Below are 144,179 nucleotides of genomic sequence, written 5' to 3'. Positions count from 1 at the left end.
AAGTGCCTTGCCCATTGCCACAGCAAGTGAGTGGTAGAGATGGGACTAGAACCCAGGTCCCCTGACTTGGTCTGCTGCTCTCTCCACTAGACCATGTGACCATTTCACGTGTTAAATTTGCATCTGAAATCTGAACTTTGATCAAGCTTGTATTTATTTTTACACAATTTAGTTTACGTTGAAATCACTTAAGAGGAAGAGGAAGGAAAGGAAAAAATATGTAAGGTATTCATTTGTTTTGATAGCTACTCGTACCTCCTTTAAAGAGCATGAACTTAGCATTTACATAACACTTTTCATACCAACTCGTCTTTAAATCCCCTGTGAGGTAATTTGACACATGATAAAGCAGAGGCAGAAAGATTAAGGTCCAAATGTTTTGAAAGTGAGCCCTCAAAAACTCAAACTGAACTCCACGGCTACTTTGGGTGCTCAGAATTTAGGAAAATTACAATGTATAGACCAGATTTTCCAAAGAACTCAGGACCAGGTTCTGGAGCCAGATTTTTCAAAAGCGCTCAACTCCCATTCCAAAATCAGATTCTCAAAAAAGCACGTGGGCACCAAGTGTCATCACCATGGGAGCTTCCAGATGCTGAGAGTATCTGGCGTCAATTGAGAGAGCAATGAGTACTTGAAAATCTGCCCCTGGAAATGGAGGTATCCAAACTCAGAGGCTACTTTTGCAGACAGTCATGGAAGTTCTTTGCAGCACTCTAGGTGCATGTCTTCATACTCAGAGCCTGAAGAAATAGGAAACAAAGCTAGGTGGGACAGACTGGATGACAGGGAAGGATGACCTGTGCTGCTGCTCCTGCTTAAAGGGGCCATGGGACAGACTCACTGCAGCTTGTAAAGCTCAGTAAGTAAACTCTGACTCCTTAACCCTCCTCATGTTTTGAACCTTGACTCCTCTATAGGGGAAGTTGCTCCTCCTCTAGTGAACGGCCCTCCCTGCTTCCAGTATATCTCCTTCTACCACCTTAACGTTGTTGCTTTTTCTTTTGGTTGGAAACTTCCTCTCTTTATAATGCTTTATAGCCAATTTCCTTCTGGAAAGGGAGACCTTAACACTATCAGTCTAAAGAAACACATTTGCTGTTGTGGGATCTAATTGATAAGCAACACTAGAAGCCATTTGCAGTGTATAACAACTTGTTTTGGTTCTAGATAACTTACAAAGGATGCTGCATATTCATTAGCACCATCTACTAGAACCTTATTTGTTGATTGGGCAGGATTTACTCTCCATTCTCTCTGTCCCTATTTTGACCTTTTAGGCCTCACCACTCCCCCTTTAATTCCTCTAAACCGCCCTAATCCCCATATTGTCTTTTTAATCTATAAACTTTCTAGGGTATGAGAGGCGCTGCTACATCTATTTAGTGAACCCCCTCAGAATGATCATGAAGTATCCCTCTTGGCCTCCAAGTCCCTCTTTCTAGTGCTTTCTATAATAAAGGCAGAGTAGCAGGTGGTTGCCTGCCACGTGTCCCTAACCAGTTGTTCTGGGCACCAGTTCCAGCATCTTCTGAGCCTCTACCTATGAAGGCAGAGCCATGCCCCGCCTTGCTGTGACTTTACACTTGCAAGCTGCAGATAGCATGACGGCTGCTTTTGCACAACTGCTGTGTTCTGGCAAGCTCATTTCCGAGTATCTATCCACCACTTCCCACTAATTGCAGGTGGTATTAGCTCCATAGTGGTCCAGAGCAACATGCTCTAATAGGGCAAGATCATATCTTGCTGCTCTTTTCTTGTGCCTCCACACCATTAAACTCTTCCTTCTACTTTGGCAATGGGGTTGGGGAGGAGCTGGCCCCTGAGGGCTTCAGCTACCAGCCTACCTGTGACAGGCTCTGGTAAGCAGTATGAGCCAATCCAGAGCCACCTGTGGATAGTTAGGTGGCTAAGTAGTTGGGCAGCAGTTAATTAGGTAAGGAGTTCAGAAAGTCTATCCTGGAAGAAGAGGAGGCTTCTGAGCAGATAGACACAGACAACTAATTAATGTAAAGAAGCTGGCTGGGAAGCTACTCCCAATAGTGTCTCAGAGAGAGAAGGAACAGGCCCAGGGAGATTGTGCTTCTAGGCAAGGTACCGGAGCTGCCCCGGAGAATGAACTGGTTGTGGGACTTCCTGAGGAGTTACTAAAGACTGACTCAGCAAAGAGTGATATGCTGTCAGGAGGCAACTGGTGTCTGGCAGAGTGCTCTACAGAAACCCTAGCTCCAGGCAGGGAATTGAGCCGGAGAGTGCTCTGGGCCTAGAGGTAGAAGAAATAGGTCTGATTAACCCAGGCTGGAGCATTTCCAGTGGAATAGCTGACTGAAGTTTTTGTTTATGTTTTCCTTTTTATCCTGTTATCCTTTAGATAAATGAGACCCTCCAAATAGGGTGCTCTTTAATACTAGAAAGATCAGCCTAGACTCATCTATACCCTGAGTGAGGGGAAACTGAGTCAGGGAGTTACCTGCAGTGCCCTGCTTGGCCACAGGGGGTCTGCTAGTGTGACCTCCACACTATTGCACATCTCCTACCTCTGATCTTTGAAGAGAATCTGTAGCCCTGGGGAAAGGGGAATAGGTAAGCAAAGCTGAGCACCCTCGGGATAATGCATTTATTTAGAGCAGTGCTAAATGTAAAAAAAGGACCAGGACTTCCAATGGTGTAAATTAGCAGATTAAGGTAAATGCAGTTGTATAGCTATACATCAGCTGAGCATCTGAGCTGTAGTTCTCATTTTCTCTCAAACACCATGCACAGTGATGGTGCAGATATTACACATTTGTTTAATTGTGACAAAGTACTCAGCACTATACAGCACAAAACAAGAACGATACTTTCTGCTTCTAAGAATTTAGGGCTTGTTTACACTACTGCCATAGTTAAAAGAGCAAAATCTCTTTAGTGTGGAAGCAGTTATCTATAAAAGTAAATGTGCTTAGTAAGGTATGTTATTCTGATTTGGAAAATGAAAAACTATCCTGCTGTAAGGCACTTTTTATACAAGTATAGCTGCATCCATACTGGTGTTAATACTAGTATAACTATATCAGAAAAAAAACTCTTAACCAGCCTAGTCATACTGGTGTAACTTTTCTAATACAGACTAGCCCTTAAAGATAGACAGAAGAGAAAGGGATGTCCTAGTAAATTCCCAGATGACAATGTTTTGTTTGTGGGGGGAGTTGCAATTAAATCAATGTTATTTTCAACCCTCGATGACATACACACTTCCTTTATTATTGAATACAACAAACATAGTTTAAATTTCTCATATTGATGGAGAAAAGTCAAGCAATTCAGTTAGTTAACACACTTTTAACAGGGTCAACTTTCCCTCCTTCTATACTATAATAACTTATCTCATTATATGGTTTCACAACAGAAATACAATACATTACATTGATGCCTGTAGGGTCATGGGAAATATTCAGCTTAAACATAAGCCTGGGAGGGAGGTGGAAGGAGGGAAATGTGGCGCGCCTGGGGGAGGAGGCGGGCCGGGGATTTGGGGAAGGGGCAGAGTTGGGGAGGAGACATGAGCAAATTTGCCGCTCCTGCAAATATGCCGCCCTAGACCTAGGCCTTGTTGGCCTAGGTGATAATACGCCGCTGCTTGGGATGTCATAATTGCCCTTGTTCTCCAGGGTAAAGATCACCTGAACTTCTAATGTAAAAACCAAGAGGAAAACCCCACCTCCTTCCAATTTTTAGAGAGGACCAAAAATACACCCCACAACAGAGTCCAGCCCTTCTTTATACTTGTAAAGAACAACAACAAATACATTAAATAAATAAGGCAGAAGCCTTTTTTCCTTTACAGATCACCTTCAGCTGTGGAACAGGTGTGTTTAATATCTTGCCCAAATGTGCTGGCATAGTCAGGAATAAAATTCAGGACACCTAACTCCCAGAGCAATGCTCCAAACAAGGCATCCTAGGTTAGTGAATTCAAAACTGTAAACAGCAACAACACTGGTCTTTATAACATGCGAAAAGAGAATCTCTCTTAGCATCTCTGCATTAAGGCTTACATCCTCTGACGTCCAGTCACTAGAGGGCAATACAACTACCAACACAGAGAGATTAGCTGGTGCACTGAACATGTTCTGGTACTTGGTACAGTAACTCCTCACTTAACGTCCTCCCGCTTAACGTTGCTTCGAAGTTACGTCACTGCTCCATTAGGGAACATGTTCATTTAAAGTTGTGCACTGCTCCCTTATAACGTCGTCTGGCTGACTTTACAAGGGAGCATTGCACAAGTTCCTCTTTGCCTCCTCCCCCTCTCTTCCTCCCTCCCTCCCAGCGCTTCCCCTACTGCCAAACAGCTGTTTGGCAGCTCTTAGGACTTTCTGGGAGGGAGGGAGCGAGTGAGAGGGGAAGCTGCCCCCCCGCCCCCGCAGGCAGGGCCACCCGGAATACAGGGGCTTTGGGGGCTGCAGAGCCCTGGGCTCAGGGGGCCCTGGGGCCCTCGCCTGCATCTCTAAAGCCCCTTTCGGAATGCGGCCCTGTGAGCACGGGCCGGAGAACTCAGGAGGAGCAGGGGCAGTCGTGCAGCCAGCGGCCGGAGAGAAGCAGCACTTTCCCCTTCAAAGCCGGCCAGAGAGAAGCGGTGCTTTGAAGGGGAAAGCTGCGCTTTGAAAGGGAAAGTGCTGCCTCTCTCTGGCCGCTGACTGCCCCCACTCCTCCTGAGTCCTCCAGCCCGTGCTCGCAGGGCTGCATTCTGAAAGGGGCTTTAGAGCTGCAGCCCAGGGCCCTGCAGCCCCTAAACCCCCTGCGTTACGGGTGGGCCTGCCTGCCGGCGGGTGGGGGGGACAGCTCCCAGAATCGCGGCCATGGGGGCGGTGCTGTGCTGCACAGAGCCACCTGCACACCCCCTGCACCAAACAGGAGCTGCCCCAGGTAAGTGCTCTGCACCTCCTGCCTGCCCCAGCCCTGAGCCTCCTCCCGCATCCCCACCCTGAGCATCCTCTTGCACTCTAACTCCCTCCCAGACCCCGCCCCGTCACCCTGAGCCTCCTCCCATACCCTAACTCCCTCCCCGACCCCGCACCCCCACCCTGAGCCCAGGGGTAAGCCAGGGGCACCTTCCCACCACAGTACAGTACAGTCCTGTACAGTATATAATGCCTTTTGTCTGCCCCCAACAAATTTCCTTGGAACCTAACCCCCCACATTTACATTAGATCTTATGGGAAAATTGGATTAGTTTAATATCGTTTCACTTAAAGTTGCATTTTTCAGGAACATAACTACAATGTTAAGTGAGGAGTTACAGTATAGCTGTTTCCAAAACCAGACTCTCCCTGCCCCAAATGTAGATGATACCATTACTTTTCTTATCCTTCTTTATATTTTTTTTATCCTAAAAGAATGCAGCTCCACTAATTACAGCTATAATATATATAGCCTGGGAAAGGTATTACACATTTAATTTAAAAACAATACATACAGTGTATTATCCCATGTTTCAGTTCACACCTAATAAGGCCCCAAACTAGCATTATTTGCTAATAATATTATTATATACTGTTACTATTAACTTTTTAAAACAAAGTTTTATCAACTTTTTGGCTATAGACTCTGAATTAGTAGTGGTTTATAACCTGACCATAAACCTTCGCTGATGAGGAAAATATCTGCTTAGTTATTGTTAAGTAGCAAGAGATTAGGGGAGAAGAACTGGGAATTATTATTGCATGATTTGTAAGATGTCCATCTCTATAGCAGGTGGGTTACAGATATTATGAGGTGAAATACTGTTCTAGCTGCCATTTATTTAAGAGCAATAAAATAGTAGAATTGTTTGCACTTCAAAACCAGAAAAGTTACTTTTTAGAAGTCCTAAAATACTGAAGCTCATTGGTTTATAAAGTACAGTTGTGCATTTGGAACATTTTGTTTAGAAAAAGGTTACGAATAAATAGGTCCTATATATCGAAAAATGTCAATGGGAGTTTTACCTGTCGGGGTGGTTCCATTATATTTAAATAGACTTATGCTAGTAACCCAAACTGACAAAAGCTAAAGAATTCAGATTTAAAGCACTTGCATCTGAAGAAGTGGGTATTCACCCACGAAAGCTCATGCTGCAGAACGTCTGTTAGTCTATAAGGTGCCACAGAATTCTTTGTTGCTTTTACAGATTTAAAGCTGATATTGATTTTTTTCCCCTCTGTTTTGTTAGTGACTTGTTTTTGCCATTAGAAAGGATAAATTAATGCAACAATGTGTATTCATTTGGATGAATACATATTTTAGTGTTCAGTATGAAACTGATGACATGACTGTCATGTTGCCTTCTGTAGCTGTGCAATTCCTTGGATCAATGGGCAGCATCTGTAGGACTGTTCTGTTTCTACGTATGGAGTCTTGAAAACAAGTTTTCAACCAGTAAAACTGAATCATGGTTCATTATGTTTTCTAGTCCCAACATGAGTCCAAAGCCTGTCTGTACAATTTCCTGTTTGTCTATTTCTATTACAATCTTAATATTTTGACCTACCTTTTGTATTCATGCACCACATACTGATTTGTAGCTCAATTTGACGCATTTCCATTTGTGGTATCATTCAGCATTCTCTAGCTTCAAGCTAAGCAACTCTGCTGCTCTTTAACGCAGAGGTTTCTCTAATTAAAAGGACTGAATGATAGCACATCTGCCTGCTCCATGAATTACTCTTGGAACAGTATGTGACAGCACTAAACTGCACTATGTGGGATTAAACAGGCACAGTAATTAACGTGCATAAGCACTTTAGCAACTTTTTGCACTTGGAACAATAGCCTGTCCTTTACGGTGTGATGCAAGGAATGTATACAGAAAGGGGGAGGTGTGGTGGGAAGAGGAGTAGAAGAAAACTCAGATAAAATTAAAACATCACACCCACATAACAAGAGAGAAATTGATCAACTGCACCCAGTCAAAAATTAGTATCCTCTTTATCAGGTTCAGACACTTATGTAGCACTCAAAATGTACTAAATGTTTTACAGGTATATTGAAGGCACAGGGCCTGATCTATAATCCCACACTAGAGTTTGTTTACTCCATATAGAGTCTTTACAATTGGAGATGCTGCCCCTGGGTAACCTAGCAATCAAATATGCTGTTTAAATTGCAGTTTGCTCCCTGGTTGAGAAGCTGAAGCAACTAGGAGTAGTAGGTGCTCAGCAGCTTTGAAAAACTGGCTACTTTAGGTGCCTAAATATGGATCTAGGTGCCCAACTGTGAAGATGTAGTCAGAGTACTGTACTGCAGTACTTCACGGGGGTGCTGTGAATGATGATTGTATAGCACTACATAAATACTAAGGGCTAGTCTACACTAGGAACATACATTGGCATAGCTACATCTCTCAGGGTTGTGAAAACTCCACACACCTGAGAGACACAGCTATAGAGACCTAACCCCCAGAACAGATAGTACTAAGCCTGTTGGCTATAGCCTCTCGGGGAGGTGGAGTACCCACACCCATGGGAGAACCCCTTCTGTTGCGTGGGTAGCATCTACACTGAAGTGCTACAGCAGCCGCTAAGTGTAGACAAACCCTAAGCATTATTATATTCTGTCAATGGCATCTATATCCTTTCTATTTCTTCATTAGAAGTAGAGCATTATTGGTTGTGCTGTAGACCTTAGTATCTTAACTGTGTAGAATTTTGTATAATTAGGGACAGTGTCTGACAACAGTGTGGACATTATACATATTTTCCTTTAAATTTGCTGATAATGTTCTGCTGTATTTTTTGCCACATAAATAACACAACTACATCAGATAACTATATTTTGCAATGGTATTGACTCCAGCTTGCAATGATGCTGTGGATCACAAGACCTTGCTAACACTTTCTGGAATGAGCCCAACCATTCTGCTTACAAATACAAACTGAACTTTCTAAGCATGCACGATTTCAGTTTCTGCTACTGCTAAGATAAAGAACCCAGTCCCAAAGATGCAGTGATTTTTCGTTGTGCCTGCTACCTCTTTCAAAATTCCTGTTCTGCTGGCAGTGCAGCTGCTGATCCTCATCTAGAGAACAGGGAGAGAGTCCCGCTCTGGTCCCAACTCTGTTCTGGCCCCAGCTCCTGGCCCCAGCTCCACTCTTGGCCTCAGCTCAACCTCTGGTCTTGGCTCTGCACCTGGACATGGCCTTGGCTGATGGCCCTGATTGTGGCTCTGCTCCCAGGCCCAGTACCGCCCCCAGCCTTGGCCCCCAACCATAACCTGCTCACGGCTCTACTCCTGGCCCCAATCCCACTCCTGGCCCCACACCCGTCTCCAGCTGTGGCCCTGGCCTCAGCACCTGTCTCCTGGCTTGCTGTGGATCTGACCCCAGCCTTGGGCCCCTTAACCCTGTCCGCACCCCTCTCAGGAGGGGTCCTGGCTCCTGGCTCCCGACTGTGGCTCCTGGGGTGTGGGGGGCACGACGTGAAAAGTTTGGGGACCATGGGGCTCCACTCTTTTGTTTCTCACCCTCAAAATCCTTTGCAGAGCTTGCTGATTTTAAGTTGAATCATTAATGAATCTCCCCCACTCCACCAAGGGTGTTCCTTGGTGAAATGGATATCAAAGGGGTTCTTTTCCTTTCCTCTTATAGTCCAATAAACCTTTAAAATGTATCCTTTTGAAGTGCACACACAGGTACAACTCTTCACCCCACCCCACCCCATCGCCTCCTTGCTTGTACCCCAGTATACGGGTGCCATGTTGCCTTCACATGCTCCCATTAACTTGTTTTTAAATCAGCAGGTCCAGATAACTTGCATCCAAGAGTTTTAAAAGACCAAGCCAAGGCTTGCTGGACTGTTAATGTTGACTTTCAATAAGTCTTGGAGCTCTGGGTAAGTTCCAGAAGCTTGGAAGAAAGCTATTGTTGTGCCAATTTTTAAAAAGGATAAATGGGATGACCTGGATAATTATAGGCCTGTCAGCTTGACATCAATCCCAGACAAGATAATGGAGCGGTTGACATGGGACTCGATTAATAAAGAATTATAGGAGGGTAATATAATTAATGCAAATCGACATGAGCTTAAGGACAATAGAGCCTGTCTAACTAACTTAATATCTTTTCTGAAGGAGATTACAAATGTGGTTGATAAGGATGATAGTGGACATAATATACTTGCACTTCTGTAAGGTGTTTGACTTGATACCACACAACATTTTGATTAAAAAACTAGAATGATATAAAATGAACTTGGTATACATTAAATGGATTAAAAACTGGCTAACTGAGAGGTCTCAACATATCATTGTAAATGGAGAACAGTCGTCAAGCTGGTGTGTTTCCAGTGCAGTCGTGTAGGGATTGGTTCTTGGCCCTACACTTTTTAATATTTTTATCAATGACCTGGAAGAAACATAAAATTCATCACTGATAAACTTTGCAGAGGACACAAAAATTGGGGGAGTGGTAAATAATGAAGAGGACAGGTCACTGATTCAGTGCAATATGGTTCACTTTCTATATGGGTGCAAGCAAACAAAATATATTTTAATATGGCTATGCATAAATGTACTCATCTAGGAACAAAGACTGCAAGCCATACTTACAGACTGGAGGACCCTATCCTGGGAAGCAGTGACTGTGAAAAGATTTGGGGGTCAGAGTGGATAATCAGCTGAATATGAGCTCCCAGTGTGACAATGTGGCCAAAAGAGCTAACATCATCCTTGGAAGCATAAACAGGGGAATCTCATGTAGGAGTAGAGAGATTATTTTACCTCTGTATTTGGCCTTGGTGCAACTGCTGTTGCAATATTGTGTCCAGTTCTCATGCTCACAGTTCACGAAGGTTATTAATAAACTGGATGGTTCAGAGAGGAGCCACAAGAATGATTAAAGGATTACAAAACATGACTTATAATAATGTACTAAAAGAACTTAAGCTATTTAGCTTAACAAAGAGAAGGTTAAGGATTGACTTGATTATGTCTATAAGTGTCTACATGGGGAACACATTTAATAATGGACTCTTCAATCTAGCAGAGAAAGGTAACATGGTAACAGCATGAGCCAATGGCTGGAAGTTGAAACTAGACAAATCTAGACTAGAAATAAGGTGTACATTTTTGACAGTGAGGGTAATTAACCGTTGGAGCAATTTACAAAAGGTCCTGGTGGATTCTTCATCAGTGACAATTTAAAAATCAAGATTGGATGTTTCTCTAAAAGGTAAGCACTAGGAATTATTTTGGGGAAGTTCTATGGCCTGTGTTATACAGGTGGTCAGATTAGATGATCACAATGGTCCCTGCTGGCCTTGGAATCTATGAATCTGAGCACCTATGGTCCCCAGTGTTATCTCCCCTTTAGAAATCATGCATCAGAATGAACATTTGGATGGAATGGCCAAGCCATTGAAGTCAATGCCTGGTGTTGTGAGAGTGGAAAGCAGCCGGATAGCTGTGTTTTTAATCTATTACATTAAAAATGAAAATTGTTTGGAGTACAATGTGACCCTCCCCCTGATATAGTTAGTGTGCTCCACCCCATCACCACCTGCTGCAAGACATTACATGCTTATTTTCTCACTAGTTCTAACTGTATATATGATTTTTTTTCTGGCTCCTTTAAACTGCAGTGCTGAGTCCAAGTGAAAACTGCATACTTGGCTATTGTCCAGAGTTATAATCAGTTGCTAGAACCTGTGGAGAGCTCCATATAATTTAATCTTGCCTTCTATCATGAAAGCATAAAAGGTATAAAGGTGTGTTTTTAAAGTAGCATGGCTCAATCCCAGCAAAATTCCAACACTGCTATTTTCTCCTTGGTATTATGAGTTTAGAGGGCTTTTAATTAAATCTCAGGGAGGAAAATACAGCCATGTCTACACTTACCAGGGATGGACGCTGCTGTGATTGATGCAATGGTAATTGATTTAGCAGGTCTAGTGAAATCAACCGCAGAGCGCTCTTTGGTCGACTCCGGTACTCCACTGGAATGAGAGAAGTAAGGTAAGTAGGATGCTCTCCCATTGACTCAGTGCAGTGTAGACACCGCAGTAAGTCAACCTAAGCTAAGTTGACTCTAGCTACATTATTCACATAGCTGGAGTAGCGTAACTTAGGTCTACTCACCCCAGTAGTGTAGACAAGGCCTACGCGTCAGTTGTGTGTTCACTAGAAATGCAGCATTTTGAGATGTCAGACTCTGGAATGGTAATGTTAAAATAGCATGCATAGGGTTGGATATAACATTATATTTTAGTCTATGGAACGATTTTTCAACTTTCCTCTTTTAACACATTTATAAAATTTAAAAAGCCACAAAAGTTGGAGCATATTTCTGGGCTCTCTTCATGCTTGAAATGAGGTTTTCAGCTGTCTCTTTACATTTTGGTAATGATCTACAGCTGAAAATGATCATATACGGGGGATATAATTAAGCTCCTGAGCCTGCAAAGACTTTTGCAACTTTATATGCATGTGAATAGTCCAATTGATATATGATAAAGAATGGAATCTTGATCTAGTTTCTGTTCTCAAACCAATTTTAGAGCTTTTGAATTACGGGTTTTTATAAGATACCTTGATTCCACCCAGTCTATTGCTTGAAAGTAATACCTTAAAATAAGCTGAGTGCAGCAGGAAAATATTTATCTTCAAGTCTGAATTAGTAATAATAAATTGGTTTATTTCTAAGATTAAAAATTAATCAGCCAAAGTTGTGGAAACAACTATCATTGATCTTGGCTTAGTTGCATCTTTTTAACATGAATGAATGTACCTAGTGCCCCAAGGGTACCTCTACTTAAATAATGAGTGGAGCTGGGTGAAACTTCATTATGAAACACAAAACTACTTGAAACTCCCCTGGTTTGGGGTTTCATTACAAACTTGAAATTCAGCCCAAGTTCCTCAAAAAGTTCATGAACCTGGCTCCAAGCACATTTGGACAAATGAATGGTTTTGCAGAAAGAATTCAAGATGACGCTGAATTGGAACTCCCCATCCAACCCTTTGAGCGTTGTGAAAGTGCAGATCTGGATCCTAACTTCATGGCTAGTTGAATATGTGAGTTGTTTTGCTGCAAACCAGGTGATGGCAGCAGTTTCAGGTGGATGGGTCATTACACAAACTAAAAACTATTTCTCCATGCTAATTTTTCCCCTACTGTTACTCACACCTTCTTGTCAATTGTTTGAAATGGGCCATCCTGTTGATAATACTTAATTGATTAGTCTTGTTAGAATTGGTATGGCAACCCCCATTTTTTCATGTTCTCCATGTATTTTCCACTGCATGCATAGGGTGAAGTGGGTTTTAGCCCATGAAAGCTTATGCCCAAATAAATTTGTTAGTCTCTAAGGTGCCACAAGTACTCCTTGATCTTTTTGATTTCTTGGGGATCATTACACTAAAATCAAAGACTGAGAATAAAGTTTGCATGAACCTCTGTGATCCAAAACCACCAATTTATAGACAATCTTAATTCTTCAAAATCTTATGAAACAGCAATTTTAGATTCCGGACCATAAAGCTGAACAGTTCTATCCTGGATGTAAATGAGATATCTTACATTCAGAAAGGTGTGTCAGCCCTGGATCTGAACTTCCGTCAAGTATGGAGGTGTCTGGATCTGGGGTGAAATCCTGGCCTCATTGAAGTTAATAGCAAAACTCTCATTGGTTTCAGTGGGGAGATGATTTCACCCATGATGTTTTAATTCAGCTCTGTAAAAAGGAAAGCACAGCTTCAAATTATGGTTCTAGATTTCAGCAGAGGTCAGAGATGTACAGCCCTACCTGTAATTACAATATAAACTTACATTGGTGTAGCTGAGCGTAGCATTTGGCCTGCTGACTTCAATGGAAGTTTTCTTGAATTAGGGATGGGAAAAATGTAAGGACTTTGGGATTTGACCCCATAGTAAATGCAATATGTAAACGTCTTGGTCATATGTACAATAACATTTTTACAGCCTATTTATGTACCTCAGGCCTTGTCTACACTGGGTTTGTAGTCACTATTGTAGTTACACTGTGTCGGTATAGACATACTGCAATAATGGAAATGATGACCAGTGCAACTTAGTCTGATTTAAATTGTGTGTGTGTGTGTGTGTGTGTGTGTGTGTGTGTGTGTAGGCGGAGAATCAATGTAGATGGGGAAGATTGTGGAGCTCTTACTCATACTGGTGAGTACTTACTTGGACAAGTAGTCCCAGGCAGATGATACAGAGAATGGGGTGAGTCATCCATCCTCAGTAAAAATGTTGATCTTTATAATAAACAGAACAATGTTTGAAAATGAACTTTTCACTCCCTCAGTATTTGATATTTAGGTCTTGAAACAGTCCCACATTCTGAATTTTTTAATTAGGCAAAACTACTGAAGATAACGGGAGTTTTGATTGATTAAGAACTACAGAATTTAGCCTGTGGTTAGTATGTGTCATTTATAGTGGAACTTGCAAAAGAAGGGAAATGTTGAGTATGACACCCTTTGGCCTAATCTAATAGTTCTCTGTTTAAATATGACTTTTGATTGGCTGTCTTTGGGGGCAGCAATACCTTCACTCTGTGAACAGCAAGACCCCCAAAGAAAAATATTCTCCTGCCAATGCTGGCTACATGTCTCAGAGAGCCAGGAACTTATTGCTGTGAACAAATCAAAGGCCTATTATCCCATCCTCTCAACCATCCACTGAATGAATGAACAAAAACCAACAGCAAGAGCTGTTCTGAGCCAATAAGAACTAAAGAACTAGCATCAGTTGGTAACCCTTCTTCCTTCTAATTTCAGCCCTAGCAATATGTCGCCCAAGCAGGGGAGAATTGAATAACAGGGTTAAAGGGAAGAAGATATAGTTATTTAGATTTGATAATTAAGCCTGTTATGAATGACGGTTATTATAATTAGTACTGATGAACATAAATATGAAACAAATGGGGCACCAGGGTATTGTTTTTAAAAGGCATCACACTTCCTGCACATGCAGGCTTGCTCTCCAGTTCAGCAGATGCATGGCTAGTTATTATTGCCTTCTTGGGACATCTCAACCCACAGTGTAAGTAAAAATAGAAGGAAGTGGTGTGTGTGTGACAGGGAAAGGGAATTATTAATTTGACACCATCATAAGTGTTTATGTTGCGATGCTTTGCTTCAACCCAGACCAGTGAGAGATTGTGTTGCCATCTGCCTTGCATCTTTTGGTGCCTTAAATGCCATGATAATATGACTCACAGCCCGGACACCAACAGCTTGCATACAAACATGCAGGTCACACCCTGGCTTTCACCACCCAGTTACTGTTTGCAGCATGACCCCAGCACCCACCCAGTCCTGAAATTGTCTGCGAGCAGTGTCCAGCCCTCTTCTGGAACCCACTCAGATGATAGTCAGTTTGTTGCTCCTTTAAAGAGACAACACATTACAGTTTGTTAGCTTAACTGGGGTTAATACACCCTTCCCTTCAATCAGTGCACTGAACTGGTTTATATTAAAAGTGAAACAAGTGTATTTAACAAAAGGACAGGATTAAGTGACACCAAGTATAAGGAATTAAGATAGAAAGGATTAGAAGAAAACAAAAGTAAAAATATGTTTCTAAGACTAAACTCTGATGTAACAAATTAAACTCTCTTGTGCAAAGAAGTGTTTTCAACCAAGTCTCTTTTCCAGCATGGCTCACCAGACTTTCTGGCCAGGACCCTTCACAGATCTCAGTGCTTGGTTCCTTTGTCTCTTTCTCTCTGTTTACAGCTTCCCAAAATTCCCTGACCCTGCTTCAAGAGGCAGGAAGGTTTCCCATGGGTGCAGTCTGCAATCACCATCAAGATTGCTAGATAGTGTTCTTCCCCCATGTGCTCTCCTTATGGCTTTGTTTGCCTTGTATGTAAATTTGTTTTAATTTGTCTTTGATCACATCTTGCCTAATTTACATTGGAAACCCATTCAAGCAGGCAGAACTACATTTCCTTGTTTGGAACAGGTGTGGCTTAGGCACTGTTTGACAAATGCATTTTAAAAACATATTTGCAGCATATTTCAATAAAGTCCTTTGTGGGCTGACCATACATACATGTCAGAATCTTAATGATCAGTGGGTCATTAGTTTTCCAATGATATATTACATGCCACCTTTTGGGTATATGTCATGACAACAGTGTGTCGGAGTGCACTGAATATGCCAGGCCTGATAAGAGGTGCTGACACAGAGCAGGGAACCACCAATGGGCTTCTGTGTCACGATGTATAAAGATACATGACATGACTGATGAAGACGATGAGTCGATATGTATTAGTGAAAGCTTGTTTTATTTGTACAGTACCACAAGTGTGCATGAGGCCTTACAGATATATAAAGATATTTCCCCTGGCCAGAAAGAGTTTACAATCTAAGGCTACTCTCCTGCAAACAGATATATAGGCATGAACCTTTATTCCCATTTTAACTGCATTGGCACATCTATTTGCAGGATCAAAGTCCAGGTCACACATAATACAAGTGATACAGATAAACAAAGGGAAGAAGGAGAGGAAAGAGAATAAGGGTTACACCAGTAAGGTCAAGTGGGTGCCGTGGTTAAATTACAAAAGCATCCAGATCCTCCCACATTTCATAAAGTTGTTTATGATTGTCATAATGTTTTTTGCAATGGTTGAAGTGTGCAGAGAAAATGCTGGGAGGAGAGAAGTAATAGAATTCATGTGAGTTAAAGAGGAGAGGGAGAGGGAGATGGAGAAACTGAATGGAAGGAGTACGGGACAGAAGGGATGTGATGCAAGGTGGGCAGAAAAGAGTACGGTAGGCAGCAAAAGTCATGCTGGTGGGTGAAATGGAGGTGCTGGCAGGAGTGGAAGAAGACAGGAATTGTGGCTCTGGGCCTTGAGCTAGAAGAGGGCTGTGTACACACAAAGTATGGGTCCAAGGGTGGGCCCACCATCTGAGAATGCTGGAGAAACAGGAGACAGCTTTGATGGGCAGAAGTCAGGACCTCCATGAGCATGTTTGTGTGTGTGCAGGGGATCCTATAGCTGGATTGGATCCAGGCCCCATTTAGTCTTGATCTGTCACTGGGTGCTGGGGCTGCCTGGAATCCAGTGTCCTTGGGCAGCTTGTGCTGCTGGTGTGGGGAAGAAGGGGAATAGGGCAAGCAGGCTTGGCTCTCTTTTCTAGTCCCTTGCTGTTGCTGGAAAATAGTAGAGTGACATCAGTGACGCATGTCCAGGAAGAACAGAAGTGTATAGTGACAACATTCCAGGCAAGATGGTGTGCAACTATCATCCCAGACTGTAAAGAAATCCAGAGTAAAGGTAGGGGCCCTGATTTTCAGTTCATTCACTCATTCACACTTGTGTAAGTTAAGAGTAAATCCAATGAGGTCAATGGAGTCACACTGATGTAAAACTGCTGTAAGTGAGACTAAAATCAAGCCTAACAGCTGTAAGATAAAATAACATTATTATGTGTATTGCAGGACTGCCTAAGAGCCCTGGTCATGGACCAGGCCCTCACAAGGCTAAGTGCTGTACAAATGGAGAACAAAAAGATGATCTTCTCTGCCCCAACAAGCTTGCAAACTAAGTAGAAGCTTACAGTCTAAATAGGCCCCTTCCTACTGATTGATACCCTTCAGATCAACTAGTGTTCTTGGCATTTGAATTTACTCTACATCAAGAGTTAAGTAGCTAAATTATCACTCAACCATCCTCCATTCACTAGGCTATTACAGAGACTCATTGAGGTGGAAGAAGCATCTTACAGCCATGTTTTCTTCCAGCTGAAATGTGATGCAAGCTGATGACTTAAGGGAAAAAGATGTACTTTACCAACTCCTGAATACTGAATTTCCAGGGTGTGTCCAGTTCTTGGAATATAACTACATGTTACTCTCATGTGCCATAATCACAGTTTCATCCTCATGCCTATTCATTCATTGGTCTCTCTCTCCTGGCATGTGTTTTGTGCATATGTTTTTAAAGGACAGTTTGTATGAAATACAGGCCTTTCTTTTTCAAATTGCCAATTGAAGTGATACTATTCCTACGTTTTCATTGGGCTATAGTATTCTTCACTTCCTCTCCTAGGCTGTTGTGTAATGTTGGTATGTGTTGTTCCACAGCTGCCATGACTGGAATGACTGAATTTTGGGTGTGTTTGAACTGATCCCTGGCCCTATAAATAAAGATTGCCTCCTGAGAACAGCATAGCCAACCCCAAACATTCAAAAAATCATGAGTCAAGCCCAAGAAAAAAAAAAAAATTTTTTTTTTTTTTTTGTTGTTTTCTAGTTTCTTTTTTTTTTTTTTTTTTTCGCCACAGAAACTTAATCTGTTTTCAGATTTAAAGAAAGTATCTCATACTCACCTGGCTCCAGAAGCTGGTGCTTTAGGAAAAACACCTGTTCTCACAAGACTCAAGATAAAATCATGTGAGTTGGCAACATTGTGAGAGGTGCCCTTCAGTGACACTTGAGGACACTCAGCACCTTGCAGGATCAGGCCTTTAGGATCCTTAAAGATGAAAGATGCTATATGTAAATGCCAGATATTATTTTTACTAACATGAAATGGTGACAGGAGTTAACCTGTACCATGATGAGCTATGCTTTACCCAAATGTTTGTAGAATAGCTTTCATCAAAGCCTGTCTTTGAAAAAATAAAATTGTAAGTTGGAATTTCTATTATTCTAAAATAACTGCTATTTTCATGGTTTAAGTGCCATCTGTTTGATTAATTGTTACTTCCAGTGAAGTGGGCTGTGAAACAGCTGGGTGAAGAACTACATAAACCTAAAAGAATTTGTATATTAATGTCATTCTTGTCTGTTCTTAAATATTTTGAGAAAAAGGGAATTTACTCATTACATGTGCTTATAAACTCAGTCAGAAGTTGAATTTGGACCAGAGAGTAATGGTACTCTTCTAACCATAACATACATAAACTGTATCCATTTGGGACAACAAAGTAAGACTGTGTTCTCTGATTGTATAGCTGTTCAAAATATGATTGTGTATTCCCCCTGTACTACACTGGTTTCTTCATGACTAGGATTAAAAATAACTGGTGGTAAACTATAGTTAGAATAGATTGTGTAGATCTTCATAAAATGATACTTTTCACCTTTCTTCATATTTTGATGATCACTGAAATTGTTAACAATGTTGATACTTAAAGTTTCATCATTAGCATCTGAGATGGTATCCACTGAAATGAACAGGCATTTCATATCTCAGAACTATTGTTTCAGACTCTCTGTAGACTCAGGCAAATTGCTGTATTGGTCACACTTGGCTCACATTTTCAAAATTTTCTTTGCAGCCATAACAACCAAAGGCCTGTGGGTGTGGTTTTTTTGGTTTTGTTTTTTGTTTTTTAGATTCTGGAGAACTGAAAGCAGCCTCAGAGAGGGTGGAGTGGTATGCTATATCAACATGACTCCCCAAAATTTGAGTCCTTATCTGAGCAGCTATTGGCAGTGTGAATGCTTAGTGAAGAAGTCTATGAAAACAGTAATGAAACTTTTAAATTTGTGAACATGAAGATATTTATACGCAGAGTTGCAAGGGGGATGTTATACACATAAGAACAGCCATACTGAGTCAGACCAAGCCATGCTGTGTCTAAACACAGAATGTCGCAACACCTTTATCATAGAAATCACAACTGCCTTCAATTTTAATGCCTTTTCTCAAATATTGGGTGATGATGTCAGCATATAATGATCATACAAAAGTGCTCTCTGCACATTTTACTGCAGGTTAAATAAAAAAGGCCTTTTATGAGTCTTCTGTTTAAATCTAGCTTCTCTATTTTGTCCATATATTTCCTATTTGTCTTGGTACCATAAGCATTCAGTTCTATATTTTGCAGTGTTCTCTGACATATCTTATAACATAAAATAGAATGGTACAATTTTGAAGTCTATTTAAATGTGCTACTACTTGATTCAACCTTATATTCTCTCTTAAGTCTTTAACTTAAGATCCTCGCTTTAATATTACATTGAGATGCTCTGAGGATTCACTGAATTTAAGTTACTCATTTATCAGGCTGAGAAAAATCCCAGTTACTAGCAATGCAATATTCCAGGGGTAGGCAACCTATGGCACGGGTGCCGAAGGTGGCACGCGATCTGATTTTCAGTGGTACTTACACTGCCCGGGTCCTGGTCGCCGGTTCGGGGGGCTCTGCATTTTAATTTAATTTTAAATGAAGCTTCTTAAACATTTTAAAAACCTTATTTACTTTACATACAATAATAGTTTAGTTATATATTATAGACTTATAGAAAGAGACCTTCTAAAAACATTAAAATGTATTACCAGCACACGAAACCTTAAATTAGAGTGAATAAATGAAGACTCGGCACACCACTTCTGAAACGTTGCTGACTCCTGCAATATTCCATTGTCTATGATGTTTCTGATACAGGTTTTCAGCTTTCCAAGTTGATATATCCTCCAGTCAATACATAAACGTAAGTCCTATTAATGTTAGCTAAGAGTAACGTGGGAGTCATTCATGCTTGTCACAGTAGTAAGGCTTGTATTGTCTGTATTATATAACCACTACAGGGCAATATAATCTCACATTTGAGCAGGACTGAAATTCTATCAATGCGCAAAAGAGGTTGTTGGAAGACAGACTAACAGTATTAAATTTATCCTATTATGTGTATGCATCTAATATTAATCTGCAAACCAATAAAAGCAACAAAATAGTTAACTTATTAGTCACATCCACTGCCAAAATTCATGTACACAGTCTGCTTACTATTTTGCTACTGCTCACCTAGTATGTCCCTAAAATAATAGTGCTTTCAGTGGTTTGATGTACAAAAGTACTTAAAGGGAATAAATGCAACAAGCTTTTGCCCATCATAAAGTAGCTGCAGGCAATATAGTAGTGGTCAGCATGGTCTATGAAGGCACAGTCAGGACTGGAGGCCTGGGTCCCGTTCTCAGTTCTTCCACGGATTCACTATGGAATCTTGGGGAAGAGAATATTAGCTTTCCGTTTTCCATCTAGAGAAAGGGGAGCATGATAACTATCCTCCTTCATAAAACACATTGACAGCCACAGAGAAAAGCATCATCTCAGAACATACAATTATTTGTATTCTTTACACAAGCTTTTCCATCACTTTAGTCTAAAGGGCATCCAAATGTTCTCTGTACACTTGTTTCTTTTGTAACAAGCCAAGGATGTGGGATGAGTGATTAAAATGATTTGTTTGCTGCTTCAAATGTTGTAGGATTTAGGAAGTGTCCCATATTGAAAATCAATTTAGTGAATGTTTTCATAGTCCAATCTTGAATAAATGAATTATCAGGATGCATCTATCAACGGCACCTGATTCTTGCTCTGAAACTGTAGAACTTAGAACTGATGTGTGTGTGTGGGGGAAAGAACTAGATAAGTCCATGGAGGATGGCTACTAACCAGTATGGGCAGATTTAAAGTGGTAAAGGTAAAGGCAAAGGACTTTAATTTCTTCTGTATGAAGTTACTAGAACATGTTTAAGACAAGACAGCCTAGCCCAGATAAAGGTGATGAACAGGTCTGTCCTAAACAAAGGAATGTGGGTTTACCTCACTTTACATATTAGCTGTAAGCAAAGTTCTCAAGCTAAATCAGCAGAGGTTGTCCTGAGCCAGAACTCAAGAGACTGAGAATTAACATAGCTCATGCGCCTCAAAGAGACACAGGAGACTGAATCCTCAGGACTCATTCCTGACTTGCAAAACAGACTCCCTTTGGGAATATAATGAACAGAGAAAGACTCTATCTTGCTCCTTCACCTTAAGGAGATAAAGAAACCAAGCGATTTGATCTCTGTGTTGGGTCCTGGTCAGGCTGGCCAGTAAAAAGCTGGAAAGGGGACTGTAGGTGAGAGAAACCATCTTAAACAAAGACTATATCTTGCTAGATTACATTTTAGATTCTTATAGATGTGTTTTCACTTATGCCTGTAACCATTTCTACCTTTATCTGTTTTACTTGGTACCACTTAATCCATGTTCTTTTGTTAATAAACTTGTTTTACTTTTACTGTAAACAAACTCAGCACTGTGTTTGAAGGGGAGGGTGTGTTTACCCTAGTTAAAATAATAAACTGTGATGTACTGACTCTTTAACAGAACAGCAAATTTAATATCTTCTGTGAATGCACAGTGGTAGGGGCTGTGCATTGCAGAGAAACATCTCTAAGAAGCTTTGGGGCTGTAGCTTACTGATTGTTACCTGCTGGGCAATGTCTGGGTTGGGAGAGCCTTGAGCAGTTTACTGGTGAGCAAGATAGTGGTGCGGCAGGGAGCTGACACACAGTTTAACCTCCAGCAAAGCTCTTCTCTGGAAAGCAGCATGTGTGGCTATAATAGTCTTGATCATAGTCACTTCCTACTTCTTCTGGGGATGCTTTACAAGTATCCCAAATACTGGAAATCTATAAAATAAGAAAGAAACTGATAAGGAGGTGAATTTTCCCCCTAAATTAGACTCCCTTTATCTTGAATGGGCTTTAGATCATACCCTTTATGATTCTTTCCCCTGGTATTTTCCATTACATACTTTTTTTGAGAGAGAGAGAACCAGACAGACACCCTTGAGGATTTAAACTGTTATGAAATTTCAAGTTTTATAACCATAATGATTTGTGAGCCAGTCAAAAAGTTTATTTTAATACCTCTTATAATGGGAATCTTGCCCTTCAGCAATTTTACATAAGCCAAACTATGTAGAATAATCTGACATATCAGGTATGTTAAAAGACAACTGTTGTACACTTGCACTATGAGTTGCTCTGGCACTATGTGGTTTCCACCTCTCTACTATTTTAAAATCAGTTGCACTGGGTGCCTGCATATCTTGTGGTTGAGCTGTTGGGCTTTCTCACAGTAAGTCTAGATTAAATTAATCAAATGAAAAACAGTACAAGATCTCAGTGACTAACTGAAAGAGCTTTTAGAGTATGATCCAGCTCTCATTGAACTCCAGCAGGAATTTTTCTATTGACTTCAGTAGGAGTTGGATCAGTCCACCTATGAAATTTGTTAAAATGTATATCACATGTTAAGCTGTTTCCATAGAGAAACCATAAATGAGCATGAAACTGAATTGCCCTCTAATTTATAGAGATAATCCCTCTACAAAGGCAGGTCCAAATCCTACTGATATAAAGCTATATTATCAGATATAAAAGAGCAGAAACCATTTACAGTGAATTAGGACATTGTGAAAATGAGTATATAGTGCAGTAGAATGAAAGTCTTGAAATTTTTCAAAGCATCAGAATGTGCAAATTGCAGTTCTGATGAACCTCTGAAGTCTTTCAATTGACTTTAATGGGCCTTGGATCAGGTCCCAACAATGATGCAGATGGGGTGGAAGAAAGCTTCAAGTGCCAGTGCTGGTGCTGTTGATAGAGGACTTCAGGCCTCACACAAAAGCAACACATTTATTTAAATATTAAAAAAACTTGAAAATAGGAAGTTGCATGTAGTCCAATAAAAGCAAGGAAATAGTTAACTTTTTTGGTTCATCTGTTGCCAATAGTGAGTACCATGATTCAAAATCTGATATTTGCGAATGGATTAAGTCTGGTGCCTAAGTGTCATTTCTGTGGCAGCCTCCTGCCTTGTAAAGTAGAGAGACAAGAAGGAATTGGTTATAAAATACTTTTGTGGCTCTCTCCCTTTCGCATGTTTTTAGTTATTCAGTTCAAGTCTTATAAAAACCCAACCTGTGGAACAGGATTTATGACACACTTCTTAAAGCATTTTCATGGCAGGCATGCCAGGCTTTTGGGTGTTACTAGTTGTGCTGTCCAGTGACGTGGGAAATTATTGTTGTTCAGCTTGAGTTGGGATTTGGGAGTTAGGAAATTAGATGAGAAAGGTGGAAGAGTGAAATTTAGGAATAATAACTTGCTTGTACATATAGAGAAGGGAGGTTTATGCATGGGAAGGAGGTTGTCACTTTGTACTTCCTATACATGAACTACAGAGGATGTTCTAATATATTAGAAGTTTATGTTCCAAAATCATTAATCTCTCTCTGTCTGCACCTGGCACAGCCAAGAAAACAAGTATTACACCAATTTCTAGTTTTATGTTGATTCTTTTCCATACCAAATAATTAAAGCCCATATTTCAAATCTGAGTATATTTTTAGTGACCTGCTAATTCAGGACTTCTACCATTTCCCCCAACTTTATAGGAAAATCCATTTTAGCCTTCACAGAAAACTGGCAATTTTCAAGCCAAACCAATTTTTTTTTATAGTCAAAGTTATAAAGGGCTAAAAATCAGACTGAGACTCGAAAATTATCTCCATCACAAAACAGAGAACACAGCTGAATCATGAAAGGGAAGTCATATTATTTTGCAGGAACATCTTCACGGTAATCAGAGGTTCATCAGAACTGCAATTTGCACATTCTGATGCTTTGAAAAATTTCAAGACTTTCATTCTACTTCACTATATACTCATTTTCACAATGTCCTAATTCACTGTAAATGGTTTCCACTCTTTTATATCTGATAATATAGCTTTATATCTGAGATCAGGGTTAGTGCTTGTCACCTCCAAAGTATCTATATTGTTAGCCACTTCTCCTTCTCTCTAGATAGAGGAAATGCATTCATTTATCCCCTTTACTGTGACTTAGCTTGTTGACTTGACTTCAGGTCCTAAATTTTCTTTGTGCTCATGAGTATCACGCCTAGTATAATTTAAGTCTTAGGAAGAGTCTTAACTAACCTGTTAGATGTAAATGTCTGGAGGAGTTTCCTAAACGTAGTGTTGATGCCTCACTTGAAAAAAAGTTACCTGAGAACTGTGGTTTATTACAGGCTTACAATTGACTTTTTTTCTATTATAAGTTGGAATGAAGCAGATATATCACAACTGTAGGTTGTCTGCATAAAGCTGTAAGATACAGAGGCCAAGATTTCCAAAAGAGTTAAATTCATACCTTGATACTTGATTAACTGGTGTGATTTTTAGAAGTGCTGAGGACCCAGCATGTCACGGTGATTTACACTGTTGAAAAACAACCGATTTATTTAGGAGATCAACTTTAGGCTTCTGTTTTGGAAAGTCTTGGTAAGGATTGTTTGATTCCAGATTTAAGTCATATAAACTATTGTAGGAAAATACGTCAGAGTAGTTAGGTAAATAAAAACCCATAGCAAAACATTGAAAGCTCAATCAGCTTTCACCCTACTGTGATGGGAAAGGTTTTCTTGGTTAGTTATAACCAACTTTTTTGTACATAACAAACACAATTATGTCCCCATCTCTGTATATAATACTATTACCATACTGTGCCATTTTTATCTGGTCAAAAGTCCAGCAAAGAACAAGGTTGCCCAGGAACATAAGAACATAAAACTGCCATAATGGGTCAGACCAATGGTCCATCTAGTCTAATATCCTATGTCCGCCAGTGGCCAGTACCAGAGCTTCAGGGGGAGTGTACAGAACAGGACAATTTTGGAGAGATGAACATGTCTTCCCCTATCAGCTTCTGGCAGTCAGAGGTTTAGTGTCACTCTCAGCATGGGGTTGCATCCTTGAACATCTTGGCGAATAACCATTGACGGACCTATCCTCCATGAACTTATCTACTTCTTTTTTGAACCTAGTTGTAATTCTGGCCAACACAACACCCCATGGCATGAGTTCCAGAGGTTAATTGTTCATTGTGCGAAGAAGTACGTCTTGTTTGTATTAAATGTGCTGCCTATTAATTTCATCAGGTGACCCCTTTCTTTTTTGTATCATGGAAAGCGGTGCTTTGTATCTTTTCTCTAGGAATAGTTGGGTTTAGGTGTGTTCTGGGGGAAGCTATGTCTCCAACTCTGCCTCATTCTCCAATATATAAATGGCAAATCAATAGCTATCTAATAGACCTAACTAGAATTCTCTGGCACGTGATGAACTCAGGACCAGTTACCCTCAATCCCATCAATGGGACGCTTTCCTTCTCTAAAGCAGGCCAGTTGGCACTATGTCAGACAGATGATAACACACACCATTCATTCAGGACTTCATCCCCAACCCCATCACACAAAGGCATCTTCTATATGACAAATTTTAGTCAGATTTTCAGGGTGGGCATACAACAGAAACATCTTTGTCCAGAGACTGTCACTATTGCCTTCTCTGTGCAGACACTGGTCAATGTTCATGTTTGATGCCTTTGATTCTTCTTTTGCTTTTGATAGTATCGACCAAACTATAAAGTTGGATTGGTTTGGTAACTATTTGAGGCTTTCATGCAAAATGTTCAGAACAGTTTTACATCCTATTTTTAATGCCACATCCTATTTCCTTTGGTGACAAAATTTCTGATAATATGGCAACATTCCATGTTGTGCTTTTCAGGTTTTTATTGTAGGCCCCAACCTATTTAGAATATATATACTTCCCTTGGGTAGATATTTCAATCTCTTTGGGTTATCATACTATTGTTATACAGATGGCATTCTGATTTATTTGCATTAGTCTGGCAATATATCTGTGGTATTAGAGACTATGAGATGAATTTAAGGAACCTAAAGAATTTTTAAGTATTTAAACATTATCAAAACTGAACTGTTCCTTTTTGGTGCCAAGTGATTGTTAAATTCTGCACTTAGCCATTGATGACCTTATCACAAATCTCATGATGTCTTCCTCTGTCAAAAGTCAAGGGGTGTGATTAGCCTGAGTCCTATGTTAGAATATGTGGAAAGTATTACTAAATATTATAGTAAATACTAAATTGGTTTGGGCATATTGCCAGAATGTTTCATTTTCTCTAAATCATACTTGGAGATTCACTCATTCATTTGTTTATTTGCAGACAAAAAACTTCTTTCCCAACAAACAAGCAAGCAAAGTAGTTTAATTTATATTTCACTCGTGACCAGCTAACAAACTGTATTACTTCCTTTATAAAAAATTCTATACTTAAACAACCTCTCTCTCCCCTCAAATAACAACATTCCTGGAAATGAACAAGTTCAGGAATTCAGCTTGTCCCTGCTGCCATAATTCTTCATTCTCTTTCAGCCCAATTGATTTATACCACACACTCAGTATTAGCATTGCCCCCTAAAATTTGCAAAAGGACATGCAAAATGTAAAATGCCAAATTATTAGAACATTATTGGAAATGGACCCCTTGAATAAGAATGGGATTTTATAATAGGGTGATTGTTTAAATGAAAACCTCATAGGAGTCTGTGTATGTATGTGTATACATTTGAGAAAGCTGTTGCTTTTGGATCTCAAGAAATCTGACACCTCTGCTTTTAAAATGTTTACTTAGTATGTGGTTACATTTTTTTAAGCTTTTTTTGTCGTGGTGCTATGAGACATTATATGAGCAATGCTCCAACATTTGTATTGTCCAGTTATCCAGTGAGTCATATAGTAAGGTTGCTAATAGCAGTCATTTTCCCTTCAGAAGTGTTAAGGGGTATTAAAAATCCTATCCAGGCTTGAAGCTTAGCCCTACCCAACCGAACCCATTCTTAGTTGTCTGTTATTTCAAATGATATCATCACCACACTCTACATGCCTTCTGCCAATTGCAATTTTAGTTATTATTTACTTTCTTAAAGTATTTAATTTTGTTCAACTATGTCCCTCATTGGATTTTTACTTAAGGGCTCATATATGAGCATCCATGATGTTTGGATTTCCATTTAGTTCTAATTGTAGAACTCTCTCTATATCAAGATATAGCAGACTCTGCTCATAATGAATTAGTTGAGAGCTTCCCATGTGTATTCTCCCATTCACAGAGTCTGTTTCATAATGTGGCTCCTGGTTTTATAACGTGGCTCCTGGTTTTGCTTTTTGTGTGTACAGTGTATTAATGTAGAGCTGGCCAAATTATTTGTAACAAATAATATTTGTTATATTGTCCCTTTTTTCTGGAGAGTGAGTTGTTTGCTTACTGATCCTGACTTTCTTTAAATGTATTTGTTGTTTGTAAGTACTCAGGATAATTTTCAATCTAAAAATATTCATGAGCTATTAGCTATTCATTATTCATGTTCTGTGGTTGGTCACTCAAGTCACAAGGCATTGTTTTTGCTCCTTGACTGGATGACTGAAACTTTTTATAACAGGAAATAAGAATAGTGAAAAATGCTTTTCTGATACAAATTTTCCAATAGATGAATATTTGTGCTAAAATCTGTGCAACTTTTGGGATTTATGAACATTTTCACAAATATCCCTTGATTGCCTCAATACTCAAGAATAATATAAGAGCTGCACTCACTCCCTTCATTTGCAAGATCATGTTCATCTTTGGTTTATAATAATATCGTGCTAATACTTAGTTTGTCATCCAGCTCTGATCATCTCTCATTGTTTTCTTGCTAAGTTTGTGAAGAAAGGTAAGTTTCAGAGTTTCCCCAAAGTAGTAGTACATATCTCTTGTACATCTGAGATTTTTAAGTATAAATACGGATTATCAATTTTTTTTTAAAATTAGTAATTCTGTTTACTACAAATATAACAAATCCCCAGTTTTTTATTTTGGTTTCCTTATGAATATTCATCATGGAACCATTATATCATATGGTGAAAATGTCCAAGGTTATTCAACACATTTAAAACTTAACAGAAACTTTAGTTCTGACCAAGATACCAGGTATTTTCCCCCTTATATTAATATTTTCCAATGATGAAAAAGAAAAATTGACATCACAAAGGAACAATAATTTAGGTATCAGTGTATATATAGTAATCTTTTTCTGATACAATATAATCCCAATTTTGTTCTCATTTATATAGAGAAACTCCCACCTCCTGGTACTTGAAATCATTGATGCCAGGGAAATGAATCACAAATATTCTAAGTAACTATTTCATCTAGCTGTACATGGAAATAAGTTTGCCTCTTGTGGTAGTATTAACAGCTGATACACTTCCTATGAATGTGAAAAAAAATTCCAGAAGTCTATAGCAGCATCTTTCAATATAATCTTAATCCAAGATTTCATGGTCCATATAGTCCATATTTAATCTAAACGGACTGATAGTATCAGCTGTACATAAAAAGAAATAGTTTGTCTGAATCCATTATATGTCTTCACACTTTTTTATGTAATCCCTCAGACAGCAAAGTAACAAGCTGACTAATCATTAGGGTCTGATAACAGATATGGTATAAAAGGAACACTTCCATTCTAAGGCCCAGAGCTCAGTTGCCACTTGGAGCAGCAGAGAAAGGGGAAGCTGGTTACCGTCTCTGATTCTCTGGGCAGATCTGTACAGTCTGCAGGATGCTTTCCAAGTTAGGAACATTTCTGATGTTTTAGCAAAGGGAAGCCCAACTGCCTTTGTCCTGAGAAACCTAAAAACTCCCCATTTACCTCACCAATCCTTAAACTCTGTGTAATCAAGCAGTGGACCGACAGGTTGACACGTGGGTTTGAACCCTTCATCCTAGATGAGGACCTGGTCATGCATTTCTCATCTCCAGGCTGCATTGTATTTGAAGGTGACTATGAAGATGATGCACTGGCTCCAGCAGGTACAGAAAGTGGCTGTTCACCTTCCGCTTAACTCCCACGTGAACACATCAGGCCTGTGCTCAAGTCCTTCCACTGGCTTCCAATCAGCGTGTGATGCCCATGTAAGGCGTTGGTCCTAATTTGCAAAGCAATCAATATCTTCCAGAGGAGATCAGGTCAGCTCAGAGTCTGACCATCTTTAGGAAACTCTGCAAAGGCTTTCTTTTTTAGAGGAAGTGGTGCCACCACAAGTGACACTCACATTTTGAACATGCTTTTTATTCTACTGTCCTCCTCACTTAAAAAAAAGAGAAGCTACTCCAAGCAAAGTTCTAACCCCATACAATGAGAAGTGGCAGACTCCATGAAGTCCACTAGGGATTTTGCTACATGGAAGGTGTTCAGACACTACAGTAATGGACAACAGTATAAAACTCTTACATAAAAAGTCATGTGGAGAGTGAAATCACAGTTAACATTTTCCCTTTCTTGAGCTGATTACTTTGTATAACTCAAGGAACTGAACAAAGGTCTCTTCCAGATTTCACATATCAACCTTTTAGGCTGCTCAGTCATGGGATTGTTAAAATAAGCAGGCAGTGCATTTTAGCCATAAGAATAATATTGCCTTAAAACAACACAGGGTATGTCGACACAGAGATAAAAGGCCTACAGCATGGCTGTAGCTAGAGCGGGTCAGCTCTCAGCCTCCCAGGGCTTGGGCTGTGGAGCTCAAAAATTGCTGTGTAGACGTTCGGGCTCAGGCCTGCATGTCTACACAATGATTTTTAGCCCTGCAGCCTGAGCCCCAGAGGCTGAGGCAGCTGATCCGGGCCAACCACTGTTTTTTTTTTTTATCACTGAGAAGATGTACCCAAAGAGATCTAGTGCTTTTTTGGCTGCAGAACTTTGCCCATTCTCCATAAAAGTATCATGAACTTCCATAGAGGTTCCTGAGCTGCAGGGGGAGTTAATTTAAGTTCCTATAGAAATCCATTTCAAACACACTGCAGATTTTTTTTTTAATACAGATGTCTGAAATTTTGTGTGCATGCCCAGTTGGCACCAGGTAATCTTTCTGATCAGATGTTGAACTGAGTTAGGAACATAGCAATTGCCAGAATGCATTGACTGTAGTCCATCTTGTTCAGTAAACTGTCTCCAGCAGCGGCCAACATCAAATGCTTCACAGGACAGTGCAAGAAACCTCACATTAGGCAGATCTGAGATAATCTAACCCCTACATTAGGTGTCCTTTTAATCCCCATTAGTTAGAGATTGGTTTAAACCCTGAAGTATGAGTACCCTAAAATTGAACATTAACTAAGTCTAGGTATTATTGATGTGTAGTTCCTTTTTGAATCTTACTAAGTTTTCAGCCTCAATGTGTGGACAGCCTTTGTTGGATGTAAAGACTGCTTCATAATGAATGCCTTCCAGGCATGAGGTCCTGCACACAAGAAGATTCAGTCTGGGTTGGATTCTCTGATCACTGTTCCGAAAGCAATCTCTACCCAACTATAGTATCTATTCTGAGTCTCTGGATTCTGTGTTAGGGGTGCAAATTGATCAGAGTATTGCAGCTGTGTAGAGTGGAACATTGGCTAGTTTTACTATCTCACTCCCTTCAATTCTACGGAAAGCAGAGATTGCTTAGTACAGTCTGTGCATGCACACAAAATTCTGTTGAATGGAGTCCAAATAAAGCCAATGAGAGCTTTGAGTACTCAGCATATCTGGAAATCGGGCCCTAAATTACTAAAGTTTCTTAGACTTGCTTTTCTGGAGAGGTAATCTTTAGAAATCCTGATATTGCCATATTGTGTGGGGAAAAATTAATAAATGCATTGTCCTGGGGAGTTTCCATTTAGAGTGGAGATGGGTCTATGACACAAAGTTTGCGTTTGGATTTCAAAGTTTAGGCAAGTTTAGATCCAGCATGTTAGTTCAGCCTTTTATAAAGATGGGGACAAGGAACAAACTTTAAAATGAGATCCAGATTTGGAGTAAAAAATTCACCCTCTCTTTCCTAAAGAAATAGTTTTAAAATCCAAGGGGTTGGGTCAGGGCCATTTCTAATTCCAAGTTAGGAGTCCTATGAGTCTTTGGAACAGAGTCTCTCACTCAGAGTAGTGCATCTTTACACAATGCCTACTCAACCTGTGGAACTCATTGCCAGGGGATGTTGTGAAGGCCAAAACTATAACAGGATTGAAAAAGAATTTGATAAATTCATGGTGGATAGGACCATCAATGGCATCAATTAGCCAAGATGGTCAGGGATGCAACCCCATGCTCCGGGCATCCTGAGTCTCTGACTGCCAGAAGCTGGGACTGAATGACAGAGGAGGGATCACACAATGAGTACTTGTTCTGTTCATTCCCTCTGAAGCACCTGGCAGAAGTAGGCTTGCCAACTGTCTAATCACACGAACCCAAACACCCTTGCCCTGCCCTTTGGCTCTGGGAGGGGGCTTAGGGTTGGAGCAAGAGGATGGGGTGTGGAAGGGGGTGAGGGCTCTGGCTGGTCAGCACTTACCTCAGTTGGCTCCTGGTCGGTGGCACAGTGGGGCTAAGGCAAGCTCCATGCCAGCCCTGGCCCCATGCCACTCCTGGAAGCGGCCGGCACTTCCCTGCAGCCCCTGGGGAGGGACAGGGGGCTCCGTGCACTGTCCTGCCTACAAGCACCACCCCTGCAGCTCCCATTGGCCGCAGTTCCCAGCCAATGGGAGCTGCAGAGTCACACTTGGGGCAGCGGCAGGGGCAGTGCACTGAGACCCGCTGCCCCCCACCTCCCCAGGGGCTGCAAGGATGTGTTGGCTGCTTCTGGAAGCAGCGCTGGGCCAGGGCAGGCAGGGAGCCTGCCTTAGCACTGCTGTGCTGCCGGACTTTTAGCGGCCTAAAATCTCCCAGTTTGGTTTCAGTAGCCTCCGGGAGATAAAGCCCAATTCTGGGAGACTCACGGCAAAACCGGGAGGGTTGGCAACACTAGTCAGAAGACAGGATCCTAGGCTAGGTGGACCATTGGTTTGACCCAGCGTGGCTATTCTTATGTTATGTCATTGCTTACAGAACACTCATAGGTAAGCACAAGAAAACTGGGATTCATTCTGTCATCCACACACCAACTATAATAATGCAGGAGACACTCTCCCTTGCTGAGTGCACTCTGAACTCTGTGAAGTCTTGTCTTGTTTACATAAAATAGCTATTGTTGATTCATCCTGGAACTGTCCTTTGCCTTATTGAAGTGAAATTTAAAAGACCAGGAGTTCAAACCAAAGAGTTCATCACAACTCTGAATTCTCCCCTTTGTATTCACATCCTATCTATTGTCTTTAATTTGGCATGTGTTTGTTGAAACAAGTGAATCCCTTAGCGGAATGTCACTTCAACTCCCTCCTTCTGAAGTGATTAAATTTTTTTCCTTCCTTTGAACAAGCGGGTGACTGGTTCTTCCATTTCCAGGCACACAGCTTTTTATTGTTCCTTTTTCTTATCCCCATGAGAATAGAACTCTTGAATTTTTAATCTAATATTGTGATATTACCTCTATTGCTGCTATCACCTGTATTGGCCTGTGATCCTTCATGCTGCTTATAGCTCACAAATCTCCCGTATACTATTTCCATCTTGCAGTATTTTCCTCCCTTTCTGAAGGAGATTCATGTAATTACAAAGACACCTCCGAAAATCACATATGTCAGAAGAAGGAAACCATGAAGCAGGCAGACCAAGCCAAGTTATGAGTCTTTCTGGCGCCTATAAGTCACAGGAGAGAACAGGAACGTTCCCCTCAGATCATCTAAGATTAAAGAGTCCTTGTACTCTGAGAAGACAGGAATACTAGATCAGGGTACCAGGATCATTTCAGCTGTTTGGTGTGGACTGTGCCCGGCTAAAAATTAATAGGAGCAACCAAAAAAAAATAAATAAATGGAGAAAGAGTGTCCTAAGGTGAAGTGATTCTCTCTCTACCACTCCACACTTACCGCTTTTAAATAAGTATTTTGAAATAAGATGTCCATATTATAATGTATGCATGCCGTAGAAGTTAAAAAAAGCATTCTGTTTCATTTTGTGTTCTTCTGATTGCAACCTTATTGATTTGATACTTATTTTCAAATAGCACAGCATCTGTAAACACAAAATGAATCTCCCTAATTTAAAATGTTGCTCCTTCCTTAAATTAGCTAAAATGACACAGTTTAACTGTTTGCATTAACTGTTTGTATATATTGGAGGTTTTCACAGCAGTTAGCATATGGGTTTACAAACTGATTTGGGATTATACTAGTATGTAAACTGGAAAATTATGGTACCCTAGCTGACTCCCTGAGAACGAAGGGCTACAAGGTGCAGATGGACACTCTGATCATCAGAGCCCTGGGCACCTGGGACTCCTGCAATGAGCATGTGCTGCGGACCTGCGGGATCGGTTGACGCTACGCAAGGCTCATGCAGCGCCTCATGGTCTCAGACACCATCCGATGGTTCAGAGACATCTACACTGAACACATCACTGGCCGTCAACAATACCAGGAGGCATGAGCTGGAGCAACATCCTGCATCGACTACAAGAAAGGGAACAAGAGACGTTATCCGTTGGACCATATGAACTGGAACTATAAACTCACTGAACGTTAAATCTCACTAAATGAGGGTCAATCCAGCCTCATCATCGTATCCACTCATTATACTCCACACCTGAACATAGCCATTATATGAACAACATACCCTCATATCTCAATGTCTGTACTTTGATCCGTTAACCTTTTACCCCCAGTTGGGAATATTGCAGATTATGTATTCCTTACGCCATCTAATTTTAAACCAAATTTTGCACCTCTTGATCCTCTGTATGTTATTCCCTGATAACGAGAAACTTCTAGGCTTTAACTCTGTATTGTTCACTTTTTTTTTAAAACATCAATTTAATAATTTTTTTATATCTGGAAATAAATAAATAATGTTTATATTGCAGCATTAAATGAGGGGGGCTGACTGCAAGGCAATAGTTGTTTACATAATTATTTACACAATGTGCAGTAATATATTTGCCTATTACATGACACAGTTAACAGTATTTGCATAATAAATTACTCCATGGACTTTAATGTATTTAAATGGCGACTGTTACTTGTAGCACGTTGTCAGTGAAAATCAGTTACTCGCACTCTCAGTCCCTCCACATCCTATTTCCCGGTCCCAGCCCACCCCCGATTCTGGAGCGCTGCCCAAGGACTCCCTGTCCCAGCTGCCCTGCGCGCTACAGCGCCTGACCCCGGCAGCGAATGCCCTGTAGTAACCCCTGTGCCGCTCGCGCGCTCCCCTCCTCTGCGTGGCAGCCGTTTACAACGTTACAGAGCCGGCCCCTCGCGCGCCACCCCGCTCCGGCCAATCACTGAGCGCCGCTCATGAATGTGGAATGAGGATGCGCCGCAACTGCGTTGGCTTGTGCGAGGTGCGTGCGGTGCGGGGGAGCTAAGCGGGGCCTGGACTGGTTCCGCGGTGCCGGTACACGGGGCTGCGCGGGGTGGGTAGCGAAGGTAGCCGGCTGGCATTGTGGGCACAGCCTAGGCTGGACCCCTGCGTCGCGGCCTGGACACCGGATCCGGCAAGGCGTGGTGAGAGCGGCTGGGAGCTGCTGTTTTGCTTGGGTGCATCTGCGCTGGGGGCGAGAGACAGGGATGAGTTGGTGGGAGGGGACTTTGGGGGGGGGGGCGACGATGCTGGGTGTGGGCAGTGATGAGCTGCCAAATTTTTAACAACGGGTTCCCTCCTCCCTCCAAAATTTTAACAACGGGTTCCCTCCTCCCCCCCCCCTCCGTGGGGGGGGGGGTCGTGCCCCATCCAACCCCTCATGTTCCTTAACACACACACTCCGAGACCCCTGACCCATCCCCCCTTCCCTGTCCCCTGACTGCCCCTTGCCGCCCCACCCAACCCCTCCTCTCATTCTCAATGGCCCCCCAGAACCCCTACCCCATACAACTACCCCTTCTCTCTGTCCCTGAGTGCCCCCACCACCTCATCCAACCCTGCTCTTTCCTGACTGCTCCCCGGGACCCTTGCCCCCATTCAATCCCCCTGTTCCATGCCCTCTGACTTCCCTGACCCCTATCCACCCCCACAACCCACCCCTCCCTGCCCCCTTACCACACTGCCTGGGGACCGGGTCCACTCTGCCAGGACCACGACCGCGCGCGCCCGGGCCCGACCGGGCCAGACTCGCCGAGCTGCTCGGCCCGACTGCCCGGGCTGGGCCGGCACCGGGGCCCGACGCGCCGCGCCGCTCAGCCCGACTCCCCGGGCAGGGCCGGCACCGGGGCCCGACTCGCCGAGCCGCTCGGCCCGACTCCCCGGGCCGGGCCGGCACCGGGCCCGACTTCGCCGAGCCGCTCGGCCCGACTCCCGGCCGGGCCGGGCCGGCCGGGCCCGGCGCTCGGCCCGACTCCTGGGCGGCACTGGGGCCCGGCCGCTCGGCGGCAGCCGCGGAGGCCCCGACTCCTGGGCGGCGCTGGGCTGGAGGGAGCCGTGGTCTGGGACCGGGAGCTGCTGAGCCAGCCGCACCTCCCCTCCCCCTCCGCGCCCCAGCTTACCTGCTGGCTGCCTCCATGCTGCTTTTTCAGGCTTCCCGCAAACATCTGATTCGCGGGAAGCAGGGGAGGGGGAGGAGAAGGGGGCGGAGCAGGAGAGGAGTGGGCGGGAACTTTTGTTAAATTTAGCAGCCCTTAACAAGCGGTTCTAAAATGGCTGCTAAAATTTAACAACGGGTTCGCGTGAACCCGTGTGAACCCGCTGCAGCTCACCCCTCGGTGTGGGTGTGTGCGTGGGGGCTCCAGGAGGTTGTGGGGGGGGAGACGGGTGAGTTGGTGGGAGGGGACTTGTTTTGGAGGGGCAACGATGCTGGGTATGTGTGTATGTGTGTGGGGGAGCTCCAAGTTGGGGGGAGACAGGTGAGTTGGGGGGGCGACGATGCTGGGTGTAAGTGTGTGCGTGGGGGCTCCAGGCGGGGGGGGCAGGGGTGAGTTGTGGGGGGTGACAATGCTGGGTGTGGGGGGGTGATTTGGGAGGAGGGGCCTTGTGGTGGCAACAATGCTGTGTGGGGGTGGGGCTCCAGGAGCTGGAGAGTTAGGTTTGGGGGGTGTGTGTGGTTGGGGGGTAGTGGGGCTGAGATTGGCAGGTGTGGGAGAGCTCAAGGGAGAGGGGAATGAGGATGGTGGGCTGTGGAGGGGGCTGCAGGGGTGTGTTTGGTGGATGTGAGAGGTCAGTGGGGTGGGGAGTTGAGTGAGGTTGGTGCAGGTGAGGAGGGTGGATCGGGGGCTGGTTGAGGGTTTAGGTTAGCTGGGGCTCAAGGAAGTGGGGAATGAGGTTGGTGGGGGTAGGAAAGGGTTGGTGGGTGGGTGTGGGAGGGCTCGAGGGGGAGGGGAGTGAGGATGGGCTGGGAGGAGAAGCCTGTGTGGCCCATGTGGTGGGTAAGGTGTGGGGTTGATGGCAGGAAAGGGAAATGGCTGGATGGGGACGTTGAGGATGGTTGAATGTGGGATGTTGTTAAAATTGGGCTACAGCTTCAGTGAAGGGCAAGTAAATTGGAATTTGGGATTGAGTTAGGGAGCTGGGATCATAATAATAAATAATAATAATTGGAGATATACCTATCTCCTAGAACTCGAAGGGACCTCAAAAGGTCATTGAGTCCAGCCCCCTGCCTTCACTAGCAGGACCAAGTACTGATTTTTTTTTTTTGCCCCAGATCCCTAAGTGGTCCCCTCAAGGATGGAACTACAACCCTGAGTTTAGCAGACCAATGCTCAAACCAGTGAGTTATCCCTCCCTGAGTTATCCCTCATGAATGGCTTCCTTTTGCCTTAGGAGCTGCTTGCTGTAAGTTCCAAGTTATCCCTTCAGTTTCCTTCCCTGATCCTCCAATGCAAAATTACAGTCTCAGGAAATGAAGCTACAGATACTGCTTCCCACATGGAATTGGTTTAATGACATGTGTGACTCTTTAAAGGGACAATAACTTAGGCCTTGTTTACACCTAAAAATTGGATTGACAGCTGCAGCACTCAGTGCTGTGAAAAACCCTTGTGCTCTGTGCAACATAGTTAAATTGACCTAACCACAGCTGTAGATGCAGCTAGGTCTACAGGGGAATTCTTCTGTTGACCTAGTTACTGCCTTTTAGAGAGGTGGACATGGACAAAAATACTCCTTCTGTTGATGTAGGAAGTATCTGTGCTACAGCGGCACAGGTGCAGTGCTGTAGTGTAGAAATACCCTTAGCCTCAGAGTAAGTCTCAATCCCAGCTACATGAGGTCTCCCAACATGGTCAAGACCAGTGGCGCTGAAATGGTGTTGCAAGAGTGAGACTTGGACTGTGTCTGCACTTGCAGAGTTTTTCTGCTGGCAGTTTCACCGGTGATAAGGAATCAGTAAAAGAAAAGCACTGGTTTGTGTTCTCACTTTTTTTTGTCTGATTTTGTAAGCAACTGGTTTTTAAGTGAGGTGACAAATCAGACTCCTGAAATGGATACAGTAGTCGGGAAAGGTTGAGAGCCACTGGTGAAGACCAAGGGCATGTCTACACTTGAAAAAACCGAGGGAGCGTCTACACTTGCCAATGACTTTTTGCAGTGAAACTTCTGAGTTTCACCACAAACAGAAAACTACCTACCTACACTGGTATTGAAAAATTGCTTACTTTCTCATTTTTACCATATAATAAATCAATTAGAATATAAATATTGTACTTATTTTGATATATAGTATATAGAGCAGTATAAACAAGCCCTTGTCTGTATGAAATTTTAGTTTGTACTGATTTCGCTAGTGGTTTTTATGTAGCCTGTTGTAAAACTAGGCAAATATCTAGATGAGTTGATGTACCTCCTGGAAGACCTCTGTGTACCCCCCAGGGGTATATTTACCTGTGGTTGAGAACCACTGGTCTACACTACCAGTTTCTGTAGGTATATGTGCTTCACTCAGGGATGTGAAAATCCACACCCCCTGAGCAATGCAGTTATACTGACCTAACCCCCAATGTAGGCAGCACTATGTTAGTGGGAGGGCTTCTCCTGTTGAGATAGCTATTGCTTCTCAGGGAAGTGGAGTACTTATGAGCTCTCCTCTTCAGGCCTGGTCTACACTAGGGGACGGGGTCAATATAAGATACGCAACTTCAGCTACATGAATAGCATAGCTGAAGTCGAAGTATCTTATTTCGATTTACCTCCCGTCCTCACGGCGTGGGATCGACGGCTGCGGCTCCCCCTGTCGACTCCGCTACTGCCGCTCGCTCTGGTGGAGTTCCGGAGTCGACAGGAACGCGTTCGGGGATCGATATATCGCGTCTAGATGAGATGCGATATATTGATCCCCGATAAACCAATCACTACCTGCCGATCCAGCGGGTAGTGTAGACATACCCTCAGTGTAGGTAGTGTCTTCTCGAAGTGCTACTGCAGCGCAGCTGCACTGTAAGTGTAGACAGTCCCTGAGAATTTTTTTTAAAACTTCTTATTACACACAGAAGCCTTGAAGTAGAAGTAGTGAGAAGGGATGGGGATGCTCAATCATGTCTATTGTGGTGCTCTAGTTGTTCTTTTGAAACCTGTATTTGAGGTGAGTAGACTTTATTTTGTCTAGGCTGAGAGGATTTCAGGGGTGATTGTACTGGTGCTGTGTCTCCCTACACAGCGGGAGTGGTAAATATAATGTAGCTTATTTCAAGGAAAGTGTTTGGTGTTAATAACACATAAAAAGACGGACATGAAGCAGAAGGTTTTCTTCTGTCCTGATTATGCCCTGTCTGATGGTACATCTTGTTTTTTCTGTTTTTGCGGGGTAGGAGAAGGAGAGCAATTGACTGGAGAAGAGAGATTCAGGGACTTGAAAGAGACAGGCCAAATTTGGTCCAGCATTTAGATTGTGTATTTAAAACAACAATGATAAAAACAAAACAAACCCAAAACACCTAACTATATTATTTCGCATTCCAGTGTAACTTTTTAACAAATAAATATTCTCAACCAGTGGCTAATGTAAACATTACAGCATTGTACTAGTGCATGAGAACAAGGAAGTGAAACTCACTTGGCAGTGTCTAAAAAGAGAAACCAGATAGTCTATTTACATTGTCCAAATTGAAAAAATATAGAAAACAAAAAGTTTAAGTAAATTAGATGTGTAAAATTTTCAATTTTGCTAGTTCTTTACCTTTAGGTAAGGGAAAGGAAATGTGTAGATATTCTCCAGTCTTGTTGTGCCTTTCTATGTACAAGTACAACTATGTGACACCCATAAAATGTACTAAAATGATTTTTCATCAGCATTTTAAAATTACATATTACTGTATTTCTAGTGGCCATCTGTTACTTAAATCAACACTAATTAAATTCTGTGAGGTAGCTCTTTTATAAAGTTGAAAAATGTATAGATGATGGGGAATATACCAGATTGAAATAGCTAAAATACGATTTCAGATAATTCCATAAAGGTGGTGCTACACTTCCAGACTTAAAAAACAGGGAGCATTTGGTTTGCTTTTAACGATTTGATTTATTGGTTTGAACTTTTTTTTCACTCTTCGATCATGCACTGAGAGGCTTCGGTGAGAGTCAAAAGGGGCTTTGCATGGGCACGTGGTTCACTCACACAGTTATTAGTATAGGACTGGGGCCTTAAAATCAGTCTCTGCAGTTGCAGACAACACTACAAAAATCTGAAAGTTGTGACAAAGTTTGAGTTTCTGCATGCTCTGACATCTTCTTTAACTTGATGGGCATGGTAGCTGCGGAAACTATAGATCTGTTTTAGTTTAATATAGGCTTTCCCCTCAATTAGTTTTTTTTAATTGGCAGTGTTACATCCTCATTAAAGAGTGTTAGGTTCTAGAATGTGTGTTCTGGCCATGGTGCATAGACCCCTAAAACAGTATGGTAGCTGATAATCTAAACATCGGTTTAAAACTTTTTGGATGGTGGTTTCCACTGGAGCTGCATGCACACCTTGCATTTATCCTCACATCCAGTACCTGGGGGTTTAGAAAGAGCCACAGCACCAACTGCCACGTAATTCCTTCTTATTGCTGCTGGTGATGTAAGCAAGTACTCACTATTGTCTGTTGCTACTCCGTAGGTCCCTCTTCTTGGGAAGGGTGGGTGGGTAGTAAACTGCTTTTTTGTTTTCCAGTTCATTTTAGGGCAATTAGTGCAGTTTAGATGCTTGGCCCAGATGGTTACTTTTTTGGTAACTTCACTGAGCCTTGATTGTTCTGCTATGATTTTGTGTCTGTAGGAATGATTGAAGTTAAGTTCTAGGGCCTCAAGTCTTGCCCCTTATGTGAAGGTACTATATACACCTCTACCCTGATATAACGCGGTTGTGGTGAGCCAAAAATTCCTACCGCGTTATAGGTGAGACGCTGTTATATCAGGGTAGGGGTGGCAGAGCTGCAGAGGTGATTTAAAGAGCCTGGGGCTCCTGCTGCGGGGAGCCCCAGGCCCTTTAAATCACCGGCGGAGCCCCGCTGCCGTAGCCCCAGGGTAGCGGTGGCAGGGCTCCAGTGGTGATTTAAAGGGTCCGGAGCTCCCTGCAGCAGCCAGAGCCCCAGGCCTTTAAATCGCCAGTGAGCCCTGCTGCTACCGTGCTATATCGGGTCATGTTATAGTGGGGTAAAGGTGTACTTAATGGATCAGTGTATGAGTGCTTGCTCTGACTTAGAGGGGTAATACTTAGGATCTGTGCTTTTGTGTGTGGATCTCTTTTAGCTTCGCAGAGAGCCATAGAATTCCAGCTTGAGCTTAATCTTAATGACTCCATTACTAGACTGTGCTATTCACCCTATTACTTCTGGCTGTATTTGGCTCCATCACACATGCTGAAGCTCAAGAGCTCTGAAAAAATGTCTAGAGCCACAACCTGTGACATGGATCTGCATCCGTCCTGGTTGGTTGGTTAAAAGCAAGCAAAACCACAACTGTGCAAGACAGTGCCTCCTTCAAAGATGCATACATACCAAATTCCTTGAAAAATACAAGGTCTCTTAGAGAGACTTGGCAACTTTGAACCTGAAATTGTTGGGATTTGAAAAATCTCACTGACTTTTCAAGATCGTCCAGTTCAAGCAATTGAGAAAGGGAAAGCCACTCTCTCAACAAATATATTTTGAAACTAGCCTTCAGTCCACCTTCCAAAAGTGCTGACCATTTCTACCCAATGCTCTAAAAAAAGGATTAAAGTACTTTTATACAGATCCTGTTCCTGGTTTTTGTACTGAATCTGCAGCCCATAGTAGGTCAAGTTAGGCTGATTTCCCTTGCTTAGTCTCATAGAAGGAAGAGACAAAGTGCAAGATATGTAGGGGACGAAGTCATGCTCCTCAGCTTTCCTCCATATGAATATAGTTAATTACCAAGCTGTAATAGTTCAGTAAAATATCTTGTTGTGGGACAAACTGACTCCTTTGCATGAAGAGGCACAGGAGGCCATCACAATGAATTGATGAATTCTGAATTTACAATTTATACAACTTCAAACAGGGTCTAGAAAATGATTGTAGTTAATTGCTGCTTGTTTCACTTAAATTTAACCATGTTTTTGTGTAGTTGTATTGCAGTAGTGTCTAGAGACCGCTACTGAGATCAGTGCATTGTTGGGCTAAGCACTACCCAAAAAAAAAGGTAAAACAGTCGCTGTCCCAAAGAGCTTACCATCTAAATAGACATAGTAGACAACAAGTATGGAGGGGTAAAGGTGTGGGCAGTCCTTGGTGTGGTGCTGCAGGTGTCAGGGTGGATTTGATTTATATCAAATGGATTTAAATCACAATTTAAGTCACTAGCCAAGAAGACTCAATTTAATCATGGATTTCTACATAAAAGTGCATTCTTGTTGGTTATTATAATATTAATACATATTCTTCACAACTCAGAGATAGATGTAGGTTTCATTTTTAGAGAGTACACACTATGCATTTTTTAAATGATTTATTTTGAAAACTTTTCAGGTTAGTTTTTCAGCTATATCAGAAAATGAATGATTGGTTATTTAATTTACCAATGGTAATTGAAGCAGATATTTATGAAGTAATTGGGAGGTGAACTATCTCCAATTCAACAGGTTAATCATTAATATTTGGAGGATTTTCTTGCCATGCTGTATTAGGAGGAGATCACCACCAGACAGACATTTAAATTGTTTTATTTAACTGAAACAACGTTATTATTCCTGATTTTTTTTCTTCAACAGCAAACGTATTTTAACAAAACAAGCATATGAATTTTTGAATTTAGTTAAACATTCAAGTTTTTTAAAATCAGGTTTGTTTTTGTTAAAATTGTTTTTAACTAAAATAGTTAAATGAAATATTTAAAAAAACAAAAACAAAACAAAAATTAATTCGACTTAAGTCAGCCAGGTCAATATGAGAAACTTAAAGCTAACTCAGTTGTCTTCACCTTCATTTTCTTGTTTGTTCATAATCGGGAAAAGAAAAACAAGATTTCCTGCTTTTTCAGGTCCCAAACGATTTCTCAATTTGGAATGAATTAGTCCAAAGGAAGAAAATATTCTTTCCACACTGCCAGAAGAAGCTACTTCTGTTAAAAGTGAGATTATCACTTCAACAGTCTCTGAATCCAAGTGCTTAAGTGACTTCCACCAGTTCACTGGTGTGACTTTCTTTAAAACATCATTAGAAAACATGTATTTCTTGAATGGTTCACTCTTAGCTCTGAAGTTTATTATAGTTGGCATTATGGAGGGATGGTTGCTGGCTGTCCATGTCATAGCCAACTCCTCTTCTTCAGCAGTTAAGGTTTAACCCTGGTACTGAGTATTGAGAATATTTGCAAGAAAATGAGCTGCCAATAGTGCTTGTCTCATTCATTTTTTTTTAATGCTTGTAATTTAACTCTGTCATTGCATAGTTCTCTTTTTAAGATCTCACTCAGTTCCTTCCAAATTTCAACAGTGTCAGCAATCAAACAGCTATTTCCCTGCATTTTGTTCAAGGCTACAGAAATAGGCTTCAGGGTACTCGACATGTGTTCAACATTTCTCTTAAGCCCAATGTTGAGAACTTTGGCTGTGACAGTGCCATCTATTTTTTTACGATTTTGTTCACGAATTATCAGATTAGGCTAGTTCTTGATATAGTGTTCAAAACAGTCCACTACTGAGTTCCATTGTGTGTCTTGTGGAAGAGTTAGCTTGGTTCCTGCCACTTTTTTTGGAGCAGCTGCTGTGAAGTGGTTGTTACAGAAGTATTTTGCAATTTCAACAACATTAGCTTTTATTTCTGGAATGAGCACTGCACTCATATGTTATTAGCTTGGGACTCTCTTCTAAATAACATCTTCTCATCTTGGATACATTTGCAGCATCGTCTGTGACCGAGCTGCATACTAGACATTTGATTTTTTTTTCAGTTTGTTATAGCTTTTACTGCTACTTGTAAGTATTCTGCTGTGTGTGCATTTCCTGATGTATAAATTGTTTCTGTAAGGAAGACATTCCCTTCTTCTTTTGTATACAAGCACATACAATAGGATCATTGTGGACATTGCTCCACCCATTAAGACTCAGGTTAACAATTTTACCCTCTAGAGCAGGGGTTGGCAACCTTTCAGAGTGGTGTGCCGAGTCTTCATTCATTCACTCTAATTTAAGGTTTCGCGTGCCAGTAATACATTTTAACGTTCTTAGAAGGTCTCTTTCTACAAGTCTATAATATATAACTAAACTATTGTTGTATGTAAAGTAAATAAGGCTTTTAAAATGTTTAAGAAGCTTCATTTAAAATTACATAAAATGCAGAGCCCCCTGGACCAGTGACCAGGACCTGGGCAGTGTGAGTACCACTGTAAATCCGCTTGTGTGCTGCCTTAGGCACCTATGCCATAGGTTGCCTACCCCTGCTCAATTTCTCTTTCATACACTTTATCCAGCAATTTGCTTGCAACATCTGCTCTGTTGGGTGGACTGTATCCTGGTCTTATTGACTGAACCATGTTAATGAAGTGTGGGTTCTCAGTCATATGGAAAGGAGAGTTTGTTGCATAAACAACCCGGGCAGTTTTTTCATCAGTTACCTCTTTTTGTAATCTGCTGGTTCTTATCACAAACTTATCTATGGTTGTTTCTGGATGATGGAGATTTTTTTTTTCTTTTTGCTACAGGTGATATACTGTGGCTATGTGGTATAGGTGATGTGGCAGAAACATTATCGTTGGCAGATAATTCTGAAACTATAGAAAATGATGGTGATCTTGAAGGTTGATAGTCTTCAGAATCCTGTATGTTGAGGATGGATTCTCCTAAACCAAAATAAGTCAATGGAGTTACCATATATACTCATTCATTAGCCCGTTCGTTTATAAGCCGATCCCCCAAGATGGTTAGGTAAAAATAGCAAAAACTGTATGACCTTTTCATAAGCCGACCCTATATTTCAGGGTTTGGCAGACTTTGGCTCCTGGCCCATTAGGGTAAACCGCTAGCGGGCCTGGACATTTTGTTTACCTGGAGTGTCTGCAGGCATGGAGCCTCTCAGCTCCCAGTGCAAACTGCAGACACTGGGAGCTGAGGGGCTCCATGCCTGCAGACGCTCCAGGTAAACAAAATGACAATGTATTATATATTCAATTAAATGATTCCATAGAGTTTAAAATTGTCAGATTTTGGTGGAGTCCTGTTTATAAGCCGACCTCCGCTCTTTGATGCATCACATTTTTACCAAAAATATTCGGCTTATGAACGAGTATATACGGTATTTAATTATTATTACCATACTGCTCATTTAGTATTACTCATTGCATTCACTGACACTCAGTACTACTTTAAAGGTGAAATTGTAAAAGGAAGATCTGCCTATTTCAGCTATTTATTTTTTATCACAACTGCATCTAAAATGATAGTAACAACTTTTTTTTTTTTTTGCTCAAACTTGAGAATTCAAGAATAGTCCAGAAGGAAGACAGGCAGTCCTTAAGAAAGAAGTATGAAATAAAAAAAGTTTACCAACCTGAAGATCCTGCTCGTTCAGACATGTTTCTTTCATCATCTTCAACGCAGTTTCCTCCTGAGAAGGAACACTTCTCATGATGTTTCATTCGGGCAACCAGGCCTTGCATTTCTTTGTTGCACTCTTTGCACACATGCCTGTCTTACCCACAGGTAGAGGAACTTCATTAAAATATTCCAAAACTGGGTCTCTTTTACGGCCTGCTGCCATTATAGCTTTCCCCTTCTAGTGAGAGAATGGTATGGTAGATCTCAAATCAATGAAGGCTACGCTCAGAAAGACCTCAAGACTTCTGGAATATGCTGCTCAAACAGTTTCACTTTTGTTTTTACTGCCTGTCCCTCCCTTCTCACATTTTTGTCCAGACTTCTCCTTGTCAAGATCTATTCTACCCCCAACAATCTTCTGTTCATTGAACTTTTTGAAACTTTGCACTTCTAGAGAGAGGTAAGGGATTGACTCTGTGCACACAAATTTGAAGAGGGACAATAGGGTTGAGGTCTGTTATTCCTCACATTTATTTATTTATGTTAAAACATTTTTGCTGTTAACAAGCATGTTGTCTCTGGAGGCACAAATCCACAGTCTGAGAACTGAAAAACTAAGCATCTCTGATGGTATCTTCTAGACTGAGCACTGAGTCCCATTGGGTAGATAGAAAGATTAACCTAAATAATCTATACAGAAGCCCCTGGAGCCCCATAAAATTGGGTCCCTAATCCATGAACTATTGGGACTCTTCTACAAAACTTTTCTTAAGCATTACATGAATATATTGTCTCATACTATAGAATTAGAATTTATAATCCCTATTCCATGATGAGATATCTTTGAGCTATAATGTATCTTAATTAAAACTATCTTAGGTTTTCTCCTCAAAAAGCATTTTATCAAAATAATCTGATTTAAATAAAAATACGATTTTTATCCACCCTGATAGGTGTGCACCATTTTAATTTCCCATGATTGGCAGCAATATGTTCAATTTAATAGCCTGGGCAAGGAGAAGTCAATACACATTAACAAAATAGCATATTCCTTTTTAAATAAGGCTTCAGGTCAGGAGGAATTACAGTAGATGGTTCATAAGGTCTCCACATCAGGACCCAAACTTAACATCTGTAACACCAAGTCTCTGAGGCCTGGTCTGTACTACAGTATTTGGTCAGCATATGGTAAGCTGTTTTATATTGACCTAATTATGTCAGTGTACACACTACAGCCTTGCTCCTGCCAATGTAAGTGCCGTACTACACTGAAATAATAATTTCCCCTCCACAAGAGGTATGGGGCTTATGCCTGTGTAGTTAAGGCAATGCAGGGTAGACGCTGCATTACTTACATCTATTGGCGGTCATTCTTATCAAACTGGAGCCGTGAAATTGACAAAAAAGCTGGCTCCCTCCCAGGCTGCTGCCTGGTCTCCACTCCAAGCTGTGCTGCCACGCAGGCTCCCGGCTCAGGCTCCCTGCTCCCAGTTGGGCTGCCGCCCGGGCTCTCAGTTCGCTGCTCCCCGCTGGGAGCATAGCAGGTGACTAGGCTCTGGGTGCGGATCTCCCTGCCAGGAGCTTGGCTGCCCCCCACCCCCTCCCCGGCTCTTGGCTCCCTGCTCCCCTCCTGGGAGCACAGCTGTACCTGGCTGGGAGCTCTATTCCCAGAGTCTGGTTGGCTGCCCCGTTCCCAGCGGGGAGCCAAAGTGTGTGTGTGGGGCAAGTCAGACTTCCGGTGGGGAGCTGCGCGCAGAGCTGAAAGTCCTGGCTCTCAACACTGCACACTGCCCCTCTTAAATCGATGGAAGTGCTCCTGGTGAGGACGTGCAACACTGACAGAAAAAGGGCAGTGTGGACATGAACCACTTAGTAAATTGACCTAACATAGGTCCAGCTGAGTTTATAGTGTAGACATACCTCAAGGGTATGTCTACACAGGGATAAAAAATCCTCGACCGGTCCTCCGAGAATTGAGGGTCCCAGAGCACAGGCTCCAGCCTGAGCCCAAATGGTCTATACAGCAATTTTTAGCCCCACAGCCCAAATCCCATGAGCCCAAGTCAGCTGACCTAGGCCAGCTGCAGCTGTGCTGTTGGTCGTTAATCCCTGTGTAGACATACTCTGAGTCTGATTAGGCTTGTCTAGAGACGGAGAGAATACACTGCAGCTTGCATGTCCTTTCCTTCTCTCTTCCTGTTTATGTAACCCAGCCCTAGGTTGGGGAAGGGCCTCCTTGATTACACCCCAGGCTCTACTTAGCTGTAGGCTCCACCCTGTCCCTTAAAGGAGCAATGCATATCTTCAGAAGGGGAAATAGATGAGGAGCAGCCAAGTGACTTGCTCAAGAAAACACAACAGGTTAGCATCAGAGCTGGATATAGGACCCATTTCTCTTGACTCCTGGATCAGTGCCCTATCCGTTAGACCACACTGCCTCGCTTGCTATTCTGAGGGAGAAAATATTTGGAAAATTGGATTGGGGTATATGTGTGTTGCAGAGAAAAGCTTTGTTTTGAAGGCAGTGATATCTTGTGATCAGTCTGTGTTCTGGAAGTGAGTTCCATGTTTGTGGGCCCGCTACCTTGAAAGTTCTGTCTTCAGCCCTTACTAGTTTCACTCTTGTGAGTTAATGTTTCATTGTTCTAGTACAGTGGTTCTCAAACTATTTTACTGGTGACCTCTTCCACATAGCAAGTGTCTGAGTGCGACCCCCACCTAATAAATTAAAAGCACTTGTTTATATATTTAACACCATTATAAATGCTGGCAGCAAAGTGGGGTTTGGGGTGGAGGCTGACAGCTGGCCCCCCCATGTAATAAACTCGCGACCTCCTGAAGGGTCCTGACCCCCAGTTTCAGAACCCCCGTTCTAGTAAGTGTAACTGCTGAAGGCAATCATGTTCATGGTTGTCTGTTAAAGCTTGGGTCCTTATCGTGGAAGACTTTTAAGAGCAGACTGGAACACTGAATATGTGCCTTTCAACAAGGAACCATTAAATGACAGGAGGTGGAGTATTAGTCTGCTATGATTTCAGATTCCTTGCTAAGTAGGTGGCTGCTTTCTTTGGTATCAGCTAGAGCCTTTTTAAGTTGAGTGATTTAAACACAACATACCTAGGGATGCAGTAGTCAAGTTGAGGTAACAAACAGAACAGGGTGGGAAATGGTTTTCCATCATGCAAAAATGTGCGACATTTCAAAATTTTCCTGTTCTGAATTGGGATGAAGGTTTCACTTTTTGACATTTTTGTTATGAAAAACCACAAAGAGGCTTCCCCACCCCATTTCCCTTCTATGGAATAACAGCCCAATAGTGATTAGGGCAATCAAGTGGGATGTGGGAGACCCAGGGTCAAGTCCTTGCTCTGACTGATTCAGAGGGATTTGAATCTAGGTTTCCCATATCCATGTAGTGCTCTAACCACTGGGCTATTGGCTATTCTGGAAGCCGGGGTGGGGGTTGCGTGGCTCTTGTTTTGACCAGAAATTCGATCCTGGACTTAAGAAAACTTATTGACTGAAGTTTTTTCAAAACTGATCAGTTCTTGTGAAAAGTTTTGGTTTTAGTGAATCTGCATTTTTGACAAAATGGTTTGTCAAAAAATTCACAGCCAACTTTCATTATAGATCACCATGGTCAGATAAGAGTGTGACAGGATGGAGCAGTATACTAGTGAGGAGTAGAAGAGACCTTTTTTTGTTTTTCATCTATAGCTATTGTGGATCCAACAATACTGAGGGCTATGGACAGACTTGAAGTAGATATTTTATTTATAACCTTGCATATTGGTCCTGAATTAAGTTAGATTGGGGTTTTCTTTCTTATGAAAGCCTTATAAATATATATATATGTGCCACATGTAATACTGTTTAATTTTATATTTATATTTATATATTTTGTTTAATATATATATATATATATATATTTAAAATTCTAGCTTAATAGATTCATAGACTTTTTTTTTTTTAAAGTCCAGATGGGGCCATTATGATAATCTAATCTCCTGCTTATTGCAGGCCAAAGAACCATACCCAGTGTTTGCATCTGGCCCATAACTTCTGTTTGAACAATAGCATATCTTTTAAAAAGATTTCCAGTCTTGACTTAAAGATGTCAAGGGACAGAATGTTCACAACATCAGTGGTTAATTATTCTCACTGTTAAACATGTGTGCCATATTTCTAATCCGAATTTGTCTACTTCAGTTTCCAGATGTTGGATTTCATTATACTTTTTTAAACGTTAACTATATCTCGTAAAATAAATACGAAGTGTTAACACAGTCAAAGTAATGCATCTTTAAGAACCTTACATTTTGTTTCCTGACTTTAATGTTTTACTCTTAATGTTACGTTAACAGACACTTTGTTCTAAGGTGAATATTTTTACTTTATAGAAAAACTGGGTTCCTTCATTCTGCTAGAAACCTCACCTTCCTGTTATCTTGTTAGTGAAAAACATTGTATTCCATTTATATTATCTTTTAAAAATAGTTGGACATTTCTCATTCTTTCTTTCTCCCACCACCAGCAGTTATAGCCAATAAGTACTATCCTCTTTGATTGGCCCTTTTCAGACATGCATGTGTGGTCTGCAAAGGGGTAGAGGGGACAATTTTTTTTTTCTTTTTCATGAAGTATAAGAAGGTCTAAAACTATTTTAAAAGGTTTGTTCCTGTTCCCCCCCCTTTGGTCATCTGTAGAATTCCAGAGCAGACAAGAGGACGATTTTAACATTTCCATGTAAACTGTCTTTCTGTGAAAGAGCCCACCAGACTAGAATCTGAGCTGCTGCTCCTTTTTGCAATGTTTCAGAATAAAGAATGAGCACAGTCGCTAGGGCTTAGTGTATTGGGGCAGTTGAAACTGGTTAATGTAACAGTCTTGAGGGGACCTTCCAGAGAGTCCAGCTTGGGAACTTGGGGCCTTTTGGACCTGCCTCATGGAAATGCTGACACTGCCAGTGCTGAGAACAGGGTTGAGAACATGGTTGTAGATCTACAATTATGCTAGAGAAGTCTCCAGCCTTGCCTTAGGAGCTCTTGTGAAATTCCTAATTAATAGTTTAGTATGTGGAGTTTGAGATGTGTTGTTTGCATGTATTCTACTTCTGGTGTGCGTGTGCCCCATGTGCTGGAGATTGGCCCTGAGTGTAGGGGGTTGTAAGTAACAATTATGATTCCACAGTTAAGTCTGTTAGAAAATATTCTGGCCTAAACCCTACTTGTAACACTTTACTATGCACACAGTATATTAAGGTTATTCTAAACAAAAACATATTTTGGCATGCAAATTCAAATGCTTTGCATCATTCCACAAATGCATTTTTTTAAGATTGAAGCAGATCAGCCAAGTAACTTCAGAGGTATAATGTATAAGGTTCTGAAAAATTACCAAATTTTCTATTTTCAAGGGGACAGGGATGTCATTTTTGGTGCATTGTGATACAGCTAATTTATATATTGTTAGTACTAAATGAGAGCTAGTATAGAGGGCAGATTTGAAAAATATTTTTCTAAAAATAAGTTACTCAGAAGTTAATTGTGGAGGACTGGTATTGGTTACTGTAGAGGTTAGTCTTCATAAATGACTGCAGTGTAATACAGATACTGATGCAAATTGGAGAAAACAGACTTTGTGAGCAGATGTGATAATCTGTGTTATCTGGTGCTACAGATTACAAAGTGCACAAGAATGTTGCATTTTCATGTGTCTGGATAAGACTCATCTCCCCAGTCTTGCTAGGGTTATGACGCCACAAATTATTTCTGTTTACCTTTTAGGAGAAAAACTACCTGAATACTACTTCTCTAGTTCTTGTGAAGGGGTGAAAGTGTCCTCTTGGCTACCTGACTCAATGGGAAGGAAGAATTTTTCCATTCCACCCAGCTGGACCACTAGGTGGGTTGAGGAGTGCCTTGTGGCAATCTTCCATGTTTCTCATGAGAGAACTCCCAGCTCACACCTTCGATTCCTTCAGATGAGATTTTCAACAAAATGGGGATGATAGTGCTATGGATGTCCTAATTCCTTTCAAAGCTGGTTGTGAAATACCTCCTCAGTTGGTCATTCATCCTGTCATTGTTTTTTCTATATGCATCCTGGTGAGGCTGTTCTCTGCAAACCTTATGGAAAATATCCTTGATGTCTTATCTAAAGTACATTAAAGCACTTTATCCATCCAGCTTGGTTTCTTTGCAGTTGCTGCTGCTCATTCTTATAGGGTTCTTAGGTAATGTATGATTAAGGCTACGTTTTAGTCACAGGTATTTTTAGTAAAAGTCATGGACAGGTCACAGGCTGTAAACAAAAATTCATGGGCCCGTGACCTGTCCATGACTTTTACTAAAAATACCTGCCCTGACTAAAACTTGGGCAGGGGGCTGTGGGTGCTCTGCAGGAGGGTGTGTGTGTGTGGGGGGGGAATCCGGAGGTGCTGGGGGAGGTGGCCTGGGACCACTGCTGCTACTAGGGGAGAGGGTGGGCTGGGCTGCGGGGCGCGGCCCGGGACCTCTGGTGGTGCTGGGGGAGAAGGGGTTGGTGGGACTGGCAGGGGCTTCCTACCTGGCTCTGTGTCCCTGCAGCCCTTAGGTGGCGTAGGCAGGAGCCAGGGCATGGGCTTCTTTGCTCTTGACACAAGTGCTGGCTACCGCAGCTCCCATTGGCCAGGAACTGCAGCCAATGGGAGCTGTGGGGGTGGGCAGTGTGCAGCGCGGAGACCCCCTCTGCTGCCTAGGAGCTGCTCGGGGGCCATGCCAGTGGGAGCTGGGGAGCTCCCCGCCCCGAGGTAAGTGGCCCCCCTGCTCTCCTGCCCCTAGCCCTGAGCCCCCTCCCACACACCCAAACTGCTGCTGCTGGCAGCCTGAGCCAGCACCAGCTGTTACGAAAGTCACAGAATCCGTGACCTCCGTGACAGACTTGAAGCCTTATGTATGATTAAAGCTGCCAGAGCAAAAATTTGAAAATTAGTTGGTTTGTTTTTGTTTTTAAAATATGCGCAATGAAAATACCTGAAACTACTACTTCTTGCTGTGTTAAAAAATGTTACAAAGTGGATGGCAAGATCTACAGATTTCCCAAACTCACTGGCACGCTTGGGAGTGCAAGATTTGAAGTGGGTGAGTGGGCTATTTTTAAAAATACATAATTTAAGAAGACAGTAATTAAATAGTTTTTATTCTTAAAAATGAGTCATAATCTGTCTAAAATAAGTGGAAATTCTCTTTAAATGCATTTAAAGAAAGTTTGTAATATTTAAATATGTGCGCTGAAAAAAAGAACAAAGCTGCACCCAAGATTTTAATAAGCTGTGTACCCATCCTTTCAGATCCTTCAGGACTAATATATGTTGCTGAATTTTTTTCAGTCTTCTAGTCTTTGCTTTTCAAGACTTAAGTAGATGTTTTGCTGATAAATTTTAAATCAATTTCTGTATTGACCCATTCTCTTCACCCACATGTTTGTTTGTTCCCATCTCACTATCTTGACCATATGCTTTCAAATCTCCCTTAAGGACTGCTTCCTTTATCCTGTGGCTTCTAGAAAAAATGGGAGAGAGAGTTTGGAGAACTGATCAAATAATAAGTTGTATAACAGAAAAGTTCTTTAAACAATTGTTGTTTTCCCCCCTCTCCGGTCATGTGAAAGCAGAGTCTGCAACCCAGTGGAAGTACTTGGAAGGAGATTCTTAGAAGATGATGATGATGATAAAATCTCCATAATTCTTATCTTCATAGTTTTCAGAGAGGGATGTATTCATTCTTTTTTCCCCTCTGCAGTGTGGCTCAAAGCCCCGTGGTGGTTTTCCCCCAGAACTCTTTCCTATAATTTTTTTTTTAATTTTTGAGGGGAAGGGAGTGTCTTCTAGTTTTAATTTGCTTCCATATGTTTAATTAATCACAATGATTCATAATCTCCTAATACTTTACACATCCATATTCTAATATTATATCATAAAGTACTTTCCTGCCACCTCACTTTATTTATGCCGTAGTAGAGACTTTGTGCACTGTATTATTTGTGTTAGTATTTCAGTACCACAATGTACCTTGACTTTCTGTATGTCAAGGACATTGGGAGTTAGAATTCTGAGATATTACCAGAAAAAAAAGAAAAGAGAAATAACATACAACGTAACCAATAATTTCTCAAATAGCGAGGTTCCCTCTGACTCAAAATGGTGTTTCATGTTGACCATGAATGTTTTTCAGGATTTAAATTTGCATATCAAATTTAGCATCTCAGTATTGATATACAACTTTATCCCAAGTAATGAACATGTTCCCCATGCCTTCAAGGTATAGATCATTAAACATGCTAGAATTGTGTGACTTTCATGAGTCTGTTATCCTGTTGAATTTTTTTACTTTTTTGTACTTTTCAGAGTTACCTGTAAATACTATTTTCTCTTTTGTTCAAAGTGTTTTAATAACTATGTTTAATAGGAAGTGTGGGGGGCATGAATTAGTAAGGCTTGATAAATCCACTTACCTAATAACAGTGAATAATACATTTTCCTTGTCTAGGAGGTAGTATGGCCTACATTGGCGTAGGACTTGGGAGACGTGGGTTCTGTTCCTGGCTTTGCCATTGCTGGGTGACCTTGGGCAGGTCACATCCCCTGTCTGTAAAATGGGGATAATGGTACTGACCTTCTTAGTAAAACACTTTGAACTCTACTGTTGAAAATCACTATATAAGAGCTTGGTATTAGGGAGCTTGTTTTCCAATTTCTGCAAAATTGAACTTTTTTTTAAATGATCAAAGGTTTCTAGCCTTTTTAGTTTGGAGGAAAACCTTCCAAATGTAGCATTGCAGTATGGTCTACACTGCAACCAGGGTATAATTTTCAGATTGTGCATACTTATCTATGGTATCTTTAATCTAGTTAGTTTGGTAAAGAAGAGCACTGAGGATGTGGTGGCGTAGGTTTCAATGTGATCTAGCAATGTAAGTATGCATCTACGGGGCTGCCGTCTATGCTGTCGTGTCCTTACTGCTATTTTGAGCAAGCTAGCTAGATTAAAGCTAGTGCGGATATGTCCACATGAACTAAATATTATAGTTACTGTAGTGGATTGATATAAATCAAAGTGATTTAAATCACCAAGCAGGAAACTTTACTTTAAATCATCAAATTGAATTATGTTTGGTCCATCTAGCCCAGTATCCTGTCTTCTGACAGTGTTAACAGAACAGATAATCATCAAGTGATTCAGCCATTGATGGACCCATCCTCCATGAATTTATCTAGTTCTTTTTGAATCCTGTTATAGTCTTGATACTTTGTTTGTTTTAAACCTGCTGCCTATTAATTTCATTTGATTTTATAGACCTCAATCATATCCCCCCATAGTTGTCTCTTTACCGTGCTGAAAAGTCCCAGTCTTATTCATACGTAAGCCGTTCCATACCCCTAATCATTTTTGTTGCCCTTTTCTGAACCCTTTCCATTTCCAATTCCAATATACCTTTTTTTGAGATTGGGCAACAACATCTGCACGCAGTAGTCAAGATGTGGGCGTACCATGGATTTATATAGAGGCAACATGATATTTTCTGTTCTACTATCTATCCCTTTCTTAATGATTCCCAACATTCTGTTTGCTTTTTTGACTGCCCCTGCACATTGAGTGGATGTTTTCAGAGAACTATCCACAATGACTCCAAGATCTTTCTTGAGTGGTAACAGCTAATTTAGTCCCCATCATTTTATATGTATAATTGGGATTATGTTTTCCAATATACATTACTTTGCATTTAACAACATTAAATTTCATCTGCCATTTTGTTGCCCAGTCACCCAGTTTTGAGAGATCCTTTTGTAGCTCTTCACAGTCTGCCTGGGCTTTAACTATGTTGAATAGTTTTGCATCATCTCCAAAATTTGCCGTCTAATTGTTTATCCCTTTTCCCAGATCATTTCTGAACATGTTGAATAGGATTGGTCCCAGAACAGACCCATGGGGGACACCACTATTTACCTCTGTCCGTTCTGAAAACTAACCATTTAGATCTACCTTTTGTTTTCTGTCTTTTAACCAGTTACAAATCCATGAGAGGACCTTCCTTCTTATACCATGACAGCTTACTTTGCTTAAGAGCCTTTGATGAGGGACCTTGTAAAAGACTTGACTTATTACTATTTAATTTATCAATTTTTTCCAAAACCTCCTCTAATGACACCTCAATCTGGGAGAGTTCCTCAGATTTGTCACCTAAAAAGAATGGCTCAGGTTTGGGAATCTCCCTCACATCCTCCACCATGAAGACCGTTGCAGAGAATTCATTTAGTTTCTCTGCAATGGCCTATCATCCTTGAGCGCTCCTTTAGCATCTTGATTGTCCAGTGGCCCCACTAGTTGTTTAGCAGGCTTCCTGCTTCTGATGTACTTAATTTTTTTTTTTGCTATTACTTTTTGAGTCTTTGGATAGTTCTTCAAATTCTTTTTTGGCCTTCCCAATTATATTTTTACACTTAATTTGCCAGAGTTTCTCCTGCTTTCTGTTTCCCTCACTAGGATTTAACTTCCACTTTTTAAAGGATACCTTTTTGCCTCTCACTGCTTCTTTTACTTTGTTTAGCCATGGTGGCACTTTTTTGGTTCTCTTATTATGTTTTTTTAATTTGTGGTATACATTTAAGTTGAGCCTCTATTATGGTGTCTTTAAAAAGTTTCCATGCATCTTGCATGAGATTTCACTTTTGGCACTTTTAATTTCTTCTTAACTACCCTCCTCATTTTATGTACTTCCCTTTCTGAAATTAAATGCTACAGTGTTGGGCTGCTGTGGTGTTTTCCCTGCCACAGGGATATTAAATTTAATTATATTATGGTCATTTTTACCAAATGATCCAGCTATATTCGCTTCTTGGACCAGATCCTGTGCTCCACTTAGGACTAAATCAAGAATTGCCTCTCCTCTTGTTTGTTCCAGGTCCAGCTGCTCCAAGAAGCAGTCATTTAAGGTATCAAGAAACTTTATCTCTGCATCCCGTCCTGAGGTGATATGTACCCAGTTAATATGAGGATAGTTGAAATCCCCCATTATTATTGAGGGTTTTTTATTTTAATAGCCTCTTTAATCTCCCTGCGCATTTCACAGTCACTATCACCATTCTGGTCAGGTGGTCAGTAATGTATCCCTACTGCTATATTCTTATTATTAGAGCATGGAATTACTATCCGTAGAGATTCTGTGGTACAGTTTGGTTCATTTAAGATTTTTACTTCATTTGATTCTATGTTTCCCCTTCACATATACCGGTAGTGTCACTCCCCAACCAGCATGACCTGTTCTGTCCTTCCGATATATTTTGTTCTCTGGTATTACTGTATCCCATTGATTATCCTCATTCCATCAAATTTCTGTGGTGCCTATTATATCAATATCCTCATTTAATATGAGGCACTCTAGTTCACCCATCTTATTATTTAGACTTCTAGCATTGGTATATAAGCCCTTTAAAAACTTGTCCCTTTTTAGCTGTCTGCCATTACATGATGTAATCGAATGGGACTCTCTTTCATTTGACTGTTTCAGATCAGATTCTACCTGTACTTTATCATTTTCCATCCTCTCCTCCTTACTAGGGCATAGAGAATCTCCACTAATAGATCCTCCCTTTACGGATGCTTCTGTCTGAACCACGTGCTCTTCTGCACCTGTCAGCCTTCCCCCAGCCCTTAGTTTAAAAACTGCTCTACGACCTTTTTAATTTTAAGTGCCAGCAATCTGGTTTCCTTTTTAGCTATTTTCCTGAAGAAAGATTGATTCTTGTTGTTGGTAACCATTAAAACATTGTAAAGGCTACATTTACAACTAAATGTAGCCTTTACACTAAATTTGTTGTTTCTTTTTGGTAACCAGGAGGATACGCTATATCTCTCTCCATTTATTTAAGCAGTTATATAGCTTAACTTGGATTTATTTAGATTCTTAATGTCTACATTTTTTATTATATTTACTAGATTAATTTTTTTGCTTATTGTTTTCATGAAACTCTGGGTGGAAATTCAAATTCAATTAAGAATGTACAAAACCGGGCTTTTATTTTATTTTTTTAAATTAACTAAATGTGCTGGATGCATAAGAAAAAAAACAACAACTTATAAAAAGTTTACCAAAACATGTTTTGCATTTAAAACTAACTGCTCTATTAAACAAAAGAAGTATGATTTGTTGCTAGTGAATTGAGATGGTTGCTTCTGGTCACTATATCCTTCAAGGATTTAGAACTAGTACTGTACATCATGTTGTCTCTCACTAGTGGAAGAAGAAAACAAGCGCTCCTGCTTTTTCTGCTCCCAATTGAACCAATTTCTTAAATTTCAATGAACCAATCATTGAACTGAGCTAGTTGAATAAACTGAAATGAAGAAAATTATATTCTCTCTGTACCTGGAGAACACGTTACTATTGTCAAAAGCTGATTTAGTGTAATGCCGAGAGACCCCAGTCGGTGGGCGGGATTGAACCTGGGACCTCTGGAGCTTAGTGCATGAGCCTCTACCATGAACTAAAAGCCAACTGGCTGTTAGCTAAGGCTGTAGAGCACACTCATTAATTGCTCTCTCTCTAAGTGGTCTCAGTGCTACTAGGTCGGACAGTACACCAGACCCAGAATGTGTAGGGGTTACATACTCCCCCTAGCTGAGAGAGCGCATCCTGAGCTTCAGAGACTTCCCAGTTGAAATCCCAGACAAGACCCGCTTGTAACGCCAACAGACCCTGGTCGTTGGCGGGCAGGATTGAACCAGGGACTTCTGGAGATAAGTGCATGAGTTTCTACCACATGAGCTAAAAGCCAACTGCCTATAGGACAGACTCCTTTTATTTCTCTCTTTCTCTCTAAGTGGTCTTGGTGCCATTAGATGGAACAGAACACCACACCCAGGAGGTGTGTAGGTTACATTAGCACTTCAGCAAACTCTGGGTCAGTGACATCCACCAGTTCAGCAGTTTGATTTTCTTTAAAACTTTGGCAGCAAACATGTACTGCTTAACATATTAATTTAAATAAGTTTAGACCTTAACGTAGATTTTAAATCTATTTAAAATTACATTTAAAATTGACAAACAAACAAAACTGTTTAATTTAAATTTAAAAAATCCCCTGCCCCCCCCCGCCCTTTTAAAATCATCTGTATTTATCAGCCTTGCTTCCAGAGTGGAGTAAGCTAAACACAGACACTCTTAGTGCAGAATAAGAGTATTTACAAGGGGAGCTATTCTCCAATAGCTCTTCAGGTTTCCTTCATCCACCCCCCGCCCCAGATAGTAGATTTATATATCCACATTTTCTGCTACACTGCAATATGGAGGTTTATTCCATGGAGCTGGGCTGTGCTGTGCACAGAGGATTTGATTCCCATGCATGGGTTGCCCAAATCCTTCTCTGTTTCCTATACTGTACAATTGAACTTCACTGACACGGTACAAGGGGCTGCACTGCCCTAAAGGAAGGAGCAGTATTTGCCTGTAAGAAATGTGAATTGCTTCCATTTATTTCATTGATGTGCTATCTGAAATCTTTTTGTCTCTGGAGTCCTGCCTGTACTGGGGAAGTTTTTTGCAATGTAGATGGGTGCAAAGTGCAATTGCACTAAGAAAAATACTAGTATTGCAATAATGGTATAGCTGGGTTCATGTATTTCTTACAAACATGCTATGAAAATTTCTTTGGAGAAAGAAGTGCTTAAAGCACTGCTACTACCAGTCCTGACACGCTGCTGGTAATTATAGTATGAATACAATTGGAACTGAGGCCTTTGCCAGAGATTTAGGTCTTGGCTACACTTGCAGATTTGCAGCGCTGCAGCAGGTTGTGAAAAAACACCCCCTCCAGCGCTGCAAGTTGCGGTGCTGCAAAGCGCCAGTGTGATCAGAGCCCCAGTGCTCGGAGCACGGCTCCCAGCGCTGTACGTTAATCCCCATAGGGAGGTGGAGTACGGACAGTGCTGGGAGAGCTCTCTCCCAGCGCTGGCACTCCGACCACACTCGCTCTTAAAAGCGCTGCCGCGGGAGTGCTCCCGTGGCAGCGCTGTGCAGCGCTAAGTGTAGCCATAGCCTCAGGCTCTTTGCCTCATCTCTGCCAAGGCTGCTATAAAAAGTAGTGGCAGATCAACAGCATTTGATTACAAAGGTTAAGAGTCTGCTTTCTGCTGTCAGTGTTTGGGAAGTAAAGCTGTTGTGGTACTGTAACTAGAGGGGGAAGCAGTGCTTCATTTCGCAGTCAGAGGGTAAGAGGTAATTGGAGGGAGGAGCAGATGGGAGAAAAAAGAAGCTGACCCAACAGAAAGAGGAGGGGGCACAAGTAGGAGAAATGGTCAAGCAGGAAATGCACAGGGAAACAAAAACATTAGTAGATGAAAACCAAAAGACCACTCCAGGATGGAGGAAAGCGATGCAGAGTAAAAATAGAAGCAAGCTGCTTACTCTTAAGTTTGTTGGCTGGCTTAACTCATCCTATTAATTATCCAAAAAATTCAGAAATAAAACTTGCACCTTGCCCTAAAATGTTGCATCATATGTCAGATGTTGAAAAGCCTTTTGACACAATTTGGAGGTCTACCTTGTTTTCCAGCAAGTTAACTCCTTGCTTAGGGGTATGTCTACACTACAGGTTTATTCCGATTTTTCAGAAACCGTTTTTTAAAACAGATTGTATAAAGTCGAGTGCACGCGGCCACACTAAGCTGGTGTTCAGCGCTGCAGCACCCTGTCTACCAGCAGCATGCAGTAGACATAGGGTGACATTGAAAAAAGGCGAGAAACGATTTTTTTCCCTTTTCTTTCGGGGGGTGTGAAAGGTGTAAATTGAATACATACACCCTGAAACACCCGGGAAAATGTTTTTGACCCTTCAGGCATTGGGAGCTCAGCCAAGAATGCAAATGCTTTTCGGAGACTGTGGGGACTGTGGGATAGCTGGAGACCCCCTCCCTCCATGAGCGTCCATTTGATTCTTTGGCTTTCCGTTACGCTTGTCACGCAGCTCTGGGCTGAGTCTCTGCTGTGGACTCTGTCTATCATAGCCTGGAGATTTTTTCAAATGCTTTGTCATTTCGTCTTCTGTAATGGAGCTCAGATAGAACAGATTTGTCTCCTCATACAGCGATCAGATCCAGTATCTTCCGTACGGTCCATGCTGGAGCTCTTTTTGTATTAGGGACTGCATTGCCACCCGTGCTGATCAGAGCTCCACGCTGAGCAAACAGGAAATGAAATTCAAAAGTTTGCGGGGCTTTTCCTTTCTACCTGGCCAGTGCATCCGAGTTCAGATTGCTTTCCAGAGCGGTCACAATGGTGCACTGTGGGATACCGCCCGGAGGCCAATACCGTCGAATTGCGGCCACACTAACCCTAATCTGACATGGCAATACCGATTTCAGCACTATTCCCCTCGTTGGGGAGGAGTACAGAAATTGGTTTAAAGAGCCCTTTATGTCGATATAAAGGGCTTCATTGTGTGGATGGGTGCAGGGTTAATTTGGTTTAACACTGCTAAATTCAGTTTAAACACGTAGAGTAGACCAGGCCCTAGATGGCTTTCTCTCTACTTATATAGCCCCATCCATTGTAATATCTGAATACCTTACAAATACTAATACACTTATCCTCAAAATACCCCTTCTGAAGTAGAGAAATATTAGCTTTATTTTAGATAAAGCCTCATTCAAAACCCATTGAGGTCAATAGGACTCCCTAAAGGATCAGGCCCTTTTGTCACTTTTGGAAGTGCAATTTAGCAGTCTTAATCACTTAAACCTTGCAATGCTGAGTGTAGCAACACCTAAATACCTTTAAAAATCCTGGACCTTAGTGACTTGCCCAGGATTACGCATGTGCAGAATGTGCAAGAGCTGGAACTGAATCTAGATTTTTGGAGCTCCAGTCCAGTACCATAACCACAAGATCTTTCTTCTTGCAGACTGTTCTAAGCCCTTGTTGATGCTTTGAAATAGCACTATTTCAGTAGGTTTTTTTGTCAGCAGTCAGTTTAATGAAATTTGAGCTGACCATGGATTTGTCCTTGTCTACACTTGGAGGTCAACACAGGTTCAGCTGAACAAATTGATCGAATGGTGTTGTTTGTACACATAGGAAATCTCTCACTTGTTTTTTATGGAGTAAGTTAAAGGTAATAATTGGAGATATACCAATCTCCTAGAACTGGAAGGGACCTTGAAAGGTCATCAAGTCCAGCCCCCTGCCTTCACTGGCAGGACCTATTTTTCCCCCCACATCCCTAAGTGGCCCCCTCAAGGATTGAACTCTCAACCCTGGGTTTAGCAGGCCAATGCTCAAACCACTGAGCTATCCCTCCCCCTTCAAGGAGCCCAACCAGAGTGGAACATGATAAAAGTAAATACAGTAATATAGAGAAAGTAGATCCAGGGCTTCTGTTCTCCCTGTCTCATAACACAACACCCAGGGGCCATTTAATTAAATTTAAAGATAGCAAATTTAGATCTGGTAAAAGGAAATATTTTTTCACGAGTCATTAGCACATTGAACTCATTGCTACAGGAAATTGAGGCCAAAAACTAAGGAATATTTAATAAGAGATTGGACACATATATTGATGATATAACTTTGGATACTTGGTAACATTTTGGAAGGAATATTACACTTTATGTTTCAGGGCTTAAGCCAGTCTCTAGTGATTAGAAATTAGGATAAGAGTCTATATAGAGACCATGTTATCCCACAATTACCTGCTGCATGGCTCTTATATCAGAGGAAAGATAGTTCAGTGGTTAGACCATTAGTCTACCAGTTAGGTGACCTTCGTTCAGTTCCCTGCTTTGCCTCAAACTTCCATTGTGACCTTGGTCAAATTACTTAGCTTCCCAACACATCAGTTCCCCATCTGTATATAGGATTAATAATACTTACATATCTTACTGGGTGTTGTGAGGATTAAACCCATTAAAAATTGTGAAGCACTTGAGATCTATTGATGAAAAATGCTATATAAGAGCGAGGTATTATTCATTGAATCATATGGAATAGATGACTGTTAGACACAAATGACTGGATGGACTTGGGATCTGATCCAGTATGGGAGTTCATATGTCTCTATGGGTGCATTTGTTTATATTATTGTGTCTAGTAATTCTTCTGATAGTAAAAAATGTCTATGCCCTTTCTACACAAGAGCTTACACAATAGTGAGAAATTTTCTGGTGCAGCTGGCATACATGAAGGTTCCAAAACCAGCTTAATCACTGGAGTGTGAGTAAAATTCAAACTGCCAGGCTGGGTTTTCTGGTCATGTAAAACCACTTTTTTTTCTTGTAATCAATTCATTCATAAAAAAACAGAGAATGAAGCCTTGAAGCTTAGAAATGTTGATTGAATGGCTGTTTTGTTGCTGAACAAATTGTTCTATTTCCTGGGTTAGAGGATCTGCACTTTACTTTCATGCAGAAATATATTAAAAGCTCTGATAAAAACTTAATACTCAGATTTATTTATATTTTTTTTGACAATTGTTTGGTGCTAGTTTTTGGTATTCCCATCATGATTCTACCAGTCCCACTCTTTCATTGGCTCTCTCTGTATGACACATACTGGAGTTAGATATGGCTTCATTGGCACCTGCAGCAGTTGATTGGTCTGAATCATGAAAGTAGGGATCATGAGATAAGTACTTTTTAGTGTTTTTTTTAAAATTTAATATTAAGAAAATTATAGTTGATTGCTGAAATACACATGCAGGTACAGACATTAATCTTGCTTAAAAATGAGTAAATATAATTGTTCTGTAAATGTCCTCAACTAGCAGAATATCTGTGCAAGACTTGTTTTAATGTCTTTAGGAAAACCAAGTTTGAAGTGCGTAGTAACTTTGTCATTTGTATGTACCTTTTCCAATGTAAACTAATAATTTCACACACATGCACACGGTGCTGGAGAGGGGTGGAAAGTCTTCTAACCATGTATTTAGTTCAGATCTTACAATGAGAAAGTAGGGGTGGAGGAGGATGCAGAGAAATATTTCCATTGTGAGGGCCAGGTTATGGAGTTGGCAGGGATTGTGAAAGCCAGGTAGCTTCTTGACTGCAGATCACTTTCTCAGGCTTTCCTGCCCTTCAGAGCGAACTCTCCTTACTGAAGGGTTTTAATAAATCTTAATAACCTATGTATGGTCAGACAGAATTGTTTAAAACATTTATTATTGATTGGAAGTGACTTTGGCAGTCTTCCTAAGCTTGATGATAGCTTAGGGTATGTTGCAACACTGATAGAAGCATCAAGACTGTAAACAACAGCAGATTTGTCCCAAACGCACTCAATTGGGGAATTCATTTTAAAGCGGTGTTTAATGTTTTATTGAGGCTCAAGAGTTTTTTCTGTTTCAGTGAGGCATTTATTACCCTCATCGGGTTCTGAAATCACTGTCTCTAGTTGTAATTTGTTAATGGAGGCACTGCGCAGAGCACAAGCCATGAGGAGGAGAGAGAGAAATCGGGGTTCCCGTACATAAAGGATCTGGGAGTTGACAGCATTACACGGAAACGATGGAGGGGGACGGGAATGGGGGGGGGGGGCGCTAGGACTCCTGGGGAACGTGATGGGTCTGAAGAGAATTGGATAGACCTTAGCACCAGCGCAACTTGCAGCAACGTGTAAGAAAGACCAACTGCCTTTGTCTGGGTCACAGGTGGGGTGGGGGCCAGGGACAGGGGGAAAGCGGGCGCGTGTGAACGCGTCACAAAGCAGATTTTCCGTTGCTACGGAGACGCTGCCCGGCTTAGAGCCGCTTTTAACCCCGATCTCCATTACATGAATGGCAGTTGTAGGCGCTGCCTGCCAGACTTCGCGGGGTGTGTGCGGGAACGCGAGTGGGCTCCTCGGGAGAGGGCCGCAGGTAAGGTCAGTGGCTGAGGCGCACAGACCTTTTAAGCGATTGCAGGGTAAAAAATCGTTTGGGAGTCGGGGAACGGTGGGAAAAGGGGGCCCGGGGTTCAGTTACCCCCTCTAGCGGTAGAGAGAAGCGTGGTTTGACGCCCGCTGCCGGCTTCTAATTTTGAGGTCTGCTCTGCTCCTTGCCTTCAATTTCCTTTCACTTCTCTGAGGCTGTGCTTGCGGCAGAATTCAGGAAAACGGACCCTGTGCCCCGGCCATCATTTAAGGACAGTGACTAAATACTTTCTTCCATTTCCTGGGGAGAAGATTTTGCTGTGTGTCTCAGTGAAATGTTTTGACTTTGCTAGGTTTTTTTAAAATAAGAAAATATTTTAAAACGTTCTAGTTCATATTTCAAGACTGGGCATCAGTCCAGACCTGGTTATTTTGAAGAAAAGATTCTTTCCATAGGACATCCATCATACTAGAGGCCCTTTTTTACCTCATTGTATTTAGAGCAATTGCCCTGCTAAAATGTAGCCTGATAGTCACTTTTGTATCTGTTTCCTCCTTGTATGTACAGACTGGAAAATAGAGAGCATATGAGATTTTTACCATAAAGACAATAAACTGTGAGCTAAGCAAGAATATATTTTAAATCCAAAAAGAAGAGTTTAAAACCAGGAATTAGACTAACAAATGTTGGTTGAAATTGGTTGGTTGGTTAAGAATTGCATTAGCAAATGTTATGGTGGTTATACCTTAAAACACTGGAACAGTATACCCAATGCAGTTCTCCCCCCCCAAAAAAACCAAAACAAACAAACAAAAAACAAAAAAAACCAACCTTAAGCTGCTGACAGGTGACTGCAATCATCTCAAAATGTCAAACTCATTTTTTTCAAGTGTCTGTCCACTTAGAATAATAGTTTCCAAGTATTAAAATATGGTGCTGAAACTTCTTAATGTGGTTACTCTTAATATGTGAATTTAGTAATCAGGCTTAATGAAACAGGTTTGAGTGAAGTATCAAAGTAATCATGAATTAAATATGGTGTTTCTAATATAAATCATGACTTAAATAGTATATCTTGTCTATCACTGCGTCACCTCTTGGTAGTAGTTGCTGGAAATCAACTAAGAAATGTTTTGGCTAGCAGCTAGAATGGGGGATTTTGACTGAAAAATAGAATGAAATGCTGCAATAGGTCACTACTTTAAAAAGGGGGAGTGAAAATGAAAGTGAAAACTAGTAGAGACAAACTTTTTTACATTTAAATTTGTGTATTACAAGTGGTATGTTGACTTGAGTACCTTGGTTAATTATTTAAGAATAGATCTAGGTGAATAAATCAAAGTATTCAAATGTTCTTTCAAATAAAACCTATATTCTCAACCCCTTTTCTTTGTTTTCTGTGAACGTTCATAAAAAGCAAATTAATTTTTATTCACAAGGTTCACTGAATTTGAAAGCATTATGAATATTCATGCAAATGTATATTGAGACCAAAATTGTACTTGTGTGGCCATCTTGAAATCTTTCTGTGGGTTTGTGTTAGGTCATCTAATAAGGATATAGAAACAAAACTATGTGAGTTAGGTAACCAGTGATACATCTAGAACATTGAGTACTTTCAGCAAACAGTAAGCCACCCATAAGCTGAAATTCTTTTGTACAAAATAATTATTTCCACAGATATGGATAATGAACTAATCTGTAAACACTGTTACAGATGATTCACAAACAGGGAAAATGTCTACATTTGCTGACTAAATTAATTACAAATTTAAAGTTTAAAGCAAGGATCAATATTTACCTCGAGGGATAATAAATAAAAACTTTGTTTACTGAAACAGTAATTATGCATATATTATGTTACAAACTCTTCCTCAGCAGTAGCTGGAAATATTTCCTTAGTGTCCATAGACTGAAATGGAATGATATAGATAATTCTAAAAGATAGGGTGAAATGAAAGATTTGAGGGGGAATATAAAAAAGCTAATTTTGATTGTCAAGGAGCCAGTGAGGCAGTAATCTGCATGCATATGGTTAATATTCCAAATCTCTTGACTCTCATGACTCTGTGGGTGACCATGAACTATGAGTATTTTTATTACATTACTTTCACATTTTATGAACTCAGATTTTGTTTGGCAGGTTTCTTGAAGAGTAAAGTAACATAGCATGGATGAAGTGAATACTTTATATTTGTATTTAAATCATATTAGAAGTATACCTTTTTTTACATGCACACCCATGAAATGTACTTGATATCCTGATTTTGAAAACATGTTCCTTTAAATATTTTTTTTCTTTTTTTTTTCTTTTTTTTTAAAATGCATTTAAAAAGGTTTATCCTGCTTAAAAGGAAGAGGGGAGAACCCCTTTTGATTTTAGTTTATCAATGTGAAATTGCAGAATTTCTAACTGTTGATATTGTGTGTGTGTGTGTGTGTGTGTGTGTGTAGGCAATGTCTTCAGTAATTACACCTACTTCATCATTGTTCTGTATCCATTTTACCCCAGGGTAAAGTGGGTGTAAAATGCTTCCAAGTCAGCCTGGTGGTGTTTCTCTCTCACTATGTCCTGTCTGAACAACTACACTAGATGCAGGACAATGGTGAAAAATCTCCATGTTTCTTGGGCCTGGTCTACACTTAAAAAGTTTTGCTGGCAGAGCTATGTCAGTTATGGGTGAGATTCCCCTCTCTTCCCCAACATAGCTATGCTCACAAAAACTGCAACGTAGATACTTATACTGGCAAAACTCCTTTTGCTGGTATTGTTTATTTTGTTTGGGGAACTGGTGTAAGTTGTACCAGCAAAAGGAGTCCACCACAGGATTTTCTTTAAAAGTGCTCAGGATGAAGTACTGAAGAGGAGAGGATACAAATTTTACTGTCTAAGGCTCTCACTACTTTGAATCTTTTTTGTCACCAAAAAGTAGCAAATAACTACTGGGATTTCATTGTTCTAGTTGTTTAAAACAGTTGAATGAAACTTATTATCCCATAGAAGTGTATTATTCACTCCAAATGAATTCAGAATTCCCTCAAAATTTTCTTAGTCAGTGCTCAGCTCTTTTGTTACTATTCATCCTTGATTTCCACACACCCCCGCCCCAAGGTTATGTTTAAAAACAACCAACATTCATCATTATTTCTGTGGTGATTCCACCTAAGGACCTGCATGAAGCATCAGGACCCCATTGTAATAGGCACCATGCAAACTAACACCAAGAGTTCATTGCCTATAATTTGCAACTCAGCTGAATCATCTTGTCCCTGTGGCATTGTCATCCCCCAATAGATTTACCAAAACATGCTAGAGTAGAGAAACATTAGAGCTGGGAAGAATCTGAATTATAGTAAAAATAGAATAAACTATTTTAAAAAATAAGTTCAATGACACTTGTAACTTGTTAAGCAGAGAAAAGTAGTCCTTGGTTTGGAGACAGCAGTCCATGTGACTTTACTTTTTTTTTTTTTTAATTTCAGATTGTCAGATTCTTGAGAAAAGCATCACTGTCTTCATGATTCTTCAAGTCTCTGTGTAGAATTGATTGTAATCTAGGATTTTCTTGGTCTCTTATTACACACACAGCAATTGTACATTTCATTTTGTATTGCCATTGTGTTATCACATCTGGCAATTAGCATATTGAGTCAAACAAGACAATAATATGGTATTTTTAATACTTTTGTTTTTACCAAGGTACAACTTCTAGTAAATCTTCTTGCTAAATTTTGAAAAAAATCTGATTTCTCAATTGCTATTGTTATGTAACATGTATATCGTTGCTTGGAAAATTACAAATCTTAAGCTACAGAAGTGATTTGGGTGAAAGTACAACAGTTAAAGTATATTATACTTTTATAATTTCCTTATTTAATTGGGATTTTTCTTCTGTAGATTTCACCACACTTGCCTGTGACCGCTCCTCTGGGATAAGCTGAGACGGAAGCATCCAGCAGTGGCTTTCACATCTTTACCTGCCATGATGAAAAGTTACATAAGGTTTCTTTTTTTTGACCCTGTGTGCATTTATTCTGCTGTAATTGTTGTCACAAGATTAATAGACTCATAGACTTTAAGGTCAGAAGGGACCATTATGATCTTCTAGTCTGACCTCCTGCACAACTCAGGCCACAGATTCTTACCCACTCACTCCTGTAACAAACCCTGACCTATGTCTGAGCTATTGAAGTCCTCAACTTGTGGTTTAAAGACTTCAAGGTGCAGAGACTCCTCCAGCAAGTGACCTGTGCCCCATGCTGCAGAGGAAGGTGAAACCCCCCCAGGGCCTCTGCCAATCTGTCCTGGAGGAAAATTCCTTCCCGACCCCAAATAGGGTGATCAGCTAAACCCTGAGCATGTGAGCAAGACTCACCAGCCAGACAACCAGGAAAGAATTCTCTGTAGTAAATCAGATCCCACTCTGTCTAGTGTCCCATCACAGGCAATTGGGCATATTTACCACTAATAGTCAAAGATCAATTAATTGCCAAAATTAGGCTATCCCATCATACCATCCCTTCCATAAATGTATCAAGCTTAGTCTTGAAGCCAGATATGTCTTTTGCCTCCACTGCTCCCCTTTGAAGGCTATTCCAGAACTTCACTCCTCTGATGGTTAGAAACCTTCGTCTAATTTCAAGTCTAAACTTGCCAGTTTATAGCCATTTGTTCTTCTGTCCACATTTGTACTGAGTTTAAATAATTCCTCTCCCTCCCTGGTATTTATCTCTCTGATATATTTATAGAGAGCAATCATATCTCCCCTCAGCCTTCTTTTGGTTACGCTAAACAAGCCAAACTCTTTGAATGTCTTTTCATAAGACAGGCTTTCCATTCCTCGGATCATCCTAGTAGCCCTTTTCTGTACCTGTTCCAGTTTGAATTCATCCTTCTTAAACATGGGAGACCAGAACTGAACACAGTATTCCAGATGAGGTCTCACCAGTGCCTTGTTTAATGGTACTAACACCTCCTTCTCTCAACTGGAAATACCTCACCTGATGCATCTCAAGACTGCATTAGCTTTTTTCACAGCCATATCACATTGGTGGCTTATAGTCATCCTGTGATCAACCAATACTCTGAGGTCTTCTCCTCCTCTGTTACTTCCAAGTGATGCGTCCCCAGTTTGCCTTCTCAAAGAAGGAGATCAGGTTGGTTTGGCACAATCTACCTTTTGTAAAACCATGTTATGTTTTGTCCCAATTACCATTGACCTTAATGTCCTTAACTACTTTCTCCTTCAAAATTTTTCCAAAGACCTTGCATACTACAGATGTCAAACTAACAGGCCTGTAGTTACCCAGATCACTTTTTTATTTGCTTTCTTAAAAATAGGAACTGGGTTAGCAATTCTCTAGTCATACGGTACAACCCCCGAGTTTATAGATTCTTGCTAATGGGCTTGCAATTTCATGTGCCAGTTCCTTTAATATTCTTGGAAGAAGATTATCTGGGCTCCCTGATTTAGTCCCATTAAGCTTGAGTTTGGCTTCTAACTCGGATGTGGTAATATCAACCTCCATACCCTCATTCCCATTTGTCATCCTACCATTATCCCTAAGCTCATTAGCCTTTGTTTAGATATTGGGCCATGCCTAAATTATCCTTAACCTCCACTCCATCCTCAGTGTTTAGCAGTCCTACTTCTTTCTTTGTTTTCTTCTTATCTATATGGCTATAGAAACTTTTACTATTGATTTTAATTCTCTTTGCAAGGTCCAATTCTACATGGCTTTTAGCGTTTCTCACTTTATCCCTATGTGTTCTAACTTCAATAAGGTAGCTTTCCTTGCTGATCCCTCCCATCTTCCACTCTTTGTAGGCTTTCTGCTTTTTCTTAATCACGACTCTGAGATGCTTGGTCTACAACTCCTGCCTATGAGTTTTGCCCCCTTTTTTGGGATGCAGGCTTCTGATAGTTTCTGCAACTTTGACTTGAAGTAAATCCAGGCCTCCTCCGCCTTTAGATCCACAAGTTCTTGAGTCTGATCCACTTCCCTAACTAATTTCCTTAATTTTTTAGTTAGCCCTTTTGAAATAAAAAACCCTAGTCACAGTTCTATTTTTATTTATCCTTCCATTTAGTTTGAACTGAATTAGCTCATGATCACTCGACCCAAGTTAAGCAGATCAGTTAGTAAACACATTTTTGTAAGGATTTCTTTCTTTCCCACGTCACAAAAGTTTACTTTTGAAAGTAAAGGGTAGAATAGTATTAGCATGGTAAGTACATCACCAGGTCAAATCACAGATTATAGTCTAAGAAGGAAGGATCAGCGCTGGAAACTGCCAGTCCCATTTCCCCAAGATCCAGAATAAATATGCCTTACTTGCATTGACTTGGAGGACTGAAGGAGAGAACAGAGAGAATTTCTTGTTTTCTCCCTCTCTCACACTTCAGTACTGCTCCAACAAAAAGTATCATGTACAACTGTTTAGTGATTATGTGCACATGCACACACAAACAGACTTATCTCTTTAACTTTTCTGCAGAGTTCTTGCATTGATTAGTAGCATCTTTTCCTCAAAGATTTTAACTGATGCTGCTGAGCTATCTTGCATCTCATACTTAATACAGGATCTGATTCCAGAAACAGTTCTACCACTCCAGGACCAATATGGCTTCTTGTTACTCCAAAGCCAAATGTTTGGAACCAGTCCTACACAAAATGGGACAGTCTGACTTGCATTTGGCCTTCATATTCAGCAACTGCTCACTATTTAGTTACATTTTCCTACTTTGAATTTCTGGAATATCTAATGTTAAAGGGTCACTAGCATGTAGTTCATATTAAAAAATTAGTCTGTTATATAGAACAAATTAATCTACAAACATTTGTATCTTAATGAAAATGATATTTTATTCATTTTTAAAAATGTCAATATAAGAGTATTTTTTGTAGAGAGGAGGGGAAGCGATTTTTCTGCAAAAACAACAATGTATGCCTCTGTGTTTGGCTGCATTGAGATAAGAATCATATGCACATAAGAATTGCTGAGTCTACACATAAAAAGATGTTTGTTTTTTTGTAATTGCTACCCCTAGAAATTCAACTTGGCTTCTTCACGGTGAAGCTGGATTCTTTCCTTCTCCCACACCATTATCATTAATAAAGAACCTACAAGCATTTGGAGTCTCCTGAAAAATGTTCTTACATGCTTGTTTGAAGATGGGGACAGTACTCTGTGCACTGAGCGTCTTTCAGAGTCTTGGAATCCCGCAAACCGGTTTTGATTCAAATGAACAGTTAGACCATCACATTGTGAATAAATTATCAGGAAGGAATAGGCCCTTATCTCCTCTAGCTGACAGTCCATCAGTTCTGAGATTGGATTGTGTTCTGTAAGGCCTTCTTAATTGCCATTAACCTGACAAGAAGGGGAGCTGGTTCAATAATATACCCACATGAGTGGTCCCTGGGTTGAAGATAACAGTTCAGATATTTTTCCAGTGGAAAAAAACATACATATCTGTTTGCTTTACCTATAAATATGACCATCTGCTCAAGAATCACTGTCCATCAATGCCTATTAGCCAGAATGGGCAGGAATGGTGTCCCTAGCCTTTGTTTGCCAGAAGCTGGGAATGAGCAACAGGGGATGGATCACTTGATGATTACTTAATACGCTGGCAGACCAGTTCAGCAGGGACTTCTCCTCTCACCATGAGTGGTAACGCCATACAGAAATAGCCTGCATGATCTTCCAAAGGTGGGGAACTCCCCAAGTGGACCTGTTCGCTACCAGACAGAACAGGAAATGCCACCGGTTTTGTTCTGAGCAAGGACTCTCTCTCCAATGCCTTCCTCTTGTGGTGATCAGGGAGCCTGATGTATGTGTTCCTTCCGATTCCACTCATCAGCAGGGCACTGGCAAAGATCATGAGAGATCAGAAGCAGGTTTTCATGATCACCCTGGCATGGCATTGCGAGCATTGGTTGGGCATGCTCATGATCCTGTCAGCGGCCCCTCCCTGGACCCTGCTCAACCGACTGGACCTGCTGTCGCAGGACCACCGTCAGCTCTTAAACCCCAACCTCAGTTCCTTCCACCTCTTGGCATAGATGCCGCGTGGCTAAACCCGGAGGAGCAGACATGTTCAGAAGGAGTCCAACAAGTCCTCCTGGAAAGTAGGGAGCCCTCAATTAGACTGCTTACCTGGTCAAGTGGATGACGTATTCCCGCTGGGCGTCCGAACGCGGCAGCTCTCTCCCTCTTGTTCCTTCATATAGGCTGTCCTGAACTACCTGCTCCATTTGAGGAACCCAGGCCTGGGACATTCTTCCATTAGAGTGCATCTTGTGGCCATCTCTGCTTTTCACCCACCGATCCAAGGACAGACTCTGTTCTCCCATGACATGATGGTCAGATTCTTGTGAGGGCTGGAGAGACTCTTCCCGCAGGTGTGGGCTCCCTTCCCCCCAGTGGGATCTTAACTTGGTCCTTTCTAGGCTCACTGGCCCGCACTTTGAACTGCTGGGGTCCTGCTCCCTTTCCCATCTGTCATGGAAGGTTACGTTCCTGGTGGCAGTGACATTGGTGAGACGGGTCTCTGAAATTAAAGCCTTGATCTCATAACCACCATATACGGTCTTCTACAAAGATAAGATTCAGTTGTGGCCCCACCTGGCCTTCCTGCCAAAGGTGGTCTCCACCTTCCATGTGAACCAGGACATCTTCCTCTTGGTGTTAGGTTTTCAAAACATAAATGAGCATAATGATAAACTAGCAAAGAAAGCTGACATGTCCTAACTTGGACTACCTTTTCTGTGGCACCCTTACCACCTTTGGAGTTTGAGTTATAAACATTATTTAGAGAGAATTATCTTATCTATGTAAAATAAATAAATAAATCTCTATATATGCACACTTATTTTTTTTTTGTTTCTGCATGATTAATCAGCCCTCCAAAACAATACTGCAGAAATCTTAGGGCTAGCTTCGCACAGGGGATTTAGGTTCAGTGTTGCAATGCGTAATGTTTAGGCACCCTGCCACATAGTGGAATCCACAATCCTATGTTAGGTGCCCAGGCTCTCTGTACAATACAGGGATAGAGTTAGGTGCTCAAGAAGGCAATGTACAAAAAACAGCAAGCTGAACAGTCAGCTGTCTAAACTAGCCAATAGGAAATGCTAAGGAGAGGAGCGGGTTCTGAGCCCTGTCCCTCAAAGGGACTGAGTGCTTGTCTATACAGGACTTTAGTCTGCACCACAGGGGTGTAAATTTATTCCATGCTAGCATGTCACACACTAACTGACTTGGCTGGACTCTACTGCTGAGCACTAAAAGTTCTTTGGTGTGTTAACATAATATTGTTTGAAATAGGACTATATTAACGTGCACTAGTGAACTTTTAGTGCACATCAGCAGGTTGAATATGGGCTAGTTAGTGTGTGACATACTAGTGTGGACTAATATTTACATCCCTCTGGTGTGGACTAAAAAACCATGTGGACAAGCCCATAGGTGTCTATTTCCACTTGGGATTCACAGCTCTGAACCTTCTCCTGGAGTTAGGTTCCTAAGCCTTTTCTTGCAAAAAACTGAAGAGGTGTTGGCCTCCCTATGACCTTTAGCCCAGAAGTTGAGGCACTCACTCAGGATATGTGTTCTTTCTGCCTGATGTCGGGCAGGGACTTTTATCTGGATATCCTGCATTGCAGATGAGTGCCCTAACTTCAGTACTATGGGGTGTCTCTCTCTTTGTCTCCTGTTTGAAGCTGTTCTACTTTGTATGAATAATAAAATAGCCCTTGGACCAGATAGTGAGAATGATCCAAGGGGTAGGGTGTTGACCTGTGATGTTGGGTACCTAAGCTGAAGGCCCTGCTCCACATCAGGGAGCCCTGATTTGAGCCCTGGTCTTCCACATCCTGGGTGAATGCTTTAACAACTGGGCTAAACGTAATAAAGACACAACCATTTTTTGAGAGGCCTGATCCAGTAGGTGGTTTCCAAAAACTCCTACCGAGTTGGGCCCCGCTGTAGAGATAGCCAGGGCAACGCCTGCTTTGAAGATCATGCTGGAGTTCTGGCATGAGCTAGGTGTACAAGTGTCACACGCTCTTGGAACTTGTATGTGTACCCTTTGCAAAGATTTAGGCACCTTGGGGATTTTATTGATTGAAATTTAGGCACCATTGACTTCAACAAGGGCAGTATTTAATTCTTTATCCATAGTGATATGGTTAGAATCTTAATTCCTCTGTCATGCTTCCATGTCATTAAATGTCATTACGGATGGTTATGTTTATAGTAAAAATGCACTCTTTGCATACAAGTAGCAAGGATGAAATCCTTTAGGCCATGTAATGCTCTCATGTAGAGGAAGCAATATAGTTCCACTGCATGAACTGTGCTATACAGAGGAATTGCATAGTTTCCTGTGTACCCTGGAATAAAGCTCTGCAATGGCCCAATTCAAGGTAATGTGTAGGGTTGTATAGGGACTTGGCCAACATACTAACTTGATGGCGTTACTGATGACTGTGTGAGGAGCAGTGGGTGTTACTATTTTTTTCACAGGCTCTTAAGTAGGTTGATAGTTCAAAGGTGAAGGAGTTGAAGATTGCAGGTTAACGTCTATGCACAGAATCTTATGATATTCTCATGTGTAGGGTAGCATGAATTTGAAAATTGGACCTGGAAATTTGATTAAATCAAGATATTATATTGAAAAATAAGATTGTTTAGTAGGTCATTGTAAATTTTGGGTGTCCCTAGATTTCTGCATAATTGCCAGAGTAATCAAAATAAACACTGCAAGTCATAGATTGGAAGAGAAGAATTATTATCCCCACTCCTATGCTGGTCCCTTGCGTGATGCTTGATCTTTGTACAAAGGAACTAGGATTTTACCCTAAACTCTTAAATGCATAAATTGACCTACTACTTTGATAACTCTTAATCAAAAAATGGGAAATACATACTTTTTAATAGCACTGCAAACAGACATTTTCTTTCTCTTTCAGATCTTCCCTGATCTACATGTAATCAACAAATTTGTCAAACTCCCGTGTGATCTACAACCTTCACAAGTAGACAAAATGAAGCTAAAGCATACTATCAATCCTGTTCTTCTGCAGTTAATACACTTGATAATATTGGTATACTCATTTATAACATACATTCCATGGTACATACTATCTGGCTCAAGACAGACTGTAGCAAAATCAAAACAAATTAAAGCTAAACCTGTGAAAAACAAACCTGGTAGTCCATACAGGTCTGTTAACAGTTTGCATTGCTTAGCTTCGGTTTTATATCCTGGATGTGACACACTTGACAAAGTTTTCAAGTATGCTAAAACTAAATTTAAGGACAAAAAACTCTTAGGAACACGTGAAGTCCTAAAAGAGGAAGATGAAATCCAGCCCTCTGGAAAAGTTTTTAAAAAGGTAAGTAATTTTGGTGTCTGCCTTTAACTTATTTTTTTTTAAACCAGTAAAGAGTACTCTCCATTGCAACAGTTCTAACTAGAGTGATACAGACTGAAAAACTAGGTTTCTTTCTGAGATTAAGTAGTGATGGCAAAGGTTATAATTCCCTCTTTCATTAATCCCTGTTTAAGACAAATCTAAAAATCTCTTTGAGGATCTAAAGAATGCAGATTTATGGTTCCAGTGAAACAGGAAAAAATGATGGTGAAATTATTGTGCAAGATTGTTCTCTGTTTTTTTGGGGAATGTACTTGTTAAAAATCTAGAGATGGAGGAGGAAATTGGTTTAAGTTTTGTATTGTGATATTTTTAGTCAGTGAAAAATCTTACTCATGTTTCTCTAAACTTTCATAGACATATCATATGAAAAAATGAACTAGTATGTGCCTTTCTAATAAACTAAATTGTAAATGAAGGGGGTCCAGTTATGCACCAGACATGCAGGATTTTAATGGGAGTTTTGTTTGCACAAGGACTTCCAATCTGGCATCACAGATCACAATTGCAAGGTCTAGTTTGTTTGGTTTTTGGTGTAGTCACCTTAAAGGTGAACTACAGATTTTAAAAAAAAAAATGTAAATCTTTCCAATAGTACATTTTGAACAACTCAAATACTATTTCAGTACAGTAGCCTTTTCTGTAGTTTTGTAAATTCAGGCCTCCATTAATGATGATTGACTCTTGCTTTTTGTGAGCTCTTAGGAAGCATGCCACTGCTTTAGGGGATAAGTCAATATTTCCTCCATTATTTCACATTATTTCAACTCTATAATAGCATGATTTTGAGATGGTATTATCAGGACTTGCATATATGTACATGAAATCTGCATGCTTCAATGCAGTTCATGGCAGATGTGGTATCCTCAGTCAAGTGTGTGCTGATCAAGAACCAGTAGACGGCAGTATTGTGCTCTTTAGGACTTCCAGGAAGGGTAGAAAACGCTGCTATCATCCCAATAAAAAGATTAATTTTGGTGACGATAATCTCTTTTGGTGGGGAACCTGCTTTACTTTGAATATTAACAGGAATTTTTTTAACCATGCACATGTGGTGTTTTATTTATAAAAACATGAAATATTAAAATACCCTATAGTAATGCGCGTATACATATGCGTATAGGCAACGTATGGCACGCATGCCAAAGGCGGCACGCGAGTTGATTTTCAGTGGCACTCTCACTGCCCGGGTCCTGGTCACCAGTCTGGGGGGCTCTGCATTTTAATTTAATTTTAAATGAAGCTTCTTAAACGTTTTAAAAACCTTGTTTACTTTATATACCACAATAGTTTAGTTATATATTATAGACTTATAGAAAGAGACCTAAAAACGTTAAAATGTATTACTGGAACGCAAAACCTTAAATTAGAGTGAATAAATGAAGACTCTGCACACCACTTCTGAAAAATTGCCGACCCCTGATGCAAACAATTGTTAGTATATATTAGTTTGGTTTTAAATTGTCTTACAGAGGAGCTCTAACTGATGGGGAACCTTTTCCCCAGCTCTGGAGATAATGTCCTGGTAAAAGGGAAATACTGTACAGAAACATTTGCTTTCATAAGGAGTGTGTACATATAATCTATCTTGATGCACAGTTCCCAACTTTGTTGGGCTGTAAAGTAAGCACAAGAGCAAGTTAATGTTTCATACAAACTGGGCCTGCTTCTGAGTACAGATTAACATTTTGGCCACAAGTAGTCTTTCTGGGTTTGTTTTCTAAGCATAATTAATGCCATAAAGTTTAAGCATTAGGAAGCTTTAGACTATTCCGTTATGCAAGTAAGTGTCTGGAAGTAGCGGAAAGCTGGAAAATGTGTAGAAATTGACCTACTTATTTGTTCTTCTCTCTAAATTTTCAATCAGGAAATTTTAACTAAACTTGAGACAACAGTTCTTTATGATAAGATTGCCATACTTGATGCTGTGCTGCTTTGGTCCATGGGGTGGCACTGATGCATAAGATTCTTTGTTTTTAGAAGCAGCAAAGAATCCTGTGGCACCTTAAAGACTAACAAATTATAGAATTTCTTAGCATTTTCATTTTATGTTAAGAAATGCTGTCTTTTCTTTAAAATGTGATATAAAATGTTTAACAAACAAATCAGACTGTAAAAATTTTACAAGGTACTTTGCACATTTTTCTGGTAAGACTCCTGTTTAAATCAGTGAGAGTTTTGACAATGAGTTTCATCAGGAAGGACAGCAGGAATTGGCTCGTACATTTTTTGAAATGGGACTTTGGCCTAATTATTGTCTCTGAAGTCAATAGTAAAACTTCCCATAGAATCTACTGTAATTCTCTGCAACTCTGCTGTAAAGAACATATTCTGAAAATTGTTTGAAGACTAACATGCATCTGCCAGACATACTACAATAAATCTAGATGTAATGTCTTTATAGAAGTCTTATTTTTCAACTAATTGATCTAAAGTCATAAAGCCTATCCCCTAGAACAGTGGTTCTCAAACTTTTGTACTTGTGACCCTGTTCACATACCAAGCCTCTGAGTGCGACTCCTCTTATAGATGAAAAATACAATTAAATATATTTAACACCATTATAAATGTTGGAGGCAAAGCGGAGTTTGGGGTGGAAGCTGACAACTTGCGCCCCCCCCCCATCCCCATGTAATAACCTTGCGACCCTCTGAGGGGTCCTGACCCCTAGTTTGAGAATCCCTGCCCTAGAACATATTACTGCTTTAGTTGAATAACTACTAACTCTCAGTGGTCTTTTTGCTAGTTTTCCTATTTAAAATCATTCTATATTATCTAGTTCTCTTTGTAAAGACAGCTTGTCACTGTTCAGAGTAAGCTTTTGAACATTTACATAATAATTTGTAACTTTTATTTATATGGTGTACTCATCAATCTTAAATTACTTACAGAGGGTAGGAATTATTATTGCCAGTTGGGAAGCTGAGTACAAACTGATGAGAAATGACTTGCTTTGGGGTCACTCAATAAGTCAGTGGCAGATCTAGGCCTCCTGAAAGCCAGTCAAGAGCCCTATCTACTGGATCATGCTCTCTCCCTGAAGAGGCATTTCACTTGTGCAAATGTCAGTAAGTTGAGTTAGATCCTCTTTTAAAAAGTAAAAAGTTATGCTTCTGATTTTCAGAAGCACTGAGTAGCCATGTTTCCATTTGAAGTCACTGGGAACTGCAAATGCTCAGCATCTCTGAAAATCAGGCCTAACATTAATTTGCTGTTTGTTGTGAAGTGGACTGATGTCACTGATAGCACATGCAAATACTGATTATTGAACTGAGTTTAAAGGGATACTAAACAGAAAATCACATTTGTTTGAAAGATTTGTATATTCTGTAGCTGAGAACAATTCCCAAGACTACTATAAATGAATGCAGTTAGAAAAAATATAATTTTTCTCTTTTTCTTTTTTTTTGCATTTGGCTTGGCAGTACTGGATCTGTATTCAGTTTTCCAGTTCCTTCTGTAGTGGGACAGGTGTTTTTCTTTCCTGATGAAAATACCTTTTAAACATCAACAAGGGAACTGGCAAACTTTTTCCCTTCTCCCGGAAGGACTTTTTCAAAAAGCCAGGATGTGATAATCTTGAAAATAGTTGAAAATTTAGCTGGAAGCCTAATTTAATTGGAAAGATTCAGTGAATTTAGGTTGTGAAGAGGACATTTAGGATTGGTTTTCTTCATCTTGTATGCTTTTGTGTTTGAAAAAAATAAATTGACAAATTTAAAGTAGAACAAAATGTGAAGGTTAGTTCTAAACTGTAAATTGGACCACATATTTATGAGATTATAAACCAGGCATAAAATTCTGGCCTCATTGAATTTAATCACAAAACTCATGTTGATTTTAACGGAGCAAGGATTTCACCCCATGAATTTATTTTCCATAGATCTTAAATGTTCTATTAGTGCAGAAAAGACATGGGATAATATGTGATGGCATGTAAAAATATAAAGGTTTTATCAATAGCGAATGGTCTCACTGCTCATCAGTGGTAAAGGGAACTACGCAGATCATCTAAAACAAGTGCTGACAAACTTTTATACCTCACAACACCCATTTAATCTATTTATGCCACAGAAATACTGTCTTACAAATGTATTAGAGAATTTTAAAATTATATTGGGGTACATTTGTTTCCATCCACCTCCAGACACAGGCTCCCTTAGTTACCAGGAGTCAGTCTTCAGAAAATCAAAAATATTAAGAAGATGAACATAGCTTTTATAGACGTAAAAATGTTGTGATTTTTAAGGCCCATTATCTCAGGGACCTTCCAGGACTAGACATAGATACAGGATCATGTTCTAAGTTTGTGAGGCCAGTCCATCTGGTTGATCTAATATTGAGTCACATGCTTCAAAAGCAATAGTAATAGACTAAATCCTCTATTATTTGCCTACTGTTTTAGTCTCTCTAAATTAAAGAAAAACATATAAAAGAGAATTTATTGCAAGATTTGGAATAAAAATGTAACGGTGGGAATCTTCAAACCCACCCAATGTTGGTCAGGCTCTGCTGCCATTAAAGTTAATGGTAAAAATCCCCTTGACTTCAGTGAAAATAGAGCTTGGCAAATTCTGAGCAGTTTTTTTTTTTTTAAAATTCACTTCACACAAAAGAACAAATAGGTCACCATATATATATAGTTATGGGAAATAAATACTACCTGTCAGTGGTCCTGGCTAGCAGACCTGCAATTTGTGCTCTAGGCACTCTCTAGGGGTGACTTGGGTTTGAAATGATCTCATAATCTAGAAAGAGAATGTAGAAAAATCCTAGAGGTGCTCCATGTTTGTGGGTCACTGGCTTCCATATGAAATTTGCCTAGCTTATAAGAGAACAGTGTTTTTTCAGTTTCTAGTCCTGCAAACAATCTGGATTCTGAAAGTCAAACTAAGTTCTTTCCTTTTCATGCATAATCAATAAAGCCATTGCAGCCCAGATTTTGCCATCAGTTACAGGTGTAACCACACTAGCCTTTAGTTTGGGGTTTCACAGGTATAACTCCATAGGTTTTTATTTTAACAAGTAATTCAAGTTTTTTCGTATGTTGATAGTGTGTGTGCGCGCATGCGCTTTTTGAAGAAAGAACTGGCTTCAGATGAAATTGTTTTAACACTGGCAATAAATGCTTGTGAAGATGGAAGGAATTTTTTTATAAACAATTTGAAAGCAGTGTCCAACCTTTTAAAATCAGAGAAATGCAAATTAACTTATTGTTCATAACAGGGTTCTTGCTTGCATCTTTCAACATCTAGGTGCCAGCCCTGCAACAGACTTTTTACAGGCAGACCTGTTGGCCTTAGTGGAACTCTGCACAGATGAAGGGACTCTATTTGTGTAGAGCCATTTGCAAGATCAGGGCCATTTTTATTAAAAGGCTTGAAGTCTCTTTTTGAGAATTGCCATGAAGTTGCAGTTTTGCTCTAGCTTTCAAAAGCCACACTCAAGTGTTTTGGCAGAGTTTTTTTGTAACTTTATTGTACCACTGTCTGTTCATGTGTTTTGTCAGTAGAATTCAGTCCTTCTCAAAACTGTGAGCCAGATACATAATGGCACTATGACTGTTTACACCATCTGAGGATCTGGCCCTTGTGTATTTAAAGTTAAGAGGAAATAAGCACATGGGTTTTATATGTATACATTTGTGTTTTAATATTAGTATAAATATGATGCGGCCCTTTTTATAGTGGTTAGGTGATTTTCAAGTTTGTGAAAATCTCTTAATTCACCTTTGTGCCTCAATTTCCCCAGCTTTAAAAATGCTTTGAGATCTGCAGATGAAAAGGGCTATACAAGAGCTTAGTATTACTAATGAACAACTGAAAACAGATGTTTTGTGTTTATATATATTTTCTAATATCTCTGAACATGTCAATTACTTAGGCCTGGTCTACACTGGGGCGGGCAGGGTTCGATCTAAGGTACACAACTTCCGCTACGTGAATAGCGTAGCTGAAGTCGAAGTACCTTAGGTCGAATTACTTACCCGTCCTCACGGCGCGGGATCGACGTCCGCAGCTCCCCCGTCGACTCCGCTACCGCCACTCGCTCCGGTGGAGTTCCGGAGTCGACGGGAGCGCGTTCGGAGTTCGATATATCGCGTCTAGATGAGACGTGATATATCGAACTCCGAGAAATTGATTGCTACCCGCCGATCCGGTGGGTAGTGAAGACGTACCCTTAGTGGATTAAGGAGACCTGGTTGACATAATTTATTTAGATTTTCAAAAGGCCTTTGACAAAGTCCTGCACAAGAGGTTACTAAAGAAGCTAAGTTGTCATGAGTAAAAGGCAAAGTATTGTCATGGATCAAAAATTTGGCTAGGAGATAGACAGCGAAGAGTATAAGTAAATCGTCAGTTTTCATCATGGCAATAGGTTAGTGGAGTGCTTCAAAGTTCTGTACTAGGCCCAGAGTTTAATATGTTAATGATTTGGGAAGGGGGACGAGTAGTGGGATAGCAGTATTTGAAGATGACACAAAGTTATTTAGGACGAGTTATTTAGTCACTTCAGGACGAAATGCAGAGATAAAATTTCTCGATACTTTAAATGACTGCTTCATGGAGCAGCTGGTACGGGAACCCACAAGAGGAGAGGCAACTCTAGATTTAATCCTGAGTGGAGCGCAGGAGCTGGTCCAAGAGGTAACTATAGCAGGACCGCTTGGAAATAGTGACCATAATACAATAGCATTCAACATCCCTGTGGTGGGAAGAACATCTCAACTGCCCAACACTGTGGCATTTAATTTCAAAAGGGGGAACTATACAAAAATGAGGGGGTTAGTTAGACAAAAGTTAAAAGGTACAGTGACTAAACTGAAATCCCTGCAAGTTGCATGGGCCCTTTTTAAAGACACCATAATAGAGGCCCAACTTCAATGTATACCCCAAATTAAGAAAAACAGTAAAAGAACTAAAAAAGAGCCACTGTGGCTTAACAACCATGTAAAAGAAGCAGTGAGAGATAAAGACTTCCTTTAAAAAGTGGAAGTCAAATCCTAGTGAGGCAAATAGAAAGGAGCACAAACACTGCCAACTTAAGTGCAAGAGTGTAATAAGAAAAGCCAAAGAGGAGTTTGAAGAACAGCTAGCCAAAAACTCCAAAGGTAATAACAAAATGTTTTTTTAGTACATCAGAAGCAGGAAGCCTGCTAAACAACCAGTGGGGCCCCTTGATGATCAAAATACAAGAGCGCTTAAAGATGATAAAGTCATTGCAGAGAAACTAAATGGATTCTTTGCTTCAGTCTTCACGGCTGAGGATGTTAGGGAGATTCCCAAACCTGAGCTGGTTTTTGTAGGTGACAAATCTGAGGAACTGTCACAGATTGAAATGTCACTAGAGGAGGTTTTGGAATTAATTGATAAACTCAACATTAACAAGTCACCGGGACCAGATGGCATTCACCCAAGAGTTCTGAAAGAACTCAAATGTGAAGTTGCGGAACTATTAACTAAGGTTTATAACCTGTCCTTTAAATCGGCTTCGGTACCCAATGACTGGAAGTTAGTTAATGTAACACCAATATTTAAAAAGGGCTCTAGGGATGATCCCGGCAATTACAGACCGGTAAGTCTAACGTCGGTACCGGGCAAATTAGTTGAAACAATAGTAAAGAATAAAATTGTCAGACACATAGAAAAACATAAACTCTTGAGCAATAGTCAACATGGTTTCTGTAAAGGGAAATCGTGTCTTACTAATCTATTAGAGTTCTTTGAAGGGGTCAACAAACATGTGGACAAGGGGGATCCAGTGGACATAGTGTACTTAGATTTCCAGAAAGCCTTTGACAAGGTCCCTCACCAAAGGCTCTTATGTAAATTAAGCTGTCATGGGATAAAAGGGAAGGTCCTTTCATGGATTGAGAACTGGTTAAAGGACAGGGAACAAAGGGTAGGAATTAATGGTAAATTCTCAGAATGGAGAGGGGTAACTAGTGGTGTTCCCCAAGGGTCAGTCCTCGGACCAATCCTATTCAATTTATTCATAAATGATCTGGAGAAAGGGGTAAACAGTAAGGTGGCAAAGTTTGCAGATGATACTAAACTACTCAAGATAGTTAAGACCAAAGCAGATTGTGAAGAACTTCAAAAAGATCTCACAAAACTAAGTGATTGGGCAACAAAATGGCAAATGAAATTTAATGTGGATAAATGTAAAGTAATGCACGTTGGAAAAAATAACCCCAACTATACATACAACATGATGGGGGCTAATTTAGCTACAACGAGTCAGGAAAAAGATCTTGGAGTCATCGTGGATAGTTCTCTGAAGATGTCCACGCAGTGTGCAGAGGCGGTCAAAAAAGCAAACAGGATGTTAGGAATCATTAAAAAGGGGATAGAGAATAAGACTGAGAATATATTATTGCCCTTATATAAATCCATGGTACGCCCACATCTCGAATACTGTGTACAGATGTGGTCTCCTCACCTCAAAAAAGATATTCTAGCACTAGAAAAGGTTCAGAAAAGGGCAACTAAAATGATTAGGGGTTTAGAGAGGGTCCCATAGGAGGAAAGATTAAAGAGGCTAGGACTCTTCAGCTTGGAAAAGAGAAGACTAAGGGGGGATATGATAGAGGTATATAAAATCATGAGTGATGTTGAGAAAGTGGATAAGGAAAAGTTATTTACTTATTCCCATAATACAAGAACTAGGGGTCACCAAATGAAATTAATAGGCAGCAGGTTTAAAACAAATAAAAGGAAGTTCTTCTTCATGCAGCGCACAGTCAACTTGTGGAACTTCTTACCTGAGGAGGTTGTGAAAGCTAGGACTATAACAATGTTTAAAAGGGGACTGGATAAATTCATGGTGGCTAAGTCCATAAATGACTATTAGCCAGGATGGGTAAGAATGGTGTCCCTAGCCTCTGTTCGTCAGAGGATGGAGATGGATGGCAGGAGAGAGATCACTTGATCATTGCCTGTTAGGTTCACTCCCTCTGGGACACCTGGCATTGACCACTGTCGGTAGACAGATACTGGGCTAGATGGACCTTTGGTCTGACCCGGTACGGCCTTTCTTATGTTCTTATGTTATGTTCTTATTAGACAAGTTCAGACAGGGCCTTGAGGAACTGCAGAGGAATCTAACCAGGCTAGATGACTGGGCAACACAATGGCAAATAAAGTTCAACATGCAAAGTAAGACACACATTGGAGGGGGAAAAAAATGAAACAACTCATACATTTTACAAGGTGCTAAATTAACTGTATCAACTCAGGAAAGGAGTCTGGGTGTTATTTTGGAGGGTTCAACTAAGACCTTAGCCCATTGTGCAGCAGCAGTCATGAAAGCAATTTATATGTTACCATTCATAGATTCCAAGGCCAGAAGGAATCATTGTGATCATTTATTCTGACCACCTGTATAAAACCAGCTATCAAACTTCCCCAAAATAATTCCTAGAGCCTACCTTTTAGAAAAAAACGTCCAATCTTGATTTAAAGATTGCCAGTGATGGAGAATCCACTATGACCATTATAATCAGTGGTGGTTGCCTTATCTAAAATATTGCATGTGGTATTGGTCACCACATCTCAAAAAGACTATTCCAGAATTAGAAACTGTTTGGCTTTTCATAAAAAGGCGACGAGACTGATTAGCGTAATGGAAAAACTCTCATAAAAAAGAGTAAAAAGATTGGAATTGGAAGACTAATGAGAGATGACATGGTAGAAGTATATAAAATAATGAATAATATAGAAAAGGTAGCTCAGGAGCTTCTGTTCTCCCCATCTCATAACACAAACGGGGACATGCACTGAAATTAAAAAATGGGAAATTAAAAGCTACTAGTAAACGGAAATACAATTTTCACACAATGTGGGACTGTAGAACTCACTGCCACATGATGTTATTGAGGCCCAAACCTTAGCATGATTCAAAGAAAGATTGGAGATTTGTATGAATAACAAAAATATCTAAAGTTGTAATAGTTAATGCTAACATAAATTTTGGAAGAGAGATTAAACCTCATTCTTCAGGGTTTAAACTGATCTCTAACTATTAGGAAAAGACCTAACGTGGAGGGCAGATTAGCCTGCATGTGCCTATTGTGGGGTTTCTTGCACCTTTCCTCAGAAGCATCTGATACTGACCACTGTCAGAAACAAGGCATTGGATGAGAATGAGATGGATTATAGATCTGATCCAGTATGGCAATTCCTATGTTTTGGATATATGCATGGTGCTTCTATCTGAGAGTGTATATATAAAAAACTGCATTTGGATTTATAGCAATGAATGTGGGGAAGCAAGAGTTGGTTTTGTTTACCTGGGTTTTTTATTATTTATTTTTATATTTTAAAACAAAATGATCATGTTGGAAAAAAATAATATTCTAATGTTTGTAGGGTGATATTTTCAAAAGTGCTCAGACTTGGCTTAGCCCAGTTGACTTTAGTGAGAGTGGAGTTGGTCCAAGACTGAGCACTTTTAAAAAATCCCACTCCTAATATATTAAATGTCTGGACAAATATGTAGAGAGGCAAGGTGGGTGAGGTAATAACTTTTATTGGACCAGCTTCTGTTGGTACCTTTTCCAGACCTGAAGAATAGCTCTCTGTAGCTTGAAAGCTTGTCTCTCTCACCAACAGAAGTTAGTCCAATAAAATATATTACCTCACCCACTTTGTCTCTCTAATATCCTGGGACCAGCCTGGCTACAACAACACTGAATGGACAAATGTGTGAAAGAGATTTGTCCAAGAACCACTAAATGATTATTCTCTAATGTCATAAAACATTTCCAAATGTTATTTGTATATGACATTTTTTCTGTTTAACTAAAATTATTAACGTATATTAACTTTCATAATCAGTATAATTTTAGCAATTAATTTGCTGTTTAGATAAATGAAAAAATTAGATGCACTAGAGGGCAGTATTTATTTTTTGTTTTCCACTCTTAAGGTTGACTGCTTCTTCAGGCGACCTTTTAAGCACTGCCTCAGTACATAGTATTTCTGACAATGTTTGGATATAAATGTCTGATAAAAGAGAGATTTTTCTATTACTTTTGACCTCTTAGAGCCTAACACAACCTGTGTGCATATTTAACTTTACATATATGAGTAGTTCCCATAGGGACTGCTGAAGTGTGTAAAGTTAAGCATATACGTAAGTGTTTGAAGGATTGGGATCTTTATATAGTAAACTGATTATTAAGTTTGGCACTAAGTGCTGCACACTGGAAAGAACCTCTGTAAACATTCACACTTTGTTGTTATTGTACTCTCTGTGGATTAAGAACCAAAGTTGTAAATTTATTTTAAAAATCAGAAACCCTTTTCTTAACAATGACTAAATTAAAATGCAAACTAACCCATCATAATTTTAAAAATCCATTATTGGCATTACCTTACAAAGGTTCTGAAATACGGATTTCCAATGTGTCTTATTTTTTTTTCATTCAAAGTGAATGATGAGGAAGAAAGTATCATTCTACCCTATCCCATTTAAAAAAAATACTGAAGCAGTGCAAGGGAAATTCTAAAAATATTTTTTAAAATTCCAAAATACTGATTTGATAGGCAAATATATATACAATATTTTTGTATGCCTTGAGGAGGAAAAATGGCCTTAGTAATCTGAGTAGTGTTAACTGGTGTGTATATCTATGTGTGTGGGAGGGTGAGGGGTGGGGAATAGGAGGGTCATGGTGCTAGAAAAGATATAAAGAGTTGTCTCCAAGTGGTTAAAGAACAACCTCTCTTATAATATAAATTGATCTTCTAACTTCAGCTGCTGAAGTGTGGCAGTTTAGGTAGGAGTGTGAACATGAGGTCAGGTGATTGGAAGGGAAAGGGATTTGGAATTAGGGTACTTGGAGGCAGGGGTGACAGAACCGGAAAGGCAGTGGAAATATTTTGTGGGCTCTGCTCCTACATAAATACATGGAGATAAGAGTGGGATCTGGAGGGGCTGCTGCAGCACCCAGGATCGGGTCAAGGAGCAGGTAGGAACCACTGGGATCACCCTTCCCATCCTGGAGCAAGCGGCATCTGTGCTGCTGAGAATCTAATTCTCCTTGCTCCCCCTTCCTGTCACACACACACACACACACCCCAGCTGTGTTCTGCCACACTGTTTGGAAGCCTGGACCGGGGAGATGAGGCTTTGGTTCACATCCTCAAAAAATGTGTGCTTGGGAAGGCAGGAGGAAGCAGCATATAGATGGTGGTAGGACATTGGCATATCATGGAAAGAGGAACAAACAAGGATGCAGGGGACCGTGGGGTTTGGGATAAGGAAAATTAGCTCAGCATATGTGTATGTGCGGGGAGATTAAGGATATATCTACATGGCAATCAAGTGTGTGGTTTCAGTTCATGTATATGTACCCAAGCTAGCTTTGATCTAACTAGCTGAGGTACAATTTGTGAAGCCACAACAGCATGTGCTGTTACCCAGTGTTTCAGGTGGGCTTGTACAACGTGTGCTGGGGTGTATGCTGCTGCATCTTCACAGCTTCCTGAGATAGCTAATAGAGGTAAAATTTCCTTTGTTAATAAAAGCTCATCCCAACTCCCCAAACACACCTGTATCATTGCTAACCTCTGGTGGAGGAAAGCACTGATTTAGTCTGCATCATAAGATCTGCTGAAGCAGGACTCCCCTTCTTCAGATGTTGTACACCAAATTAGTTTAAACTTTTAAATATAACATGTAAACAAACGTGTGTATTGAAGGGCTAAAGTTGAAATTCCATTGCTTATTTAAAGGATCCCTTTCCAGTCAGCTAGTAATTTGTTGTTTTGACCTTCGCTTGTATTTCTGCAAATTATATTGGCAGGTAATGTTAAGTTCGAGTGGATAGTGTAAATCACACAGGGAGATAGCGATAAATATTACATGGCAGTAGGCCCCTGCTTGGCGCCTTTAGTATAATAGGATGAGAGAAAAGTTTAGTGGTGATGATCCTAAGTGGGTCCTGCTGCTCATTGCTCCAGGCGACTTTATACCTAGGTCTGGCAATGAAACTGATTTCCAGGTCTGCAAAGAATGCTGAGTCTTTTGGAAAATTTTTCATCCCAAAACAGAATGAAAATCCAAAAATTTGAATTTTTTTACAGATCAGCTAAATGCACAATATTTTGTTTAAAAAACACATAGAGACAGACGGAATATTTTAGTGTTTCCAAAATGGAATAAGATTTATAGGCTCCTGGGCTTCCTGGTTTTGTGGCAACCAGTCAGGTGATCTGCTGGGAGTTTGGGAGCCAGAACTACCAGGCTCCTGACTCCTTGGCTGCCCATTTTTTGTTGAGGTTGTTCTTTCTTTATGAATAACCCCAGTACCTGCCTCTACTATTGCTCACAGCTTTGTCGAAAAGCAGCTTCTAAGTGAAGTTAACTAGAGTTAGGTCAGTTTCACAGCTGCTATTTAATGGTGGATAGTCCTGAAACTGACAACCATCACGTCCATTTCAGTCAGCTTTCTGAGCTCCTAGGCTCTGTGGCTCTGCAGTAACCCGGGTTTTTTAGGCCAAGGCTGGGGAGCCCAGGCTTCTCAGCCAAATGGATGCTATGGAACTGGGGAACCTAGATTTCCCAGAAGCCCTGAAGATAGGCTGCTGAGGTGCTGGGAAGGGTGGGTTGGCAGGTGGGTGAATTGGTAGGAAACCAGTAAAGCAAAAAGAATATTTGAGAACATTTTTTACTACTAAGCTTTTATCCTTTTCTTAACATGGAATAAACTTTTTAAAATCTTAAATACGTAAGGGTTAATTACTGTGGTGTTAAGCATGGCCTCAGAAGACCCTAAATGCGGTAGACATACCGTACTTCCTAAGTGGGGAAGCAGAAACAAAAACTGTGATTCCTATTAGGAGATGTCACAGTCCTTGTGAATTGTGGAACCGAACTGTGTGCCAGTTCTCTGGGGTGGTAGTGGGGAAATGTTTTGGGAGGGACAGTAGAGTAGGAGAGGATGTCCTAGCATTTTGAACTACATCTATCTTGTGCTTCTTGTACATGGGGTTGTGGTCCACAGTATGCCACATCCACCCTACAGCCAATTTCTATGCCCTCAACAATCACATAGTTTCCCTTTACCAAACCATTTAACTTGGACTTTGAGGGACAAAACGTGGAACTTCCACAATGCTATAATTTGTTTTAATTCAAGAATGTTATCCTTTGGCAGACTTTGATAATTATATTTTTAGGCTTACATCGTTCATATTTTCACATGGGTTAAGGCATAATAAGGATCTTCACTGAAGCCCGGGGGCCTACCCTTTTCTAAATTACACTTATATAAATTTATATTGCTTTATTAGGTCATCCTTGGAAAATACACTTGGCTCTCATATGATGAAGTCTACGTTAAAGCTACTAATTTTGGAAATGGCTTAGCAATATTGGGGCAGCAACCGAAGACTAACATTGCCATCTTCTGTGAGACTAGAGCAGAGTGGATGATTGTTGCACAGGCCTGCTTTATGTGCAATTACCAACGTAAGTACTTTTCTTCATTGACCCTATATTTTTAATACCTTTTGGTTTCATGACACAATCTGAAAATTCAAATTGATTTTGAGGTCACTTTATGTATTAGAGGTTTATTATTTGTATATATTCTATAAAATAAAATATTTTAATCTCAAATGAAATATAGCTATGATGCTAAACTAAGTCTGTCCAATTCTGTTCTGGTGTGTTACGTTACAAACCTGTAGATGCAGAAACTTGTGTGTGTTCTGTCAAGCCTGGATCCACAATTGTAGTCAAGTCTCAGTAAATATATAAAAGTTAAATAAGTATATCTTCCTCAGACCAGTTTGTGCCCTGCTTCTCTGTGAGAGATGAGCAATGAGGAGAAACAATCTTCAATTTTTTTTGCTGTTGAGTCAATGCAGTTTGCTGTAGTTCCTTCACAATAAAGTAAATAAATTAAAAAACCCTGTAAGAATTAATTGAATTAAGTGAGTCAGGTGTAGATTTCAGATTGGACACTTGCTGCGTTTTGCATTATAAGCTGACTTTTTCATTGTTATAAATTTGATTTGAATTAGGATTTATGTTCATTTTATTATATCAGACCAAAACTATATATCAGTGTATCTGAGATTACCCAATTTTCTTTCAACCTTATCTCTTATCCAGCACTTCATTGTCATGAATTGACCTGTCAAATTAAGTTTCCTGGTGTAAGTAAAGTTAACTAGATTTAAATCACATGCACTTTAATTAGCTACATTGTTCTGGTTAGGACTAATAACGTTTGTTCAGGAACCCATTTTGGTTGGCCATGTAGGTCTCCTAAACCTCATTTATCTGTCTTAATTCTCCCCTTTCTTCGTCTTTTCTTCTCCTGCTGCATTTATATTCCCACTGTTCTCTTTCATTTCCATCCACCACTTTTCCTCAATCCACCGAAGAAATGGCTTCTCTGCCTCAAGTGATCATATTGGTCCAGCCATTTCTTGAGATGAATTTTTCACACACTCCAGTAAAAGCAGAATTCGAAAGATCTATCTAAGTGAAAACAAAGGAGAAACTAAATAAGAAGAAATAGTAAAAATGTTGATTCTGTTTGGAGATCTGTACACACTATACTATAGCATTTGCAGAAGGTCTGTATTGGCACCAAAACTCTACACCAGAGACCAGCCATTTCAGTGTCAAGGCAATGTCAGGAGCTGTCAGGAGTCACTGCAGCCTCATTGCTTACATTTCACATTTAATATAGTGGTAATGTAGGCTTTATGGCACTGTATTTAAATTTTTGTTTTCTAAATTCTTTAAGGATGTCTGTTTGTTAGTTACTTATGGTGTCCTGCTAATAGTGGTTAGCTTCGTTTGAAGGAGTGTGGTAACATTTGTTAGGATGCATGCATTTTGTAAGGGCAATTGTAAGTACACCGTTTTATTTGACGTGCAGGAGGAGACTTTCTAAGGCACTATTATAAACTGAGCACCTACGTCTCCTTTTTGCCTTTTCACAATATTCCTCCATAATGTTGGTCTTCCTGTTCTGTTGCCTGTTTCACTGCAACAGTTGTTACAAGGTGAGCCTCTTGAGTGAAGGTGTAATTCTGGACTCAGAATCTTTCATTCGGGAGACCTCATCCAGAAGAGATTAGACGTTGTAAGAGCTCAAGAACACACTTTTTTCATTGTGAAATCTGTGTTGGTGGTTAAGTATGTTTTGCTGGCCCCAGCAGGATGAAATTCAGGCTCTACTGAACACACAGCAAGGTATTGTAGATTCCCTGCCATGATGGACTTTTCTGGACAGCTCTTGTCAGGGAGCACCATTTTCTCTTCCTACCTGAGCTGTACATGTAACAGATACATCCAGATTTGGCTGGTGGCTCACCTGAGTCCAACTGTTCATTTAGCAGGAAGAGGCCAGACTCAATTTATTGGAATAAAGGGCAGTGCAGGGCCATACGCATCTCTCCATCTGCTAGGCAAAGAAAGCATCCTAGTAGATCACCTGAGTCACAAGTACTATGCTCATCAGAGACTGTGGTCTCTGAAAGATGCTATAATCAAGTCCGTATTTCAGAAACAGGGGGAACCCCCCAAATAGATTTATTTTTCCACTAGACACAACACTCTCTTCAATTCTCTAGATTCTTGTGTCAGAATTTCCTGTGTCATCCCTCTTATGCTTCTACTCCTCAGTGTTATCAGGAAGCTAAAAGCAAGAAAGAATCCATGTGACTTTTTCACAGCTCCACAGATGAAATAGCAAATATAGTTCACAGACTTGTTGTCTTATGAAAATAGAATGCTCCATATCATCTTAACCTTTCCAATATCTTGGTCTTGGAAATGGGGTCAAATCTTGCATCCAGAAGATTTGAACATGTTACCTCAGTAGAAATAGAAAGCAGTTGTTTATTGGAGATGCAGCAGCTATTAGTGGAGAGTCAAAAGGCCTCAGCCAAGCCCAATTCTTTTGAAATGGTAGAGAATTTTCATCCTGGGTGTACAGGAGGAGAAACAGCATGGTCCAGTGGATAGGTCACTGCATTGGACTGTAACTTGGGAAACATGGTTTGTTGGTGCGACCATTGAACTGCTTTGTGATCCTGGATAAGTTGCTTACCCCTATTTGTGCCATCCCATCCCCAGTCTTTAATGTTTGGATTGTAATCTCTTTGAGACACAGTCCCTTCATCCCTAAATATTTGTACAGTGCCTAACACAATGGGGCCCTGATCTCAGTTAAGATCTCTAGGCACTATTATAATACAAATTATAACAATATTAGCTAAAATTGGGCAACTCAATTGACTTATCTGATATTTTTATGCAATATTCTTTTGCTTTTAAGGTTTGAGTCTACACTGTCTAAGGAAGCAATCCTGTAATCTTTAAATATCCCTATTGTTAGATAACAATAAATATGCCTATTGTTAGGTAATCCCCCAAGGATAGGGATCTGCACAGGCAATTCTCCAATGAGTAGGGTTACTCACCTCTAACTGGAGACCTCTGATTATGTTACCTGTGCAGATCCATCCTCCTCCACGTCTGTTGAATCCATTATTTTCTGAATGAACACCCAACGGAATAAGATACACATGCACAGTTCATTTATTTTATCCTTGGAAATGAAATAGATTTACAAATTTTAAAAAGTCTTAAAAAAATTCTAACGTAGTGAAATGTCCCAGTGTGGATGGTGTAGCGCAGGGATCGGCAACCTTTTGGCATGTGGCCTACCAGGATAAGCATCCTGGTGGGCCGGGCCGGTTTGTTTACTTGCTGCATCCGCAGATTCAGCCGATCGTGGCTCCCAGTGGCCGCGATTCGCCACTCCAGGCCAATGGGGGCTGCGGGAAGCAGCGCGGGCTGAGGGATGTGCTGGCCGCCACTTCCCGCAGCCCCCATTGGCCTGGAGCGGCGATCTGCGGTCAGTGGGAGCCACGAATGGCCGAACCCGTGGACATGGCAGGTAAACAAACCAGCCCGGCTGGGCAGGGTGCTTACCCTGGCATGCCGCATGCCAAAGGTTGCTGATCCCTAGTGTAGAGTGGTGTGTGGAATTATTTTATTTGGCTTAATGTTTTAAATTCTCTCATTGAGACGTGCTTCAGCTCACTGTCTGACATATTATTTAGTGTCTAAGCAGTATGTGATCTTGTGTGAACTTGGCTGACTTTTTTGTTGGCAGATGATATTATCATGCACTGTTCACGTAGTCACTTAGAACAGAATGAATTATATTTTAACTAACTTTAGCAATATGGTAAATGATTCACTTATTGTGCCACTGCTAAATTATACATACAAGCATTAGTATTTTCCCAATTTGCAGATATGGAAAGGAAGACTTATTCTTTCAGTACTGTGCCATGCACTTGGAATGTAAAATGTAATATCTTTTATGATACAGTATGAACAAAATATGCTAATGAACACAAGCTTTATACTCACTGACAGTCTGGTGATGAATACATTGTTTTTATGGATTTACTCCTATATTTTGGTGTATTTTATATATTTCATGAATTGCACAAAATTAAGATGATTTGATAATTAGAAAAATCCTACATATTCGATTTTTTATACTTATCTTTTATTTCAAGACCTGTAAATTGTTTAAAGTTTCAAAGAAGTTGTGTGTATGTGAGAGAGTGATTTACACAACTAGTTTAAATTGGTAATGTAGCAGTTGCATTGAACTTTTTCCCTCTTTCAAAATCTATTCATGCACAAAACCTTTTATCCAACCACTGGGAACAACTGAAAGACCTGAGTCACTGTTAAGTAATACCACAAAAACATAAGGTCATGTACTGCATTTTCCCTAATAGCCTCCTAGTACATTGATAATCTGAGGTTGGGTGTCTCTGGGTTTTTCTTTTAGGATGGATTTGACTCCCTCACAGAAGTCTTCTTAGTGAAAAATATACTTTTTTTTTAAATCTGTTTGACACATAGTAGGGAGTGAATGAGTCTAATTTTAATATGTGTGAAATCTTGGCCTCATGGAAATCAATGAAAAAAATTCCCGTTGACCTCAATGGGGTGAGGATTTCACCTTATATCATTAGCTGAGAAATTTAGTGCTTGGAAGTTTATTTTTGTTTTCTGACAATACCAAAAGCAAATATACAAATAGAAGTTAAATGTCAGACTTAATATTGTATATGTAATGCAGTCTCAGGAGTGCCTCAGAAAGTGTTAGGTACCTTTCTTTGCTGAGCAGTGATGACTTTGCAGATCAGCGTTGGTGACAGTGGCTAGCAGCTGTCATAGCTCACTTTTTCTTTTTCTCCATGACGTCAGTGCAGCATCTTGTAAACTATATAAACCTCTCAGCCTAGTCAGCTCTCTCACATAACTAATTTGTTTTTCACTTGTTTGCTTTGTAGGTGAATAATTATATAAATTATTATTCAAGAGATTATACTTTTCTCTCCAAGTACTGTGGAGTTTCAGTACGCTAGCTGGCTTGGGGAAACTTAATTTTTGCTAAGTTGTTTGTATAACAGGGGTCACTGGACTAAGTGGAGAGAGCTCGTGGGAACTAGAGGCACTCTTCTGTACTTTTCTCCCACCAAATTAAAGAAAACAATGTGCATGTGCATTTGCCCTGCAACAGTTCTAAACTATGATAGACTTTTTTAACAAGAAAAAAATAAAGGTCAACGATTAACTTTTTTTTGATTAAAAGAAACTGGCTGTTTTTGCATTTTTCTTAGTATACCATAGTGAGTTAGTAGTTCCAAGAATCACATAGCCACTGATAGCCTGAGACTTTTTCTTTGGTGGTATTGGGAACTAACTTTACTAAAATAAAGCTAGTGCAATAATATAATAATATAATTAAATTGTAATGGGTTTTTCAGCAAACTAAATCCAGATAAAAGCCCAAGTGAAATTTAAAAATATCTGAGTCCTGTGGCACCTTATAGACTAACAGATGTATTGGAGCATAAGCTTGCGTCTGACGAAGTGAGTATTCACCCATGAAAGCTTATGCCCCAATACATCTGTTAGTCTATAAGGTGCCACAGGACTCCTTGTTGCTTTTTACAGATCCAGACTGACAACGGCTACCCCTCTGATACTTAAAAATATCTGATTCTGATAATGGCGCAAACCTTCTGTGCTTGAACTTGTCATTGTAAATAAGTGAATGATTGTGCCAAAGGTGAAAAGAATTAGTGATCTTGCAACTTGTTCAAGAGGTGAACTGCACTAAACTCTCTTCACTCCTCAGTTGGTATTACATTTTGGAAAAGTAAAGTTAGCTTTGCTTTTAGAATTATACTGTAGATTTTTTTTCTCTTTCTCTCTGACTGGTTCTTTCTGCCCTTTCTCCTCTTCTGTTCTCTTCCCACCCAAATTGTAAGTATGAAGTAATTTCTGAGGTTTCCTAATCATGAGCTACTCTGGCCCCCCGACCTAGGGACCCTGTAGTGACAGCAACTTACTGTCCTTCTCCAACTCTCCTCTACTGCCTACTTCCCTGGGCCACTTCCCTGTAGCCCCAGCATCTTCTCTGCCCCTTTGTGTCAGGGCCCCAGTCTGGCAGTCATCAGTCTAGAGCTCTCCCAGCCTCTGCTGACCCTGCCCAGCAATGCTCTGTTTTAGGTGCTTCTCTAAGAGCCAGTTCTTACCCCTTTGCCCTCCAGAGAGAGACTGCGCTCCTCTCTGCCCAGCATGGCCCTGATTGGCTTTCAAGCCTCTACTTAATTGGCTTCTAAGCAGCCCTTCCAGGGTTGGTGGAGGCTCTGTGCAGCCTCTCTGGCTTGCTTGAACCCCATCCATGCCAGAGTGGAGTAGTTGCCCCACTACACAAGGACAAAAATTAGTATATTGTTTTGCTCATACACATTCAAAAATACCCATCTTCCCTTCCCTCCTTCCTCCTCCAGGATTGGTGTTTCATGCATTCTTTTATTAGCATTCTTCCTACCATATGAAAAAACAATTCTTCTCTGATCGTGCTGTTGGATCTCCACAGATGAAACCAGAGAGTCCTTTTGACTTCATTGGGTCTACCACGGAAGCTCAAGAGTCTGCATATGCAGATCTGATTGCAGAATTGGAATCGATGTTTGAAAAGACCAATGTCATTCAGATCTGTTGATTTTAATGTAATCTACTAAACACAGCAAAAATAAAAAAGATAACTGATCCTATTTTTTTCATATAGAGGAAGGTTAGGAAATTTAGGGGAAAGTTGTAGTTGCAGTTTCGAAGAACAAATATATCAAATAATTACTTTAGAAAGTGTCACATACTATATATTCTACAACATGCAAATCAGGAAATAAATATATATATTTTTTTCCACTTCATTAGCAGATAACTGAATTAGACTTTCAAGATTAAACATTTATTTACTTATGTAGCTTATAAGTAAAAGCAATGATGTTTATGCAAATTTTTATACTCTGTTCAGTGAGCCCTATTTGAAAGACACAAATCTGCGGTGAGTTAATTTAAATAAAATAATACTTGAATTTGGCATTTGGTGAATGAGAAACTTTTACCTTTAACTACTAATACCTCTGAAGACTACAGTTATGCATATTATAATTTAACTAAATGTTGCATATAATTAAAAATCAGTGTAGAGTCTTGTTTAATAGTAATAATATCAGTATATGAATTTACTATACTATTTGTATAATTGTAACCAGTGCTGATCCTCCCACTCAAACTCCTATTTCTTCATTACAGCTGGAACTGATTTGGGGCAAACTCACACAAAGACTGTGAATCAGGATTGTTTCCATTTAATTGTTTTCAGATGTTTAGCTATAGATCATGTACATGGATAGTAGTAATGGGAATCATTAGAAGTACATCATGTGATAGAGCTTTATATATATATACACCTCTACCTCGATATAACTTGACCCAATATAACACGAATTCGGATATAACGCGATAAAGCAGTGCTCCGGGGGGGAGGGGGCTGTGCACTCTGGTGGATCAAAGCAAGTTCAATATAACGCGGTAAGATTTTTTGGCTCCTGAAGCCAGCGTTATATCGAGGTAGAGGTGTGTATATAGAGAGAGAGACTGACTGACTTGATGTACACCTGACTAGATAAGTAGGATTTGTCATACAGAATCAGACTCCTTGTGTATCTAATGTGGCAGTGCTCTCTGGTAGGAGAGAATTCCTGTTGCTTCAGAGGAATGCAAAAAAATTCCCAAAATTCTTCTATCCATCTGTGTAAAATTGTATACAGGAGAATCAGGATTTTGTACCTCATAGACAGTCAATATGCACCTTTAAAGTTAAATTGAAAAATGAGCGTTGGTGTCAGTGTCATAAACTGGTCAAGTATGCATAAGTTTTATTACCTGGTGCATGGGGTTCAAAACCTACATTCAGAGCCTCCCAGGTGCAATTTTTTTTCACCTATACCAGCCATATACAGAGAAAATCTGTGTATTTGACAGAAATTATAAGTGCTGTTAGTCAAAATAGTTTGAAGGGAAATTCTGAACCCATTTTTAAACTAAGAAAAGTTCAACCTTGTATTAATTACAACTTACAAATAGCTTCTGCTCAGTCACCAGTTCAAAAAGTCTAGTAATGGAATGTATGATTTTTTGGAAAAAGAAATTGATCAATTAAACTTAGTCTTCTTCTATGGAGGAAGATGAAGTACAGTGTAAAATTTTACAAATTAAGAACAGATGCCTGAATTTAGAATGATAAAAGCCAGGAAGATTGAAGAGCAAGTCAAGAGAGGGTTACACAGGCTGGTATGATTTTTGGAATATTCAGTTATTGCTTGTTTAATTACAAATACTCATGTAAGCAACATTTGTTCTCGATTTCTCTCATAAGCAAACTAAAACTTGCATTCACTTCTTTTAAATGCATATAACATACTTTGCCATAAGACTACATATCTTCTTGGCCGTTACCTTAGCATGGGTTCTGATTCCCTTGCCAGAGCTGGTTAATCTGAGGCCCCTTTTTTTTCTCTTTGAAGACCTTTGAAATATCTTGAATATTTATAATAAGGATTCATTAAGTTTATTTTTCCCCACAGTTGTTACGCTGTATGCTACGTTAGGAGGCCCAGCAATAGTACATGGACTAAATGAAAGTGAGGTGACAACCATCATTACTAGTAAAGAACTGATGCAAACAAAATTGAAGGTAAGGAATATGCCTTTTCTTTTTGAATAAATCTGTTGTAGTGTATGTGATCTGGTGTTTTTGGAGACTAAAGGCTGATGTATATGGCCCAATTTATTGATTTATTTGCCTTTTGTAATGCATGTATTTAACATATTACAGATTTGTTTCTTTTTTCACAATGTAAGAGAACAGAAACATCAAACATTTTCTAAAGCAAAATGTAGGGCGTGATTTTACACTCCGTGACTCTTGTGCAGTTATCTGTACCATTACCAAGTAAGGCTTTAATCTTTTTAATATACAATGCATGGGTGGAATGGTGAGCCCATACACAACCCCATTGAAACTAGAAGGGCTCCTTCTTCTTCGAGAGATGTCCCTTTGGGTGCTCCACTCCAGGGGTTCGTGCGTCCCTGCACCTTTGCTCAGAGATTTTTACAGCAGTACTTGTACCAGTTGCGTACTCGCAGAGTCTGCCCCCCAGCTCTGAGTGTACCTTAATAGTACGCGTGCGCGACCGGTCTCCTCAGTTCCTTCTCTACCATCCCTAGCCTGAGATGGAGCTCAGCAGACTCATTAGAGAATTTCTTCTCTCCCTTGTTCAACTTTTTTCCCTCTTAGTTTAGCTTACGTGTAATAGTTAGGTACCCTTTTCCTGTCTCTTCTCTTCCCTTTAAAGCAAAAAAGAAAAAACAAGAACAAAAACTTTTTCCCCCCCCTGTCAGCGCTGCCGCTTCCGACATGCCTGGCTCTCCAGGTTTTAAGAGCTGCTTTAACTGTAATGATGCCATCCCTCTTTCAGATGGCCACTCTAAATGTATTAAATGTTTGGGGGAGTCTCACATCCCCCAAAAATGTGCCCACTGCACACAAAGAGAGGGAGCTGCGGCTAAAACTGCTCCTGCTGCAAAAATCTCTCGGACCAGCCTCAGACCTGGGCTCGGACTCTACTGTACACCGCAGCCCCCCTGCTTCAAAGAGACAAAAGAAAACTTCAAAAAAACATCAGTCTCTCACCAGCAAAGGGTATTTGCAGGGACAAGCCTTCCCTCCCCTCCCCTGGCTGAGTACCTTTGTCATGCTGGGCTCCTCCAGCGCCACGCAAAACTTGCCTGTGACTGCGGTGGTCGTGCTAACCTCCGGTGCCGAGGCTTCAGGCTTTCAGTTGCCTGCCTCTTACAAGGCACCATTTGGCACCGCAATGGAAGCAGTGCTGACGCATACTAGCCTGCCTGACCCACAGCAGGCTCCTCTCACTCTCCTGGCACCATCAGCCTTTGAGCTAGCCAGCAGTAACAGAACACTCAGGACACCCATGCAGAGGAATCCCTCCTCACAACAAATTCCTCTCGGTCAGCCCTCCCCTTACAGAAGCACTGAAGCACCGCAGTTCACACACTCAAGGGATCTCCTGGTGTAACCTATCTTGCAGTCACCCCTACTTAACACCGACTTCTCTCCGGACCTTCAGGGAAGATCTGCCCAGTTTTCCTCCAGATGAGGAACATGGGCTACAGGGAGAATTTTCACCTTATCAGATCTCCTGTCCACAGACCCCAGTCAAGAGAGGTCATAAAAAAGCTGCCTTGTCCTACTCTGAGGGTCCTGCCCCATTGTGTGTGAATCCCTGGATGGCACCACCCATGCCCTTCCCACCACAGTGGCAATATTGGGCTCCAGGGGCTCCTTATACTCGGCACCACACTCGTTATACCAGTGTAGCTAGGCATGAGACCTAAGTACCAGCAGCTGACGACCCTGCCACTGACTCCAGACACCAGGCAGCCCTGTCACAACCGCAAGAGCAAACACGGCCTGCCTCTAACCCGGTAGAACCAGTTGTTCTGCCTGATGAAGCATTGCTTCCTCCTCCTCCGACGTCTTTGGATGACTTCTCAAAATTTCAAGACCTGTTTAAAAGAGTTGCCAATGAGCTATGAATTAACCTGGAGGAAGTTCCTGAACAGCAGCATGAGCTAACTGACATCCTGCAGCCCTCTTCTCCTTCTAGAATTGCATTACTTATCAACACAGCCCTTTTAGAACCTGCCAAGGCCATTTGGCAAAACCCTGGCTGCAAGCCTGCCTACCTGTAAGAGACTGGACTGAAAGTACTTTATTCCTTCCAAGGTCTCGGAATTCCTTTTTACTCACCCAGCGCCAAACTCGCTGGTAGTAGACGCAGGTAACCAAACACCAGTTTCCCTGCTCCACCCCTTCTGACAGGGACAGTAAGCGATTAGATCTGCTCGGATGCAAGGTATATGCTTCTCCCACATTACAGTTTCGCATTTCTAATTATACAGCCGTTCTAGCAAAGTACAACCACAAAAATTACAGTAAATTCATGGATTTTATTGATCACATTCCAGAATAAAAGAAACAACAATTTACAGCCTCAGTTCCTGAGGGACAAATCTTCTCCTGCACTGCTCTTCAAGCTGCCCTTGATGTGGCCAATACTGCGGCACGGTCCACTGCCACAGCAGTTGTGATGCGCAGAGGGTCATGGCTTTTGTCCTCTTCATTTCCCCGAGAGGTCCAGAGTACCATTGAGGATCTCCCCTTTGACAGTGACAAACTATTCACCTCCACCACAAATGATGTACTCCATTCCATGAAGGACTCCAGGGCAACTCTCCGGTCTCTAGAAATTCAAACCCCTATAACCAGAAGGCGACAATATAGATACCAGCCTTACCAGCGACCACGCTACCCCACGTACACCCAGCAATTCCATAGGTCTCACGAGCAACAGCAACAACAGCAGCGCCAGAGATCTAGATACCAACACCACCGTCGCAACTCCTCAGCAGTGTCTCAGCCCCCTACGACTAATAAGCAAATTTCAAGGCTTGGTCGAGGGTATAGAAAACAATATTCCCACGTCAGTGCTTACACCACCTGCCCCTATTTTTGGACACTGCCTATGCCCATTCTCCCTGTGACAGGTTGGGTCACAGAAACCCCCTTGGGAACTGCCAACTGATGTGCCAAGACTACTTCTTCCCCTGCTTTCCTTGCCAGCCTGGGACTCCAGCACCCTGTCTTGTTGAGCCAGACACGCCAGTCCGCTCCAACACAGACTCAGGATCTGAACCACATGCCCCAAAGCTGTAGACTTAACTGAAAGCAACTTACAAGAAGTGTTCCTGTCTTTAACACTCAGATGCCCAACTCCTAATGGGGTCCAAACCCCAAATAAATCCGTTTTACCCTGTATAAAGCTTATACAGAGTAAACTCATAAATTGTTCACCCTCTATAACACTGATAGAGATATGCACAGCTGTTCCCACCCCCGACCCCCCGGTATTAATACATACTCTGGGTTAATTAATAAGTAAAAAGTGATTTTATTAAATACAGAAAGTAGGATTTAAGTGGTTCCAAGTAGTGACAGACAGAACAAAGTGAATTACCAAGTAAAATAAAATAAAACATGCACATCTAAGCCTAATACAGTAATAAAGCTGAATACAGAATCTCATCCTCAGAGATGTTTCAATAAGTTTCCTTCACAGACTGGACACCTTCCTAGTCTGGGCACAATTCTTTCCTCTGGTACAGCCTTTGTTCCAACTCAGGTGGTAGCTAGAGGATTTCTCATGATGGCTGCCCCCTTTTCTCTGGTCCATCCACTTATATATCTTTTGCATAAAGCGGGAATCCTTTGTCCCTCTGGGTTCCCACCCCACCCCCTCCTTCTCAATGGAAAAGCACCTGGTTAAAGATGGATTCCAGTTCAGGTGACATGTCACTGTAAGACTTCATTATCCATTTGCTGGCACACACGTATACAGGAAGACTCACAAGTAAAACAGAGCCATCTACAGTCAACTGTCCAGGTTGATGCGAGCCATCTAGATTCCAAACCACCATTAATGGCCCACACTTTGCATAATTACAATAGGCCCTCAGAGTTGTATTTCATATTCCCATTACTTCTTAACAGAAAAGAAAACCGGGAGATGCTGACCGATCCTTGACCTCAGGCGGCTAAACAAATTTATCAAAAAGCAAAAGTTCAAAATGGTTACCCTCACCACCATAATCCCAGTGCTGGAGCAGGGCGATTGGTTTTCAGCCCTTGACCTACAAGATGCTTATTTTCATGTGACTATTCACCCAGCCCTCGGTTTGACACATTTTCAATACAGTGTGTTGCCCTTCAGCCTATCTCCTGCCCTCTGAGTTTTCTCCAAACTCCTAGCCGTGGTTACTGCCCACCTCAAGAAGTAGGATTATAATATTTCCTTACCTCGATGATTGTCTCCTCAGGCCCTCAACGTTCAACAAAGCTCTTCAATCCACGCAGCTTACCGTCACTTGCTTCCTTTCCCTTGGCCTGCAAATAAAAACAAATCCACCTTATCTCCTACCCAACAACTGGAGTTCATAGGAGCGCATCTCGATTCCCAAACGGGAATAGCGTCTCTCCTGCTCGACCATTTCAACACCATAAAACTCTTGGTTACAAAACTTCACAACAGTCCCCAGGTCACTGCATGAGACTGCCTGCAACTATTAGGCCACATGACTTCATGTACTTTCTTGGTAAAAATGCAGGCCTATACATGAGGTGCTTACAAGCTTGGTTGGCCACAGTTTACAGACCAAACATACAAGCTCTAAACAAGCATCTATCCATATCCTTCAGAGTCAAAGACTCCCTCCTATGGTGGACCATTCCCTCCAACCTCTGCTCAGGAGTCCCTTTTCTCCAGGACTCCCCATCACTCATAATGACTACTGATGCATCCCTCACAGGATGGGGATCGCACATGTCCCACCACACCCCCGAAGGCCTATGGTCTTCCACCGAAGCCTCCCTACACATAAACGTCCTAGAACTGTGAGCCATACACAATGCCTGCCGTCACTTCCTCCCGTTTATTCGGAACCAACATGTTTGGATAATGACAGACAACATCACATGTGTGTTCTTTGTCAACAGGCAGGGAGGGGCTCGATCTCATTCTCTTTGCACAGAAGCCATGAAGCTCTGGAATTGGTGCCTTTTGAACAACAACTGGATATCAGCCGCCTATCTTCCTGGGGGCCTGAATACCACTGCGGACGAACTAAGCAAACGTTTCCCGTGGGATCACGAATGGGAGCTAAATGGCACGATCATACGCAATATATTCCATGTTTGGGGCTATCCAACCCTGTACCTCTTCGCGACTGCGAAGAACAAGAAATTTCCCAAATTTTGCTCCAGAGTGGGATTGGGCAAACATTCCCTAGGAGATGCGTTCTCATGGGCTCAACACTTAATGTATGCTTTTCTCCCAATACCGGTTCTTCACAGAGCTCTGAGAAAGATACGAACAGATCATGCCACGGTAATTTTGATTGCCCGGTCGTGGCCCAGACAACTGTGGTTTCTGTTCTTCACCAGAATGTCACTTCGCCCACCGATTTCGTTACCCCTCACTCCGAACCTCGTATCACAGCAACACGGACGATTTCTTCACCCCAGCCTGTCCATGCTCCACCTCAAAGCTTGAGTCCTACATGGTTCTCCCAGAACAAACTAGCATGCTCTGAGCAGGTTCAGGGTGCTCCTACATAGCAGAACACAATCTACTCACATCACTTATCTCTGAAAGTGGAAGCGATTCACACAATAGTGCTCAACTAAACAACTTCCTCACCTCTTCCACCCATACTTGACTACCTATTAGACCTTAAGCAATCTGGTCTTTCTTTCAGCTCCATCAAAGTCCACTTAGCTGCTATTACAACTTTTCATGACAAGATCGACCATACCCCTGTTTTTGCTCATCCAATCACCAAGCGTTTTCTCAAAGGGTTCCAGTCCCTATACCTGGACATTAAATCTCCTACCCCTCCGTGGGACCTTCACTTAGTATTATCCTACTTAACTCAACAACCATTCAAGCCCCTAGCCGCTTGCTCCCTCTTACACCTCTCCATGAAAACAGCATTCTTTAGTGGCAATCACCTCCACCAGATGTGCAGGAGAAATAGCAGCTCTCATGGAGGACCCACCATACACACTAATTTTTAAGGACAAGGTTACCCTCAAACTACACCCCAAATTTCTTCCAAAGGTGCATTCGTCATTCCACATCAATGAGCCGATACACTTACCAACCTTCTTTCCTAAACCACATGCAAACTCTCTTGAATCCACAATGCATACTTTAGATGTACGCAGGGCTTTGTCCTTCTATTTCGCTAAAACCAAGCCCTTTAGAAACTCTTCTAGACTCTTTGTCTCCATTGCAAAGCACTCCAAAGGGACACCTATTTCTACCCAGAGACTTTCAAACTGGATTTCTGAGTGTATCCGACTGTGCTATCAGATAAAGAAAGTTACGCCTCCAGCCGGCATCAGAAGTCACTCCACTAGATCTGTGGCTACCTCCGTGGCTTTTCTATGCAAAGTTCCTCTGGCTGACATCTGTAAAGCAACCACTTGGACTTCTGAACACACATTTGTTAAGCATCATGCCCTGGCTCAAGGCCCTCTCTCTGATACACGATTAGGCAGATCTGTATTATCTGCTGCATTCCTACCAAATCTGAAGTCCCTACCTCCTTGAGATACACTGCTTTTTAGTCACCTGGAGTGGAGCACACACAGGGACATCTCTCTCGTGAAGAGGAGGTTACTCACCTGTGCAGTAACTTACGGTCTTCGAGATGAGTGTCCCTGTGGGTGCTCCACTACCCACCCTCCTTCCCTCTACTTTGGAGTTGCGGTAGCCTCCATTGTAGAGAAGGAACTGAGGAGACCGGTCACGCGCGTGTACTATTAAGGTACACTGAGAGTGGGGGGACAGGCTCTGCGCAAGCGCAACTGGTACGAATACTGCTGTAAAAATCTCCGAGAGATGGCACAGGGACGCACCAACACCTGGAGTGGAGCACCCACCGGGACACTCATCTCAAAGAACATCAGTTACTGCACAGGGTGAGTAACCTCCTCTTACAGATAGCAGGAATCTGCCCACCTACTGTATGTTGCAGGGTTGAGGTGTAAAAAGCTACCAGTCTGATTTGTTAGGGGTTTACACATACTTTATAAGCCCATTACCCTTTTGCAAAGCAGTGCAGTGCAGAATTAGACTCATAAGTTATATAAGTAAGCAAGAAAGCATGTTAATTTATCCATCTACTAACATCTAAAGTAACCTAACAAGACTTAAGAAAGTGTTACCCCAGTGATCTAACACTCTTACTAGTGTTGAGGCATTCAGATGCTAAGTTGATGGTTTCAGAAGAATTTGGATGGGGTAGTGCCACTACACTGGGAATATTAATAATAATTTTACTTGCACTGGTGCAGCTATACTGGTCCTACAAATTGAGGATGCTATTATGTAGACAAGGTGCAGGCACTTTTAATATCTTATTTAACATTACTGAGCTCAGTAGCTAAAATATCTCAATACAAAAGAGTGGGTCGGTGCAGAAAAATGCTCACATTTGGCTTGTGAAAACAATGCCAAAGAAAGTAAAAGAGTTAGTCTTGAGTCTGTCACCTTTAGCAGAAAACAGGGCAGGTAAGGTTAGACCTACTTGTGTTCTGTAGAGCATTCTAGGATCATGGTTATGTACTTTTAGTATCCTGAGTGATCAGAAATGAAGCAAATGGCAGAGCAGAATAATGCATAAAGTATAAATGCAATAATAAATGTGACAAAATTCAGCACTCCTAGTTCATTATTGTTTTCCCAGCAGACAATGGATTGTGCAACGTGGCAGCCCTTGTGTTTGAGTCAGTGTCATTTTTAGAAATGGGATATCAGCTTAAGCATTTTTATTAAAGTAGCTTAAAGGTTAAACCGCTCAAGTCTAATAGCATCCTTTTTAATTACAAATATGAATATGTTAAATTTAGCATGGTAGCTGGAAAAATAAGTAAATTTGATGAGAAAATTTTCCCCAGCTTAAAAATGGCCACACTCAGCATGGAGTCAATTTTACTTAAACAAAAGTCAGAGTGCGTTGTCATTAATTCATGGATTCAGTTTGAAATCTTAAATAATTTAAGATCCAAAAACTGGCTAATGCATATATGCAGAAATGTAACTACCGTTTTATAAATTCTAAAGTAGTATAACTAACTTCTGTATTTTTGTAACTATTTCCACAAAGAGGTTTGGATAAAATTAAAAAGAGAGCATTTTTCAGAGGCTTAGTGAAAGCTATTTGTGAAATAGTTAATTCCTCCCACACAGAAATGAATCTAACCCTTGATTGTATTATTAAGACTGGTTCTTAATATATACCTAAGAGTTTGTTAGTCATTAGGACTATTGGATTGGTCTTTAAATTACATTTTTCTCCAGAAGCTGAATGCAGAATATTCAGAGTGTTCCAAGACCTTACTGACTCAGAAGATATGAAGAAGGGACTTCTAATTTGCACTGCACACTTAGTAGCACATTGTGCAGCCATTAGACCCTGAGCTGGCGTAACACATTTTTTTTTTAAAGCCAAAAATTGTGGTGTTCCATTTAGAGTCAGGAATTCCTAAACTGTATTTTTAAATTTCCTTTTGGATAGTTACAAGAATTTGTACTGAACAAATAAAAACCAGAATGAATGGAGTGTTTATGTGCGCATGTGTGTTAGACTTTTCTCTGACCAGCATTTTACATTTTGTCTTAGATCCTTAGAATTGTGGTCAGTATTCTTAGTTGCACTAAAACTTAGATTTTTCTTTTAGTAATAAATACTATTTGACTATTCATTTTGCTAGACTTCTGTTTGCTGCAGAGCATATTTTAAATACCATACTAAACATTGCAGTACAACAGTGTTTCCCAAACTTGGGACGCCGCTTGTGTAGGGAAAGCCCCTGGCGGGCTGGGCCGGTTTGTTTACCTGCCGCGTCCGCAGGTCCAGCCGATCGCAGCTCCCACTGGCCGCTGTTCGCTGCTTCAGGTCAATGGGAGCTGCTGGAAGTGGCGTGGGCCGAGGAACGTAAGCCAGGGGCTTTCCCTAAACAAGCAGCGTCCCAAGTTTGGGAAACACTGCATTACAAGAAATAGCAGAGAAGACAAACTGAGTCATCCATTCTGAGCTCAGTGTTAGATATGAATTTACAGAGTGATCCTTTTCATCAGTATTCGGTGGGAGTGGCAGGTGGCCAGCACATCTGAAAATCAGACTCCTAGTTTCAACAAGAGCACACAAAAATGGAGGCACCCAAAATTAGTGGACAGTTGTGAAAATTTTGGCCTTAATTTTATGTTTAAAGAAAAGCTTAGATTAACCCTGATGTCCCAGAAATCTGACAGTGGGAAGCTGCAGTTTTTACCCAAAGACTGACTTTATTACAATTTAGTCGTTTACATCAATAATATTTTAACATGTGTAGTAAAAATATTTTGTTTCTTTCCTGGCACAAACTTTTGCGCTAGCTTTCTGTGCAAAATGAAACATATGTATCCATTTCCACAGGAAATTGTTTCTCAGGTTCCACTATTGCGGCATATTATTACTGTGGATGGCAAACCAACAACATGGTCAGAATTCCCCAAGGGTATCATTGTTCACACTATGGCTTCTGTGCAAGCAATGGGGGCCAAGACAGATAATGGTATGTACTTTTAAAATATTTCAGTTGGAGAAACTATAGTCCAGCTTCCAGGAGAGGAAGATTATAGCCCTTTACTGCTGAAAATCTTGTTAAATCATTTATGTATAAATTATATATCAAATCGCTTTTTGATGCAACTTGTTATTGAAAAGTTTTAATTTGAAAAACACAGAAATATACAAATTTTCACATTTTATTTATTTATTTTTGACCACATGGCTTTTTCTCTTGACATATTGGGTATTTCAAAAAAGCAGGGTGGAAAGACTTGCATTAAAGCTGTTTTTCCTTGTCCTTAAATTTCATATAAATTGAACAATACTTTGTAGTATGGTCATTTTTCCAACATTGTTGAAGAATCATGCATTAATTTGTGGCATTCAAGGTATTTTGAGACCATACAGTGTAAATATAGTCTATTTTATTTACACTTTGCTATATTACTAAATTTGGGCATCAATACACACTAGAAGTAACATGTAAAATCTGTTTTAAATCTGGAGCTATTACAACTTTGTTTAAATTATTTTTACTGTATTTTAGAACAGAGGTGGGCAAACTTTTTGGCCTGAGGGCCACATTGGGGTTGCAAAACTGTATGGCGGGCTGGGTAGGGAAGGCTGTGCCTCCCCACCCCCTATACGCCCCCTCCCACTTTCTGCCCCCTGACTACACCCCTCAGAACTCCTGACCCATTCAACCCCTCCTCGATCCTTGTCCCCTAACCGTCCCTTCCTGGGAACCCCACCCCTAACCGCCCCCCGGGACCCTACCCCATATCCAACCCTCCTGTTCCCCGTCCCCTGACTGCCCCGATCCCTGTCCACACCCCCAACCCCTGACAGGCCCCCCAGAACTCCCACACTTATCCAACCCCTCGTTCTCCCTTTGCTCACCCAACAGATGTTTCTGTCACACCTGCTCCTAACCACTCTTCATTCCAGTCAGGCAGTTTCCTCTTTTGCTTGTATGCCAGCAGTAAGAGCATTGAGAGCATGTATTCCTGCTTTATCCCTATGCCTAACACCACAGTGGCCCTGGCTGCCAGGATGAGCAGTTACAGGAATAGCCCTGTTCTGCATAGATGGGATCTTCTGGGATGTTAGTTGCCAGATTCTAACAGTAGCTTAGAAATGGCACAAGTTTTTTTCATGGTGGCAGAAAAAGATATGCCTCTGACACCAGGGAGACTGCTCATCCATATTTCAGATTCCTGCTCCAAGATATATAGGCACTGAGCTGCTCTACAAAATGGTTGTAAGACTTTTTTTTTTTAACATGTGCAAAACAGTGTATTTTCTATCATCTCATTCTTAGAAACAGCTGAACCGTTTTTTCATAAACATTAAAAATATAGTCAACCTTCATTAGACACCTGTCATGGAACATGTGGTAAAGTTATAAGCAACTGAAAATAGGGTCTTATAATGGAAAGTGACTTACTGTTACCAGCTCTGCCTATAAAACAGAACTCCGGACAGTATGCAAGGGCAAAAGAATAAACAAAAGGTGAATTAGTCTGCCCAATACTAGTAAACTTACAAATATAGCAAATATAATTTTATATACAAATAGGGGTCCTAATTCTACAAACACTTATGCATGTGTTTAACTTAATGCATTGAAGTCAACAGACTACTCAAGCAAAAAGTTAATTACAGGAAAGAAATTGCAGGATTAGGGCCTAAATTCCTACTGTTCAGTGTGGATTACTTATTTCAAATGAATTACACCATCTTCATAGAAGTTATAGTAGGTGAACAGAACATGGTTTTGAGAACTGACATTGTCTCAATTGTGGCTTTCCTGAGCCCTGTGTATGGAGCAGTGTGTTGCTATGCCCCAGGAGCACACAGAAGCAGACTGATTCAGTCACACTCCTGGTTCCTCACTCTGCTCTGGTGGGGATATAGTCTTCCCTATATCTGATGCAGCAGACATCTCCTCCAGGCCAGTGCAGCTGTGCTGTCCAGCTCATTGAGGGTGGGAACAAAAACTTTGTTCATTCCCCATTCTTTCTACCCACTTCCATCCAGGTGTGTAGTTGAGATGTAGTAAACTCGCAAAGTCTGATTTTTACCCTAGTGTAGCTACACAGTATTCATAGATGATGCAGAGAAGTTAGGGGGCACTTTAAATTTTCTTTCTCCCTGTGAAGGTGTCTAGGATTGGCTACAGTTTGTCCCACTGAATGTAAATTGTCACAGAAGTAGTAATGTCTAGTTCCTTATCAGAATAATCACTATAATATGTTTCAGTATTTAAGATATTAAATTTTATATGCTTTCTATACATTATGCATAATTTTTTTAAATAAAAATTACAGTAAGCAAACAGCAGGCCAGGCCTGTACCCTCAGATATTGCAGTAATCATGTACACAAGTGGATCTACAGGACTTCCAAAAGGAGTCATGATTTCTCATTGCAACCTTATTGCTGGTATAACTGGGATGGCTGAAAGAATTCCTCATTTGGGGTATGTACCAATAGAAATTTTCATTAAAAATGGCTTGTAATTGCATGCAATCATAGATTAATTATTGTGTAACTAGTTATTCTATATAAAGTGTTACACTGCACTCATTACTACCATAGTATCTTGAGCATTTTCCAGTAGTGCATTATTATTCTGACTAACATCTGTCATGTTGTTTTTTTCCACATACTTGTGTTAGGGATGGCAAGGTCAAAGAAATGGGCCTTGCGCTTGGAATAGAAAGTGGTGAGGTTTGTGGTGGTCTTTAGTTCCATTGGGAGTTCATTCCACAGTCTTGGACTGACCCCCAAGTAAGTTCTAGGTCCCAAATGGATGATCTTTCTCCTTAATGTGGAGAGTTTCATTGTATCAGCAGCGAAATTGTTGACCACAAGCATGCATACAACTATTTTCTCCAAGTTTTTCAAAGTGCTGTTGATTATTTGTCCATTTACTGTGTGGTAGATCTTAGCTTTAAGTTAAGAGAATGACATCTCACTGAAATGTAAATTAAAGCATTTACTGGGAATATTCTGACTAGAGTGACTTATTTTTATTTTTATTTTTTTAAAAGTCCAAATGACTAGCAAAAATCTAAATAGCAAGCCAGGGCAGGAGAGGCATATAAGGGTCAGAGTTGTAGCATGGAGTGCTGCAGAGATTCTGGGAAGCACTACGGCTCAAAGGGCAGTCTGTGGAAGCCGATGTAAGTTAGTCCCTTAGAGCTATCTAAATTATGTTTCGGGATTTTTGAAGCCCTGAGCACCCCAGAATCAGGAGAGCACAAAGGCAGAGTAAAGCCCCCTTCTCCTCTTTTCCCCTCTAGCTGTAAATTCCAAGTTGCACCTCTAGTTGGTATAGCATAGACTCTTCCCTCTGGAGAAGTCTTTGTGGTCTTAATTATAAGTGATCACTTTTTGAATCTTTTGTTCCCTGATAAGTAAATACCGTATTTTCCGTCGTATAAGGCGACAGGGCGTATAAGATGACCCCCTAATTTTACAGTTAAAATATAGGTTTTGGCCTATATTCGCCCTATAAGACGACCCCCCCTTCCGAGGGGGGGAGCCCAGAGCCTTTTAAATCCCAGCCGCGGCCGGGAGTCAGAGGGCTCTGGCCTGCCCGCTGCGGCGGGGAGCACAGAGCCTTTTAAATCCCAGCCGCCCGCTGTTTATACCCGGCGTATAAGACGACCCCCGATTTTTGGGGGTTTTTTAATATAGAAAGTCGTCTTATACGCCGGAATATACGGTAACATTCTTTCCTCAGTGCCCCTAAAATTAAAGTGAACATTTCACAACTTTTGAAACCACACATATATGGTCAAGAATACTGAGGTTGGTTCTCAGGCACGCACACATTCTTTAACCTTTTCTGGTTCTTTGGAGGCTGTAAATACAGTTTGGCTTTAAATGATTGTCCTGAAGACACTAAATAGTACAATATGAATGTATCTTTTTAAAACTTTTCAGGGAAAAAGACATTTATATTGGATATTTGCCTCTTGCTCATGTTCTGGAATTAAGCGCTGAACTTGTTTGTCTGTCTCATGGATGCCGTATTGGCTACTCATCACCCCAGACGTTAGCTGATCAGGTACATAAGTTTTGTATACATCATACCATAACAATAAAAGATCAACTTTTGATGGATATCTTAATAGCTGTTTAAAATTTTTTAATAGGAAAGCAGTAAGAAAATCGTTGTATACCAAAATATAAATGGGTATATTTTTTGTTACATATCAATACATTAGACTAGTTTCTAAGCAATTTTTAAGGTGAAGGATCTATAAACTGACATCACTGATTTTCTAATTAAATAAACTGTCACCTGTCTGTTTACATATTAAAACCTTGCACAAATCCTCCATTTAACTTTATTTTCCTCCCTATTTAGTCCTCTAAAATAAAGAAAGGAAGCAAAGGAGATATTACTATGCTTAGACCTACGCTAATGGCATCTGTACCGGTAAGTTTAATGCTTTCTTTTAAAGATATTTCATCATTCACAACAAAGAGGAATAATATCTTGATAGTTACTGTAAATTACAAGGATCAGAAGACCTTTAGCATTGATAGTTTACATAATGTACTCTGTATTAAAAAAATTATATAAATATTTACATGGTGGTGTGAACATTCTTACATACTCGATGACTAACACTATTTGAAAATGTGAAACCAGCTGCAGAAATTACACATCTTGGCATTTCAACTTTTGTCACACTGTTGCTAATAGTAGGTAGTATAAATATGATTTAAGTAAAATTAGCTAAATATGATCTGTAGAAGACATTTTATTCTATTTGTCATCAGTGTGCTATACTATTGTCTCCTAATAAGAAATGTTCCTTATAGAGCAATGAGTCTGCCAACATCATGTAAAAAGAATGTGGAAAATTGGCTTTGGCATAAACGTTCATTCATTTGTTGGTTTAAAGGGAAAAAATGTACAAGCTAGTTAGGCCTTTTGTGGGCAAAGAATGTAGTGGGTATGCTTTGCACCTTGAGGTATATTACTTACAAAACATTTGAAAGGTGGTATTTAGCAGTAATTAGGTTACCGTTTTATATTTCTAAATTCAGATAGTGTTTAGCGCAAGCCATCAAATATCTCAAAATATTTGAGTAATACAGTACTTTGTACATTAAGATTTTATAATTATTTTTGTTAGCTCATCCATGTTTTACCATTTAACTATAAATTGAGGACAGTGTCCTTCTGTAGGCTTTGCTAATGCTGCAGGGATAGGAAAGGGATCTGGGGGGTCCACATCCTTGGATAAACAGAAGTAGTAAACTTCATAGCATTTAAGAACACTGAGAGTTAACAAACATGCCAGCTTGCACACCATAGCCAGTGCAGCATAAGATGCCTGGCTAGGAGATGTCTAGACCCCCAGCTATGTAGCACTTATGCTGCAGGCAGCAGGTAAATTAGGATTGCACATGCACCTGCTCAGACTGGGAGTTCATTTTACTGCTGCTCTTTCACCTTGGTCCATCCTAGAGATTCTGTCCCAATTACAGGTATCCTGTAGAAGTGGGAGCAATATGCAAGGATTTTTGCCTTGAAATGTACTAGCATTTCTCTGTCTCATGTGTAACTTTTAGTGCACTAAATTTAGTATTGCTATTAACTTGCTTATCTGTATTTAATCCTTTAATGTAACTAGGAAATCATGGATCGGATCTACAAAAATGTCATGAATAAAGTGAATGAAATGACCAGTTTCCAAAGGAATCTGTTTATATTGGCCTACAATTACAAAATGGAACAGATTTCAAAAGGCTATACTACGCCACTTTGTGACAGGTAGATTTTCAGTTCTATTTTTATTGGGATCTTTTTAAACGCTCATCAAAATGTTGCTATACGTGCAATATCTGGTCTTCAGTGAAGTCATACTTTTGTTTAGTTTTAAAGCTTACTGTTTGATTGGGGCACAAGTACGTCCATTGACTTGCCTAAAGTCACACTGAGTCAGTAGTTCAGATGGGATTACTTCAGCATTTATTAATATAAATATAACATACGTGTTAAGTTAATTATTTTTCTTTCAGTAATTTGCAAGCTTAGATATATTTTCCTATTCAAGGTATTGTATTGCTCCTGTTAGCTTTTAATCAGGGGTTTTATACATACTTGGAGGGAAAAATCTATTTCTGTAAACTAGCAAGATTTATCATATTTCATTTTTAACATAATGTGAACCTTATCATAAAACTGGTCTGTAAGTGTAACCCACACACCTGGGTGTGGTGTTCTGTCCTATCTAGTGGCACCAAGACCACCTAGAGAGAGAGAAATCGAGTCTGCTCTACAGCCTTAGCCAACAGCCAGTTGGCTTTTAGCCCATGTGGTAGAGACTCATGCACTAAGCTCCAGAAGTCCCTGGTTCGATCCCGCCCACAGACAACCGGGGTCTGTCAGCTTTACGTAAAGTCATGGGAAGAAGATCTAAGGGAAAAAAGAGTTGAGGGCGGCAGTTTCTCAACGAGACAGTATTAAAAGCATAACTGCAAACTATCCCAAAAGATAGGAAATATACAAAGAACAGTAAGAGGCCCATATGGCTCCATGAGGAGCTCTTTAATAACCTGAAAAGCAAAAAGAAATCCTACAAAAAGTAGAAACATATACAAACTCCCAAGGAAACACAAAAGAATAGCAAAAGCATATAGGAACAAAATCAGAAAGGCTAAGGCATAAAATGAGTTACACCTTGCAAGGAATATAAAAGGCAGTAAGAAGAAGTTCTTTAAAAACATTAGGAACAAGAGAAAGATGAAGGAAAGTATAGGTCCTCTATTTAGTGGGGAAAGAGAGCCAATAACTGATGACATCAAGAAAGCGAAGGTGTACAATGCCTATTTTGCTTCAGTTTTCCACTAAAAACGTTAATGGTGACCAGATACTCAACATTATTGTTAACAACAAGGGGGAAGGAATGCAAGTCAGAAAAAGGAAAGAACAGGTTAAAGAACATTTAGGTAAGTTAGATGTGTTCAAGTTGGTAGGACTTGATGAAATTCATTCTAGGGTACCTAAGGAACTAGCTGAAGCAATCTTTGAACTGTTAGCAATTATTATTGAGAACTCCTGAAGAATGGGGGAGGTCTCAGAAGGGTGGAGAAGAGCAAATATAGTACCTGTCTTTAAAAAGAGGAACAGAAAGGATTCGAGGAATTATAGAGCAGGCAGACTAATTTCGATACCTAGAAAGATACTGGAACCAATTATTAAACAATCAGCTTGTAAGCACCTAATAGCCATTATGGATTTGTCAAGAACAAATCATACCAGACCTACCCAATTTCCTACTTTGACAGGCTTCTAGCTTAGTGAATATTGAGGAAGCAGTAGATGTGATATATTGTGATTTGTTTTAATAAGGCTTCTGACACAATCCCACATGACATTCTCAAAAGCACAGTAGGGAAATGTGGTCTAAATGACTATAAAGTAGGTACAGAACTGGTTGAAAGACCACACTCAAAGAGTAGTAATAAATGGTTCATCATCAACCTAGGGGGGACATATTTAATGGGGTCTTGCAGAAGTCAGTCCTGGATTCAGTACTGTTCAATAATTTCATTAATGACTTAGATAATGGAGTGGAGAGTATGTTTATAAAATGTTCAGATGACACCAAGCTGGAAGGGGTTGCTAGCACTTGGAGGACAGCATTAGAATTCAAAATGGCCTTAATGCAAAGTATTTCACTTAGGAAAGAAAAATCAAATGTGCAACTACAAAACGGGGAATAATTGGCTAGGTCATAGTACTTCTGAAAAGGATCAGGGGGTTATAGTGGTTCACAAATTGAATATGAGTCAACAATGTGATGCAGGTGCAAAAAAGGCTGTTATCATTCTGGGATGTAGTAATAGGAATGATGTAAGAAAGGCCTTAGCTGAAGTACTATGTCCAGTTCTGGGCACTACTCTTTAGGAAAGAGGTGGTTAAATTGGAGAGTCCAGCGGAAATCAACAAAAACGGTAAAAGGTTTAGAAAACTTCACATACGAGAAAAGGTTTAAAAAATTGGGCATGTTTAGTCTTGAGAAAAGAAGACTGAGAGGCGACCTGATAACAGTTTTCAGTTATGTTAAGAGCTGTTGTAAAGAGGACTGTGATCAATTGTTCTCTCTGTCCACTGAAGGTAGGACAATGAGTTTAGCCTGCAACAAGGGAGACATAGGTTAGATCAGTGTTTCCCAAATTTGGGACACCGCTTGTGAAGGGAAAGCCCCTGGCGGGCCAGGCCAGTTTGTTTACCTGGCCTGTCCGTAGGTTCGGCCGATCGTGGCTCCCACTGGCTGCGGTTCGCTGCTCCAGGCCAATGGGAGCTGCTGGAAGCGGCGCAGACCGAGGGGCATACTGGCCACCACTTCCAGCAGCTCCCATTGGCCTGGAGCAGCGAACCGTGGCCAGTGGGAGCCGCGATTGGCCGGACCTGCGGACGCGGCAGGTAAACAAACTGGCCCGGCCGACCAGGGGCTTTCCCTACACAAGCGGCGTTCCAAGTTTGGGAAACACTGGGTTAGATATCAGGAAAAACTTTCCAACTCTAAGGGTAGTTAAGCTCTGAAATAGGCTTCCAACGGAGGTTGTGGAATCCCCATGATTGGATGTTTTAAAAAACATACTGAGAAACACCTGTCAGGCATGGTCTGAGTTTACTTGGTCCTGCCACAGTGCAGGGGGCTGGACTTAATGACTTGTTGAGGTCCCTTCCAGCCCTACATTTCTGTGATAAGTTCTGATAGAATCAGGGCCATAAAGATGCGGGGGGAAAGGTAGTCACTCACAAATGCAGACAAAAAGGTAGAGTCACATCCAAGCTAATTCAAATTCTCTTGTAAACCTCAATTAAAATGAACATACGAGTATTTACAGACTACTGCTAATGTTTTCTGAGCCTTTTACATACACAAGACACATGGATAATTCAGATTTAACTCTGCAAGAGTGCTTAAATCATACAACTTATCTCCAAGCTCAAGTCACTTGTAGGATTTAAATGATTTCAGACCTTGATGAGACTAAAAGATACCGTATAGTTAAACAGATTTCTGCAGTTTGTTTTCCTTTTCAATAATGTGGGCAAATAGACATTAGAACTTTGCTGTCTCAGTAAAGAATATTCAAAAGACTTTTGCATTTTACTCTGCAGGATAAGTCAAAGTAAAACCTGAAAATTTTCTCCGTAAACATTGTTTTGAAAAACTTTAAATTTTAAGTGTACTGTTTGTGGATCTAATCCTGCATTTCCTGCACATCTAAAAATCTCTGAAGTTAGTGGAAGTTTTTGATGCCCATGCAAAACAAGATAATTCCCTTGATCTTCTATTTTTTAGCAACAAAAACATCCTCTTTTCTTAACTTTGCATTTTTAGCCTTATTTTCCGGAAAGTACGAATGCTGCTAGGTGGTAAAATTCGCACCCTACTATGTGGAGGAGCTCCACTTTCTGCTGCAACTCAGAGATTTATGAACATCTGTTTCTGTTGCCCTGTGGGACAGGGATATGGACTAACTGAGTCAGCTGGGGCTGGAACAATCACTGAAGGTTAGTGTTGGCATGTCCAAATGGATGCAGTGATCTGTGTTTGTATAATCTTCAGCAGAGTATTCATTTGGGTTTATGTCCACAAACTGGCAAGTGAGTAAATACTGAGAGTAATTTAATTTTAGAAGGCATAATCTGGGGATTTTGTGCTAAAACATAGGAATATATAAATTGATGTTCTTATTGTAGCAGATAAAGGTGAAATGGTCTGAACTGAATTTTGGAATTGTTTGTGTATACTAGCTGAACTGAATTTGTTCCAAGAAGCCTGCAGAATAGGGAGGCCAGCATTATGATGGGAATAATGCACTCACCAATGACCTGGAGTCTTTCTTGGGTGTGCACAGTCTCCAGAATTTGATTTTCTACTTTTGGATCGAGAACATATAGTAATTAAGTTAAATATATAAGTCAAATATGTGAATGCACATTGCTGTGAATATGCAGTCACATTTTTTTCAAGTTCTGCAGTAACTCATCCAGTGTTTCTGAGATTTGAATCAAGCCAATAGTATTGACTTGGATAGGAAAGAAACAGATCTAGCTAAAACTTAAAAATATATATTACATACAGTAGATAACTCAGTTGAACCATCAGTATATACTGTACTTGACAACGGGATTCTTGAAATACCTTGAGTTACAGTGAGTGCTGGTTAAAAAAGCCTTAACATATATTCATGAAGAATATAGAAAGTGTGCACTACGAAGTCTAGTTTTTTCAAAAAAGCTAAAACTTTTAAAATTTGTTACTATGAATGAACTGACATTCATGCTACAGTTGTGTGAAAGGCTTATTTAATAGGTTATGCTGCTTTATGTATAGTATGCGTGTACTTAATAAACAGGGAACACACAATGATGTGGTGTAAAGACTTCATTGGCATACTATTGGAATGTCTACATTACTCATGAGTGGCAAAGTTGTTTTTGAGTTGTGCTGGTCATTCCAAAAAAGCGTTTCATAAAATTTAAGGCCAGAAGGGACCAGCATATCCTCTAGTCTGACCTGTATATCATAGACCATTACATTTTACCCAGTTACCCATATACTGAGGCCCCTGCAGTAAATTGTTCTTTGAGTGATGGTCCCTATGTGTACTCTACTTGATGTGCATATGTGCGACGCATGCCTGAGACTGGAAGATTCTTGCTAGCAGTATCCATTTGTCCACTCATGTGCCTCTATCCTCCTTATACTCCAAACTGGAGGGAGAAGAGGTGGCATAGACCGACCATCTTGCCAGTTCCTTTCTACTGCCTGTGTTCTGAGACTGAACCTCTTCAGTATCTGAAGTGTTATTAGCATTCTTCAGAATTTTTAGTTAGTTGTACATAGTTTTAAAATATGTTTTTAGATGGTTTTGAGTTAGTGGCAGTAGTTTAGTAGTCTTTAGAGCTTTGCCTCTCTACCCCACTGGAAACACCCTCTACGGTTGCCTAGTATGTCCAGGATGCCAGGATTCAAGATCCAAGATCTGTATGTCTTGTCTGTGGGCTTTCCCAGCTAGTGACACCCATGACTTGTGTTGTTGCCTCGAAGAAGCTCATATTCCCTCTGTGTGCAACATCTGCTGGACCGTTCCCAGACAAACTTGTCAAGTCCGTGCGTACAGGCTTAAAAAGTTACAAAGGGTTCACATGATGAGGCCCCGGTCTGATTCTGGCCTGTCACACATACCACCACTGCTGCCCTTTCCCCCCTCCCCCCAGTACATCAGGCAGCAGCACCAAGAAGTGTCCCTCTGAGCATGGTGGTCTCTGAATTCAAGGATAATCTGAGCAGAGCGAACTATCCTGCCAAGTAGAGACCCGAGAAGGGTAAGAGAGAACTTTCTCACAAGAAATGTGAGAAATCTCACTCAAGCTTACCTTCCAAATAGATGACTTTCTCTGCAGCACCCTTTAAGTTGGGTGAGATTCTGTGCCCCAGTATAAAAGTGTCAGAAGCACACAAAGAGCATGGAATCAGTTTCAAGTCACTGAGGGGCAAGAGTATCTCTCTCAAAACCATCCTTAGCCAAAGGGGTGGGACCGTCCTCAGTCCTACACAGATGCTTCCTATGCTGTCAGTACTGACAGTAAGAGAAAAGGAGTTGGTACCACCAGCGCCACAAAGGGACAGAAGCCCGGTTCATTCTTCAGTGTCAGGAGTTAGATACACTGCCCTGGAGGACATTTCTATCTAAACAGATTCAGAATTGCCAGTACTGTTGTATCTTGCCCTGAGCATCAGTTCAAAACTCACTGGTACCATCAAACAGGCGAGATGTAAAAAGACTTCTAATATTGACAGTACTACACATCAGTATAAAAGCCTTCTTTTCTGCTACCCAGCATCTCCCACAATTCTTGACATCTGGGCTACTCTTCCCTCTCTGCAAGATACGCAGGCAGATCAGAGTTGGAGCCACATGATCTGGTCATGCCCTTTCAGCCCCTGCTTGCTTCCAGGTTCTCTGCCTATGTTGCAGTGTGCGGCCAGCAATTTTTACAGCTCCTGCTTTCACATATACCTAAGGGGTTTTTTGGTCAGATTTGGGGTAGCGGAGAGCAGTTATCTCCCTCCCAGCCCCTGTTTCTTCCCCCCCCCAAGTCCCTCAAACCCCCGGGCCAGTTTTTTAGCCAGGTGTTGGAACTCTTTTTGTCTGCAGCCCCCTTTGTCTTTACAGTGATGGTGGTGGTAATCATATTCAGACTCAGGTCACAAGGAATCCACCTATATTCCTTCTTGGATGACATTAATCAGAGCTCTTATCCCCAACAGTAGCCCATATAGACATCCCTGACCTTGAATCTCCTTCAGGTGCATGGCTTTATTATCAATATCAAGAAAAGCTTGATTCTGTTCCCCCAAATAACTCACTTGGGAAGGGACATAGATATATTTTTGCTGTCGAGGTGTCTATCTTTAAGAGGTTCCAGAAAATTCAAAACCTCCTTGTGTTGTTTTGGAACTTCAGTGCAATAGCATGCCTTTTGAACCTTCAACTGCTAGGCCTCCTAGTATTGTGCATAGGGATCACTCCATGGATGCAATCACATATCACGTGCATTCTAGGCTTCGTTTAAAAAATATGCGTCCACTCCCTGGAACTCATGAAAGATTAGCTGAGGGTTCCAGTGCAGGTGATCAACTCCTTAAAATGGTGGCCAGCACAGAGCAGTGTCAACAGGTTGTTCATGGGAACACCATATAAATTCTGGATGACAACTCTGATCCTACTCAGATTCCTACACTCCTCAGGACTCCAAGTAAACATAAAAAAGTACATTTTAGCTTCCACACAAACTATAGACTTTATTGGAGCAATCCTAGATTCAATCAGAGCCAAAGCATAACTACCCTAGGACAGATTCCAAGCTATAAAGGACATCATCACTCAGCTTTGACTGAGCCCTCAGACAACAGTTTGAACCTGTCCCAACTGCCTTGTGTATGTATATAACACTCTTTGTGAGACTTGGACTTCGATGTCGACAGGCTTGATTATGGACAGTGCCAAACAAACACAGTCCAGACAAACTGATCTTGCTCTCCCCCCTCACACCCCGAGAGTTCTGTGTTCTCTCTCTTGGTGTGAAAAAAGGAAAACTGTACATGGGGCTTCCCTTTCCCTCAGAAAGATTGACTACAGACCCCTCCCATCCGTGCAAACATGTTGGACAGGGTACCTGGACCCAACAAAAATCCCAGCTGCACATAAACCTTCTGGAGCTGTGTGCAGTGCACAAAGCCTGCAAGTGATTCCTACTTTTTATTCAGACCTTGCATGTTCAAGTCCTGTTGGATAATATGACAAGAGTTTACTACACCTCTATCCCAATATAACGCGACCCGATATAACATGAATTCGGATATAACGTGGTAAAGCAGCACTCCAGCGGATCAAAGCAAGTTCAATATAACGTGGTTACCCCTATAACACAGTAAGATATTTTGGCTCCCGAGGACAGCGTTCTATCGGGGTAGAGGTGTATATCAACAAACAAGGGGGAGCAAAGTTCACCCCTCTTTGCATAGAAGCAGTCAATCTCTGGAACTCCTGCATTTGCAACCAGATCACCCTTTCAAGTAGTGCACCTTCCTGGAGTGTACAGTGCTTTGGCAGACAGCCAGAGCAGACATTTTCTCCGGAGATCACAAGTGGGAACTACATGGTACAGAGCATCATTTGGCAGTGGGGATTCCCATCTTGGGATCTCGTGTCTGTTCAAAGGTAGTTCAGAAAATAAATTCAATATTGATAAATTATTGTGAAATTTTATTATTTATTGTTGACTTAATCAGCAGGCACACAAGCATCCATTTACAGGTGTAGGCCCTGGTCCTGTGATTCATGAGGGTGGACTGCTGTGACTACCCAGAGCCATATTGACTTAATTTGAGCTTTTCACCTTGCTCCCCCATTGCAGGACCAAGGTCCTAATCAGTATGCTTGTATGTTAATTGCACATTTTGAAAGCTGTGTTCTTCAGTTTTGATAAATAAAATTTATTTCTTATGACTACTTGCACATTTTTAATTGAAAATTAATTTATTTTTAATTTTAGTTTGGGACTACACTACAGGGAGAGTAGGGGCACCTTTGGTTTGCTGTGAAATCAAATTAATGAACTGGAAAGAAGGTAAGAAAATTCTTACGTAATGAAACTCAAATGCATGTAAGAACCTTATGTCAGTATTTATTTATTTGGCTGCACTATGTCCAATCCTCCACTGTGTAAGTTAAAGCTGTTCCCTGGGTGGCACAGGATCAATGAGCTGCAACCAAGCTCCCTTACAGAGTTTGCTCAAGCAGGATTGAGAAAAAATCTGCATCAAGAAGTACAGTGCATGTGTTATTTACTGAAGAGGAAATAAATAGAGTGTTTAAATAATTTAAATGTAGACAATAGACAATTATTGATATTTGCTTAAATAGGTGATGGTTAGTATAATAAAACCATGGAATTAGTCTATTTTTGTTGTTTCAGGATGAAAGGAAACCTACTGTGTTTCAATAATAGTTTGGTAGATGAATGTTTGTTTGTTTTCTACCTTGTTGCACACAAGTTTGATTTAAAAAAAAAATCAGCTCCTAAGCTGATGTAAAGTTTTATGAATATTTATAGATTTGGTTATTAGCACACACACAATATTTTTAAACAGTTCTGATTTACAGCTTGTGTTTGTACAGTGCCTAGCACAATGGGATGCTGGTCCATGACTGGAACTCCTAGGCAATAGGATGATATAAATAATAATAATCTACTATACTATTTTTCTTTTTGTTAGTCACATGATATATGAACATACATCTTGTGTGTTTGTGTGTGTGCATGCATGTACCCTTGTATCTCGAGAATTATTTAATGTTAACACACTGGAATGAGAGACAACGCTCTGTATGTGCCAAACCAGGGGTACTGGATTCACTACAGTTCAAGCTAAACTACAAGTGCATATTTTCTCTTCTCGTTAGATGTTAGAAAATTTCACAAAAGGCATAGTGCAGTTTACTAGCATTAATGTAATAAGAAAGAAAGAGAAAGCAAGCAAGCAATGGCCAGTGAAATGGAAGCCTATTAAGTTAGATGCCCAATCTAATTAGTCTAATTAGATGTTTAAAGTACCTCTTTCAGTCCTTTGCCTCCCTTCACAGTCTCTTCTGATTTGGATAGTGGAGCTGCTTGAGCTTTTTTCTCACAACATTGAATGAAATTCACTCTTTGTTTTGGGCCAGTGTAAGGCTTATGTCTAACTTAAGTCCCCTGAATGGGGCTGAGATGATACATATGCCTTGAGTTGGCCCTCTGCACACATAGGAATTTCACTATTAATGAACAGTGCCTACCTACCTCTCTAACTAGATGCTAAAAGTGGTTTGGATACACTTATACTCTAGTTAAAATATTCAGAAATTTATTGTAAAAAAAGATACCTCCAAAAGTAATGATTCTAATCTAAACTAATGACCTGCTCTATAAAACCTAATTTGAATAAAAAACCAAACACATTAATCCATTGAAAACTGTATAGATTTGCTTGGAATAGTTTCTGTTTTGTAGGTTTTTTTGTTTAACTTCAGTTTTTTAAATCAACATCATGTTTAGAAAATAATTGTCTCTGTTTTCAGGTGGATATTATAATACTGATAAACCATATCCTAGAGGTGAGATTCTTATTGGAGGCCAAAATGTGACCATGGGCTACTACAAAAACGAAGAACGAACCAAAAAAGATTTCACTGTGGATGAGAATGGACAGAGGTGGCTCCATACTGGAGACATTGGGGAGTTCCATGCAGATGGATGTCTAAAAATAATTGGTGAGTTACTGAAGGAATTTGATTAATTTACTTATATCAATTGACACAGTTCAGGTAAACAACATACTTGAACTGCTTTACAGTTTTGTTGTTACCTACAATTCTCAAGTGCTGGACTACTTGGCATTTGGGCTCATGCTGTTCCATGTATCCAAGGACTATGTTTATCCCTCAACCTTAAGCTCCAGTTCATATTTTAAACTACAACTGTTCTCCCTCTTTTAGAATATTAATGTAGATTTAGCTACATTTAGTGATATTGAGTGCATCAACAGAGGACTCTACTTTCCTAAATCAAGATATATGAGCTATTTAAACTATTGTATTAAGTTTTAGAGATTTTTGTTTGTGTTTTGTTGTTTTTTGATGAGGGGTGTGGGTGGGGGAGGTTGTATTGGTATTATGCTGTCAGTAATTCTATGGTGTGTTTCTTTGTCTTGGTATTAATTGGAGTCCTCTACAGACAATGGAAGAGGAATACATGCAGGCAACACTTTTTTTAAACAAGTGCCTAAAGTTAGGCTCCTCAGGGCATATTTAGGCACCCAAATAGTGGTATGACTTTCATGAATGTGAAGCACACCCAGTGAAGTTAGTGGGAGCATCTGGGTGCTCAGTAATCTTGAAAATCAGAGCACTTGTTTAAGAGTAAAATGAGGACTGTTGCTGTTGACTTCATTTGTTTTGCGGTATGGGCCAAGTCCTAGGTCCCTTTGCAGTGGTCTTTCAGGACAGTATAGCTGAAAAACTAGCTTACTTGGCTGCCCCAGAGAGCATGTTATGGTATGACCAGGGAAAGGGGGTTTGGCCAAAGTGCCATTGTACTTGGCAATTCCTGTCTGCTCCAGCAGCCCCTTGGAAGCCATTACAGCTGGTGCAAGATAGAACAGCCTTCAAGTTGTTCTCACTTGTACCAATCACTTGTACTGAATCAACCCCTTACCACACACAGGATTGTGGGGGCACTTTACTGTCCTCCCCACTTGGGTCCTGTATTAATGAGACCTCAGGCAGACCCGAGAAATGTCTCTCTAATTATTGTGCCTTGAGCAACAGATGAACTGTTAAAATATAAATTACAAGAATAAATAATAAAATACCACAAAATGTGCATTCCCTGCATATGTTTCTGGTCATATGTATAGAAGCCAAGCAGCTTGAAACATATAGTTCTTTGAAGAGTGTCCCTGTGGGTGCTCCACTTTAGGTGAATCTACACCCCTGTGCTTGTTATCAGAAATTTTTAGTAGCAGTGCCTGGTTGGATCGCACATGCATTGTCCCTGTCCTGTTCTGCTCCTGGCGGTTTCATAGTGCTATGTGACACCCCCCCCCCCCCCGCCCCAGTTCCTTCTTTACCTCCCTCGGCTTGAGACGGAGCATTTTGCAGCACTTCTGAGATTTATCTTTAGCCTAGCTTTATTTTAGAATACTAGTTAATTAGGGTAGTAAACTAAACTAACTACTATCTCTTCCCCTTTTATTCTTAAAAAAAATTCTCTTAACTAAAACTTAAATTCCTAAGTTATTAGGATACCCCTTAGTATAGTATAGTTACCCTTCCTCACGGGATAAACTCTATTCTAAGGGACATGCCCGGCTCCCCAGGTTTTAAATGTTTCCTCACTTGCCGGTCCTCAATCTCGGTGTCATGAGGAGAAGTCTCTGCATTTGGCATCCATTCAGGGATCATGGACCCCTCCCTGCCCCCCTCCCCCCGGACACCAGTCCCCAACCCTGCTACCCTCTCAGAGGAAGGACCACTTTGCCAAAAAGGTGTCAAAGAAACGGGCTCCGACCTCCTCTCCTCGGGAATTTGTCAAAAAGAGATGCTCTCCAACCTATCAGACCCCATCGGTAACGACCACACTGAGACCGTACACCTCTGAGGTTCCAGGACTCCACTACCCTTTCTCTCTTCCCTCTACTTTGAAGTTTTCCTGCTAGAGAATCTGTGGTAGAGAGGGAACCAAGGAGGGGGTTGGTCACACAGCACTATGTAACTGCCAGAGGTGGTGTGGAACGAGGACAGCACATGTGTGACCCAACCAGGCACTGCTACTAAAAATCTCCAATTACAAGTGCAGGGGCACAGATTCACCTAAAGTGGAGCACCCACAGGGACAACCATCTCAAAGACCTCAGTTACTGCACAGAATGAGTAACCTTCTCTTTTAGCCAAACAGTGTTTTTCACTTAATTCTAATTATGGTCTAGTTATATTCGCTTACACTGCTGATAGATATTGTTGTATCTGATAAGGATACCATATAACTAGAAGCTCCAGTTGGAATAAAACATATAGTAAACATAAACATATTTCATTGGGGAAAGGTTTTTGTGCAGTTTAAAAGATGGATCACAGTTGGTAGAAGGACACATCTGATAATCTGGGCAGATTGCTTTTTGTAAATCTGTGCAGTACCAAAAACTGGAACTTGGCCATAAATTTATCCAATTTAAAACACACAGAAACATGTCTGTTGCACTTATACGCTTAGATCTCAGCAATAGGTATAAGCAAGCCCTTGGTGTTTTCATTTTGCAAATAACATTTATTTAATTTTTCCCTTTATCCATAGATCGTAAGAAAGATCTTGTAAAACTCCAGGCTGGAGAATACGTCTCTCTTGGCAAAGTTGAAGCAGCTTTGAAGAATCTGCCACTGGTAGATAATATTTGTGCATATGCAAGCAGGTAAGAGAGCTGATGTTTCCAAGACTTTGGGGTCAATGTTTTCTAATATTTAAACTACAGTAGTTGCACATAAAACATTTTTGCCGACTTGCAAGTTTTTTGCCCATTTGAAAGAGATTTGATATGAAATATAAACCAGCACAAATTTTTTAACAGTAGAAGTTTTTCAAGGGCACCTTCTTTTTTTTGTTGGTTTGTTTTGGTTTTTTTGTGTTTGAAGTTTTGCACTCAGCTCCAGGTATAACCATATCTAAAACTTGAAAAGATTAAGCGTTAGCTATCTCTTATTGATATACAAGTATTTGTGCATGACCAAATTAATACATTTGTAGCCAAATCTGGTTTCATATATCTGCTGCAAGTAACTGAATATATTGAGGATCTCTGCAAGAGTGAAGGGAGAGCCCACCTGACCCATCCACCATTAGACATTGGGGCAGCAGTGGAAAACCTCTCTTCAACTACTAAAGTTGTTGCAACTCACTGAGGGCTTGACTACATTGGGTTTTTAAACTGGATCAAATCCAGTTAATCTGGTTTGAAAATTCCTGTGTATGCATGATGCAACTCGTCACTGCATTCTTAACTCCACATTTCCTGGGAACTCTGGAATCTTCCTGCAAGTAGATTAGGTTTGCTCCTAATTGAATTAGTTTGGTCTTTTGTTTGTGTGCTTGCAGTTTCTGTCCACCTTATTGTGTGCTTCCAATGGCTATCCCACAGTGCTTTTCAGGTCAACCGTTACTGACCTGTTCATTTATTCGTGTGTCCTCCCTGCCCTGGTGTTGAGTTTCCAGGATGATCCTTCCCCTCTTTAAAGGGTGGAGCAGAGCCAGATTTTGGCCAGTTGCTCCTATATTCCAGAGTATCATTATTCTGGTGATACAAACATGCTAGCACATGAGAAGCCCCACAACATGCTTCGTTCAACTGTTTGGAGCCATGTTGAGACCCTGGATCCCCTCACCACTGGGGGAGAAGTGTCAGTTCAGAAAACTCTTGTGGCTAGCCACAAGCATAAGGACCTTTCTGTGGACATTGCAAAGCAGATGTCTGAGAGGGGTTGTGACTAGGACGCTGCTAAGTGCCAGATAAGAAGCCAAAAGCTCAGGAGAAACATTGAAATGAGAGATAAAAGGAGACAGTCTGGCAGGGGGCATATGACCTCTCCATTTTTGATGAACTAGACAGGATTCTGCCCAATTTATAGTACAACCCATTCCAGGCATTATTCTGAGAATGTTGCCTGCACTCCCGCCCGCACTGAGGACGACTGACTAGACCCATCAGCGGATGAGCAGGAGGATGCCAAAGGGGAGCTGCCCCCTGAGAGCCTGTGACTCCGGAGCCTGACTGTCCTGCTGGAAAGCCAGCCCCAGTCATGCCCTGCTACAACAGACCCTTGTTCGTGCCCTGCATCGACTGAGCCAGAATCCCAGACACAAACCCAGGCCAGGCCTGAAGAGTCATATCCCGTACAGGGAACTTCAGCGCGTAAGTATCTATGTTTATAATTTATTATTTATTATTATTGTTGGCAGATATGAGCTAGAAACCCCATCCCTCTTCCCCCATCCTGTTTGTTACAGCTTCAAAATCCAGCCAGCATAGTGCAATTGCAATCAGTCCCTCTTTCTCCTCTGGTGCAGCCCCTTCCATAGCAGATTTCAATAACAAAAGCATTCATTTGTGCAAAATTAACAGCTGATTGATAAAAAAAAATTGGTTAGTTTTTGTAGTTTGTGAAGTATAAGTGCACATTGCCTGCCCAGTCAAGGCATAAACAATACTGCACCCTTCTAAGGTACAAATGTCCTGTAAAACACATTGTAACTGATGATCATTGAAGGACCCTGTTCTTCTCTGCACCTTCTCCATGTCTGCAGGGGAGATATAGCAAACCTTAAGATTGCGAAATAGCTTGATTTTTTGTTTTGCCTATTACAGGGAATAGCCACATGCCCATGCCTCCCAGTATAGCTTGTCAGCACCTTCCACTCCTGCAGTGCTTTTGCGGGGACCATCCTGGTGAATAACTGACCAGCAAGATACTGTCCTTTGCCTTTTTGAATAAGATCATTCTCTGCCTCCTAGTCAGCCACATCAGCATAATGTAATAGAGAGTGAGGACATCTTAAAGGGGATGTGGAGGGAATTACTGTCCAGTTTGCCCTCCATAGTCCCTCCTTTACACCTCCAATACCATAGAAGCACCTCCAGGGCACAAACAAAACTGCAAAACCAAACCTGGATCATAGCTCCAACTTCATCCCCCCTAGCAGCATGAAAGCAGATACAGTAGATTGAAATCCAAATGCACCAGATTCCTCTGTACATGCAGACCACTTACCATCTCTGAGGTTCCCCCTGAATGGCAAGAGTCTGAGGGAGGTAAAGTCACATATACATAGCAAAAAAACCTATCATGATTTGTCTGAGATATGAACAATAAGCAAGTGTTCTCCCCCCTCCCCCGCTTCCTCCCACAGCCCCTGCAATAGCCAGATCATCAAGGACCAGCTGTGTACTGCTGACAGACTGGTCAACCTGAAGGGGAGAAAAAAGAAGACTCAAGACAAGGTGTTTACAGAACTCATGGCAGAGAGACAGAGGAAAACCAGGCTGGCTGAGAGCTGGAGACTGTATATAAGGGAGGGAGAAAGAAGTGCAGCTGCCCCAGAGATTGTGGCAGTGGGCAAGGACAGCATCGCAGTGACCAGTGAAAGGATGGCTGTGGCCAAGGACTGCATCACCATGGTGAAGGAGAGCATGGAAAAAGGCAGAGAGATTCAGAGGCAACTCATGGATGCTATCCTGAGACAGAACATCCTCTTGGAAAAACCATGCTTCTGCTAGGCCAGCAGGCCCTGCAGTCCCATAATTTGGGACCCAGTCATGTTCTTCAGACCCTGGACAGCACTAACTCCTAACCTCTGCATCCCCACAGCAATGCTTCCAGCAGTTCCCATTCACCTCTCAAATCCAACCTCGAGGGACTGAGACACTTGCACTTGGGAGTCCAGTTCTTTTGAGCCCTACAAAGCCTCTGAGACTTTTGAGCCCAGGCACTCAACCTGAGAACCTATGTGGATGAGAAGAGCCAGGGCAAGGTGTATACTTGCCTTTAACTTTCTGCATACCTCCTCCAAATTGTTGCATTTGAAATTTCTTACTGTTGCACTTGTTAAAGGGTTTTATGCAGTTGGTTATTTAAGAAGATTGGTTAGTTAAATGGGGTTCCAAATACAATTTTTTCCCATTTGTTCCATTAAAAGGTTTGTATTTGGTGTTTTTATTGTTTTTTTCATAATAAAACTATTTATACATAATACATCCATTATGAGTCATCAATGCATTTAACACAGAAAATCCTTTAAATAAACCTGAAATAATTCATCAGCTTTTACAAAAGCATATAGGGACCATTCAACTTCAACCACCCACGAGCGCTCATAATGTTTGCATCCGAACACACACGCCACTGGCTAACGTGTTCAGGTATGTGACTCATAATACAAACCGTAGGCATCCCTAACAGCAATCCCCTGGTGTTTGTGTTCTGTGTAGGATGCCTTGCTGGTTGCTCGAACCTCTGAGCAAATCTCCTCACCTCTAGTCTCCCACCCACCTATAAGGCTTTCCCCCTTGCTCGTACAAATATTGTGTAAAACACAACAAGCAATTATAATGGACCTTTATTCCCCCGCTGCTTCCAATCTGTTACATAAACTGTGCCATCTGCCTGTCAAATGACCAAATGCACAATCAACTACCCACATAGTACAACTACTTGGGCAATAATTAAAATGTTCCTTCCTTCTGTCCAAGCAGCCTGTCATTAGCCAGGGCACCAAGAGATAAGTTTGGTCTCCCAGAATAACTAGACAAAACTCCACACCATTAATGTCCATAGTGCTCCTGGGGGCAAACAGTCATTTCCCCATTAATTTCAAATAATACTGAGTTCCAAAAGATCTTGGTGTCAAGGACACTTGTAGACCAGCCTGCATTTATGTCTGTAAACCTCCTATAATGGTCCACCAGTCCTTGGAGCATCAACGAGAAATACCCCTGTCAATTACCTCTTTGCTGTTATACTCTACCTCCCCAGGGAACAGTGGGTAGTGGATCTATCCAGGGAGGGATTCAGCCCCCACGTACTCCAGTGTGACAGGTGCAGGTGAGACCTACCAGAATTGGTATCCTCCTTAGGCATGAGGTGTGCACATCCTGCAAATGCTGAGCCCTGCCTCTCCTCACCTTAGTATAGCAGAACTGCACTGATTCCTTTGCAGGAGGACTTTCCATATCTGTAAAGGACAGGTTAAGATTTGCCCCTCAATGAATTATTTGAACCCGATATGCCTAATTTTTATTCATTATGTAAATAGGCAATCCAAATTATCTCATAATAAGGAAATTACAGTTACAAATGGCTAATTTGACATTATAGTTAGAGTTTACTATGTATTTAATACCTAAGTTGTGTATTTTCTGCCAGTATCATACTTACTTACATGGGTCTGTTATGGCATAAGTAACCATATTCAGTAATACAAACTTCTGCTTATTTAGAAAAGGGCAGAGGTACAATTCCATGTACTTATTCTGTGAGATTCTAGATGAACAAAAGTTAAAAATCAATATATATTAAATAGAAAAAAATTAAACTTTAATATTATTTTTAAATGACATAATTGTTAACTCTACAAAATTCATACTAAAATACATTTTATACTTCTCAGTTTCCAGTCGTATGTCATTGCATTTGTTGTGCCAAATCAAAAGGAGCTTACAGAGCTAGCTCGGAAGAAAGGATTTAAAGGAACCTGGGAAGAGATCTGTACCAGTGCTGAAATGGAAAAAGAGGTACTGAAGGTAGTAGCTGAAGCTGCTAGCTCAGGTGAGCAGTCAGGTCATTTGTATTTGCTTTGTGGAGCTTAATGTATTGTAAAAGTATAAAATATAAAACAGTAGAAACAAAATATGCATATCAATTTATAAAAGATGTTTTATTATGTGTAATTTGCGTCCAAAGTAGAATCTGCCTATAATGAAGTGTGTGTGTGTTTTCTGCAAAACCTGACTTTAACTGGAGGATGCTTTTTGTGTGTGAGAGGGGTGGGGGACATAGTCTACATAAATCTTCTTAGAGTGCTGGTCTCTGTGTGATTTCCACACATGGGTACATATGTGCTTCATGTGTCTGAGACTGGATATTTCTAGTAAGTAATGTCTCTTGGGAGCAACTGTGCAGGTGCAGACCCTTATACCCCATAATGACTGTATAAAGAGTGGTAAGGACAGATGCTTTTCCAGTCCCTTCTTATGGACATGTGGCCTCAGTCAGAATCTTCTGTGTCTGAAGCTATCTTTATCTTTTATAACCTATATATATATATATATATAACTGTATATAGTTGTAACATTTTTAGTATTTTATAGTCTAGTTAGTGTAGTTTAGTTTGTCCCCACCTTAGGAACCATGACTATTCCCGGAGTTCCCAGGATTTAAGAACTATATCTCCTGCCCCCTTCCTGCATCTTGGTTAGCAGTGGCCACCAGTACTGTCTTTACTGTCTTGTGGAGTCTGATATCTACACTAAGTGCAGCATCTGCTGCTCCTTCCCTCTCGGACTTGTGAGAGACGAGAGCTCCAACTGAGGAAGGACCTCACAGAGAAGGCCATGAGACACAAGTCTGATCCAGGTCAGACGGAACCCTATGTACCTTGGCCTCAGTCTGTGAGTAGCACCCCTCTAATAGCCATGATCAAAGACCATTCAGACAATTCTCAGTCACAGCAGAAAAGACTCCACCAGAAAATGGTATTTAGCAGAATGGAAGTGCTTCTCTACGTGGATGCAACAGGGCCAGTTATCCTCAGAAAAAGCAGGTATTCCTGCTATTTTAGACTACCTTCTTAACCCTCAAGATGTCAGGACTTTTCATTAGCTCACTGCAATCAATGTCTTCTATTCTCCAATAGAGAGCTAATCCATTTTTAGTCATCTGACAATAGTCAGATTTCTGAAGGGTCTCACTAGGACCTTCCCTCCAGTAGCAATGCCAACATTGCAGTAGGACCTCAGGTTTGTACCCATAGGCACCGATTTTATGGGTGCTGCGAGGCTGGAGGACCCACGGAAAAAACAATAGCCTGTGCTCAGCACCAATCAGCTGTTTGGCAACGCTCCTGATGAGCTAGTTGGGAATGCCGCCAAACATCTGTTCAGTGACCCTGCCAAACAGCTGTTTGGCAGCTCACGGAGGGGCTTGGGGGAGGGCAGTGAGCGGCAGGCAGGCAGGGGCCTTGTAGAGGGGTGGAGTGGGGGCAGGAAGAGGTGGAGCGAGGGCAGAGCATTGGGGAAAAGAGCAGAGTGTGGGTGGGGCCTCAGAGTGGAACGGGGGTGAAGCATCCCTGGAGAAAACTAGAAGTGTGTGCCTATTTTTGTACTGTCGATACTTACTGGGCCACCCTTTGAACCATTGCCATATGCCTGATGTCTCCTTTTTCCATGAAGGTCATGTTTCTTGTCACCATCACAGCAGCCAGCAGGGTGAGTGAACTGGGAGCACTACATTTCATAAGGAGGTTTCCCTTCACCTTCACCCAAAAATCACCCCTAAGATAATTTCTGAGTTTTTCATGTGAAGCAGTCTCTTCACTTGCTGTATTCTTCACTAAAACTCGTGCTTCTAATGAGGAAAGGAGATTTCATTCCCTTGATGTCAGATGGGCTTTAGCGTTCTGTGTGCAAAGAATGAAACCAATGAGGAAAATTCCTAGACTATTTGTCACTATAGCAAAGCATTCACAGGGACCAGCATTTCTGCTCAGGGACTCTCTAAATTGATATCTGTATTGCTCTTTGTAATCAGTTGGCACATCTCCCTTCTGCAGACAGGGTGAGGACCCGCTCTACTAGAGCACAGGCAACATCCATAGCATGTCTTCAAGAAGTACCTGTATTGGACATTTGTAAGGCAGCAATCTGGCGTTCCATCCATATTTCTCAAAGATTACATCTTAGTCCAGGCATCTTCTGCAGATGCAGCAGATGGGACAGCAGTGTTACAGACATCTATATTGACTGCATCCTTATACCACCCTCCTCTTCTAATACAGCTTACCAGTCACCCACATGTGGGGTACACATACGGACCAGCACTCGGTTACTCTACCCGTAACTTAAAGTTCTTCAAGATGTGTGGTCCCTATTTGTATTCCACTTCCTGCCCTCCTTCTCTGCTTTTGATACTCTCGGATTCGCAGTAAGAGGATTAATTGGAGAGGCGTCCGTCTGCACTACTATGTATGCCCTTGATATGAAGCATAAGACAAGAAACTGCCCACGTGTGGACCAACAGACTCTACTTGCTAGAAGTCTCTGGTCTCAGACACAGGGAGTGTGTGTACCCATGTATGGAATATAGATAGGACTACAAATCTTGAAGAACTTCCAGTTACAGGTAAGTAACCCCCATTTTTCTCCTTGCCTGTCTCAAAAACTTTAATAGATAATATAGCATGTTAAATATTGTGTAAGCTAATGAGCATACAGTATGCAATACACTGATATTTGTTTTCATTTGTGCAGTGTTCCATTGACTTTACTTTTACATTACTTCATAACCTTAGCCTCCATGCTAAAGAGTAATAGTTAAACACTCCTCTCCATTGTGTTCCATAGAGAACAAAAAGGGTGGGAAAACAATGAAAGGAGGAAAGTAAAATGTAAATTACATTCTTCCTCTCTCCCTCTTCTTCAGTTTCCCTTGTCGGTGAATTCACTGAAGTTCAACTGTACAAACAGCATATAATTGGGGCTGTGCAGGTTTGGGAGTATATTGTAGCAAGGGAATCAGCTACTGTACTCAACATGTTCTCCCAGCAACTTTCTAGAAATATCATCAGAAATAAACAGCAGAAAGTAGCACTATTTTGAGCCTAAATAAATTCAATTCCATGCCTCCTTCTACATTCAGAGAGTCGGGGTCACAAAATAGGCCTGACAGCATAGATCTTGAGTGAGCCATTCTGCTATGTGTATGTATGTGCATTTGCAAAGCCAGTGAGCAGCACAAAAGCCCAAGCACATTGGGCATATTCCATGGTGATGGAATATAATTGTCCAGAGATCCTGTGACTCCACATGCTTTAAAGATCTCTCTGTGTGGCTGCAAACTAAAGTTTGAGGAGTACTTTTATCCTCTTAGCCTTGTCTTTTCTGTGTGAGAGCATGATTTAGTCCCTCAATCTATGTTTGAAATCTTTCTCATACTTGTATTTTTTTATTATTGCAGCTCATCTGGAGAAATTTGAAATACCATTGAAAATTCATTTGAGCCCCGATCCTTGGACTCCTGAGACTGGTCTGGTGACAGATGCCTTCAAATTAAAACGCAGAGAGCTCACATCACACTACCAGGTGGACATTGATCGAATGTATGGAAAAACAAAATAATTCTTTTCCTGCGCTTCTTTGCTACAGTGAGCTCAGATCAAATAGGAAATACTTGAATCTCATGTCTCAGTACTTGAGACCAACACACAAAAACACCTTTCCTCATTTTCAGCTTAAACTGTTACTTCTGATAACATCAACATCTTTACCTGTCAGGATTAGTAAAATGTTAAGGCAGCAAAGTTGTGTCTGTCTCCTTCTTTCCAGTATTCTCTGCTACCCTGTCAATATGTGGATTTTCCTGAGTTCTTTTGGGAAACTGTGATTTTGAAGCCTCAAGTTTTTAAATATGATTTATAAATCCTGTATAATGTTCTGTTTGCAACTTTTTAAAGTTTGGATATGTAGGCAGATAACTTGGCTATGTAAGAAATGGTTATTCTGGGGGCCTTTTTTATATAAATATTTAAATATAAAAAGTGATTGACGTGAAATTATGTAATCTGAAAATGCTTATAACTCAAATCACTGTTGGACGGAAGACCAGATTATTTGTTGCTGTGCAATTGTTCTTTGTAAATTTAAGAAAGAAAAAGTCTGACATTCTGACTTGTGAAATACACCTGAAATATGTGCCTGATGGTTGATCTTAAATATTTTATTTTTTACCTAAAAAAGAAAGGTGAGCATGGCACAGCACTGTATATAAGTAGACAGCCCTGGAGAATATGTTGTTTGAGGCTTTATTAATGCAAAAGATGCTATTTAACACACCAAAAACTACACCTGTGAATAATCTGTCTAATATTGAAATTCACGTTTAAAATATCTTCAGGCCATTTTGTACAGAAGTTATATTGTTTAAAACTTGTGAGAACTTTTAAGTGTTAAGTAAAATGAATTTAGAAAGTTTGCTGGGACTTCAACAAAAATCATCTCTTTTCTCATCAGCCTTACATGCACAATTCAGGTTTTCTGTTTTGTTGCTTGTAAATCATTGATAATAGTCATGTTCAAACCTAGCTGCAGCCCAAATCTTTTGGAGGGAAATTTCTTAAAGGCCTAAATGTCCAGTTAGGTACCAGTTGGAATTGGGCACCTAACTCCCATTTGTGCCTTTGAAAATCTCCCCCTAAATTAATAATTTCACGTTCTTTTGTTTATATATTTTTTTTCTTTGAAGGCAAATGTCTGAAGTATTGTCAGTTAAGAGTCATATTTATTTTGCCTGCTTGGTTGTTTAATTGTTGCAACCAAATTCTTGAGTTAGTTGATTATAAATAGTCCTGTGAAGCTTTCATTTTGAGAGTTCTGGGTACTAGCTAGGTCTAAAGTGGGAGCCTCTAGATTGGTTTCAGATATGTATTTTATTATTAGTTTTTTAATATATTAATTTAGAGAAAATATTCTGATCAGGGTCCCATGAGAACATGGAAAGGCATACATCAGTAAATTTTGTGATGGACCAGATATTAAAAGGGCTTTAATTTGCTGAAATGTCTTTCCTCATATGGTATATGTAGTTACAATGTAAAAAGTCAGGTCTTTATGCTTGCTTGATGCAATAGTTTGATAACAGAGCATTGGCTGTACAAAAGACATGCAGTACTTAAAACCACCCTTTTCTGCAGTTAGCATTGGTAAAGCTTTAACTTGGGAGTTTTTGGAGAAGGTTTCACACAAACTCTGATGAAAAAAATTAATTCTGAAGTATATGAAAATTGACACACTGTGCAGTTGTATAGGAGACCAAAGTCAAGTAGGTTCCCTGTGCTGGTGAAAGCTGAATGTATCATACCTAGTTTCAGTCACTTAAATAACGGAAGAGTGAGCTGTATTTTTAATAGCTCTTACTGGATTGCAATAGATTTGCACTATTGTTGGTGCTGGAGAACTCTCTGCACCTTTTGATGAGGTTTGGTGTATTTAGTCAAATGGAATTGTCAGAATTAAAAGGGGTTCAAAATCGCATTTGTATCAGAAATGAGGTAATGAGGCTGTTGTAATCCAGGCTATACATCATCTGAATGTTAAGGAAGTTATAAACACATGATAGATATATACAGATAAGACTAAACGTAGGAAAGTGATTGATTGAAGAATGGGAGCACATGAGCTGCCAAGTTCAAAGTAAAAGTATAATCCTGTTAGGTATAGAAAAATGTTTAATAAAATATGGATTTGCACTCTGTCAAATGGCATCAAGAAGCAATAAGGTTCATAAATAGAGCCTGCATTTGAAGCAAATGATATACTTTGCTCAAGATTGCAAATGTTGTTTTTTTTGGTGATCCTAGAAAAACAAAAGTAATCCAAAATATGTCTAACAAAATATGTCCAGCATCTCAAGACCGCTGGTTGTACTCTGTAGTATATTAATAAAATTCTAAATGTGATTAATCCAGAAGAAGAATTCTGAAAGAAATAGTATTTTAAAGTATACTATTAAGTTCTTAAATGCACTTTGGATAAATCACCGTAATGAACAGATGTTTTAACATTAGTTTGGAAATAAGTCTTCACTTTCCTTCCAGCTCCGCCAGAAGGTTGGGCTGTAATCTAACTCTGCATCTGTTTTTCAATCCAATTTTCTTTTCTGATGTACTTTTAAGTTGATGTAGACAAATAGTTCCAGTTTTTGTTGAGATCAGATTGGTTTTGTAAAAGATAAAGCTTTTGTTTCCTCTAAGTGAAAATAAACCACTAGAACAATTTTAAAGAGAAAAAAGGCTTTGAATTTTTGGGTGGGCCTAAAAAACATTTTTTGGTAAGTATTATTATCATCCTGTCTCGAAGATGGGGGAACAAATGGCCTGATCCTATGAGGTTCTGAATATTTGCAACTCCTGTTGAAGTCACTTGTTGTGGGTTCTCAGATCTTCTCAGGAGCAGGCTCTAAGGCAGAAAAGTTACGTTAAATGACCAGGGCCACAAAAGGAGCCCATGTCATAACTGAAATTAAAATTCACGTGTCCCTTGTGATTGTAGTACATCGAGTAATGATACCTCTTGGGTGCTTGAGCTGCCACCATCCTTTCATCTTGTGATCATGGGCCATGCTAGCTGCTTAGCAGAGGAACAATTCAATTGGGAGGCAGTTCACAGGAACCCTAATGGTAGCAGCCTACGTGACACCAGACACCAATTATGTGAAAAATATCTAGCAACTTGATGGAATGGATTTAGTCTCCACATTTTCAAGATTCTCATAATAAGAATATGGGGTGGGAACTGGAGCTGAGAGTCTATTCTGGCCCTAAAATTTGGCTCTGGAAAAGAAGCATCATGACGAGGCAATTTAAAATTCCTAAAATTCTGAATCAGTGGGATAGTAGTGATCATTAGCTACTTATCCTCATGTGAAAATGTACATAGCAATGAATTTTGAGTTGCATTATAAAAGAGGACTAAATGACCTAGTAAGAACCAGGACTGGAAGATGAATAGTTGGCACACATCTTCTGGTGTTATTTTTTGAAATGCTTCAAGACTTTAGACTGACACTTCAATCCAGATGTCACAAGTGTTCTTTACAGGGAATAAACTAAGCTTTTCAGGATGTGGTTAGGAAATTAAAAATTAGAGGTCAGAAAAGACCTGGCAAGTTTACTGATGCTGTTACTATTGCAGTTTACAGAAAAATTGACTGTACCTCAAGGTGAAGCAGTGTCTTCTCAGCAGTAAAACATTTTGCTGAAGTTGAAGTTAAAAGCTGTGTGCAATTGAAACTAAAAATATAGTACATAGATACGTGCTATCAATTTTATAAATAGGATGAAGATAAATGTATGGAATTGAAACCCTACATAAAAACATCCTACAAAGTTTGTAAATTTAGGCAGAAACTGCCACAGGGGATAAGCGTCCATGGCAGTAAACTTTTATATTTATGCTGCTGAAATTCGCAAGCTTTTATTCTGTATTAGAACTCCACTTAGACCTTGTGTTGCAGCGTTTTTTTTATAAATGTGGTGTATTCATTAGTTTGAGCTTGTAAGAAAATTGTATACATCTGTGTCTTCCATACTAGTAAGAGGAGAGGTCTCTCTTTAAGTTTGTACACTTTAGACCAGTCTGAAAATGTAATTGAATCACCAGTTGTATATTACTATAATTGGTTATTTAATGCAAACTCATTTTCAATGGCATCTTGGTTTGGTTGTTAATATGAACTGCCTGAAAAAGTGTATATCATAACTGATTTATATTGTATGAATTATTTATTTGTAATTGGACATTAAGTTTCAAAAATAAAGAAAGGTAAAATTGAGTTTCACAAATTAAGCCTTGCACTTCCTGTTCTTCACCTTTTCAGGGTGTTGGTTTTTTCCCCCCAACAGAAAATCACTCTGGACCACAACAATAGCGGGTGTAAATTAGGGTCACTCCATTGACTTGATGGAACAGTATACATGTCCATCAGCTGAGGACCTATCTAACCATTCACATTTAAACTATGTTCTTGCCACTTCTAAAAATGTTAATGAATTAAGGCCATTGAGACTGTTGCTATTTTCAAAGGGGACATGCTCTGAATTTTTCTCCTTTGCTGGAAACCTTTTTGCACAAGTGTGTGACAGACTATATCGTTCCTGTCTCCCTCTAATAATTCTTTCCTTTCCCGCTTACATTTTTATTGTCTATTACATTCAGACCACACAAGCTTATTTCTATAACAATGCTTGTAGTGTTGTGTGATGCTAATATTTAGTATTATAACACTGCTTGGCAATTTTTATGTGATATGTAAATATTTTTTATTTCCTGTATTCCAAATTTGGTTGCAATGATTAGTTTTACCTCTTTTAGACCATGTTATGGTACCCATTGTGTTGGAGGGCTGGAGTGTCGTAAATGAATGCTAGTAATCTTGAAATCAGTTTCAAAGATTTGAGTCAATCTCAGATACTGTCCCATTTATATTGATTACATGGCAAAGGTTCAGGCTGAGGGCCAGAGTGTCAACCATGTGATCTGTCTACTTTTAAACTTGGGAGTGAGTCCACTAGCCCTATATTTCTGCATTAATCACAGTAGTATCTTGCTGTAAAGCTGTTGTTCTATTACTCTTCATATTGAAATGCACCCACTCTCACAGTAGGTTTTTAGTCTCCATGGACCTGGTGGGACAGAATTATCGCTGGCTGGATGCTAAGCCCTTCCTGCTGAACCAGACAGCCCATTTGTTTTGCATCCATCCATGTGTGAGAGGACACCAGACTCCTCCTGGTACACACTTGTATTCAAAACCTTCAGAGATGTTATTTCTAAAGCTGGAAACTTTTTTAGTTTAAACCAGGGGTCGGCAACCTTTCAGAAGTGGGGTGCCGAGTCATTTATTCACTCTGATTTAAGGTTTTGCATGCCAGTAATACATTTTAACGTTTTTAGAAGGTCTCTTTCTATAAGTCTATAATATATAACTAAACTATTGTTGTATGTAAAGTAAATAAGGTTTTTAAAATATTTAAGAAGCTTCATTTAAAATTAAATTAAAATGCAGAGCCCCATTGGTCCAGTGGCCAGGATCCAGGCAGTGTGAGTGCCACTGAAAATCAGATCACGTGCCACCTTTGGCACACGTGCCATAGGTTGCCTACCCCTGGTTTAAACTAATTCTCGATAATTTGACTTTAATTAATTTTTTCTAAGGCTCTGCAGCAGCTAAACTCTCTGCAGGATGTTATCTGTATGATAAATTCAATAAATGAAGTGAAGGACTGTAAAATATTATAGAAGCTAATCTAACTCTGGGTACTAAGAAAGAATAAAATATTAAGTAACCTTATGGAACTTAATTTTCATATGGGTGTTATATTAAGGAAACCGCCAGGAGGCAGTGACAAACGTGTTTAGAAAAATAGATACGAGAATAATGGATGAGTTGAGCACATAAAACTGGAAGTCCACATTCCAGTGATCTACACTAACAAAAGGTAAGGGGCAAAACCCAAATGGCTTAAAATAATGAACCCAAAATGGGAAAAATGTTGCAGATTTATTAGGATAAATAAAGAAATTCTGACAACCTGTGGTAGGCGGATATATGTGTGTGTATAGAGAGAGAAAATGCAATTACTAGAACTACATAGTAATAGACTGCAAACAAAACCAGGGTTCAGCTATGCAACTGTGAAGCATCTCAGGCTATGTCTACATTGTATTTAAAAACCTGGTCTCGGAGACCAGCTCTACAGTCGGGCTTGTGCAGCAGTGCTAAATATAGCTGTGTAGCTGTTTGGTCTCAAGCTGGCTCTGGGACTCTGAAGCCAGCGGGGGGGACTCTGGGGGATGGGCTTCAGAGCCTGAGCTCCAGCCCAAACTGCAATGTCTACACAGCTGTTTTTAGCACTGTAGCACAAGCCCAAATCTGTAGACCTGGGCTTAGAGACTTGCTGCTGCAAGCTTTAAAACTCTGTAGACATATCCTTAGGGTACATCTACTTAGCAGCTGGAGTCATGCTTTCCAGCACGGGCAGGGAGCTGTGCTGGCTCTGCTCGATTACCTGGTAAAAATCACTGTGTCGCTGGAGGTAGTACTGATGGCAGCTTGGGCTAGCCATGTGAGTACAAACCCACCAAAACCCCTTAAGTACGTACTCAGGTGGCTAAGGCCAAGCTGCCACCTGTGTTGCCCCGGCTTCACCGCTGTTTTAGTGTCTGTCTACCAGAGCTGGCAAGCACCTTCCCAGATGCAGTGTGAACATAGCTTTCCTAGGCTTACGTGAATCCAGACTTAACACAGTTCATTAGCTGTTTTGAAAGCATTAGACACATTCAGTGTATAACTGGTTGAAATGCAGGCCAGAGGGTGGAATCTTAGGGTATGTCTGCATTGCAATTAAAAACCCACGGCTGGCCTGTGTCAGCTGGCTTGGGCTAAGGGACTGTTTAATTGCAGTGCAGATGCTTGGGCTGGAGCCAGGGCTCTAGGACCCTGCATGGTTGGAAAAGGAAGTGGTCTCAGCCACCATGGCAAGTTCTGGGAAGGGGAGGGCAGCATATCATGTGCTATTTCCTTTGTACTTGGCAAGTCCCTAGCAGGAGAAGGACTGCTTGCCTGCCTGCTGACCTCTTCTAATACTGAGTTTGGACCTTTCCTCTGGAGCTATCTCCCAAGTTGTGCAGGAAGACTGGAAACTGCATCCCAGCAGAGACTCCATGGTGGAAAGAACTTTGGTGTGAAGGTTTTAATTTGAGGTTTGTTTATTTGACAGCCTTCGTTGCCTGTTAGTTGAAACAATAGTAAAGAATAAAATTGTCAGGCCTGGTCTACACTAGCGGCTAAATCGGGTTTTTTAGGTAAACCGATTTAACGCCAAAACCGGCCCACACTAGGCCTTTCCTCCTTCCTCCGTCCTCCTGAACGCTTCTTAGTATTAAGTATTCGGATTAGGGTTAGGTTAGTGCTGATCCTGGACGATTGCTGACTCGAGCTATCCCACAGTGCACCAGCCAGCACCACCGAGCACCCTGGACCGATTCAGATGCGTGGTCAGGTAAAAAGAAACAGCCCCGCTTTTTTTTTTTTATGTTTGCTTTGCGCCCAGCGCGATCAGCAGCGGTGGTGATGCAGTCCAAATCAAAAAAAAAAAAAAAAATCCCGACCATGCGGATGTGATGCATGATCGCTGTAAGGGGCAGGCAATCTCTATCATCAGCGAAAAGAAGAGAAATTGAAAAATCTTTTTAAAAATCCAGAGACAGGACGCCATAGCAGGACTCAGCGCACTGCAGCTGACAAGCGAAAGCGAAAGCCAAAAAACAATCAGATGCTATGCTCATGGACTGAAGCTATCCCCACAGTTCCTCCAGCCTCCCAAAAGCATTTGCATTCTTGGCTGAGCTCCAAATGCTTCTAGGTCAAACACAGTGTCCACGGTCAGGGTCAGGGCAATCTACCACCCACCCCCCCCACCCCCCCCAGAAGCGAAAGGTCCTGCTCCCCCCCATGGGGCGGCTGATGGTACAAAAAGATGGAAATCCATCTCGCCATCAGCCTATTGGCCCTATTTTTTCTGGTGGTCATCATAGCAGGGGGCAGGCTGCATCAGCCCCCCCCCCTTCATGTGTAAAAAGAAGATTTCAGTTGCCCCTGACTAGCAGTGGATGCTGGGCTCTCTCACACACTGCTTAATGTCCTGTCTGGACTATCATAGCAGCTGGAGGCTGACACACAGGGGGGGGACAATGCTACGTAGCCAAGAAAGGCTGGGGAAGAACGGAATCAACAGGTGGGTTGTTACAGGATAGCATACAGATAATTTCTGCGGGCTCTGACACAGAGCAGGTGGTTCTCATTTTATATAAAAAAAGGGAGGATTTGACTCAGGGAGTCATTCCAATTTTTTTTAGCCCCTGGCTGATCGGCAGGGCACTTATGACAGCAGCCAATGGTACAAAGTAACTCTTGTTTTTTGCGCCCCTGGCCAGGGGCACTAGCAGCAAATGGTACAAAGGACTGGTAGCCATGATCATCCTGTAGCGCTGCTGATCGCCTCTGGAGCGGCATCTAGTACAACATACGGTGAGAGCACAAACGGCAAAACAAGCTCCATGATTGCCCATCTGCAGGGCAATCCAGAAAAAAAAAAAGAATGCTTGTCTGCTGTTGTTTTTTCAGAAGGGAGGGAGACTGACGACATTTACCCCAGAACCACCCGCGACAATGATTTTTGCCCCATAACCCGGCAAAGGAGTTGGGGGGGGAGGCGGGGGGACTATGGGATGGATATAAATAGAATAGCTACAGTGCAACGCTCCAGAAATCGACGCCTAGCGGACGACACACCACCACCACCATTAATGTGTTTTGTGTGGCGCGCGCGCACTCGATTTTATAAAAATAGTCCCGTAGTGTAGACGTACCCTCAGACACATAGAAAAACATAAACTCTTGAGCAATAGTCAACATGGTTACTGTAAAGGGAAATCGTGTCTTACTAATCTATTAGAGTTCTATGTAAACATGTGGACAAGGGGGATCCGGTGGACATAGTGTACTTAGATTTCCAGAAAGCCTTTGACAAGGTCCCTCACCAAAGGCTCTTATGTAAATTAAGCTGTCATGGGATAAAAGGGAAGGTCCTTTCATGGATTGAGAACTGGTTAAAGGACAGGGAACAAAGGGTAGGAATTAATGGTAAATTCTCAGAATGGAGAGGGGTAACTAGTGGTGTTCCCCAAGGGTCAGTCCTCGGACCAATCCTATTCAATTTATTCATAAATGATCTGGAGAAAGGGGTAAACAGTGAGGTGGCAAAGTTTGCAGATGATACTAAACTACTCAAGATAGTTAAGACCAAAGCAGATTGTGAAGAACTTCAAAAAATTTCACAAAACTAAGTGATTGGGCAACAAAATGGCAAATGAAATTTAATGTGGATAAATGTAAAGTAATGCACGTTGGAAAAAATAACCCCAACTATACATACAACATGATGGGGGCTAATTTAGCTACAACGAGTCAGGAAAAAGATCTTGGAGTCATCGTGGATAGTTCTCTGAAGATGTCCATGCAGTGTGCAGAGGCGGTCAAAAAAGCAAACAGGATGTTAGGAATCATTAAAAAGGGGATAGAGAATAAGACTGAGAATATATTATTGCCCTTATATAAATCCATGGTACGCCCACATTTTGAATACTGTGTACAGATGTGGTCTCCTCACCTCAAAAAAGATATTCTAGCACTAGAAAAGG

General features: G+C 40.7%; 1 protein-coding gene across 13 annotated transcripts; it reads left to right on the top strand.

Moving 5' to 3' along the window:
- Positions 1-33,926: 33,926 nt before the first annotated feature.
- On the top strand, positions 33,927-134,722 carry ACSL3 (acyl-CoA synthetase long chain family member 3). 13 transcript variants are annotated; one of them, XM_039487831.1, is made up of 17 exons: positions 33,973-34,111; positions 50,292-50,409; positions 67,281-67,375; positions 74,363-74,788; positions 89,128-89,305; positions 97,837-97,946; positions 107,372-107,510; positions 109,837-109,987; positions 111,460-111,583; positions 111,887-111,958; positions 113,166-113,305; positions 116,892-117,064; positions 121,619-121,693; positions 123,184-123,375; positions 125,957-126,071; positions 130,817-130,974; positions 134,380-134,722. In XM_039487831.1, exons 4-17 carry the CDS (start codon positions 74,438-74,440, stop codon positions 134,538-134,540), a joined length of 2,139 nt encoding a protein of 712 aa, XP_039343765.1. In that variant the 5' UTR covers positions 33,973-34,111; positions 50,292-50,409; positions 67,281-67,375; positions 74,363-74,437; the 3' UTR covers positions 134,541-134,722. The 13 variants fall into 13 exon arrangements, with proteins under 13 accessions (XP_039343761.1, XP_039343766.1, XP_039343759.1 ...); XM_039487824.1 differs by having other exon boundaries at positions 67,281-67,385; XM_039487830.1 differs by lacking the exons at positions 33,973-34,111; positions 50,292-50,409 and adding exons at positions 63,298-63,388; positions 66,866-66,932.
- The last annotated feature ends 9,457 nt before the right edge of the window (positions 134,723-144,179 follow it).

This window comes from Mauremys reevesii, linkage group 9 (genome assembly GCF_016161935.1).
Source record: "Mauremys reevesii isolate NIE-2019 linkage group 9, ASM1616193v1, whole genome shotgun sequence".
NCBI lineage: Eukaryota > Metazoa > Chordata > Testudines > Geoemydidae > Mauremys > Mauremys reevesii.
This window is presented reverse-complemented; position numbering and strand designations above follow the sequence as displayed.

What these genes read in the sequence shown, in the direction of transcription:
- ACSL3 (XM_039487827.1), top strand. Translation starts at nt 74,438, where the DNA reads ATGAAGCTAAAGCATACTATCAATCCTGTTCTTCTGCAGTTAATACAC. An exon ending in GGGGGCCAAGACAGATAATG is followed by an intron (nt 107,511 to 109,836) that starts GTATGTACTTTT and finishes TAAAAATTACAG; the next exon opens with TAAGCAAACAGCAGGCCAGG. An exon ending in AGCTGAAGCTGCTAGCTCAG is followed by an intron (nt 130,975 to 134,379) that starts GTGAGCAGTCAG and finishes TTATTATTGCAG; the next exon opens with CTCATCTGGAGAAATTTGAA.